Source organism: Papio anubis, chromosome X (genome assembly GCF_008728515.1).
Source record: "Papio anubis isolate 15944 chromosome X, Panubis1.0, whole genome shotgun sequence".
In the NCBI taxonomy this organism is placed as follows: Eukaryota; Metazoa; Chordata; class Mammalia; order Primates; family Cercopithecidae; genus Papio; species Papio anubis.
The window spans coordinates 1,721,004-1,853,139 of NC_044996.1; the positions used below are offsets into that span (position 1 = coordinate 1,721,004).

Genomic DNA, 132,136 nt, shown 5'->3' on the forward strand with positions numbered 1-132,136 from the left:
TTGGTATGCTTCGTTCAGTTACGTATTGCTAAAAAAATAAAAATCTTAAAGAAGTAAATATGTGTGTTGTTCTGTTTACCCCAGCAACTATTCTGACTTTGGTACCATTGTCTGCAAAGTTTTTCTCTGTAATTGATCAATTTTCTGCATTTTCTTTCTTTCCATTCCTCTAGCGGATGAATCTAAATTCTTGTTTGCTTTTGCTTATGAGAAAGTCTGATATTTATGGCAAAGAATTCCTCAAGGGTTTTGAATGCTTCCATTATTTTCTCTAGTCATTTACAGAAACACTTAGAGGAATTTCTCCCACCAGGGGGATCTATGATTATTCGCTATGTAGATGACTTGCTACTAGTAGCCTCAGAAACTAAAAAGCAATGCAAAACTGATGCTTTGGCTTTACTGCAATTTCTCATCTGGCAGGGCCATAAGGTCTTGCTAGACAAATTGCAATAGTGCTAACATGAGGTGAAACATTTAGGGCATCTGTTGTCCAAAGCTGCTTGTGGAAGAAAAAGGCTGAGTCGCTTGGGGCAGAATTTGCATAAACAATGGGAAAGGCTCTCTTAATAAATATGAATCTCCCTTTTGGAATATCAGAGCATTTTAATAAGACAGAAAAAGTCATTTTATTCCTACAGTCATCCAGTAGAATAAAAAAATTAATGAATTAACAAATTAATGAATCCAGCTCTGAAAGACTCATTGGCTAAGATTCCGCAACCTACAATGTTAAGATGGACTGGAACTTTACCACTAGCCTTGTTTAAAATTACAGTGACTCCTTTAAGCAAGCGTGACCTAGCTCTAATTTGGGTCCAAGATCAAGTCCTGTGCCTGACTTTTAAAAAATGTTTTTATTTATTTTTGTTTTTTGAGAAAGAATCTTGCTCTGTTGCCCAGGCTGTAGTGCAGTGGCACGATCTCGACTCACTGCAACCTCTGCCTCCCAGATTCAAGTGATTCTCCTGCCTTAGCTTTCCAAGTAGCTGCGATTACAGGCATGTGCCACCGATAGTTTCTTTTATATTTTTTGTAGAGATGGGGTTTTGCTATGTTGGCTAGGCTGGTCTTGAACTCCTGGCCTCAGGTGATCCACCTGCCTCAGCCTCCCAAAGTGCTGGGATACAGGCATGAGCCACTGTGCCTGTCCTTCCTACGCCTGATTTAACTGAATCCTCCCATAATCATACTCAATACTTAATAGGGCTTTTCTCTTCTTTAGAAACCATGAGACTTAAAAAGTCAGAAGGATCTGGAGGTATCCTTCCAAAGTCCACCATCCCAATTGACTGGGAGGTTTCCTCTGCATCAAAGCTTTTCCAGGGGAAAGGCCTGGGCTGCCACTGTGCTGAGAGGAACCCTTTCAAATGCTACTGATCACCTATAGGGCCATCAGAGGGAAAGAAAAACGCAGCTGGACACTTGGGAGGATTGCACTGTCTTTCCCACAAAGGACTTTTCCTGTATCTGGTATTGGCTGCTCTATCCACAGTAGTGGTTATTTGAATTACTGTAAGACTCACATTTTTACTAACAAACATGTTATTTGTTAACATTTGAAATTGATCTGTTTGGAATAATTTAATGCTGGGAAGACATAATCTCATCAAGCTGTAGGAGGCCCTCACTCATAGCCCAGCAGCAATTAGCTACAAAACAGTTCTACAATATCATCATTAGCAGGTCTATTCATATTTAAGGAAACAATTAGGTATTGAGACTATGACTATGGAACGGATGAAAAGAATAGCATCTAATCAATAGACAAATAGAAAGCTGGCATTTACAGACAGAGGCTGAGGAAGACAGGTGTAATGTCACTTCATTAATTGTACAAAGCAAGTTCTCTCCAGTCCCAGTATGGATAGATAAACAAAGGTTGTCTGTTATCCAGGGAGACTTGATAGGCTGTTATAATAACATAACTTGATTGGGACTGATGCCTGAGAAAGTGCCGGTAGGATGAGTTTATCCTCAACTGAAAACAGATAGGGCAGGCCGGGTGTGGTGGCTCATGCCTGTAATCCCAGCACTTTGGGAGGCCGAGGTGGGCAGATCACCTGAGGTCGGGAGTTCGAAACCAGCCTGACCAACATGGAGAAACCCCATCTCTACTAAAAATACAAAAATTAGCCGGACGTGGTGGTGCATGCCTATAATCCCAGCTACTCGGGAGGCTGAGGCAGGAGAATCACTTGAACCCAGGCGGCGGAGGTTGGTGTGAGCTGAGATCATGCCATTGCACTCCAGCCTGGGCAACAAGAGCAAAACTCCATCTCAAAACCAACCAACCAACCAAAAAAAAAAAAGGGCTGTGTACATTAAAATAGGGCTGTGTACATTACACCCTGGAAGTTCATAATAAGACTTTGATCCTAGATATGGCCATAGGTATCTTTGTAGTTCACATTGAGAAATACTTTTCAGGAAGACAGAACAATTACCAAAGGGCCTACGTTATTATTGTCAATATGATGTTACAGGGCCGGGCGTGGTGGCTCACGCTTGTAATCCTAGCACTTTGGGGAGGCCGAAGTGGGTGGATCACTTGAGGCCAGGAGTTTGAGACCAGCCTGGCCTGGTGGTAGGCACCTGTCATTCCAGCTACTCAGGAGGCTGAGGCAGGAGAATCGCTTGAACCCAGGAGGTAGAGGTTGCAGTGAGCAGAGATCACGCCACTGCACTCCAGCCTGGGCAACAGAGCAAGACTCCTTCTCAAAAAAAAAAAAAAAAAAAAAAAGTTACATATATATATATATATATATGATGAAAACTCAAGAAATTCTGGGGGGTCTTACAAGGAAAACTCTTCATTAAAAATTTAAATTATAAGACTCCAGAGTTAAACTACTCCTTAAGCTTGGATTGGATAATATTTTGTAAGGAGCCACGAAACGATGTTCAAATGGTTAGCTATTTGAAAGCTCAAGCAATGAAGATGTCATGACAGCTAGTACAATTAATGTGTGATGGAGGGAAATGTTTACACATTGCTTACGAAGAATCTGATTGAACCCTGCACCATTGAACTGCACCAAATATATTGTCATATATTTGAACGTTGTCCTCCAAAGCAAATATTGTACTGAATTCAAAAACTGATGCTATTTCAATTGTGGTCATTGTTTTGCATTTTACTATGGACTAGCTGGATATTTAGGCATCTGCATCCTGCCCAGAAAAAGGTAAAAGCAACAATGGTGTTAATTAAATATCGCAATGTTATTATTTCATAGTAACACAGGAAGAAGATTGTAAGGGCAAATACAGATTAAAAACAAGAGGCTTCATTCTCTCTGTTGAAAATAAGGCAAGAGGCTCCCTGCACCTTTTTCCTTTATCTTTTGGAATTTCTTTCTCAGTCCTTTTCAAATGTATGTAGATCTTTTAAATGGCTAAAGAAGCTCTGGCCAGTTTCACAACTCAGGAATGTTTCCTCTCCTCTGGGATCCGGGAGCCAGCTTTTTGAAATGTAATTAATCATCCGGGAAGATAACTCTCCTCATCTCTCAGTTTCAGCTGCCACCTGGCTCCGAATTGTGAAACTTGCCTACTGTAGTGGATACAGACCCACTTAGCTGTATAGAAGAGTGAGGCCCTTTCTGTCTTTTGTTTTTAATTAAATTTCCCCAACATACTCTATAGCAATGGGGAAAGGACAACACTTGCTATAATAACATGACTTGATTGGGACTGATGCCTGAGAAAGTGCCTGGTCGGATGAGTTACATTTCCCCAACATACTCCATAGCAATGGGGAAAGGGGACAACTCCTTTCCCCATTGTTATGGAGTATGTTGGGGAAATGTAATTAAAAACAAAATCTTCTCCCAATCCAGAAAACCTCTCCACAAAAGTAGAAGAGAAAGAAAACAATTTATAACTGAATAAGCATTAAACCAGAATGTGGTGTGCATCACAGGCAACCCATTGGAGGGATTGCAAAGACAGAAAGGAAGAAGGCTAGCGCCCTAGCAGCCCCTTTGGGTCATGGCCTCATCCTAAGGATGCAGATGACTGGCACTGAGACAGTGAGGGCGTGGAAGGAGAGGAAGGACTCGATTTGCGAGTTGTGCAAGTCATAGAATTGGCAATATCCCCTCCCCAGGGGTTCACACTGTGCATTTTCTCCAGCAGACAATTGTGATGGGACCGGAGAATTGCCAATGGTTCCCTTGCAATGTAAAAGCGCCCCAGTTCCGATATGTGTAAGCAAATGCCTCTGCCCTCAAAGGGAGATGCATCTCAATGCACTGTTGCTTTTAAAGGAAGAGAGTACTTTGGTCAGCTTCCTGGCATTGCTTAAAAACAAGACCCAAAATGGACCTTGTAATAAGACCCTACGGAATCCTTCTTGAGGATCTTCAGTCTGGAAGTCTTTTTGTGTCTTTAAAGAAAAAACAAATCATGACCACTGCCTGACATCATACAAAAAAAAAAAAAAAAAAAAATCAATTCCAGGTGTGTTGTAGATCTAAGAACAAAAGGGAAAACAGTAAAGTCTGTAGAAGACAACAGGAGAATATCTTCAGAACCTGGGGCTTGGGAAAGATTTCTGCTTTGCTTGCTAGGAGGCTGTCTGACTCCTCCTTTTGCCAACAATGGAGTTGGCAGGGGGTTTCCATGCACCCCGTTGCTTTCATGTTGCTATGCAGAAGAGTGGAAATGCTGTCTCTCACTATCACCTTCACGTGTTTCTACCCAAAGTCTCCTTTTAGAAGAGACATTCTTCCTTTTTCAAGGAACGCCTGTCGAAATGTATCAAATGCCTGGTCAGCAACTAGTGATCCTATGAGTTTCCTCCTTTAATTTGCTGAGTAATGAATTCTGTGGAAAGATTTCCTGATGTTGAATCACCTCTGTATTTCTGTAGTACACTTGAAATTCTATGCTATTCATAATAATAGAATATTACGTCTTGGTCAGACATAATATCTTATTATTTTGCTATATCACTGGAATCCATGTACTTAACTTTTATTCAGAATTTTTGCATTTGTAGTCAGAAGTGACAGTTGTTCATACGTTTCTTTTTGTGCCCTGTTTAGGAGGTTTGGGTATCAACCTAGGTTTAGGTATTGTTGGCTTTATGAAATGTTTTTGTGTGGACTGGAATAGTTTAAATGATATCAGAATTATTTTCTCTTGAAAGATTATATAGGATTTGGCTTTGAAACTACTTAGGGTTGGTACTGTTTTTATGGAGAATCCCCTCTCTATTTTATTTTATTTGACACAGGGTCTCCCTCCATTGCCAAAGCTGGAGTGCGGTGGCATGATCGTAGCTCAGTGCAGCCTCAAATTCCTGGGCTCAAGCAATCATCTCACCTCAGCCTCCAGAGCAGCTAGGACTACAGGTGTGTGCCACCACGTTCAGCTAATTTTTTAATTTTTATTTTTGTAGGGATGGGAGTCTCACTGTGTTGCTCAGGCTGGCCTCAAACTCCTAGACTCAAGTGATCCTCCCACCTTGGCCTCCCAAAGTGTTGGGATTACAGGTGTGAGTTACTGAGCCTGGCTTCCTTCTCTACTTTAAAATGGTAATTTGTAGACTCAAATTTTCTAGTTCTTGTTGGGTTTTCAGAAAGTCGTATTTTGTTAGGAAATTATCAATTTTTTTTCTGTTGTTGAAGGATCAGCTTTTGTATTTATTTACAATTTTTACTATTTTATGTTTTTTATTTTATTCATCCCAGTTTTAATCTTTATTCTCCTTTTCTCCTTTCCTTTGTTTCCCCTTTGGCTTCTCTCATTATTTTTCTGGTTGTCGTTGACTTTTGATCTATCCTCCTTAATCACGCATATCTTGACTATTCTAACTGCCCCTCATGGAAAGCTTGAGTTGTGTGTAGAGGTTGGAGTAAGATGTGTTCCTCTTTTCACGATGCTCTCAAAGCTTGTCATTTCTGTATGTTCTCCTCTTTCATCCAATGATTGCTTAAGGTAAGTTTTTTCTTTTCAACTTCTTACTTTGAAAATTTAAAAACCTACAGAAAAGTTGCAAGAACAGTACAATGATTTGGTCTCATCATTTGAAACACTATTCAGGCATAAAAAGAAATAAAATACTGATCCATGCCACAACGCGGATGAGCCTTGGAAACGTTGTGCTGAGTGAAAGAAGCTACACACAAAAGGCCACATAGCGTATGATTCCATTCATATAAAAGATCAGAATAGGCAAATCCATAGAGACAGCAAGGAGATCAACGGTTGCCAGGGGCTAGAGGAGGGGGGAACGGAGATTGCTAACAAGTAAGGGGTTTCTTTTTGGGGTGATGAAAATGTTCTGGAATTATTAGTGATGTTGTCACAACATTGTGAGTATACTAACCACCACTGAATTGTATGTATGCTTTAAAGCGGGTAATGTAATTACTTTTTTTTTTTTTTTTTTTTTTGAGACGGAGTCTGGCTCTGTCGCCCGGGCTGGAGTGCAGTGGCCGGATCTCAGCTCACTGCAAGCTCCGCCTCCCGGGTTTACGCCATTCTCCTGCCTCAGCCTCCCGAGTAGCTGGGACTACAGGCGCCCGCCGCCTCGCCCGGCTAGTTTTTTGTATTTTTTTAGTAGAGACGGGGTTTCACCGTGTTCGCCAGGATGGTCTCGATCTCCTGACCTCGTGATCCACCCGTCTCGGCCTCCCAAAGTGCTGGGATTACAGGCTTGAGCCACCGCGCCCGGCAGTAATTACTTTTTTTTTGAGACAGAGTCTCTCTCTGTCACCAAGGCTGGAGTGCAGTGGTGTAATCTCGGCTCTCTGCAGCCTCCGCCTCCCGATTCAAAGGATTCTCGTGCTTCAGCCACCCGAGTAGCTGGGACCACAGATGAGCACCACCACACCCGGCTAATTTTTGTACTTTTAGTGGAGACGGGGTTTCTCCATGTTGGCCAGGCTGGTCTGAAACTCCCGACCTCAGGTGATCTGCCCATCTCAGCCTCCCAAAGTGCTAGGATTACAGGCGTGAGCCACCACGCCCAACCTATTTTTTTTTTTATTTTGCCTTTAAAATTGTGAATTATATGAAAATACAGAAAATGTATATATACAGTTTAATGACTAAAAATAAACCATCAACTATGGATGACAATAAACCTGAAACAAAGTAGAAATATACTAAATTTACTAAAACAGACAAAAAAGAAAGCAGGTTGGGCACGGTGGCTCACACCTACAATGGCACTTTGGGAGGCAGGCAGGAACAGATCACTTGAGGTCCAGGAGTTTGAGACCAGCCCTGGCCTTGGCAAAACCAGTCTCTACTAAAAATACAAAAATTAGCCAGGCATGGTGGCAGGTGCCTGTAATCCCAGATCCTTGGTAGGCTGAGGTGGGAGAATTGCTTGAACCCAGGAGGTGGAGGTTGCAGTGAGCCGAGATCGTGCCACTGCACTCCAGCCTGGGGGCCGAAAGGAGCAAGACTCTGTCTTAAAAAAAAAAAAGAAACAAACAAAAAGAGCCTAGTAACCTAAAGAGTATAAAACAGATTAGGCAGCTGATTTAAAAATCTTCCCACCGATAAACCACCAGCCACATGTGGTTTTACAGACAAGTTCTAGCAGCCCTACAGACTCTGCTAGAGAATTGAAAAGGAAGGACCATTACCCAATTTATTCTTTTTTTTTTTTTTGGGGAGGCCAGTCTCGCTGGCTGTAATCACCCAGGCTACAGGTGCAGTGGCGCGATCTCGACTCACTGAAGCCTCCGCCTCCCAGGACTCAGGCCGATTTCTCCTGCCTCCAGCCTCGAGTAGCTGGGACCACAGGCCTCACCGCGCCCGGCCTAGTTTTTTGTATTTTAAGGCTGGAGGCAGGTTTCACCATGTTAACCAGGATGGTCTGATCTCCTGACCTGCGTGATCCAGCCGCCTCGGCCTCCCAGTGCTGGGATTACAGGCTTGAGCCACGGCGCCCGGCTACCCAATTTGTCTCACAGTATCAAACCTTAATAGAAATAACTACTTAGGCAAAGACAGAACAAGATAGGAAGATTGTAGGTCCATTTTGGTCTGGAACACAGAGACAAAAGTCCTAAACAAAAATTTTTCCAAACCAAGATCAAATGTGTATAAAAGGGAAAATATGCATTAATGACCAGAGTTCAGTGGATATCCAATTAAAACAAAGGTGATTTAATATTAGAATGTCCATAAATGCCTTTTTTTTCTTTTTTTCTTTTTTTTTTTTTAACTTAGAGGTCTTACTCTGTCACCCAGGCCCTGGAGTGCAGTGGCCGATCTCCGCTCACTGCAAAGAAACACCTCCAGTTCCGCGCCGTCTCCTGCCTCCAGCCTCCCGGAACAGCTGGGACTACAGGCACCACGTAACACGTTGGCCCGGCTAATTTTTTGTATTTTAAGTAGAGACCAGAGGTTTTACTGGCCTCAGCCAGGATAGTCTCGATCTCCTGACTGCTTGTGATCCAGCCATGGCTTCCCAAAGTGCTGGGATTACAGATGTGAGCCACTGTGCCCGGCCCATAAATGTCTTTTAACACAGGAGCAGGATAAAGGAGAAACACGCTGGTCATCTCATTAAGTGCAGAAAAAGCATTTGATAAAATTCAACACTTATTCATATAAAAAGAAGTCATAATAAGCTGGGAATAAAAGGAACTTCTAGACTTGATAAAATACATATATAATTGTATTAATAGAAATGGTAGAAATATTTTTCTTGACCTGGTGTGATTGGCTCAAATGTAATCCCAGCACTTTGGGAGCCGGTAGGCCGGATCCTTGAGGTCAAGGAGATGAGACCATCTCCTGTAAAGCTAACACATGGTGAAACCCGTCTCTACTAAAAATACAAAAACTAGCCCAGTGGTGAGCCTGTAGTCCCAGCTACTGGGAGGCTGAGGCAGAATGGCCTGAACCTGGGAGGCCAGACTTTACAGTGAGGCAGGGATAGGCATCCTGCACTCCAGCCTGGGTGACACAGCCCAGCGAGACTCAGGTCTCAAAAAAAGAAATATTTTCTTTTTTTTGGGGCGGAGTCGGCTCTGTCCACCAGGCTGGAGTGCAGTGGCGGATCTCTGCTCACTGCAAGCTCCAGCCTCCCGGGTTTACAGCCATTCTCTCCTAGCTCCAGCCTCCCAGTAGCTGGGACTGCAAGGCTCACTTCTCGCCAGGCTGGTTTTTGTGCTTTTAGTAGAGATGGGGTTTCACCCGTGTGTAGCCAGGATGGTCACAGATCTCCTGACCTCGTGATCCTTCCAAATCTCTAAACCTCCCAAAGCTAGGATGGGCTTGCTTGAGTCTGTACCTCCAAACTCTTCCCCTAACTTTTATTTATTTATTTATTTTTTGCTGGACAGAGTCTCCCTCTGGTGACCAGGCTGGAGTGCAGTGGCACTATCTCCCCTCACTGCAAGTCCGCCTCCCGGGTTCCGCGCCATTCTCCTGCCTCAGCCTCCCTGGTAGCTGGGACTACAGGCGCCCGCCACCATGCCCAGCTTTTGCATTTTTAGTGAGGCGAGTTTCCACCGTGTGTTAGCCAGGATGGTCTGGATCTCCTGACCTCCTTGATCCGCCCGCCCTTGGCCTCCCAAAGTGCTGGGATTGCAAAGTGAGCCATGCCTAACCTCTTTATTTATTTTTTATTTTATTTTTTGGCTGAGATGGAGTCTCTGTTGCCTAGCCTGGAGTGCAGTGCGTGATCTGCGGCTCACTGCAGCCTCTGCCTCCAGGAGTTCAAGCAGTTCTCCTCAACCTCCCAAGTACCTGGGATGGCAGGCACCACGCATGCCAGCTAATTTTTGTATTTTAGTAGAGACTGGGTTTCACCATGTTGGCCAGGCTGGTCTCAAACCCCTGACCTCTGGTGATCCGCCCACCTCGGCCTCCCAAAGTGCTGGAATTACAGGTGTGAGCCACCATGCCTGGCCTAGAAGTTTTTTCTTAACAATCAATAACAAAGCATGCCAGTCCACTTGTACCACCTCTATTGAGCTTTGTTCCAGAGGCTCTAACCAGGGTAGTATAGTAAGAAAAGAAATGGAAGGCATAAAGATTAGAACTGTGGAAATACATCTGTCATTATTTCAGATGAAGTGATCTTCTGCCAAAAAAAAAAAAAAAATCCAAAGAGGATATAAAGACAAATTATTAGAAAGAAAAGAGAGTTTAGCAAACTGACTGGACATAATGATGAATATACACAAGCCAAGTGTATGTCTATGCACAACCCATACTATTGAGAAAATGTATTCTGTAAAAAGACCTCATTTATGATAGCAACAAAAAATTTAAAATACTCAGAAATAAGTAAAATAAAAGATGTGGGCAGGGCATGGTGGCTCATGGCTGTAATGTCAGTATTTTGGGAGGTAGATGCAGGAGGATCACTTGAGCCCAGGAGTTTGAGGCTGCAGTGAGCTAGGATCACACCACTGCACTCCAGCCTGGGTGACAGAGCAAGACCCTATTTCTGAAATAATAAATAATCATAAAAAGAAAAAAGAAAGATGTACAGGAAATTCTAAACACATTTTAAAAGACCTAAATAAATGGAGCGATATTCAATGGTGATTGTTAAGATAGTGTCAAATCTCCCCAAATTGAGTGAACAGATTCAATGCCACTCTAATCCAAATCCCCACAGGATGTTTTTGAGAAACTAAAGTTCATTCTAAAATGTATAAGGTAGAGCAAAGGTCAAGACTAGCTGAGACAACCCTGAAGATGAATGAGGAGGGCTTGCCTGGCAAATAACAAGGCTTATTATAAAACTATCATAATTAACAAAGCCTGACCTTAGTTCAAGGGTAGACAAAGTAGCCAGTGGGACAAAATAGAGAGCCCTAAAGAGATCCCAGAAAGATGAATCTTTAATATATGACAATAGCCTGGGCAAAATGTCTCTGCAATAAATAAATAAATAAATAAATAAATAAGCCGGACGTGGTGGCATGCGTCTGTGGTCCCGGCTACTCCGGAGGCTGAGGTGGGATAATCACTTGAACCTGGGAGGTTGAGGTTGCAGTGAGCTGTGATCGTGCCACTGCTCTAGCCTGGGTGACAGAGTGAGAACTTGTCTCAAAAAAAAAGAGAGAATAATACATATATAATATGACAAGGTAGCAAGGCAGATCAGCGAGGAAAGAGGGATTATTTAACAAAAGGAGAAGGAAATAGAGGTGACTTATAATGGGGAAAAATGAAATTAGGCCCTCCACATCTTACACAAAAATAATTTCCACATGGATTAAGGATTTAAATGTCAAAAAGGAAACTTTAAAATTCTTTAAAGAAAATGTAAAAGAGTATCTTTACGACCTTGGATTAGAAAAGGATTTCTTAAACCAGATATAAGAAGCATTAATCCTCAAGAAAAAAATAAGGTAGCCGGCACGGTGGCTCATGCCTGTTATCCCAGCACTTTGGGAAGTGGAGGTGGGAAGATTGCTTGAGCCCAGGAGTTTGAGACCAGTCTGGACAACATGATGTGACTTCATCTGTACAAAAAATTAAAAAATTATCTGGGTGTGGTGGTGGGCGCCTGTAGTCTCAGCTACATGGGCAGCTGAGGTGGGATGATCACTTTAGCCCAGGAGTTCGAAGCTGCAGTGAACCATGTTTGTGCCACTTCACTCCAGCCTGGGCAATGAAACCCTGTCAAAAAAAAAAAAAAAAGGTAAGATAAGATGGATTTAATTACACTAGAATTAGAAACTTCTTTTTATGAAAGACTCCTTAAAGAAAGTCAAAAGGCAAGCCACAAATGAGAGAATACACATAGCTGGCAAAGGACTAGTGTCTAGAATATGTAAAAAATTCCTACAAATCAATAAGCAAAAGGAAGAAGAAAATATAAAACGTGCAAAAGACAACTCCAGGCAAAATAGAAGAGAAAACACATATGGCCCGAAACCACAGAAGAAAAGAGCAGCCTTGCTGGTAATCAGGGAAATGCAAGATTATGGTGGGATACTGTTTTGCACCCATCAGTCTGGCAAAAACGAAGGAATTCCCCCAAATAGCAAGAGTTGAAGAAGATATACGCTGCCCCTGGGAGGTGGAGCTTGCAGTGAGCCGAGGTCGCGCCACTGCACTCCAGCCTGGGTTACAGAGCAAGACTGTTTAAAAAAAAAAAAAAATAGTTGAGAAAGATGTAGATCAAAAAGGATCTTGTACACATTGTCAGTGGAAGTATAAATTGATAGGAGCACTTTGGAAAACAATTAGGGCTTATGCAAAGTTGCATGCTTATCTTACAGTAACTCCTGGGCATACATAACAAGAGCAACTTCTCCACCTTGCACTAGGAGACAGGTACACAAATGTTCACAGCAATGCTGTTTATTTATTTTTATTTTTGGAGATGGAGTTTCGCTCTTGTTGCCCAGGCTGGAGTGCAATGGCACAATCTCACCTCACTGCAACCTCTGCCTCTCCAGTTCAAGCGATTCTCCTGTCTCAGTCTCCTGAGTAGCTGGGATTACAGGCGCGTACCACTATGCCCGTCTAATTTTGTATTTTTAGTAGAGATGGGAATTCACCACGTTGACCAGGGTGGTCTCGAACTCCTGACCTCAGATGATCTGCCCGCTTCAGCCTCCCAAACTGCTGGGATTACAGTCGTGAGCCACTGCGCCCGGCTGCAATGCTGTTTAGTAGTAAGAAAACTGGATCCAACCCAAGTGCCCTCCAACAAGAAAATGGGTAAATAAATTACGGAATATTATATATCAGTATAAATGAATGAACTATGGCTACAGACAGCATCATGGAAAAAAATCTTAGTTACATAATGTTGAAGAGAAAAAAGCAAGTCCCAGAAAACTATACATAGGACACTTTTGCATAAAGTTCAAAAATAAGCTAAACTATGACAAAGAAATCTGGGGGAATAGGGGAAAAAATAAGCTCAACTAAAGAACATATAATTTTAGGCATATATGATACAGCTATATTAAAAAAAAAAAAACTAGGAAAAAAAAACGCAAAAAACTAGGCCCCAGGGTGGTGGCTCACACTGGTAATCCCAGCACTTTGGGAGGCTGAGGTGGAGGGATCGTTTGAGCCCAGTAGTCTGAGGCCAGTCTGGGCAATATAGTGAGACCCTGTCTCTACAAAAAAATTTTTAAATTATTAGCTGAGTGTGGCGGCATGTGCTGTAGTCCCAGCCACTTGGGAGGCTGAGGTGGGAGGATCAGAGGGAGGATCGCTTGAGCCCAGAAGGCGGAAGATGCAGTGAGCTGAGATGGTGCAACTATATTCCATTCTGAGCAACAGAGCCAGACCCTGCCCTCTGCCGAAAAAAAACCTAAGCGGGAAGCAATCCAAGTGCCCATCGACAAATGAATGGATAAAGAAAATGTGGTGTACCCCCACAACAGATTACTATTGCGCCATCAAAAGGAACGTAGTTCTGATGTATGTTACAAGATACATCAACCTGAAAACAACATGCTAAGCCACATAAGCCAGTCACAAAAGCACAAATACTGTGATTCCACTTACATAAAATATCTAGAATGGGCAAATTCATAGAGACAGAAAGTGGCTACAGGTTACCAGGGGCTGGGGGAGCAGGAACTGGGGAGCTATTGCTCAACGGGTGCAAAGTTTCTGTTTGGGGTGATGGGAGTGTTTGAGAAACAGTGGTGATGGCTGAACGGTGTGAATGCTCTACTTATACAACACTAGTCAGTTGTACCACTGACTTGTACTGAAAAATGGTTAAAATGGCAAGTGCTGTGTTATATACATGTTCGGTCACAATTCTATTTTACTATTTTTTATTTTTTGATATATTTTTTCCAGACAGGGTCTCACTTTGTCACCCAGGCTGGAGTACAGTGGTGTGATCATAGCTCACGGCAGCCTTGACCTTCTGGGCTTAAGTGATCCTCCCATCTCAGCCTCCCGAGTAGCTGGGACCACAGTAATACACCACCATGCCTGGCTGATTTTCTAATTTTTTGTAGAGACGGGGTGTCACTATGTTGCCCCAGCTGCTATCAAAATTTTCAAAAGCAGAAGAATAATAAATACAAAATGCAAGATGCTGGTTATCTTGGAGTGGGGAGGTGGATTTGGGGAGACAGTAGAGCACCTGGGTGTATTTCAGTAGGGCATTGGTGTGGGGCCCGTTCCTGGGCTGGTTAGTGGACTTACAGACATTCATTAGTTTATTTTTTATTTGTATTTATTTTATTGTATTTATTTTCTGAGATGGAATCTTGCTCTGTCACCCAGTCTGCAGTGCAGTGGAGCGATCCCAGCTCACTGCAACCTCTGCCTCCTGGGTTCAAGCAATTCTCCTGCCTCAGCCTCCCGAGTAGCTGGGATTACAGGTGCCTGCCACTGTGCCTAGGCTAATTTTTTTGTATTTTTAGTGGAGATGGGATTTCATCATGTTGGCCAGGCTGATCTTGAACTGCTGACCTCGTGATCCACTCGCCTCGGCCTCCCAAAGTGTTGGGATTACAGGCATGAGCCACCGCGCCTGGCCTTATTTATTTATTTTCTTGAGATGGAGTTTCTGCCACCCAGGCTGGAGTGCAGTGGCATAATCTCGGCTCACTGCAACCTCTGCCTCCTGGGTTCAAGTAATTCTCCTGCCTCAGCCTCCCGAGTAGCTGGGATTACAGGTGCCTGCCACTGCACCCGGCTCATTTTTTGCAATTTTAATGGAGAAGGGGTTTCACCATGTTAGCCAGGCTGGTCTTGAACTCCTGACTTCATGATCTGCCCACCTCGGCCTCCCAAAGTGCTGGGATTACAGACTTGAGCCACTGCGCCCAGCCTTATTGATTTACTTTTTTGAAATGGAGTCTCTGCCACCCAGGCTGGAGTGCAGTGGCACAATCTCGGCTCACTGCAACCTCCACCTCCCAGGTTCCAGTGATTCTCCTGCCTCAGCCTTCCAAGTGGCTGGGATCACAGGCACACACCACCACATCTGGCTATTTTTTTTTTTTTGTATTTTTGTTACAGACTGGGTTTCACCATGTTGACCAGGCTGGTCTCCATCTTCTGACCTTAGGAGATCCGCCCACCTTGGCCTCCCAAAGTGCTGGCCACCGCACCTGGCCTTAGCTTATTTTCTAAACAGAAAATAAAATGAAAGAGGGTCTTGGGTGGATAAGTGTTGATGGATAATGATAATTTGGCTCCGTGAATCTGAAGCAACAACAACAACGAAAGACAGAAGGAAAATACCACGTTCATACGAGAACATGAGAAGCCCTGCGGGGCCCTGCCCATCTGAAAAAATGATGTAGCAGGCCAGGTGCAGGTGGCTCACACCTGTAATCCCAGCACTTTGAGAGGCTGAGGTGGGCGGATCACCTGAGGTCTGGAGTTTGAGACCAGCCTGGCCAACATGGTGAAACCCCATCTCTACTAAAAATACAAAAATTAGCTGGGTCTGGTGGCAGGTGCCTATAATCCCAGCAACAAGGGAGGCTGAGGCAGGAGAATGGCATGAACCCAGGAGGTGGAGGTTGTAGTGAGCCAAGATCGTGCCATTGCACTCCAGCCTGGGCCACAGAGCCAGACTCTGTCTCAAAAAAAGAAAGGAAGAAAGGAGGAAAGGAGGAAAGGAAGAAAGGAAGGAAGGAAGGAAGAAAAAGAAAGAAAGAAAGAAAGAAAGAAAGAAAGAAAGAAAGAAAGAAAGAAAGAAAGAAAGAAAGAAAGAAAGAAAGAAAGAGAAAGAAAAAAAGAAAGAAAAGCAGAAATAGACCAAAGAGCAAAGGCAATTCCATGGAGAAAGGGTAGCCTTCCCAGCAAATGGTGCTGGAACAACTGAACAGCTACATGGAAAAATGAACCCAGGCACAGACTCTTGTGGCTTAAAGGTATGTAGCCTTCCAAAATTCATATGCTGAAACCTAATTACCAAGATGATGGTATCACAGGGCAGGCCCTTTAAGAGGTGATTCGGTCATGAGGGCTCCACTCTCATGAACAGGATTAGTGCCCTGATAAAAGAGGCTTCACGGAGCGGTCTTGCTTTTCTCCCCTTTTCTAACATGTAAGGACATCATGAAAAGACATCATTGATGGAAGAGACCTTCACCAGGCATGGAACCAGTTGGCACTGTGATCTTGGGCTTCCCAGCCTCCAAAACTGTGAGAAAAATGATTTGAGACAGACCTTCCATCCTTCACAAACGTTAGCTCAAAACAGATCATGGACTCAAATGTAACACAAAACTATCGAGTCCTAGAGAATAAAATGGGAACATCTAGGTGACACTGGGTTTGGTGATGACTTCTTTAGATACAGGGCCAACAGCACGACCCATGGAGAGAAAACAAAGCAGCAAACTCAGCTCATGGCCAAGTAAGGAAAGGGCAACCTGGTCCCTCTAGGCCAAGGCTCCCAGGAGAAGGGAGCTGGACAGAGTTTCTGGGTCATGGTCTGGCTTCGGCCTACCTGACAGTCCCTTCTGGAAAAGCCAATGGGCAAGGTCGTTAGAGACTCCTGGGAAACAGGGGTCCCCACTCACATATCTGACAGGGCTGAGCTGAGGACTGGGGATTGCACGCATCCAGTGGAAAAAATAGAGTTGGCCTTCATATCTGTGGGTTTCACATCTGAGGATTCAACTGGCCACGGATGGAAAACACTTGAAAAATAAAAAATAACAATACAACAATAAAGATAATACAAATTAAAAAACAAATCAGGCCACGTGTGGTGGCTCATGCCTGTAATCCCAGCACTTTGGGAGGCCAAGGCGGGCGGATCATGAGGTCAGGAGATCGATGCCATCCTGGCTAACACGGTGAAACCCTGTCTCTACTAAAAATACAAAAAGTTAGCCAGGCGTGGTGGCAGGCACCTGTGGTCCTAGCTACTAGGGAGGCTGAGGTGGGCGAATGGTGTGAACCTGGGAGGCGGAGCTTGCAGTGAGCCGAGATCGCGCCACTGCACTCCAGCCTGGGCGACAGAGTGAGACTCCATCTCAAAAAAAAAAGAAAAAAAAAAAAATCAATACACTGTAGCTGTTTATGTAACATTGACATTGCATCTGGTAATATGAGTAATCTAGAGAAGATTTAAAGCATTAGGGAGGATGAGCAAAGGTTCTATGCAAATAGTATGCCATTTTAGATCAGGGATTTGGGCATCCATGGACTTTGGTATCCCCAGTAGGGGGAAGGCTGGAACCCATGCCCCGTGGACACTGAAGGACAACTGTAGTCAGAAGGGTGGGCTCCTCTGTGTGTCCTGCTTCTAAGAGCACCACGGCCTTTTTGCAGCTCTCTATGGTGGGTCAGAGTGGAGCCCTTCTGTGGGGTGTCCTGGCATCCCCAGTGGGTCCAAGCTCTGGGATGTGGAGGGAGAGCAGGGGCTTACTTCATCAGCACAGAGTAAGATAGGACCCATCCAGATAGGAATCTGGGCCAGACTCACCTGGGTACCCATCTTCAGGTTAAAGAATGCTGAAGTGCCCCAGGGAGCATGGTGGTGCCAGAAAAGGGATTTATCTCGCATGATGCTGTGTAGATCACCAAATTGGTGGAATGTCTAATGGAGTGGGCTTTCGGACGCACAGGCAAAACCAGTTCTTTTTTTGTTTTGTTGTGCCCCAGCTGGAGTGCAGTGGTGCAACCACAGCTCCTTGTAACATTGAATTCCTGGGGCCAGCCATCCTCTCACCTCAGCCTCCTGAGTAGCTGCGACTACAGGTGCGTGCTACCACGCCCGGCTGAGACCTGTTTTGAGTGGGATCCAGAGCAAGAAAGGACCCTGCAGAAGGACTGGGCTGCAGAGCAACTGCTCTGCCACCAGCAGTGAGAGCCCGCCAACCTAAAGGTGCTGGAGGGATCTGTCCATGGTAGGCCAGGATACTGTGCGGAGCCATCAGGAAGCCTCAAAGGAAGGATCCCAGCAGGGACCATAGGGGCTGGGGCAGGGCCACACCTTCAGTGGCAGGGCTACTCACCACTGAATAAAACATAGCTGTGACCATGCTACTGGGACCTAGGAGAGACTTAGAGCCTGACCATGGGGCATCCAGGGCCTGTGTGACCCAAGCCACCCACTGTGAACTGAGTATTGAGGTGGAGATAGCACATTGAGGCCCAGGCAGTCCAGACCCCGCTCACCCGGCTCTTTCACACTGGCATGCCCCCTCAGCTCACACCTATGGCCTCATGGGTAGCGGTGGTGGGATGTTCCCATGACTGACTCAGACCCAGGTCCTCGACTGGTCATCTCATGTCACCACTAGGAAAAACACCTGCTGCCACACTGAGGCCCTATGCAGGGTGGCCCTGAGGGACAGTAGTGAGGGGACATCCTCTCGGGGAGCAAGACACTAGGTTGCCTACTTTGTAGAGGGAGAAATGGCATGAGACAAAGGGGTCTGTGACCCCTGGGCAGTGGAAAATGGCTGGGCTGACTGGTCAGGGACCCGGGTGGAGAAAGATCGGAAGAGACAGGTTTGGCGAAGAGGTACCTACAGGAGTGCTCGGGGAGCGTGTGGAGCCCCGTACTTGCGCCCATGCCGCTGGGGAGCATGCAGTGTGGAGGGGGCGCGCCAGAGAAGGGACCATCTGGTGGAGGTCAGCCAGCTTCTCCCCAGGATGCGATGGACACACGATGCCAGTGGCTATGGTGGGCAGGCTGGAGGCTCTGTATAAGCCCAACGGCAAGGGCTTCCTCTTACCACGGCTCATCTAGACACTGCCGCTAGTCAATGTTCCCCCACCAGCAGCAGCGATCGATGCTGAGCCCTCAATATGACGCCATTCCTCAAGACTAGCCAGCCATTGGGGGGCAGGTTGCAACCTGCACACCAACCCTTGTCTCAAGTTCTGCTTTCCGGGAGAAGCCCGGATAAGAAACTTGCCTTCCTTCTCCACATTCTGGGCAGGCCCGCCATTCCTGATTTGTCCTCTAAGGAGTCAGGGAGGAAAGGAAGGGCTCTAATTAAACAGCCCCGTGTGGCTGGGGGTTCCCTCACTTGCCCAAACCTGGAAATGAAGCATGTACCAATTTCTCCAAGTGATCTCCTGCAGCCGGGGCAGCCCCTGGGAACGCAGCCTTCCACCCGCTGCTGCTTTCCAGGCAAAGGCCTTCTCCCTCCAGGCTTGTCCAAGAAGAGGGGGCAGGTGGTGGGAGAGAAGAGGAAGAGATGGAAGGGCTGTGAAAGCGGGGGCCGGGTGAGGGCTGGGGCTGAGGAACAGGTAGGCGGCGGACCCACGCTGGCCAGTGCTGTGTGCAGGTCCGGGTCCCAAGGCCTCCGAGGCTGCTCTGGCCACTCTCCCCACGACCTACCCCCTCCCCACGCTTCGCTCATCCTTTCTCTCTCTTTCTCTCTTTTCCTTCCTTTCTTTCCTCCCTTTCTCTCTTTCTCTCTTTCTTTCTTGTTTTAAACAAAGGTGTCCGTTTCAAAGACAGCAAGGAATGGCTGAGTTGAAGGAGGGATGCAGTCATTTAAGAAGCCCCAGAAGAAGCAGGGTGGGGACGTTGGGATGGGGGAATCGCAGACTCTCACAGAACCCAGGAGACTGCTCCTCTTGGCAGGACCCCTCTCTCCCAGAGCGGCATCCCAGCGCGAACCCAGACGCGCCGGGTGCTTGCCCCTCAGGACCCGGACGCCAGGTGTCGTGGAGTGCCTAGGACTCCCGCCCGCTTCCGTCGAGAGCCCGCCCCCGGCTTCCCGCGCCCGCTCCTGCGCCCCCGCCGCTCCCTCCCGCAGCAGGCCCCGCTCCCTTCCCCGCCCCTCCCGGCGCGCGTGCGCCCGGTACACGCCCCTCCCACACGCCGCCGTGGGCGCGCCTGCCCATCGTCAAACGGGGCTGAACTACCGGCGGCTGCTGGACGAAGAGCGGGCGCGGGGCGCCGAGGCGCGGCCAGCGGGCGAGGCGGGAGCGCAGGCGCTGGCTGGCCGCAGGCGGGGGCCGCCGCCGCCGCGCCGCCTGTCTGGGCCGGGCCGCGGCGCCGAGCCGCGAGGCCGGGCTCTCAGGGCTGGCGGCCATGGGCAGGAGCCGGAGGCGGCAGCAGCGGCGGCAGCGGGAAAGCGCGGGCGGGGAGGCGCGCGGCCCACGGCCCCTGACGGCCCCTGACTGCCCCTGGCGGCCCGGCGCGACCCCGCGCTCCCTGGGGGGCCGTAGCCTGGCAACGCCCGGCGCGCCCGCCCATCCCCCGCTGCCCTTTTCTCCCTGGCCGGGTGCGAGGGGAGCATGCCGCGCCTGGCCTCGGCGCGAGAGTGCCCTGGGGCGGGCTGCTGCCCCACCTCGGGGGCGTGCCCCCTTCCCCCGCTAGGCGGCCCGCCCCACTTGCCAGGAGTGGCTGGCCCCGGCCAGGACCCGAGGTCCCGCGCCCGAGCCAGTGAAAGGCGTCTTCCCGTTCCCACCCTCCGCCTCCTCTCGCCGGCCAGCACCATGGGATGTAATATGTGCGTGGTCCAGAAACCGGAGGAGCAGTACAAAGTGATGCTGCAGGTAGGGCTGCCAGCGCTGCGGCGGGGGCGCGGCCCTCCGCGGGAAGGAGAGGGCCAGTGGGGAGGCCCGGAGCGGCGGAGCGGCGGGCGTGGGAGAGCGGGAGGGCTTGAGGAGGAAAAGGTAGTGTGCCGTCCGCACCCTCCCATCCTGGGGCTGTTGAGTGTTGTCGCTCCGTGGAAACCAGCCACGGGTGGGGTGGGAAGTTGGGGTTGGCCCGGGTGGGGCGCGCTTCCGTCCCGGGAGGCGCGGTGCGGCGGGCGCGGGATGGAGGTTGCATAGCAACGAGCGCAGTTCCCCGCACACGCTCTCCCCGCAGGACCCAGGGCGGGGGAGGGAGCCAGGCTCCCGCCGTGCGGGGGGGCGCCGAATCTCGATCCCGGCGGGCCTGGAGCGTAGGAGTGCGTGGGCGTCCCCGGGCGCGGTCCAAGTCCGGCCGGGGGCTGCGTGCCCACCCCGACACCCACTCCCGCCTGGCCCTGCCCGAACGTTGGGCTCCCGGGCCTTGGGCGTCTCGGGTGAGTGGGCACCGCCGGGATCAGCGGGTTGGGCTCTCTGCGGGTGGCAGTGCTTGACCGGGCTTTGGGGGGCGTGGACCAGGAAGGCCCCGCAGGGAGGGAATGAGACGCGGGGCCCCGAGCTCGGACCTGGAGCCCAGCCCCGCGGCCCGAAATGGGGCTTCTTGCCTGTGCGTGGCGTGACTACGTGAGTGCGTTCCTGTGCCCCGTCTCTGTGTGCGCGGAGGCTCCCCCGGCCCCGCATTTGTGTACTTTCTGTGTGCACCCTGCAAACTGTCTAGAGAAATGTCCCGGATGCTGTGGGTTGAGACGCCCTAGGGCTAAGTGGCGGGAGGTCAATGTCAAGGCACCCAGGAGCAGACAGGGCTCAGACAGGTATGCGTTTAGTGGCCTGGATTCAGCTCCCGGGTTTATTGGTCTGGACTGGGAAGGCATCAAGTGCTTTGCAAAGAAGGGTGTTGGCTTGGGAGAACGTAGGGGAACCCGTGCAGGGATCGGCGACGACTCTGGGGGTGAGGGGAGGCGGGGCGGGGCGCGGGGAAGAATTCCTAGGAATCCGGGGACTGACTTCACGCTGTGAGCCGAGCTCTTCTGGCCACCTTGTGCGGGAGCGGAGGGGCAGGGCGGGGACGCAAATCTTGCCTCAGCCTGGCGGAACTCCGGGTCCCCTCTCCCCGGCCCTTCTTCGGGGGTGCGCGGTCCTCGGCTTCTCCCGTTCGCTGTCCTCCGCCTTCTTCCCTCTCAGTTCCTGGCTGCCACTCCTCGTCTCTTGTTCCCGCTCTTTGGAAACCTTGTGTGGCCATTGCCAGCCCCCTAGCGGGATAGGAATGCGACCGAGAGGGCGTCCTGTGGAATCCGTGTTGGATTCCGGGGCTGGAATGGTTAGTTGGCGGGGACTCTGGATCCCATCCTACTGCTTCCTTTTCGGGAGTTATTCCATCAAACGGCAAGCGATTTCTCCAAGCGATTCCTCCGGGGCCGTCTTGACTTTCCTGGAGAAGGATTGGTGTCGCTCTTCATTTAAGGCCAACCTCGTGGGGACGCGTGGATAGGGGAGAGCGACCCGAGCTGCACCCCAGGCCTGAAATGAGCCATGGAAAGACACCGGTAGCCCTTGGGGCTCCCCACAGCCCTCCGGGAAGGCCTCAGCAGGTCGGGCTGGGCCTGCCTTCAGGGAGGTGAACCTGGCTGGGCCCTCCCTGCTCTGTGCCCTAAGCTCTCCTTCATAGAATGGACTTGCCCTCTCCAAGGAGACCCGCCAGGAGGAGGGCCACTACCACATGCACCCTCTGTGCGCTTTCCTGCTGGGCTCCCTTTGAAAACTCCCGTGGAAGTTTGGCTGCAAACTTTCACTTTCTACATTCCTCCTTGGCCCAATCAGAGCCGGGATTTTAGGAGGAGAACTATCCTTTACAGCTAAGAGAAAACAAGAGGACTGAAAAAAGCGGATACGGAAAGCAGTGCAGGCCATGAGCTGTCCCAGGGGACTGCGCTTCTGGAGGTGGACGCATCACAGGTCCCGGCCTCTTCAGAGGAGAAGGCGCTTTTGTTCCAAAAGACTGGTCAGCTTCTGGGACCTCGTGCCTGCCTCCCGGCCAGCTTAAACACGGGTGCTCCCCCATCTTCAGGCGACACTTCTCCCTGTCTTCCCTGAATAACCTCATCTGCACCCCCTTGGGCCTCTGCACCTTATCAGGGTGAGACACTTCATGGGTCTGATTTTCAGAAAAAAGCACAAGTGCATCTGCAGCGCCTTCCATATACAATCCACAGAGGCCTGGGACCCCCAGGCTAGGAACCCCCAAGTCTCTAGCCTAGCGTTGTGTTCCAAGCCATTTTCTGCCAATGACTCACAGCACTTCCAAAATTACAGCTGTATTGAGCTATAATTCTCCTACCGTACAACTTACCCTTTCGAAGTGTACAACTCACTGGTTTTTAGTATATTCACAAAGTTGTGCAACCCACACCAGTAATTCCAGAACATTTTCATCACCCCAGAAGAAACCCTGCACTCATTAGCGGTCACACCTCCATTTCTCCTACAAACTTCCTAGCCCCTGGCACCCACCAGTCTACTTCCTGTCTCTATGGATTTGTTTATTCTAAACGTTTCATAGAAACTGACCTTTTGTGTCTGGCTTTCATTAATCATAATGTTTTCAAGGTTCATCCATGTATCAGTAGTCAATTTCTTTTTATTTCCAAATAATATTTCATTTTGTGATGTACAACATAATATTTATCCATTCGTCAGTTGATGGGCATTTGAGGTGCTTCCAACCCCCTTGGGCTGTGTGGAATCTCAGCTCACTGCAAGCTCTGCCTCCCGGGTTTACGCCATTCTCCTGCCTCAGCCTCCGGAGTAGCTGGGACTACAAGCGCCCGCCACCTCGCCCGGCTAGTTTTTTTGTATTTTTTAGTAGAGACGGGGTTTCACCGTGTTAGCCAGGATGGTCTCCATCTATTGACCTCGTGATCCGCCCGTCTCGGCCTCCCAAAGTGCTGGGATTACAGGCTTGAGCCACCGCGCCCGGCACCCTGGTCTACTTGTATCTGTTTGAATCCTTGCTTTTAATTCTTTGGAGTATTTGCCTGTAGCCATTGAACTGCTTTCCACAGTGGCTGGAACAAGTTTACATTCCCACCAGCAACATATAAGGGTTCCAATTTCTCTGTATCCTTGCCAACAGTTGTTATTTTCTGGGTTTTTGTTATGGCTGTCCTGCTGGGTGTGAAGTGGTATCTCATTGTGATTTTGATTTGCACTTCCTGTTAGCTAAATGATGTTGAGCATCTTTTCTTGTGCTTGTTGGCCATTTGTGTATCTTCTTTAGAAAAATGTCTGTCCTTAAGCCAGCGCCACACTGCTTTCATTACTGCAGTTTTGTAGCAAGTTTTGAAATAAAGAAATGAGAGTCCTCCAACTTTGTATGTCTTTTTCAAGACTGTTTTGTCTATTCTAAGTCCCTCAAATTTCCATATTAATTTCAGGATCGGGTTAATTTCTGGAAAGAAGCCAGCTGGCATTTTGATACAGATTGCATCAAATTTGTGGATCAATTGGGGATTATTGTTCATGAGCATGGGGTATGTTTTCCATTTATTTAGGTCTTTAATTTCTTTAAATGATGTTTTGCACTTTTGTTAAGTTTATTCATGAGTATTTTCTTTATGATGCTATCGTAAATGGAATTGTTTTCTTAATTTCATTTTCAGCCTTCTCATTGCTGCTGTATAGAAATACAATTGATTGGCCGAGCGTGTTGGCTCACGCCTGTAATCCCAGCACTTTGGGAGACCAAGGCGGGTGGCTCACCTGACGTCAGGAGTTCAAGACCAGCCTGGCCAACATAGTGGAACCCCCGTCTCTACTAAAAATACAAAAAAATTTAACGGGGCATGGTGGTGTGTGCCTGTAATCCCAGCTACTTACGAGACTGAGCCAAGAGAATCGTGTGAACCCCAGAGGCAGAGGTTGCAGTGAGCTGAGATCGCACCACTGCACTCCAGCCTGGGTGACAGGGGCAGGACTCTGTCTCAAAAAAAATTGATTTTTATACATTGATCCTATATCTTGCAACCTTACTAAAATTGTTTATTAAGTATCATTTGTTTAGCAGAGTCCTCAGGATTATCTGCATATTAGGATCATGTCATTGGCAAATAGAAATCGTTTTTCTTCTTCCTTCCCAATCTGGATGCCTTCGATTTCTCTTTTTTTTTTTTTTTTTTTGAGACAGTCTCACTCTATCGCCCAGACTGGAGTGCAGTGCAGTGGTGTGATCTCGGCTCACTGCAACCTCCGCCTCCTGGGTTCAAGTGATTCCCCTGCCTCAGCTTCCCATGTAGCTGGGATTACAGGCACTCACTACCACGCCCAGCTAATTTTTGTATTTTTAGTAGAGACGAGATTTTGCCATGTTGGCCAGGCCAGTCTCGAATTCCTGGCCTCGAGTAATGCTGCCCGCCTCGGCCTCCCAAAGTGCTGGGATTGCCACCGTGCCCGACCCTTCGATTTCTTTTTCTTGTTAATTTGCTGTGGCTAGAGTCTTTAGTACAATGTTGACTAGAAGTGCCGGTGAAGTGTTTTTTCCTTGTTCCTTATCTTAGAGGTAAAGAAGCCTCCAGTCTTTCACTAGGGAGTATAAAGTTAGCTGTGGCTTTTTCATAGCTGTCCTTTATCAGTGTAAGGAAGTTCCCATTCTATTCCTAATTTGTTTCTATCATGAGAGATGTTGGATTGTGCAGTGCTGCTTCTGTGGCTAGTGAGATGACCACATGGTTCCTTTATTCCACGGATGTGGGCCGTCACAGGCACTTTTGGAACCTCAGCCCCATTCCTATATTCCAATCATGTCCTCCTAGTTCGGAAAATCTGAGACCTCCCCTGAAAATGGGGGATTACTGCGTGTTGAGCTAGGAAAAGGAAGCAGGCCGGTTGCCCAGAATGGAAGACAGGAAGCAACATGTCCCCAGCTCCCGAGCCTTTTCTGCAGCCCATGTCCCTCCACTGCCACCGGGCCCCCTTGTCGTAAATCTCATCATGGTCCACACTCTGCTGAACTTGTCTCTCGGCCTTGGCACTCCCTCTCTGACACCATGATGTGCTTGCTAGCATCCGGGCACGTCGGAGATGGTCAGGGGATAAATCCCTGGTGCTTGGGACTGGCCTCCCGCCCATCCTACTCAGGCTTTACAAGGGGAGTGGGTCAGGACCACCTGTCGTCTTCCCTCCGTCCACATCGGGGGAGGCCAAAGGACACCTGGCCAGCCCTTCTGGTGGTCTCCTGGGCATTCTTGCCTAAAGCACCTACATGTGAGCCCCCATGGTGCTGGCAGCCATCCTGGGTGCAGGGCATTCAGCAGAGAGACACTGCAGACAGGGCCTTGCCCCCTCCCCCAGTCTCCCCCCCACTTTTTTTTTTTGAGACAGAGTTTCACTCTTGTTGCCCAGGCTGGAGTGCAATGGCATGTTCTGGGCTCACTGAAACCTCCACCTCCAGGGTTCAAGCGATTCTCCTGCCTCAGCCTCCCGAGTAGCTGGAATTACAAGCATGCGCCACCATGCCTGGCTAATTTTGTATTTTTAGTAGAGACAGGGTTTCTCCATGTTGGTCAGGCTGGTCTTGAACTCTCGACCCCAGGTGATCCACCCGTACTGGCCTCCCAAAGTGCTGGGATTATAGGAGTGAGCCACCACACCTGGCCCTAGGCTCCCTTTTTAATAAGAGGGAGACCATCACCAACACGTAGGCAACTGTGGGTGGGGAGAAAGTACTGCTTGAGTGCAGGAGCAAGGGTGGCAGCCAGTGTCCCCTCTTCAGCGACATCTTCCTCCAAGCTGCTCTCCCACCCACCGAGCAAGGTGGCTTCTCTGGCTCCCTCCCGCTTGCACAGGGGCTTCCCGTGAGCAGGGATTTGGGTCTGACACGGGCAGTCTGCCTACCCACCCCACCAGCACCAGATGGTGCCAGCATACCCACGCTGGCCTCCATCCTTCCAGGGAAAGCTGGTCTCTCAGTCAGCTGGTTCTGCCACAGAAGCTGCCTGGGGAAGCAGCAGGCTCTGAGAAAGTCCTTGTGGAGTGGAAGAACAGAGGGCCGGACACTGAATTCTGACTGCCACCTTCCGGACCAGGTCATCCTGCTCTGTATCGTTGTTCCAAGATTGTAGAATGCCCTTTCCCCTCTCACCTCGGGGTTCCTGAGGACTGTCCAGTCCGCTGAAATGAAATTCGATAGTGCCAGAGAAAAGATTTGTGGTTGCAGGGATGGGCAGAGGGGCACGAGGACACTTTTGGGGAAGATAGAAATGGCCACTGTCCTGACGGTGGTGACGGTTCCCCAGGTTCATGTATGACATATGAACACCTGCCCTCTGCACACTGAAGATGTGCAGGTTACCACCCAGTGACAAACCTCACCAAAGCTTTAGAACAGGAACTCCATGGCCACATGCACGCATCCCGGGGGGAAAGGCGTCCCTTCCTTCCTTCTACTTCAGGGGCCCTGCCAGAGAAGGCAGTGCAGCGTAGAGATAGGAATGGAGGCAGTCACCAACTGCCAGTTGTGTGGCCAGGGACAAGTTGCTGCATGGTCCACTGGCTCAGTGACTTGGTTTCCTCACCTGTAAGAATAGCGAGGAAGTAGAAAGAGTGCAGGCCTCGAAGGCCATTGCTGACAAGGAAAACAGATGATGTGTCCCCGCGGGGGATCTCTCACTGGGGCGGAGGAGTTGCCTGGGAGGCCATTCAGTTGGTCATTAAGAGGTGGGAAATTGGGCCAGGCAGCGGTGGCTCAGAAGCCTGTAATCCCAGCACTTTGGGAGGCTGAGGGCAGGCCCGAGGATCCACACGAGGAGTCCAAGGAGATGAGACCATCCTGTGAACAGTGAAATTCCCCGTCTCTACTAAAAATACAAAAAAACTAGCGGGCGAGGTGGCGAGAGCCTGTAGTCCCAGCTACTCGGAGGAGGCGAGGCAGGGAGAATGGCGGGGAACCCCGGTGGAGCTTACAGTGAGCTGAGATCGGCCACAGCACTCCAGCCTGGGTGACAGAGCAAGACTCCGTCTCAAAAAGAAAGAAGTGCAAATTGGCCCGGACATAGTGAGCTCACATGTAATCCCAACACTTTGGGAGGCCGAGAGATGCGGTGAGGTCCTTGGGGTCAGGAGTTGGGAACCAGCCTGGCCAAGCATGAGTGAAACCCATCTCTACTAAAATACAAAAAATTAACCGGGCATAGTGGCTCATGCCTATAATCCCAGCACTTTGGGAGGCCGAGGCGGGTGGATCACCTCAGGTCAGCAGTTCGAGACCAGCCTGACCAACATAGAGAAACCCCGTCTCTACTAAAAATACAAAATTAGCCGGGCATGATGGCGCATGCCTGTGATCCCAGCTACTCGGGAGGCTGAGGCAGGAGAATTGCTTGAACCTGGGAGGAGGTAGAGGTTGCAGTGAGCTGAGATCATGCCATTGCACTCCAGCCTGGGCTCGAAACTCCATCTCAAAAAACAAAACAAAACAAAACAAAAAAAACAAAATACAAAAAATTAGCCGGGCATGGTGGCATGCGCCTGTAGTCCCAGCTACTCGGGAGGCTGAGGCAGGAGAATTGCTTGAACCCAGCAGGTGGAGGTTGCATGAGCCAAGATCAAGCCACTCACTCCAGCCTGGGTGACACAGCGAGACCCTGTCTCAAATAAATAAGTAAATAAATAAAATAAAAATAATGAAAAAGGAAGTTACATGGAGAAGGCCTTACATCTGGGTATGTCACAGTTAATGCCCAGTGACAGAAGAATGTCCAGTATTATTCTGAGAATTTCAGGAAAGGGACCTCCAAGTTTTGAAGAAGTGTGACATAGTATAATATTAGTTAGGACAGCCTGGGCAACATATTGAGACCTCATCTCTACAAAAATAAAAAATTGCTCAGGCGTAGTAGCTTGCACCTCTAATCCCAGCTACTGGGGAGTCTGAGGCAGGAGGACTGCTTGAACCCAGGAGTTGGAGGCTGCTGTGAGCCATGATTGCATCACTGCACTCCAGCCTGGGCAATGGAGCCACACTGTGTCTGGAAAAAAAAAAAAAAAAAAAGAAAGAAAGAAAGAGAGGGAGAGAGAGAGAGAGAGAAAGAAAGAAAACAGATGGACAGGGAACAAAGCGGAGGCATATATGGTCATTTTGCACAGGAGTTAGGCGAGGCTGAGCAGCCTGGGACTGGACAAGATGTCCTCCCTTTCAGTGCATTCTGCCTGTCCTCATGGCTGCTTGGAGCATTGGAAATGAGAAACGCTGCAGAGGGAACATTGCTTTGATTGTTGCTAGATGTGAACTGTGCCCTTAGCCAGTCAGGTTAGCCTGAGGTGGGTGGGAGGATGAGTTTAGTTGCTGGGCCACGTGCCTGGAAAGCTGTGAACATGTACCTGAAGGTTGATCTTGATAATGGCTTCCGGAAGTGGTTGGCTTTTCCTGTGCAAGGTGTGGGACACTCCTCTTTCCTATCTTTTTTTTTTTTTTTTTTTTTTTTTTGAGACAGAGTCTGGCTCTGTCACCCAGGCTAGAGTGCAGTGTCGTGATCTCGGCTCATTGCAGCCTCCGCCTCCTGGGTTCAAGCAATTCCGCCTCAGCTTCCCGAGTAGCTGGGATTACAGGCACCTGCCACCACGCCTGGCTACTTTTTGTGTTTTTAGTAGAGACAAGGTTTCACCATGTTGGCCAGGCTAGTCTCAAACTCCTGACCTCTAGTGATCCGCCTGCCTTGGCCTCCCGAAGTGCTGGGATTACAGGCGTGAGCCACCGCACCCGGCCTCCTTTCTGCTTCTGAGCCAGGACTACAGAGGCGTCTGAGAGGCCATCACTCTCCCAGAAAGGTGGGGGCCAGGTGGATTGATGAGACTTCAACAGACCCTGGGATTCGGGGAGAGAAGGGGAAGTGAGAGGAAGGAAAGATGCTTGCTTCGTGCAGAAGGCCTTCCCTGAGGTCTGTCCTGGTTCCTCCAGGGTGTGCTCTGAGTCAGTACGGCGCCACCCTCCACCGGAAGTCCTTGTTAAAGTGCACTTTCTGACTGAGCCACCAGCATGGGGCCTGGGATTCTGCACTTCTCACAAGCTCCCAGGTGATGTGGAGCCCACTGGCTGTGGGTAGCTAGGGCCTTGGGTAGGGACCGGGAGTACGTCCGTGGTAGCCCCAAACCACACTAACATGGATGGCGAAGTGAGCTGTTTTTGTTTTGTTTTGTTTTGTTTTTTAACAAATAAGAGGGTGAGGCCTCACCCCACACCTATTAAATCAGAACTTCCAGGGGTTGTTGCCTACGTGGGGTCTTTACAGGACATAACTTGTTCTTCCCTGCCATGTGCAGCTAACTAACCCTCCTTCCCTGTCACCGGCACCCCTACCAGTATACATGTCTCTCATGGACACCCAGACGCCCCTTCCCCCTACTAACTGCTCAAAGGCCTTTGAGATGAAGCCCTCCCATGTTTCTCTCTCTTCTGTCCCCAGGCAGAAAGGGCGGACACAGAATTATGGAGCGGGGTGGTGTGGCTTGCCCAGGCGGCCACAGTTGGGAGCGTGGGCAGCCATGCTACTTGTCGGGCCTGTCACCTCTTTGTCCCTTTTAGAATTCTTACACATCGGTGGAGACATTTTGCAGCCACCAATGCAGTAATTAATTCAGGCAAAGATCATCACTAGATGCCAAAATCATTAGATGTAAGGTTGTTGGGGACAGAATATTCACAAAGTCTCCAAATATTACCCCAAATTACCTGTGAATCAGGAAGGGAAACTGCGTCTTTACAGGCGAGAGATCTGGCAGCCGCCACCTGGGCCATGTGATCAAACAGCCTCCTCAACAGTGGGGCAGCCTGACCCTGCCAGCCGCCAGATGCGGGGCTGGGGAGGAGACATACAGCTTCTCCTGCAAGGTGCTCTTTTCAAAATGCTCATCCTGAATCTCACCGCGGGACTGAATCAGGCAAATTCATACTCTGGCACATTCTATAAGGATTGGTCTCTTCCAAGAAGTCATTCTCATTAAAGTAAATATACATATATATATATATATATTTTTTTTTTTTTCTAGATTAGAGAGGAGACATAATAACTAGAGACCTAACAACCGAATGTAGTATGTGTGCTTCTTGATTGAATCCCTAGATTTTTTGTTTGTTTGTTTTGTTTTTGAGATGGAGTCTCTCTGTGTCGCTCAGGCTGGAGTGTGATGGTGTGATCTCAGCTCACTTCTACCTCTGCTTCCCGGGTTCAATTGATTTTCCTGCCTCAGCCTCCCAGGTAGCTGGGACTACAGGCTGCACCGCACCACCACGCCCCGCCTTTTTTTTTTTTTTTTTTTTCTCTGAGACGGAGTCTTGCTCTGTCGCCCAGGCTGGAGTGCAGTGGCACAATCTCGGCTCACTGCAACCTCCTCCGCCTCCATGATTCAAGTGGTTCTCCTGCCTCAGCCTCCTGAGTAGCTGGGACTACAGGTGCAAGCCACCACACCTGGCTAATTTTTGTATTTTTAGTAGAGACAGGGTTTCACCACATTTGCCAGGCTGGTCTCAAACTCCTGACCTTGTGATCTGCCCGCCTCGGCCTCCCAAAGTGCTGGGATGTACAGGCATGAGCCATTGTGCCCAGCCTCAAATCTTAGATTTTTTAAAAAAGCTGTAAGGGTGTTAGTGGGACAGTTGGGGAGATGTGAGGCTGGCCCATTGTATGAGTGCGGAATTCCGTGCCAAGGGTGTTGTGGTTCCACGGAGAATGGGACTGGTGGCATCTTGCTTTCAAATGCTTCTGCAAATGTGTGTGTAGAAACCCGGAGAGCAGGTGTGGGGAATCTGCAGATGTTCCCACATGCTTGTGGGCGGGCAATTTTCAAAATCCCGAGCTGGGGAAACATGAATGGGGACTTTGCTGGGCCACTGAGTGGGTGAATGTAGTGAGCTTGCGGCTCCTCCTTTCTCCTCCGATGCTCTCCCCGTTGGAAGATCCCCCTGATGCATGACTTGGCCTGGAAGCTACAGTCACAACTGCTTCCAAGGTGTCCTGGATAGTCCAGACGGCAGAGCTGAGAGCCAGCAGGTAGGTCAGAGCTCGGCCCGGGGCAGAGGATAACTTCCTGTCTCTGTCCTTCCCCAGCCTGTTTCCTACTCTACATCTGTAGGGTAAGGGGAGTCCGAACGTGGCAGCCACGGGGGCCCCTGGAAGTGATGTGGCTTCACTTCCCATCCCGCGCGTTACCAGTGAGAGTGAAAGGGGTCGCAGGCGCCGTGTGACAAGCACTCGGGATTGCGAGTCTTCCAGGCCACAACTGTTTTCTTAGTCTCTCGGGTCTCTCTTCTCCGCTTCCCAGAGATTCCTGATCAGCAAGAGGGCGTCGCGCCCCACCCGGCTGTGGGCCTGCCACCGCTGGATGCGGGAGGGTGCCTGGGGCAGGGCCCGGAAACAGAGCTCAGCCTCCGACGGAGGTGGCGGGGCCGGCGGGCAGGAGTCCTGCTAGTCCAGCCACCAGCGTGGCGGCGCAGGGACGAGTGTGGTCCGCCCTGCTCCCGCGGCCGCAGCCACCCCGCCGTTGCGGCGCGCTCTTTGTCTGTGGCTCCGGGCTCAGGGGGTGGGGCGAGCGCGCCTGGGGCCCCGCCCTCTCCACCCTGGGCGCCCCGCTTCGCGCCTCCCCTAAGACCCGCCAGTCCCTTGCCTTGGGGGAGATCGTCACCCCACAGCGACTGCCCGTGGGACCGACTTCGCGTGATGCCTGCCTCGCCTGCCCCGTGTTGCCCCCTCCCCTGTCCCTGTGTCCCCCTCCCCTGCCCGCATGTCCCCCTCATGCGGGGAAAGTGGTGCCAGCATTTTCCCTGGCCTTGCGAATTGCTCTTTCATTGGTACTCAGCCGCCGCTCTGATGTCCCTGAAAACCCAAACGAGAGCTCCTCTGCCCGAGCTGCCCCTGCTCCTTCTCTGCAAAAAGCTCCAGAAGGCTGTGTCGATGCAGGTCGAGCTTCCCCACCCGGCCCCCTCCCACCTTTTAGCAAATCCAGAGGTCACACTTTCCGCCCTCCTCTCCCGGGCTCCGACCCAGTGCATTGAGCTGCTCCTCAGCTTCCCTCCCGGGACTTCCTAGTCTCTCTCCCCAGCCAGCTCAATGTCAGGGTGCCCCAGGACTCTCCTTGGGCCTCTCCTGTTCTTGTCTACATTCACTCCCCAGGTGAGCTCCTCCAACAAATCAGGAAGGAAATAGATCTGTATGCTGAAGAGTCGCCATAGGGCACATCAAGCTCCTGGCTGAGCCGTGTTGTGCTCACAGGCTGCTGCACTCCCTGGGGCAGCGGAGTACCAGGGACTTGTATTTTCATCTTTGTGCTCCTCTGCCTCCTCAGTGTGATTTGAAAGGAAATGGCGACAAAATCTATCGCGCTAGCATGGGATGGAGGAGGGGTCTTTGTGAACAGGCTTTGAGGGTTTGCTTGGCTGCCAGCTCACTACCCAATCAACAGGGTTGACTGCCACAGGGTGGCCTCGCTTAGGGGAAGCATGATGCCCAGCATGTGGTCAGGATGGCACAGGAGCACTGGAGAAGATGAGAGTCACTGGGAACCCGGACGAGGGGGGACAAGGGGCATTTGAGTGGGCTTCAGGTACGCGAAGTGTTGCAAGATAAAGTGAGTTTCTTCTGGATTGTTCCAAAGGAGGGAGGTTGCTCTCAATGAAGGAAACATTCAATAGTGAGAGTTTTGTGATAATGAGCTCAGTCAACAATCCCCACTCTCCACATACTAGAAGCAAAGTGGATTTCTTATGAATTGTTCCAAAGGAGGGAGGCTTGCACTTGATGAAGGAGACTTTTTTGGGGGGGAATGGGGGGTGGATGGAGTCTCACTCTGTTGCCCAGGCTGGAGTTCAGTGGTGCAATCTCAGCTCACTGCAGCCTCCACCTCCCAGGTTCAAGTGATTCTCCTGCGTCAGTCTCTCAAGTAGCTGAGGTTACAGGCGTGCACCATCATGCCTGGCTAATTTTTGTATTTTCAGTTGAGACGGGGTTTCACTCTGTTGGCCAGACTGGTCTCGAACTCCTGACCTCAGGTGATCTGCCTGCCTTGGCCTCCCAAAGTGCTGGGATTACATGCGTGAGCCTCCGCGCCAGGCAATTTTTGTATTTTTAGTAGAGTCTGGGTACATCAGACCCAGGGGCTGGGTCATGCCTGTAATCCCAACACTTTGGGAGGACTAAGCAGATGGCTTGAGCCTAGGAGTTAGAGACTAGCCTGGGCAACATGGTGAAACCTTGTTTCTTCTTTTTTTTCTTTTTTTTTTGAGACGGAGTCTCGCTGTGTCGCCCAGGCTGGAGTGCAGTGGCCAGATCTCAGCTCACTGCAAGCTCCGCCTCCTGGGTTTACGCCATTCTCCTGCCTCAGCCTCCTGAGTAGCTGGGACTACAGGCGCCCGCCACCTCGCCCAGCTAGTTTTGTTTTTTTTGTTTGTTTGTTTTTTGTTTTTTGTATTTTTTAGTAGAGACGAGGTTTCACCATGTTAGCTAGGATGGTCTCGATCTCCTGACCTCGTGATCTGACCGTCTCGGCCTCCCAAAGTGCTGGGATTACCGGCTTGAGCCACCGCGCCCGGCCTCCCATTTCTTATTATTGTTTTTTAAAAGATAGATCAGATAAATTACAGGTCATTAATATATATTCAATAAATTATGGAAATATATAAAATTTTAATTCAGCCAAGAAACATTAAACTTTTGTCTTTAGCAAACTGCCAGGAGTTGGGATGGAAGTAGAACTCAGGGTGAAGCTCTCTTGGGGTTTGTAGTCTAACGAAAGGGAGGTAATTAGACAATCACACATAAAAGGCTGAGCTCCGGCGTGGGTACCTTGAGGCCTCCTGGACTTGCTGTAGCATCTGGAGAAGTATGGGGCATCATCTCGCGTTACTTAGCACCAGCACTGGCACCCAGCCTTGATGTGGGCCCTGTTGGCCTGAGCGTTTTTCCTTGAAGAAGGTAATTAAAGGCAGATTGAAGCCGACTGTGCCCACCCGTCCCTGACGCCCTTCCTCTGCTTGCCTCTCTGCCGTGTTTTCCACCAAGTACATACTATGAATAAGCATGTGCGCCTCCATTAACCGCACATACAGAATGCCAGGAATTGTTTGTTTGACCGCTGGCAGACCTTTGGGCTGTCCCCGGTGTTTGGCCGCTGTGGCCTTCATGCCCACATCCTCCTGGTCCTCCTGGTGGCGGTTCTGAAGGGCGTCTCCTCCTATCTCATGGCTCCAGGTGCTTGCTGGTGGGTCCCCTTTGCCCTGAGCACCTGTTGATATCCTTTGCCCATGTTCTTCTTGAGTTGTTTGTGTCTGTGTTTTCTTCTTGTTTTGTAGGAATTATTTGCATATTCTGGAAAACCCATTATGAGGTCCGTGCATTGTAAGGCTCTCTGAGCCCGCCTTTATACTGCATTTAGGGTGTCTTTTGTCATCTAGAAGTTTTACATCTCTTCCATTATTGCTTGCCCATTTGAAATATTGAGAATTTCATCTCTATCCCACACCGTAAAGATATTGTTCTCTTGTTTTGCTTTGTCCCTGTAGGTCTTTGATCCAATTGGAATTGCTTGGCCAGGGCGTGGACTAGGTCTTCTGTCTTGGTGGGGCCATGTTGAGTGTTTGTGCCTTTTAGAGACTGGAGTGGTCGACTAGGCAATCTGAAAGTTGGGGCATTACAGGGGTGGCTTTACCAGTGTGCTACGTCAGGATGGTTGGGGGTGGCGGGGGCAGGGCTCTGAGCAGAACTGGAAGAGCTGCTGTTATCAGAAGGGCCACAATGTGGCTCCTTACCATGTGCCTGGCCCTGTACCTCTATGCTCATGGCCCCATATTGTCCCACCTTGTTGGCAGCCCTTAGCCCCTCCCCAGAGAGGAGTTCATTTCTTCCTTGGGGGTCCAGCATGACCTGATGAGGAAGAGAGAGAGAGAGAGAAGGCTTCAAGAGCCAGTGGCTTCCCCCCAAAGACTTGCCTGGCTGTCACAGGCGATCACTCTGATTGCTGTTGATCTGAGGTGCTGAGGCTGTGCATGCGCCCATCCCCCTCTTGACATCCCAGCCTCCACCAGCCCGCCCAGCAAGCTCTCCTCAGTTTCCATAGCAACACTGCTGCTGGGTAATGATTCCAGGGAGAAAGGCATTCCTGCGTTCTCTGTCATCGCTGTCACCTGAGCATCCCGCTGCCTGCTTGCTGTCCTGCCCCGGGAGTTCAGGAAGAAACCCTGAGGACAGCTCCGAGCCCTTCTGCTTGTGTTTTGGCTTCTCCTCAAGGGCAGTGGTAAGCTGGTAAATGTTCCCAGACAAAAAGCCCTGATTTGGAGCATTTGCCGATTTCCTTGGTGTAAATGCTGCCACTATAGCCGATTTCAAGCCACCACTGCGATGTCACTGAGCTTGGAGTTGGGGGGAATGCACACACCATCAGAGTATTCCCACCTCCCACGCCAGATGTGAATAACCCCAAGAGCACAGATGACAGAAAAGTGTAGTAAGATAATTAGACAGTGATGTGTTCCGAGGATTTATTGACTTTGTTGTTAATATCATTCAGTTACCTGTACATTTCTACAGTTACAATATCAATAATGGCTGTGTTTGACAACTGGCTCCCAAATTTCCCAGCTTCAGTTGGCTCTAGTCACTGCTGCTGAGAGTGTTGAGGCCATTCCGTCATGTCCCTTTGTCTACAGCCTTCCTGAACCCACACTCTGCTGCCGCCCACCCTCTTCCATCCTGCCTTTCTCACTGCAGCCTCTCCACCAAGCACAGCGTGCCCTGTCCCGACTGACATTCTTATGGTCTTCCAACAAATAGCTTCTTAGCTGAAAGCTGTTTCCTTTATAGTCTTTGATCCAGAAATTGCACCTCAAGAAATTTTATCCACTTTGACAACCACTGGTTACACAAAGATTTAAGTATGAAAAATGTGCAAAATGCACCCCGAAATGTGTCTTTGCCACATTCTTTATAATAAAAAATCAAAGCCAGCCTTAGTGATGTGATGATGAACATGATGGTCCACTGGTGTGGATGGACCTTAAGGGGCCTGCAGCTGCAAAATGGCACAAATAGAAAACAGACTGGAAGGAAATAGGCCGCATGGCCGGGTGCGGTGGCTCATGCCTGTAATCCCAGCACTTTGGGAGGCTGAGGCAGGAGGATTACTTGAGGTCAGGAGTTCGAGACCATCCTGGCCAACATAGTGAAACCCCATCTCTACTAAAAATACAAAAATTATCCAGGTGTGGTGGTGGGTGCCTGTAATCCTAGCTATTGGGGAGGCTGAGGCAGGAGAATCACCTGAACCTAGGAGACAGGTTGCAGTGAGCCAAGATTGTGCCACTGCACTGCAGCCTGGATGACAGAGCAAGACTGTCTAAAAAAAAAAAATAGCTGGGCGTGGTGGCACACACTTGTAGTCCCAGCTACTTGGGAGGCTGAGACAGGATAATTGCTTGAGCCCAGGGGTGGAGGTTGCAGTGAGCCAAAAACCATCCCACTGAACCCAGCCCGGGCAACAAAAAAAAACTCCAACCAAAAAAAAAAAAAAAAAGCCCCAAAAAACAAAAAATGAACATGTGTTTCTTTTATAATCAGACAAAACTGATTTTGACAACAAGCTCTTTTCAGAATATGACAAATTTGGGGGACAAGGGAGACATAGAAAACTTCAATGATTATCTACAAGGACATAAGTCGAAAAAAGGTAACGCAGGAGCCACTGCTGAGGCCACAGGGGTTCCGAGGACAAGCTGGGCTCTCCTGTGATATCTGTCTTCCCGAAAAGACTCCTACAGCGGTGGTTCTACTGTGTTGCAGGCACTAAGACAAGATTTTGCCGTCGGAATTGATACCTCTGTGAGAAACCCGGGGAGGGAGGTGCTGCCCTGAGAATGCAGGACAGAGAGTTCTTGTAAACTTGCTAATATTCGCACAACTCGGAACAGCAGAGGACTCTGTGCAGCCGCTTCCACCTTGGGCCCTGGCCCTCGATGGCCGCCTCCTCCCTGACCCCTCCTTCTGGCCACCGGGCAGCCTGTCCTGGCTCATGACCTTGACTCAGCGCCACCACCTTGCTGAGCTTGCTGACGCGGTTTCCTCATCTGCAATAATGGCATCTCCCTCAAGGTTGTTGGGGGTTAGGACCTTTTTTTGGGGGACCCCACATCAGGGGTCTTTCCCAGAATGTAGCACATGGCACGTGCCCAAAAAACAGTGGTGGCTTTTTTTTTGGAGACGGGGTCTCGCTCTGTCACGCAAGCTGGGGTGCAGTGGTACAATCTCCGCTCACTGCAAGCTCCGCCTCCTGGGTTCACGCCATTCTCCTGCCTCAGCCTCCCGGGTAGCTGGGACTACAGACGTCCACCACCACGCCCGGCTAATTTTTTTGTATTTTTAGCAGAGACGGGGTTTCACCGTTTTAGTCAGGATGATCTCAATCTCCTGACCTTGTGATCAGCCTCCCAAAGTGCTGGGATTACAGGCGTGAGCCATCGTGCCCGGCCCAGTGGTGGCTTTATAAGGACCACTTTCCTGGCACCTCTTTTAGGCTACTTTGCAGTTCCGGGGGTTTCTTGTATGTCAAAGCCTTTTCTCTTGGGCAAGTCAGTTGCCGCTGTGAGGATACAACACCATATCTTTAGGCATCTTCCTACTTGTCCCCTAACCTGACCCTGGCCCTCCCTAGTGAGTAGACATTTGTTGAGAGACTCAGCTCATCTGAAGAGTCAAGGTCATCCTCTTGCTTGATGTTGAATGAGCACAACACAGATGCTCACTGAGTGTTGGCTGTTACGGTCCAGTCAGTGCTAAGGAACTCAATGGGATCTTCTTCATGCTAGCTCTGGCCTTAGTGCTGCCCTAGAAAGAAGCGGGTCCGAATGGGGAGAGACCAGGAGAGCTCAAGCAGAGTCTGGAGGACGTTGTAGGGTGGTATCACAGCCTCCAGACCCAGTGCACAGAGGCTGGGTCCCCCAGCCCTTGGTGTGACTTGGCGATCCCCAGCTGGCCTTCAGTGGGATGAAGGCTGAGCAGTGGGGCTTGCCTGGGAACGGGGGCACCAAAGGTAGCCAGGGCTGCAGACAGAGAGCAGATTCCTTGCTTGAGTGGATTAGGGTGCTGGTTGTCAGCCCAGGTCCTGCCAGCTAGGGCCTCTGCCTTGACCTCACAGGGGAGGAGTGGGCCCTTGAGGGTTCTTACAGAGGCGTGTCTCTGCCGTAGGTGAACGGGAAGGAGCTCTCCAAGCTGTCTCAGGAGCAAACTCTGCAGGCCCTGCGCTCCTCCAAGGAGCCCCTGGTGATCCAGGTGCTGAGACGCAGCCCCCGCCTCCGGGGGGACAGCTCCTGTCATGATCTGCAGCTGGTGGACAGTGGCACTCAGACCGACATCACCTTCGAGCATATCATGGCGCTGGGCAAGCTGCGTCCGCCCACCCCGCCCATGGTCATCCTGGAGCCGTACGTCCTCTCTGAGCTGTGAGTCGCCCTCAGGAGGGCCCCGGGCCCTGCCTCCAGAGAGGGCAGGCCACCTGGGGTGGCCATCTGCACACCACCCTCTTGGGCAGGAAGCAGGCCCCTCGGCCTCCAGAGCTGACCGTGGTATCCGAGGGCTCCAAAACCTCCAGGCCTCTAGCCTTGGGCCGGGCTCCAGAAGGTGCCCCGTTGTATCTACCCCCAGGGCCGAGGGAGGACCCTCCTGTCCGGGACGACGCTGCCGGAAGTGCCAGGGTTGAGGGCCTCAGCTCCTACTCCTCCATCCTCTCTCCTCTGCTGCCTCACAAGCATCACTCCTTGAATCTTCTTGCATCCCTTGTCTGTCTCATTCCTCTACCTGCTCTGAATTTCCTCCATCTCTTCGGCTTCTTTCTTTGGCCTGACCGGAAGAAGGGCCTTTCATCCAGGCCTGGTGGCTCATGACCGCGTGAGCGCTGCCTCATTCTGCTAATCTTAGCTCGGGCTGTGGGGAGGTAGGCCACAGGGCCATGAGCAGCCAATCTTAGTTTTGGGGGCCAGGAAGGCAGCCCCTGGAGGTAGGGTGGGCCTCCCTCTGCTCTGCAGAAGTCCTCCAGGGCCTGGATAACTCCTGGGGGCGTTGCATGAGTGGGGCCAGTACTGGGCAGGTGGGTGGGCACCTAGAGATTGGAGAAGTCAGTCCCTGCCAGCTGGTGTGGTTGGAGGAGTCTGGTCTGCGGGACGGGCGAGCTAGGCATGTGCAGGTCCTCCGTGTGGATGCCGCACACTCAGGTGCGAGAAGTGTCCCCGGTCTTTGCATGGCTGCATGTTGCCCAGGAAGGAGCTCTGCAGGAGGCAGCTGGGCCACCCACCCTTGAGAGCACAAGCAGAGCAGGTCTCCATGCCAGGCACGCTGGGATTGGCCTGCCTGGGAGCTGGGGCTGAGGTGTGAGAGGACAGCCAGCCGGTCTGACCCCCACCTTCTCCTGGGCAGCCCCCCCATCAGCCATGAGTATTATGACCCAGCGGAATTTATGGAGGGCGGCCCGCAGGAGGCAGACCGCTTGGACGAGCTGGAGTATGAGGTGAGCCGGGTGGCCAGGCTAGGGCCCGCAGCCAGCTGTGGCAGCCGCCCCGACGCCTGCGTGCCTTCCTGCCCAGGCCTGACCCTGTGGCCCTTCCGGCACGTGTCTGGCTGAGTCAGGGAGGGTGCGGGTGAGGTTACATGTTCCGTCCATGTTGGTGAGTCCACGTCCCATGCATGTCTGTCTTCTGTGTCCTGTGCCTGTGTGTGTGCCTCGCGCATTTCCTGGGAGGGAGACCACTGAGTACATGCGCCACGTGGGATGGTAAGAGAGACCCTCAAAGCGGGGACTGGAAACTGAGCTCAGGGGTCCCAGAGGAAGCTGAGGGGCTGCGGGTTGAGGGGCTAGGCTGTGCTGCCTGCTCCCTCACTCACGCATTTCTGGGGCTTTCTACCTCTGCTTCCTCCCGGACCCCTCGTGGCAGGAAGTGGAGCTGTATAAAAGTAGCCACCGGGACAAGCTGGGCCTGATGGTTTGCTACCGCACGGACGACGAGGAGGACCTGGGCATTTATGTCGGAGAGGTATGCAGACGGGTATGCCCCAGCCCCGAGGCCCCTCCATGTGGCCTGCCCATGGCTCAGAGGCTGCCCGTGAGGTCCCAGCTAGCAGAGACAGGGCATCACAGCTAGGGTACTGCGTGGTGAGGCGAGGATGGTCGACGGCTTCAGCCACTGTCCACTGAGGCAGTCATCTGCAGAAAGAGGCCTGTGTCCGGGTGGGACAGCAGATGGGCCTGAGAACGAGCAACAGGGTTGCTTTCTAGTCTTCTCCTGAACCCATCTTGGGCAGATGTCTGTGTATCCCCAGGAGGGGGATGGCCCCTCGCTCCCCTCCCTACTAGCAGCATCCCACTAAAGCCACCCTTCCAGATGGACAATGTCCTACTTCCCACCAATGCCCAGGGCTGACCAAAAGCACAGGCTTCCATGCAGAGGAGCCTAGGAGTGCCGGGGGCAGGGGCAGGGAGAGGCGACTACTCCGCAGCCTCTGCCCTGCTTTCTGGGCCTCGGGGCTGGAAGGGGAGCCAGAGAGCCTTCAGCTTGCTTTGGAGGCCCCTGAGGTGCGCCTGCTCCCTTCTACTGAAAGGGCATGTTAGGCACCAAGTCCCCAAGATGTGTGTGTCCTGCAGGTAAATCCCAACAGCATTGCAGCCAAAGACGGCCGGATCCGAGAGGGAGACCGCATCATCCAGGTGAGCACTTGCAGGCTGCAGGCCTGGCCCAAGGCCCCGCTGCACCTGTCGGCCCAGCCACCTCTCTTTAGCCAGTCCCTAGCTCTCTCCCACTAAGAGCCAAGCCTGAGGCCCAGCAGCCTGCCATGTCCCAAACCCAGGCTGAGTCTCATCTCTCTCCTGCCCACTCATCCCAGTGACTCCCATGTGCCTATGGGATTTGCTGGCATCCAGGGCCCCTGCTGCTCTGAAACCTCCAGACCCCTCTCCCTCTGCTCCACTCCATGCTGTCCTGAGCACACATTGGTTCTTGCAAGAGCCAGGCCACCCTCTCCCTGGTACCCTCCACTTAGTTACATCCTCCCGGAGCTCAAGCCCCAGCCTAGCCCAGCGGAGCCCAGAGTGCTTGGGCTCCCTGCACTCGCCCAGGGTCTGCCCTAGGGCCAGCCCTAGCATCCTTGTTGATTGTACCCTGGCCTGCCTCAGATTAACGGTGTGGACGTCCAGAACCGGGAAGAGGCGGTGGCCATCCTGAGCCAGGAAGAGAACACCAACATCTCCCTGCTGGTGGCCCGACCTGAGAGCCAGGTGTGTGTGCCTGGCAGGGCGACCCAGGGCCACGACATCAGGCTTTCTGTCTTGGAAGCTGCTGGCTGTGACTAGGGCACAGATGTGCCAACAACCTGGAGTTGATGGAGGGCGGGTGGGCAGGGGTCTCTCAGGGCCCGTTTCCCCTTCTGGCCTCTGAAGGCTGAGTGGGCTGGGACCCTGCCCCCCAGGTTGTTGAACTTCACTGAAACAAAGAAACCAAGCGTGGGGCCCAGAGCAGACAAGAAGGGTATATGGGGAGGTCCTTGAAGCTGTGGGGACACCAGGGCCTGTCTCCACAGCTGGCGAAACGGTGGAAGGACAGCGACCGGGATGACTTCCTGGATGACTTTGGCTCTGAGAATGAGGGGGAGCTGCGTGCTCATAAACTGAAATCACCCCCTGCCCAGCAGGTGAGGAAGGAGAAGGGCGCTGGTGGGGAGGGCAAGAAGGAAAGAACTGGGTGGAAGGCGCTGAGGCTGTGCAGGGTCTCCCAATGCTTGGCAGGAAAATGAACCAGGTCTGAAGCCCTTTCAATCCTCCTGTGACATCCCGTGACATCCCTGTCCATGGGACCTAACTGAGCGGTACTTACCTTTCTGCTGTAGCTCCGAAACGAAGAGGAGAAGGGGGCTCCCGACGCAGGCCCAGGCCTGAGCAACAGCCAGGAGCTGGACAGCGGGGTGGGCCGGACTGACGAGAGCACCCGGAACGAAGAGAGCTCTGAGCACGACCTGCTGGGGGACGAACCCCCGAGCTCCACCAACACCCCGGGAAGCCTGCGCAAGTTTGGCCTGCAAGGGGACGCCTTGCAGAGCCGGGACTTCCATTTCAGCATGGACTCTCTGCTGGCCGAGGGGGCGGGGCTGGGAGCTGGCGACGTCCCGGGCCTCACGGATGAGGAGTATGAGCGCTACCGCGAGCTCCTGGAGATCAAGTGCCACCTAGAGAACGGCAACCAGCTGGGCCTCCTCTTTCCCCGGGCCTCCGGAGGCAACAGTGCCCTGGACGTCAACCGCAACGAGAGCCTGGGCCACGAGATGGCCATGCTGGAGGAGGAGCTACGGCACCTGGAATTCAAGTGCCGCAACATCTTGCGGGCGCAAAAGATGCAGCAGCTGCGTGAGCGCTGCATGAAGGCCTGGCTGCTGGAGGAGGAGAGCCTCTACGACCTGGCGGCCAGCGAGCCCAAGAAGCACGAGCTGTCTGACATCTCCGAGCTGCCTGAGAAGTCGGACAAGGACAGCACCAGCGCCTACAACACTGGGGAGAGCTGCCGCAGCACCCCGCTGCTCGTGGAACCCCTGCCTGAGAGTCCCCTGCGGCGGGCTGCGGCCGGCAACTCCAACTTGAACCGGACCCCTCCCGGCCCCGCTGTTGCCACCCCCGCCAAGGCAGCTCCTCCACCGGGGAGCCCCACCAAGTTCCGGTCCCTCTCCCGGGATCCTGAGGCCGGCCGGAGGCAGCATGCGGAGGAGCGCGGCCGCCGCAATCCCAAGACCGGGTTGACCCTGGAGCGCGTGGGCCCCGAAGGCAGCCCTTACCTCTCGCGGCGCCACCGCGGCCAGGGCCAGGAGGGCGAGCACTACCACAGCTGCGTGCAGCTGGCCCCGACGCGAGGCCTGGAGGAGCTGGGCCACGGTCCCCTGAGCTTGGCCGGTGGCCCTCGGGTGGGTGGGGTGGCGACCGCGGCCACTGAAGCACCGCGCATGGAGTGGAAGGTGAAGGTGCGCAGCGATGGAACCCGCTACGTGGCCAAGCGGCCCGTGCGAGATCGGCTGCTGAAAGCCCGTGCCCTGAAGATCCGGGAGGAGCGCAGCGGTATGACTACCGACGACGACGCAGTGAGCGAGATGAAGATGGGCCGCTACTGGAGCAAGGAGGAGCGGAAGCAGCACCTGATCCGAGCCCGCGAACAGCGGAAGCGGCGCGAGTTCATGATGCAGAGCCGGCTGGAGTGCCTGCGGGAGCAGCAGAATGGCGACAGCAAGCCCGAGCTCAACATCATTGCCCTGAGCCACCGCAAAACCATGAAGAAGCGGAACAAGAAGATCCTGGACAACTGGATCACCATCCAGGAGATGCTGGCCCATGGCGCACGCTCGGCTGATGGCAAGCGGGTCTACAACCCTCTCCTCTCGGTCACTACTGTGTGAGCTGCCCGGGCGGGTGCACGGCCCAGGCCCAAGGAGCCCCCTGGGGCCCCGGCCCTCACTCTCCTATAGAGATTGTGTGTGTGCGCGCGTGCTCGCTGTGCGCATGCACACACCTCCCCGTCTAGGTGTGCGCACAGGGCTTTGTTAGCAGAGAGAAGCCCCTGAGGAGAAGGGACGCTTTTCTTCTTTCTGCCCAAGTCAAGTGACCACGCTAGTGGCCAGTATTGGGGGCACACCTGTAATGGGCACCCCTTCGGCTGTGCGTGTGCATTTCCCATTCCCCATGCTCTTGCGTGTGCTTGCACGTGCACGCACACACACCCCCAGTGATCTCTCCACCCGACCCGTGTACTTGCAGACAGGGAAGTTGAGCTGAAAGGAGCACAAGAGAGTGTCCGGCTTCGCTGCTGAGCTCGGCCTCTCCCCGCTGCAGTTATTTGTAGACAAAGGCACCCCGATTTTTGTGGTTTTTCTCCCTTTCTGTGCTTGCCAATAGTTGTTTTGTTTTGTGGACCTGACCTGGGGGCTGGCAGCTCCTTCAGGCAGCCTGGCAGAGGTGGAACTCCCCCCTCCACTGATGGCTGGGAAGGGAGTTGGGGAGGAAGATCGGGAGGGAGGGCTGGGGATGGATGGGAGGGAAGGGGAGGGAAAGGTGGGAGGAATGGGAAGCAGCTGTTCTGGTGGCTTCCACTCTGAGGTGTGGGAACGGGGAGCTTTTGGGGGGCACCTGTTTCCCCAGTGACTGAGAGAGAGAGCAAGACTGCAGGAACGGAGGGGTCTTGCAGGGTGTCCACCAAGAAGTCACAGAGCCCGTTCTGCGCCCCACACCATCTGGAGCAGGGGCTTCTCTTCTGAATGAACTGAAGAAGGTGCTTAGAAGGGGTCTAGAAGCCAAGCCCCGTGAGCAGCAGTGGAAGACCTTGGGCCATGCGGCCTGGAGAGGACTTGGTGGCGATCCGCAACCTGGACCCCAGTGAGGTGGTGGGCTGACTGGGAAGGAGAGGCCCCCAGCCTCCTAAGGATTTGCACGTGTGAACTAGGCTGCCTGGGGGTGCCCCTCAGGCTTGGAGAGCCCCAGATTGGAGGCAGACAAGCTGCACCACCCCTTCCCCCTGCATCTTGAGAATAAAGCAAGCTGCCTTTGTACTTGGTTGAATCGTGGCCTCCCTGTGTTCATTCTTATTGGGCTGGGGAAAGAGTTGTCAGTTTGGGGTGGGAGAAGGAAGAGGGAGCAGGGTTAGAGTCAACTGAAAGCCATGCTGCAGCCCTCGGTTTGTCTCGGATGTCAGGAGCAGTGACTGTGACCTTCCATGGGCAATTGTGTGGCACCCCAGGAGGAGATATACCAGAGTCACCTGAGTCATTTCAGAGGTGTCACAGTCACAGGGTGGTGACCAGATGCAGAAGGCTGGCAGAAGCCTGACTTCAGACTAGCCTCCAGGCAAGGGCTATGGTCATCTCCATGGACCAAACCGTAGGTGGGGCCCACTGCTGGCACATGCCACAGAGAAGTGGGTTCCAGTCCTATCCTGCCCAGCAGGGCCTGGTGCCATCCACTCTGGAAGGCGGAAGCTGCCCTTCCATTTGGTGATCCCACAGTGCCTAGCAAGGTGCTCAGTTTGCAGAAGGCACTCAGTGGATGTCTTGGCCAGATAGATGAATACCCACGTTGTTGCCAGGGCCCTTCCATCCTGGGAGCTCTCAGCAAACCTTCGGGCTCTGTCAAGTGCCAGGAGCTCAATGCTGGGCAGGGTCAGGGCCTCAAAGACAACTCCGCAGACAACATGGGCACAGCCTGCCATGAGAGTGGTACCCCCTGGAGTGGGCAGTGCTGCTGTGAAGGAGCGGAAGTGGTCAAGGAGGCATTCAGATTCTCCAGAAAGAAGACAATATAGGCCAGTTGCGGTGGCTCACGCCTGTAATCCCAGCACTTTGGGAGGCCAAGGTGGGTGGATCACATGCGGTCAGGCGTTCAAGACCAGCCTGGCCAACATGGAGAAACCCTGTCTCTACTAAAAATACAAAAATTAGCCGGGCATGGTGGCAGGTGCCTGTAATCCCAGCTACTCAGGAGGCCGAGGCAGGAGAATCGCTTGAACCCGAGAGGTGCAGGCTGCAGTGAGCCGAGATCGTGCCACTGCACTCCAGCCTGGGCGACAGAGTGAGACCCCTGTCTCAAAAAAAATTTTTTTCGTTTAAACTTTTCTAAGTACTGAGATCTGGGCAGCAAGTCAGTGACAGATTAGATGCTAAGAAGGTTGTGAAGGAAAAGTCCCAGTGCCTGTTCCCAGAACCCTGGAGTCCCGCTGCAGGGAAGGCTGGATCACAAGGGTGCCGGCTGCCTCTCTGCTGCATAGCAGGGCCGGGAGGGAAGGCCTGGCATATCACACCCCACCAGCAGGGAAGAGGGGAAGAGGCTTGCTGGCTAGGTGGCAGGAAGGGGAGCAGAGGGCAGGGGCTAGAGACAATGGCTTCCCCCACCCCTCAGGGCCTCACCCCCATGAGGGCTTGGCACATCCAACCCTTGACCAACTCCCTAACCCTGCCCCTCGGGGGAATAAGGCTCCAAGGGCCCAGCCCCTGCCACAGAGCATTGGCCGGAGTTGATTGGAGATGGAGGTCAAACTGTTCCCTTGACCTCCCTCTAGCTGCTGGGGGCCTCACTTGGATGGTCCTAAAGGCATCTTCCTTCTTCCTCTGGTGGGGTGCCCTCCAGTGTTCATGGGATGTGGGCCCAGATGGGCCTGGAGGCTGGAGTCCCTTGGCTGGTTCAGGGAGAGGTGGCGCCAGAAAGGCTGGCAGCACTTAGCTACCGATGCCCTGGAATAGCAACTTCACGTCCTGGTCCCACTGCCATCAGGCTTCGTGGCAGAGCCAAAACTAAAAAGAGCAACTGGGTGCCCAACAGCCGCGCCGGTGCCTGCCGCACCCGGCCTGCCCCAGCCACCTGCCCTGCACAGGCCGCTGGGTCTCCTCTGGAACCTGGAAACTGCATCTGCTGGCAAAGTTGGTGTGGCCCCTCAGCCCCAACGCTCCTGCTGCATCGTCCTGGGGTGAGCGCCCAGCTCTTCCTAGGACCCTGCCCATTCTTGGCAGCTGGCCCCACCCAACCCCCTTCCCAAGGCCTGGGGGTGGGAAGAGGGTTCCCTGCTTGTACAGATGACCCCCCTACCCAAGACTCTGCTTGGCAGACAGACCCAGGTCACAGGCAGCCTACACCTGCTCCTGACACCCCCGGCCCCTGACAGTGCCGCTCTCTCTGGCAACTGAGCTGAAGTACTGAGGAGCCCCTACCTCCCAGGCAGGTTTTGGGCTTTCCCTCCTTTTCCAGAGCAGCCTTGGCTGGGCACGGTGGCTCATGACTGTAACCCCAGAACTTTGGGAGGCCAAGATGGATGGATCACCTGAGGCCAGGAGTTCGAGACCAGCCTGGCCAACATGGTGAAACCCCATCTCTACCAACAATACAAAACATTAGCCGGGCTTGGTGGCGGCGCCTGTACTCCCAGCTACTCAGGAGGCTGGGGCAGGAGAATCACTTGAACCCGGGAGGTGGAGGTTGCAGTGAGCTGAGATTTTGGCCCCTGCACTCCACCCCGGGGAAAAAAAGCGAAACTCTGTCTCAAAAAAAAAAAAAAAGACAAACAACAAAAACAGCCTCTCTGGACATTTCCATTTCTCTCCAGTAACAGCCAATGGGTGACCCAGACATCAGGAGTTTGGTGGCTGATACCAGTGGACTCCCTGACACCCTGGAGTAGGCACTGTCACGGCCTCGCAGCTGAGCAAACTGACTTGGGTCCCATAGCTGGGAAGGGCTCACCTGGGATTTGCACCCAGTCCCTTTGGTCCCCAAGACCCTCACTGCCTCACGGGCCTTCAGTGCCACTAAGGAATGCCATTAGCTAGTCAAGAGCCAGCATGTGCCAAGCTGAAAAACAGGCTGATGGGAGAGGTGCAGGATGAACTGCAGGTGTGGTGTCAGGCCGGGATGCCTGCCTGGTATCCTGAGGGCACGGGTGCTCTTGGGAGAGGGGTCTCTAGGAGGAAGTTGATGTGCCCCTCACAGGTGGGGTTTTTTGTTGTTTTGTTGAGACAAGGTCTCATTCTGTCACCTGGGCTGGAGCACAGTGGTGCGATCATGGCTCACTGCATCCTTGACCTCTCCAGGTCGAGTAGCTGGCACTACAGGCACATGCCACCACACGCAGCTAATTTTTCTGTAGAGACAGGGTCTCGCCATGTTGCCCAGGTTGGTCTCAGACTCCTGACATCAGGTGATCCTCCCACCTCGGCCTCACAAAGTGTGGGGATTACAGTATGTGCCACCACACCTGGCCATGGGTGTGTATTTTCCCAATATCCCATGAAGGCACAGCACACTGGAAGCAAGGTGGTGTGGTCAGGGTGTGGAGTGTGGAGGGGCTGAGCCCAGACAGTTGCACACCGCATGGGCAGGGTGGGGGAACTTGCTGTGCCTGAGAGCAGTGCAGGGAAACCCCTCTGCGTGCAGATTGGGCCCGGGGCTTCCAACACAGGAGCCGTGATGGAGACCAGGCTGGCTGTCTCCCCATGGAGCCTGTGGGGTCACCTGGGGATGAGGTGGCCAAGCCCACTGCCCTCACCAGAACCAGGAGAGAGACGTTGGAAGGTGGACACAGGGTTCTGTGGGGACCAGACAGAGGGCTTCACTGGGAGGAGGGAAGGGAGTTCTGGACCAAAGCCTGCCCCTTTCCCGCCTGGTGCCTCTGCTGGCCAGGCAGACAAGGGGACGCTGGGCCCCCAGCTCTCCCGGTCAGGGGAAGGCACAATAATGCAAGCCAACAGCCTCAGGTCCTGTGATGTTTATTGAAGGAAGCAAGGGCAGGGCTGGGGTGCCGCCCTCAGGCCTGGATGTGGCTCTTTGCGCTGAAGGCCAGGTAGTAGATCACAAGACCAATCGCCGCAGCCAGCACCTCAGTGGACACCCAGGGCCCGTTCCAAGTGCCCTGAAAGAAAGGAGATCACAAGCCAGCTCAGGTGGGTATAGGCAAGCAGACCAGCCAGCGCTGGTCACCCTCCACCAGGGGAACCAAGACACGCTGGCCAATCACGGCCCAGCAGCGGAGCTGGGGCTGTGGAGAGGATGAGAACCTTCACTCAGCCCAACCACCCCAAAAAGGAGGACGGACCAGGCCGCTCACCCGATGGTCCACGCTGACTGTGAACAGCGGCGGGATGATGGAAATGTCCTCGTTATTCCTCTGAGCCTGCAAGGGAGGTGTCAGGGTCAGGGGTGCCCAGCGTGTGGGGGTGGGAAGGGGAGGGGAAAGAGATAGGAACGCTGGCCAGAGCCCAGAAAAGGAAAGGAGAGAAATGGGCGAGAGACCCTTCTCAGTAGAAGGGGACAGGATTACAGAAAGGCCACCCAGCTCAGGACTCACTGCCAGCGCCTCCCAACCCGGCCCATCCTGCTCCCCAGGGACAGGGGAGCCCAGTGGGCTGCGGGAGCCCTCACCTTCCTGAGAAGGCTGTAGGACTCCTCGTCGAAGAATCTGACTTCATAGGTGCCTGCGTGGGCGCTCTTGTGGTCCAGGCTCCAGGACACCTGGGTTGGGTGTGTTGAGCAGGGTGTGGGCAGAGTGGACATGGAAGGGCCACCCTGCCCACCAGTGCCCACACCGCAGCACTCCAGCAGCCAGAGCCCACAGCCCCTGGCCCTGGTTGACTGGCCACCCCTGGGGCTTCAGGTCACACCCGGGAGCAGGAAGCCCCCTAGCAAGGGAACCCTTGGCCCCTCACCTGATAACGCCCCACGTCCTGGCCTCGGGTGACAGGGAATTGTTTTCCACCGACGTCAGCATAGAGAGCCATGTTCTGGGTGAGGAGACAAAGGCAGGGTCACCTTCTGCCCTCTCTGGGTGTGGGCAGAGGAACCCTGTGTGCTGCTCACACGGCCTGCAGATGGGTAGGCTAGGCCCAGTTGGGGGCTGCAGTGTCCCTGGCAGGAGGTTCCAGGTAACACTCACCAATCCTGTGACTGGCCCTCTGCATCGGTCTTCCCTACGGAGGCACAGGGCTAGATCCCCATGGTCGGACCTAACTGGACGCATAGGAACCCTGTTGACTGTGAGCAGGGGCGGGATGATCAAAAGGGCTGAGTGATTTTCCTGAGTCTACAAGGGAGGTGCTGGGGTCCGGGATGCCCAGTGGGCTGCCCAAGGGGTGCTTTACCCTAAGAGGGCCATACCCCAAAAAAAGGCCCCATTTCCTTCTTTGGACTTTTGGGAACGTAGGTCAGGGGCCAAGGCCAAGGCTCCTCAATCTTGAAGTTAAAACACCCGAAATCCTGTCTCTACCAAAAAATACAAAACTTAGCTGGGCATGGTGGTAAGCACTTGTCATCCCAGCTACTCGGGAGACTGAGGGGAGAATCTCTTGAACCCGGGAGGCGGAGGCTGCAAAGAGCCAAGATCGTGCCAATGCACTCCAGCCGGGGCAACAGAGTGAGACCCTGTCTCAAAACAAACAAAAAACAGAAACAAAGACAAAACACCCACACAGACAAACTGGCCAATGGCAACGAGGGTGGGCTGCCCTTTCTCCCGGTTCAGATACTCATTCGGGACACAGGTTGTGAGCCCAGTGTTACCTCGTGTAGGCACAGCACACAAAGCAGGTGAGGAAGGTGACCTGTCAACACTGGCTAGGATCTGGCATCGCCGTGCCCTGATCTCTCCAGCACCCCAAGAGTTGGAATCTCTGTTGACACGGGTCCCCCATCAACTGGCAGTGAGGAGCACCCCCACCCGCCCTCCTGTCTGAAACCCCACTGTCTCACCTGGACCCTGTTCTTGCATGTCAGGGAGATCTCCACAATAAAGACAGTCTCGGTGGAAATGACAGCGTCAGAAGTGGTGTAGTAGGAAGGGGTGATCTGGGGCTCCAGGCAGGCCTCAGCTGCAGGGAACAGGGAGAGATGCTTGGGTAAGGCCAGCTCGAGTATCCCAGTCTGAGGGCAGGATGGCCGGGCCCTGCCTCACAGCACGGATCAGCTGGGGACGCACGGGATCCTCCTGTCCCTTCCAGGTGGGATCCAGACAGATCCAAGTGCTCGGTCACAAATGCAGTGGCAAGGTAGGTGGGATGGCTGTGAAAGCAGACTGGAGAGGGGCAAGGCCGGCTTTCTGGAGGTGTGCAGGAAGAGGGAACGTGTGTGCTGGGGACAGGTGGGCGCTGGATTCACTGGACAATACATGCCAACGCTTGGACCTATGACACGGAGGCCAGGGGGCCAGGCCAGCCTCAATTCAGAACCACAAACGGCCTGGACGAGTTACTGAAGGCATCCTCAGCAGAGACATCGGGGGTAGGGGCTGCAGGCAGGCAATGCACTGGGGCTTTCAAGATGAGAAAGGGTCTCTGCCCCCGGCCAGTTGACAGAAGGCCAAGACTGGCCCCAGCGTTTCCTGAGGAAGTAATCGGGAGAGGCTCTGGTTCCAGAAGCACAACTTGTTAGCTGTGAGAGAAAGGACTCTGCCTTAGCCTTCTCCATAACCACAGAGGCCCACAGGAAAGACAGGCTGCCGCCTACATCAGAGGGTGTGAAACAAAGGCTCCCCAAAATGGGAACGTTCTCAGTCACCAGCTGTCCAAATGTGATGCTCCGGCAGAATGACCGCTTCAGCAGAGGACGTCAGAGAAGGCTCTGGGTCTGGACCAGAGGAGGCAGATCCCTAGGAACAGCATGGAGGCCGTTCTCAGGGGCCAGATCCTACCAGCCCTTCTGTGTCCTGCCTAAGTTGGGCCTGCTTCCTGTGGCGCAGGGGAGCCCCCGAAAGGGTTTTATGGCCAGGCTTGTCCTCTGGATAAGTCCCTGGCTATAACTCAGGGAATTCCTGAGGGGCAGACAAGAGGGTGCGGGCAGGGAGGCCAGTTAAGCTGGCAAAACGTTGCAGGCAGCAAGGCTACTGGCCTGAAGGACGGCAGAAAAGGGAATGTGCAGAAAGCCACCCCTGTCCAGTCCTGGCCCCCGGGCCCGGGACTGGCTGCTGCAGCCACCTCCTAAACACACTCTGGAGCCTCAGACCCTCATGAACGCAAATCGACGGGACCCCTGGTAGGCTCCGCCGAAAACTCTGGTAAGGGTAAGGCAAGGCCCTCCGGAAAGGCCAGTCTTCGGCCTGGCACTCAAGGTCCTGCGCACCTTTGGCTCCCCATCTAACTCGCCCCGTTCTTGCTCCCTCTCCTCACTGAGGTCCCTTCCTAGCTTATGTGGCTCCTCCAGCCCCGTTTTTGACCGCGATCGCTCAGCACTACAGAGCTTCGTTCTGGTCCGACCCCGCAGGAAGCGGGAGCGGGGACATGTGTCACGTTCCGTGCTGGAGCTGGGGGCCGGGCGCACGGTGGAGGCTCCGGGACTCCTCTTCGTATGGGCAGACAAGGAAAAGCCTGGCTGCCGGTAAACGTGCCCGAGGTGCTTTGGTCCCCGCGTCCCAAGGCCGCCTGCCTCTCGGAGGAAGGCCCGGCTCTCAGCGACGGACCCCGAAAGGCCAGAACCCCGCATCCCTCCTCCCCTCAACACCACGTGGGGTGGGTCAGAGGCTCGCCAGAAAGAAGCCCCGACTGGGCCGCTACCTGAGCAGCGGGAGAGGCTGGACAGCAGGAGCAGCGCCAGGGCGCCGGGATATGCCATCGCCGCCATCGCCTCTTCTCTGCCTAGAGGAAAAGAAAACGAGCTCCCATGAACACGAGGGGCAAACGAGGAAGAGCGACGCGTAAGTGACAGCGGCAGCCAATCGTGCACCGAAGGGCCGGGCCGGCATTGTGACGTCTCTGGCAGCACTGACGTGGCCCCTCCCCGAGACAGGGGCCCAGCTGGTCGCGATCCCCCCTCAACATGGCGGCAGCGGCGCTCTAGGCGCCGGAAGGGGGCGTGGGAATCGGTGAGACCGCGCGCGTGCGCAGTACCGGGCCCGCGCCGGTCCCCGAAACTTCGCACCCCGTCGAACTCTCGCGAGAGCGGTGTCTGCGTGACGGGAAGTGCGGAGGCTCTCACTTTCCGTCATGGCGCTGAAGGTAGCGACGGTCGCCGGCGGTGCTGCGAAAGCAGTGCTCAGGCCAGCCCTTCTCTGCCGTCCCTGGGAGGTGAGCAGGGAAAGGGCCACGGGGCCGCGGCAGCGCTCGCAGGGGAGCGGTGGGGTAGCCGCTCCCGAAGCAGTCTGGAGTCCGATTGGCTAGGAGAGGGCTGCGCGCCGGGGTTGATTGGCCGCCTCCGCTGTCACTGAGGGGATTGGCCGAAGTTGGCCCTGGGCCGGCTCCCCCAGGGCGTCTGCATCGGGTGGCGGGGGGGTTCCGGACGGGCCGGGAGAGTGGGCCACGGCGGCTGTCACCTCCTTACTGTCCTTGAAAGAGCCCTTCTGACGCAGTCACTCACGTATCCCGGCCCGCCTTTCTCAAACCGCTTCGGGAATCCGGTTCCGGGACTCAAATTTCTCCATGGGTTCCCGTCTCGTTGACCGCTTTGCCACTTGTCCCGGTGGCAAAGAACCGGACTTTGCCAGTCATACCCCATCCTCCCACAGTCTTAGAGCCCCAGATGCCTTCCCCCCGAGGCGCCTGGAATGGGAAGGAGCTAGGGTTTCTCAGGCTGCGGGGGTTTTGCTTCTGCTCTTCTTGGTCTGCGGTCTTGTGTATTCAGGTCTGAGTCCTTTTTCCTTACGCTTATTTAAGAAGAGGTTAATTTAGGTCCTAGGTGGGCTGGAAACCATCTGAAGCAGCTGTGAGCCAGCACCTGGCCCTGATGGGTAAGAGGTTTGGCCTCTAGGCCATGCTCCCCCACTGACCCAGTGCGTGGCCTTAGGCCAGTTTCTCCTCTCTCTGGGTTACAGTTTCCCCTTTGGAACCCAGAGGGGAGACTTCATGTTTTCAAAGGATCCTGTCAACTCTGACCTTCCAGAACTCCGTGATTTTGTTGCCACTCACCAGGGACACCTCTACTTGCTGTGTTTTCTCCTGGCCTCTGGGGGAGATGCTTGTGCCTAATGAAATTCTCTTGACAATGCCGACTTCTCCTACCTTGCTGCTGAAAGGACGGCAGCATATAGTGGCTCTCCAGAGGCTCTGATGGCTCTAGCAACTGGGCTCCTGTAGGCTCTCGGTGAAGACATGTGCCTCCTCCTTGACCTCCCCTGTGTGTGTGCTTGTGTGTGCGTTGGGGTGGGAGTAGGGGACAGTGAACGGTGGGTAGCTGGGCAGTGCCTTGCCCTGAGACTGATTGTCCTGGGTATGGGAACCCTTACAGAGGAATCCCAGGTCTTGGATCCCACTGATTTGGACGCCATGGGAGAACATACAGCCACCATTGGCACATGGTCCGACAGAAATGTGTCAAAGAGAGAAGCCTCAGCAGGCATAAGATGTGGGGTGTGGATGTTCTTTCTTTCTGTGGAACTATGAAAGGGTGATGGGAGAGCGGGAGGCGTGTGCATATTGCATCCTGCCTCACACCTGGCTCCTTTGATTGGTGGCTTCACAGGGAAGTTGGGGCACAAGGCAGAGCCTTTGCGACCTCCTGAAGGAAGGTGCCTGCATCTGTACAGTACGGTCAGGGAAGTCCATCTGGAGTGCTCTCTGGGTCTTTTGCCAAAGTCCAAAGGAACACCTGGCACAGGGACCGGGTGGCGGAGAGGTTCAGCCCTGGTGGTGATGTTGCCATCTGTGAGGGAGGTCCATGCCCTCAGGAGATTGGCTCGCTGCCACAGCTGAAGCCCAGGAGGAACTACTGCTGGGAGCTGCAGGGGTCCACCTGTGACCCCCCAGGGACACCAGCCTTGAACTCTGACCTGAGGTGCCAGTGGGGTAAAGGGGCAGGTATGCTATGTAGCACTAGCTACTGTGAGCAACTCACACACCTCCTCTCACCTAATCTTTCCAGCAGTCACGGAAAGTAGGTACCTCCATTCTGTGAATTTCAAATGAGGCCGTGAAGCCATCTCAAGAGGAGTGGATGGTGGATTTGGACCGAGGCCTCCCTAGTCTCCAGTTCTTTCTTCATTTTCTGATGTGCTTGTTCACTCAGGAAATGTTCCTTATGTCCTAGCTCTGGGCCAGGTACTGTGCTGGGTCCTAGGGTAACAGTATTGGACCAGACTGACTTGGCCCCTCCTCTCGGGCTCAGGGGTTGAGGAGGGAGCAGTGCAGTGACAACCTAGGGAAGGGAGTAAGTAGGGCCTTAGGATCCCAGCTCAGTAGCCTTAGGGCATCAGGGAGAGCTCCCTGGAGGAAGGTCCATCGAAGCCACCTTCTGCGTGCTTACAAGAGCCCCCAAATAAGATGATTTCAGATGCTGACAAGCGCTAGAGAGAAGACAGAAAAGTCCCAACTGTGCCTGTGGTTGCAGATCCAGGTGCCACACAGATCAGCTGAGCTCCACTCAGGGCTCTGGTCCTTGTGGTCACACTCTCCTAGCCCCTGGCTTGGACTGATGAGTGGTACATCTGCACTGTCAGTGCTTGGGCAAGTGGGCCCCTTGCGAATGCCGCCAGATACACACAGACAGGGAGAGGTTAGACTCCACCCGAGCCTTCTGGACTTCTAGCAGGAAGGCATGGCTCTTTGGCCAATGGCTGTGATGCTTCTGCCATTGGCTGGAACAGTTTGCTCCTGTCTGGTGGTCAAGTGGCAGGACATCCCCAAGTGGCAGGGAAGACCTTGGCTCTGTCACCATCTCAGGTGTGTTCCTAGGTGGGGCTTCTTCCAGGACAGCAGGTCACTTGGCACCTGGCACATTTGGCTTAGGCAGCTTTGGCTCTGAAGCTGTTCGGCATTTCCAGGCAGGGCGTTGGGGACATTTGGCATCCAGCCGTCTTTTCCGAAGGCCTTCCTAGAGTTGGGTTTCTGTTATCAACCTTCCGGAAATGGCTGGATGTCCCTACACATTTGTTTTCAATTTCTAACGCCGAAGGGCCATTCCCCAGGGGGCCAACAGTACTTGTCGCAGGGAGGCTGGAGGCTGGGTACTACCTTCTTATCTTCCTATTCTGCGTTTTCTGTAGCAACCACATGCAGCTTTTGTAATAAGGAAAAGTGTTCAGCGAAGTGATAACATGACTGTTGTCATGGATCTGTACTTTTTTGTAATGATTTCTCTGCTGTACCAGGGTTAGTTTGCCAATTTTCGCATGTTACAAACATCGCTGAGCAGGAGTAACTGGCCAAGAAAATAATCAGAAGCAAAAAAGAGGAGGGAGGACAGGGACACGCCTTTTAAGAAATTTTCCTGCCAGGCGCGCTGGCTCACGCCTGTAATCCCAGCACTTTGGGAGGCCGAGAGGCGGCGGATCACATGTCAGGAGATCGAGACCCTGCGTGAAACCCGCCTCTACTAAAAAATAGAAAAAATTAGGCCGGGCGCTGCATGGGCCTGTGTCCCAGCTACTCGGGAGGCTGAGGAGAATGGCGTGAACTCCGAGGCGGAGCTTACAGGTGAGGCTGAGATTGGCGCCCACTGCACTGCTGGGCTTTGGCCAGAGCGAGACTGTCTCAAAAAAAAAAAAGAAATTTGCCAAGAGCCAAGGAGGCAGGAGGCTGGAGTGCCTTCTGCTTTCCGGGTGCTCCAGCGGGTCGGCCCTGGGGACAGAGGCTTCGGAGCTAATTGTCTGTTGTGCCCCTGGCAGTGGGCCATGCTGCACAGACAGGGGACCTGCCAGGGCACAGTGGGGACGATCCGTTTTTCCTTCTAACTTGGCTTTCTGGGCTGGACATCAAACCAACCTCTGGCGTTTGGTCTCTCTGCCAGGTTCTAGGCGCCCACGAGGTCCCCTCAAGGAGCATCTCTTCAGTAAGTACCTGCCCGTGCCCATGCATGTGTCTGTCTCCATGTGGCCGCAGTTGTACGCGTGTGCGCACGGCCTGCGTCCTGTCCTCTGAGATGCGGTCTCCACGGGTTACCCACCCCTCTTCTGGGAGTTGTACTGGCCAGCATCCCCCCGGGAAAAGGCCCCACTTTCCTGGTCACAGCTTTGCTCTTGGAACCTTGGCTGATTATGTCTTCTTCCTTTCTCCTCCTTTCTAGCAACAAACAATTGTGAGTATTCTTCTTTGCCTGTTAGGTTTAGGGGGCTCTTAGTTGCTTTGGGGTTGACTAAATTCCAGGTGGGGGTGGGCTGCTGCTGACCCAGGAGCCCTGGATGAGCAGCCCTGTCTGGGACGGGGCTGCCCCAAGTTGGCACCTTGTGACGGGGTGGCCTGTGGGGTCAGCGCCAGTGGGAAGAAGGGAACTGGCTGGAGCCCATGGGGGCCGAGCTGGAGGCATGTGGGATCCCGGAAGGCCCACCTTCACCCTCTGCCTCCCACAGCCTCCGTCGGCTAAGTATGGCGGGCGGCACACAGTGACCATGATCCCAGGGGATGGCATTGGGCCGGAGCTCATGCTGCATGTCAAGTCCGTCTTCAGGTATGGAGCTCCTGGGTCCCCGCCTTGTCCTCAGCCAGGGGGCCCTGAGGACTTTGTGCCAAGAGGGGCATTGCGCCCAGAAGCACTCGGTGAGGCCATGGCAGGACTATCTGTAAGCCCAGGCCTTGCGTTGCATGGCCTGTGATGCCGCCAGGCTGGCCTGGGCTTAGGGAAGGTGGCACCAGTCCTGCCACAGTGTGCATTGTGGAGTTCAAGCATGTCCCCATCAGTTGGTGAAAGTGGGCCCAGTCCCTTCTCAGTTAGAGCCAGGTCAGGGCAGGTAGCAACAGGAGAGTGGTAGCCTGGGCAGGCTTCCTGGAGGAGGTGCGGGGAGGGCCTGGGCCAGCCTCCCTGACCCTGCTCTGCCTCAGGCACGCATGTGTACCAGTGGACTTTGAAGAGGTGCACGTGAGTTCCAACGCTGATGAAGAGGACATTCGCAATGCCATCATGGCCATCCGCCGGAACCGTGTGGCCCTGAAGGGTGAGCTCCAGGGCCAGGGGCCAGGATGGGGCCCTAGGTGTGATTCCTTCCTCCCTCCCTCCCTCCCTTCCTTCGTTTTCTTTTCTTTTTTTTTTTTTTTTTTTGAGACAGAGTCTTGCTCTGTCTCCCAGGCTGGAGTGCAGTGGCGCGATCTCGGCTCACTGTAAGCTCCACCTCCTGGGTTGGCACCATTCTCCTGCCTCAGCCTCCCGAGTGGCTGGGACTACAGGCGCCCGCCACCATACCCGGCTAATTTTTTTTGTGTTTTCAGTAGAGACAGGGGTTCACCGTGTTAGCCAGGATGGTCTCGATCTCCTGACCTTGTGATCCACCTGCCTCAGCCTCCCAAAGTGCTAGGATTACAGGCGTGAGCCACTGCGCCCGGCCGCTTACTTGTTTTCTTTCTTGCTTTCTTTCTGAGGTGGAGTCTCGCTCTGTCACCCAGGATGTAGTGCAGTGGTACGATCTCAGCTCAGTGCAGCCTGTGCCTTCCAGTTTCAAGCAATTCTTCTGCCTCAGCCTCCCGAGTAGCTGAGATTACAGGCGTGTGCCACCACGCCCAGCTGATTTTTGTATTTTCAGTAGAGACAGGGTTTCACCACATTGGCCAGGCTGGTCTCGAACTCCTGACCTCGTGATCCGCCCGCCTCAGCCTCCCAAAGTGCTGGGATTACAGGCGTGAGCCACCATGCCCGGCCCGCATGATTTCTTTTACCTCCCTCTGAGCTGACTCTTGTGAGGTCCCATGGCTCTGATTTCAGGGCTTGTCTGACTAGAGAGGACCCTTGTGCTTGGAGACTGGGTGGACGCCTCCTCGGGCCTGTTTGCGCTACGATGCTGGGATTCTAGTGGGAGCAGCTGTGTGTGCGCCTGTCCAGTGACAGGCTCCCTCCCACTCCTCCTTCCCTCTTGAGACAGTCATCTCTGCTGGGGTCAGCTTTGACCCTCAGCATCTTTCTTCACAAACCAGGTATCACAGAGATGTAGTTCTGACCCTCTGCCTGGCGCTTCGGCTGCAGCCAGCCTGGGGGTGGATGGCACAGCCCAGGCAGGGATTCTCGGGGCTTCGCTTGAGGTTCCTAAACTGCTTCCATCGCTCATTTTGCACACTCAGCCCATTACCTGCACTGTGTGAGGAGCGTGTGAGCAAAAATGAACCCAGGAGGAGCCCCAGGCCCTGGCAGTCAAGTGGAGGGGCCTTTGTGCCAGCCACAGGGGACCCCTGCACTCAGAGTGGAGCGATCTGGGCGGGGTGGCGCTCACCAGCAGGCGGCCTCTGTTTGGCACCCTCTGACTGCTGTCTCCAGTGGCCACCAGCCTCTGCTTCCCTTACTCCAGGTGCCCTGGGTCGTAGGGCAGGGCCCGGCCAATCTGTGGCCTTCTCCAGGCAGCCCCTGCCTGCCCCTGAGTGTGGTGCCTTGATGCGGGGTCCTGGCAGTAACACCGCCAAGGCCACCTTGCTAGCTCCAGCCTGGCCGGCCACCCTGTTTAATAAAGAGTCGTCACTTTCTGTGGCTCCAGAGCCTGGGCAGGGAATGGCATGGCCGCCTGGCCAGTTGCCAGCCTTTATTCATTTATTGACTTGTTCATTCCACCGCTCAGTGGTTATTCATGGAGCACCTGCTCCACCAGGCACCCTTCGAGATCCCTGAGCATGTAGCCTTGTGGGGCTTAGGCTGGAAGTTGCATTCTAGTGTTCCATGAAGCATTTTTGCTCCCCAAGTCTTCTCCTGACCCTGGCAGACTTCAGCTGCCCTGCTGAGGTGGGGTGGGGATGGGCAGTGCCGCTAAGCCTGTGTTGTGTTTTGCAGGCAACATTGAAACCAACCATAACCTGCCACCGTCACACAAATCTCGAAACAACATCCTTCGGTGAGATCTGGGTGTGCGGGCTGGGGGCTCGGTGGGGCTAAGGTGGGGTGAGCCAGCGGAGTCTGGCTCCAGTCAGCAACCTGTCAGGCCTAGCAGCCTCTTTCTCTGTCCACTCCCAGCACCAGCCTGGACCTCTATGCCAATGTCATTCACTGTAAGAGCCTGCCAGGCGTGGTGACCCGGCACAAGGACATAGACATCCTCATTGTCCGGGAGAACACAGAGGGCGAGTATAGCAGCCTGGAGCATGAGGTGTGCATGGGCGGCCCGGGATGAGCCCCCCTAGGGTCAAGATTAAGGGGAGAGCTTAAGGAACCAGGGACAGGCGTACCCTCAGAGGGCAGGGGCTGTGCCCGAGGGAGAAGTCAGAAATACGCAGATGGGGTGCTTCCCACTGTGGCCCCGTCACACCAGCTCGTTTGGCCAGTGCCGCTCTTCAGTAGCACATGGATCTCTTCTCCCCATCCCCTCCTCAGAGCGTGGCAGGAGTGGTGGAGAGCCTGAAGATCATCACCAAGGCCAAGTCCCTGCGCATTGCCGAGTATGCCTTCAAGCTGGCGCAGGAGAGCGGGCGCAAGAAAGTGACGGCTGTGCACAAGGCCAACATCATGTATGCCCCCTGTCCCCTGACCCCTCTGAGAGTAGTCCAGAAGCAGCTGCAGTGGCCTGCTTGGGCCTGTTCTCAGGGATTTGTGGTCCAAAAGCCCAGCTACCCACCGAGGGGCCACCCCAGGCGAGTGTCCTGTTGCCCTCGAGGCATTGCCAGAGCCCACACTTAGGGGAGGTGGGGTGGGATTCTGTCCATTTTGCTGGTGAGGGACAGGTTAGAATTCAGACCCCAGCCTCCTGGGGCCTCTGCATGCCCCATCCCTCCAGCTGACTTGTGATGGCCAAGCTGGTGTCCTGTTCCTAACCCCTCACCAGGAAACTGGGCGATGGGCTTTTCCTCCAGTGCTGCAGGGAGGTGGCAGCCCGCTACCCCCAGATCACCTTCGAGAACATGATTGTGGACAACACCACCATGCAGGTATTAGCCTGCCCAGTGCTATCCCCCCTGCCCTGGGTGCCCTGGGCTTCTGTCACCCATGCTCCCGAATCTGCCCCTCAGCCAGCCCCCTCTTTGTCCCACAGCTGGTGTCCCGACCCCAGCAGTTTGATGTCATGGTAATGCCCAATCTCTATGGCAACATTGTCAACAACGTCTGCGCAGGACTGGTTGGGGGCCCAGGCCTTGTGGCTGGGGCCAACTATGGCCATGTGTATGCAGTGTTTGAAACGGTGAGTACTGGGGGCAGGGCCGTAGCCTGCCGCCTTTTTCCAGTTCACAGACTTACTGAGGCACACTCATCCCATTGGGTTCGCCCGTTCAAAGTGCATGATTTAGTAGTTTTTTGGATATCCAGGGTTGTACTGCCATCACCACCGTGTCATTCCAGAACGTTTTCACCACCCCACGAGGAAAGCCTGTCCCCATAAGCTGTCTGTTCCCACACCCTCCCCCAGCCCCTGGCACCCGCTGATGGGCTTTGTCCCTGTGGAGTGGTCTCTTCTGGACACGTCACAGGAGCAGAGTCACCATCCTTCTGCCCTCCACCCACTCTCCTTCATCTTGCCTCCCCAGGCTACGAGGAACACCGGCAAGAGTATCGCCAATAAGAACATCGCCAACCCCACGGCCACCTTGCTGGCCAGCTGCATGATGCTGGACCACCTCAAGTGAGTGGCTCCTGGTGCCCCGCGAGCCCCTGGCCAGCCCTCCGGGCCCCAGGGACTGAAGCCTGGCTGTCCCATCCTCTAGGCTGCACTCCTATGCCACTTCCATCCGTAAGGCTGTCCTGGCGTCCATGGACAATGAGAATGTGAGGTTCCCCTTGCACCCTACCCTGCTGTCCCACGCAGTCTCCCCCTGCAGCCTCCTGTAGCCCACCTCATGCACTGACCGCGGTCCCCAGGGGAGGGTGATAATGGATCCGGCACCACCTTCTGGCCCTTAGCTGGTGCCACTTCCCTCCTGTGGCAGTCCCAGCCCTGCACGCCACGGGAGACAGTGGGTAGCCCCAGGCCACCTGTACAGCGGGGAGTGGCAGGGCCTGGCGTGTGCCGAGCCTGCCTGTGTCTTACAGATGCACACTCCAGACATCGGGGGCCAGGGCACAACATCTGAAGCCATCCAGGACATTATCCGCCACATCCGCGTCATCAACGGCCGGGCCGTGGAGGCCTAGGCTGGCCCTGGGACCTCCTTGGATTCCCCTTCCCACCCCAGCACCCCAGCCAGCCTGGTAGGCAGAGCCCAGAATAAAGCAGCTTCTGCCTAGACTTGACGTGGGCCTCCCTCACTCCAGGCACCGATGTTCAGTCCACGCTTTATTAAGAAAGGAACACACACTTTCTCCAAGGGCCCACCTGGGGGTCTCAGGCAGAACACGCTCTGAGAGCCGGGCCTGGCTCCAGCGTCTCTTCTGCCCTGCGGTTGTGGGGAGCTGGCGCCCAGAAGGGTGGTGAGAGCTGTGCCGCTTTTCCCTCAAGGCACGGAGAGCTGGAGGTGGAGCCGTGGCCGGGCCTAGGGGTTGAGCCAGGGGTGCTGGAGGCAGTCAGCGGCACTGGCCCGCTTTTCGGGGATGTACTCCATCATGGGCAGCAGGAAGGCACTGAACTGCGTGGCCTGCTCTAGGGGCCACTCGTACTTTTCCATGAGCACCTCGTACAGGCCCCAGTGCTTGAGATTGTGAATGTGCCGCAGCTCTCCTGTGGGCAGGCCAGTGGGCGTCAGGCTCTGTCCCTGTCTCCAGGCCTGCCTTCTGCTTTGGCCCTGGCTACTGGGACCCAGTGTTCCGTTCCCTCTGTTGCAGAGTCCAAGGTCCCTGTCCCACCCTCCCTGCAGCCACATGGCCTGAGCCTGCCCGGGCCCTCACCTCTCCGGTTGAAGAACTCCCGGGAATAGCGGCCTGAGAGGGCGAAGGCTGGGGGGATGTCCCCCAGAAGCTCCACGATGTGAGCTATGTGGTCTGTGGGCAGAAAGAGGAGGTTGGGGGCGGGCAGGCCGTAAGGCTGAGCGGCTGAGCCCAGGGCCCTCATCCCTTACCCTCATCACGACTGTAGTCTTCTCCAGAATGTGGCTCGAACAGGTAGTCACCAGTGGCCAGCTCGAAGGCCTGGAAGGGGGAGGAAGTGAGGCTGCTGGCCAATGGGCTGGTGGCCCTGGACACAGGGCAGCCCGGGTGGGCGTACCATGCAAGCTGTGCTCCAGATGTCTGCTGGGGGGCCGTATTCGGCGCCAATCAGCACCTCGACGGCCCGGTACTGCCGAGTCTGGATGTCCTCTGTGAAGTGCTTGTGCTGGAGGCAAGGGGAGCCCTGGGGACAGGGGCCAGGGCCAAGGCTGGCCCGCCCCCACGGACTCCTACCCCACCCCGATCCACCTACCCGAGGAGCTCGGTGGGGCTTGCTCTGAGCCTCAGGGTCCCCAGATCTTCCAAGAGGGACAGGCCCAGTGATCTGAGGCTGAGGCCGACCCTTTCCTAATGGCCCCTGCCCTTGGCCACAGCCCCGGTGCTGTTGACTGGGCAGGACCGATGCCCACCCAGCCAATGGTTCATGTGCACTGCAGGCTGGGGCAGGGCTCCCCAAGAGTGGCCCTGTGCCTCCACCCTTGGACCAGGGCCCCCCACTCTGCTCTCCCAGGCTTGCGCGTACCACCCAGCAGGCGTTGCCCAGGTCTGCGATCTTGATCTTGATCTTATCTGCATTTTGGGGCTCCAGGGGGTTCACCAGGAGGTTCGAGGCACCGAATGGTGCTGGAGAAGGCAGAGCGGGGAGACTGAAGTGGTTCGATTCCTGCCAGCCCTGCCTGCCCGCCGCCCGCCACCCAACTTACTGCTAGGTGACAAGAGGCCCCCGGTCTCTCGCTGATTGGATGAGCCGGAGAGGATGGAGCAGGAGGCAGGAGAGAAGAGGGAGCCAGAGAAACCTGAGGTCTGTGAGCCGGGGCTGAGGCTACGACCATCCCCCGGGGCGGGGGAGGAAGAGTCTGGGGAGGGACCTGCTCTGGCGCCCTCGGGGTGGCAACCTGAAGAGGAGGTGGAGCCGCTGCCCCCGTCTAGTCTCAAGCCAGAGTCTAGGGAGACGGGGTGGAGGCAGCTGCTGAGCAGATGCCCTGCAGCCTTTGCTGCGCTCCACGACCCAGCACCCCCTGTGGCCCCTCACCCTCAGCCTGGGTCGTGGCCTCCATGGCCTCCAGTCTCTGCAGGTCCCGCAGCCGCTCCTCCAGCAGCCGCTTCTGCTGTTTCCGTTTGCGCCTCATCTTCTTCCTCTTGTTTTTGGACAGCTTACCGGTCTGCTGTCAGAGCCAGGGTCACCCCAGGGTTCCTGTCGCCCGCCCCAGTCAGCATGAAGTGGAGGTTTCCCTGCATGGCCACCAGGGAAGAGGCCTCTCCGGGCCCCAGGGCTCCCATGGACACCAGAATGTGGTGCTAGCGCCCCTTGGCACCAGCTCCTCACCACTGTCCCTGCCTCCCCACCTGTGGCCCCACTCCCCACAGCTCCATTAGGAGTGGGAGGACCTGACTGACCCGTCTCAGGGTGCTCTCTGTTCCCTCTCAGCCCAAGCTAAGGCAGCCGGAAGTGGCCACTCGGGGAAGACAGCATCCTTTCACCAAGAGCAGTTTGGGGCATTTGAGCCATCCCGGGAGTCACCCTCCGCCCAGCCACCCGGCCTTTCGGGATGACCACCGTGGGAGTGCATGAAGGGGGGAGTGAAGCCAGTGTGGCTCCAGAGATGGCCTCCAGTTGGCTCGGATGGGAGAGGAGGCATGGGAGAGAGGGGCCCCCCAACTTACCAAGACCTCCTGGGGGGCAGTACTGACTGGGAGTGTAGGTGGGGAGCAGGAGACAGGGAGGAACAGAGACTCAGGCAAGGGTTCAGGCCCAGAGGTCCTGACCCAGCCCCATGTGGACCCTTGGTACCTATGGAGCGGGAAGGGGGCGGCGCCCCTGCCTGTTGCCACTCCGTGGCCTCGGCAGCCAGGCGCCTGATGTAGGCGTCCCCCACACATAGCAGGATGTTCTCGGGCTTAATGTCCGTGTGGATGATCTTGCACTTGGTATGGAGGTAGTCCAGGCCATGCAGCACCTGCGGAGGGTTGCACCTGACCTCCACGAACTCCCCCTCAGGCCAGGCTGGGCAGCCTAGTGGGTGGCACTCACCTGCCTCACGATGCTCTTCACGCAGGGCACGGGCAGGCCCTGGTAGTTGGACTTGATGATCCATTTGAGGAGCTGGTGGCCCAGCACCTCCAGCACCATACACACATCTAGGCCGGGAGTGAAGGGCGGACAGTAGACACCAGCTGCGGCTCAGGCCCCACCCACCCTCAGCTGGGGGAGCAGCCAGGCGTGGGCCATGCGGAGGAGGGGAGGCAGGGCCTCCCCGGGGCAGTCCTGGTCACCAATATGCTGGTGTCGTCGATAGTGTCCCTGTCGCTCTCAACAGGTATACCAGTTGGGATGGTGCATTTTGTGGTTATCCTAGAGGTGGCGCTGGAGAAGCAGGCACAGAGGCCTCTGGGGCCAGCCCACTCCCATGCCAGTTATGCCATAGGGCCTCTTGGCAGTCCCTCAAAGGGAAGGCAGCACCACAGAGGCAGCACCTGCCGTTTGGGGGTGACAGCAACGTCCATGGACCATCAACGCTAACTTATTACTGCCTCCACGTAAACACAATTACCTGGGGGTGGGGTCATGCCAGAGGCTTGCGTTACTGGGAGGGATGCAAGCCCATTGTGTGGATCTGCAGACAGGCTCTAGCAGTGAGGGCCCACGTTTGCCGGCCCTTGGCTGCCACACTGCTTTGCTCTTCCTGCAAAGGATACGGACTCCATTGACTCCTGAGATCCTGAAGTCATCAATGAGCTGGACAATGGTCTCTCTTTTGGGGTCACTGGGGTCGCTGTCTCGGACCTGGAGTAAAAGCCAAGGGGCCACAGACGGTTCCACCCTGCCCTGAAGCCCACAGCTCCCTTCAGTGTATCCCTCTTCTGCTCCAGCTGGGCCCTGTTGGAAGAAAGGTCGCCAACCCCTCCTGTCCCTCACCCGTTCCTCCAGATCCTCCCCCTCTGGCACAGCCAGCTGCAGGCTGCCCCTCGGGGAGCCCCGCCCTGCCCCACAGAGCCCCAGCAGGCCCTGCACCCGCATTGCCAGGCCCCAGGCAGCTCCAGGGGAGCTGGGAGTGGGTAGGGAGGTGCCTCACACATTTCAGGAGCTTGATCTCATCCACAGCTGTCTCCGTGTAATGCCCTGCACTCTTCACCACTTTCAGGGCCACAAAGCGCTTGCGCCTGTAATACCAAGACCCTTGTAGGCTGTGGCCCTGGCAGGACCCACGGCAGGGATCAGGGTGGCCCCAACCAAACCCAGGGACAGGATCCTAGCCAGTGCTGGGCCCAGAAGGCGAAGGAGGCACTCACTGGATGTCCCAGCAGAGCCAGACAGTGGAGAAGTGGCCCCAGCCCAGTTTGCGCACCACGTGGTACCGCCCATTGAACAGGTCGCCAATCTTCACAGGGTAGTAGCCGCCTGCCAAGGGGAGATGATAGATTGGGGTGGTGGGGGTTCTCTCTCCCCTGGGCCCCCAAACACCTCGACCCCATTGGCCATCTGGCCCATGTGGGCCCAGGGCTGCCCTGGGTCCCTTGTAGTGGCCGTCAGGCCGCATGTGCCCAAGGCCAAGCCTCACCCTTGCAGTAATCCTTGGGGTCTTCCTGTTCCTCATCGTCAGAGCCCAGAAGCCCCTGCAGCATCTGAGGCGCCGGCGTGGCCACGGCTAGTTCGGAGCCTGAGGACTCGGGCCCGCAGGAGGCCTGTGAGCTGTGGGTGGGGTGGGTGGGCGGTGAGCGTGAGAGACGCCAGGGGCCCCGGGTGCCTGAGCCGAGCCCTACCTGCTGCTGCTGCTGCTGCTGCTGCCGCCGCCGCTGTCCCCAACACCGCCCGTGCTCGCGCTCATCCCGGCTGCGCAGCCCGCAGCTCCGGTGCCCCGGGCAGCTGCTCCTGTGGGGCCTGGCTGCGGCCTGTGAATTTATAGCCTCGGCCGGCCGCTGATCTCACCCGCCTTTATAAATAGCCTCCCAGCTGCTCGGCTGTGGGCAAGGTATGCGGCGCGAGGAGGGGGCGGCGCGACGGCGGCCCCAGAGAGCCCGGCCCCCAGGCAGAGCCCCCCTCCTGCTCCAGGCCCACCCTGGAGGCAGAGGGGGCTACTGCTTGGGGACCAGGGACAACTGGGCCCCCAGGCTTAGCCTCCGCACCCCAGCTGAGGGGGAGGTCCACGAGGGGGTGAAGCAACCCGTACCCTAGGTTGGGTTCCCGTTCTCCAGTGCCGACTGTGGGGATGTGCTCTGCTTGGCAACCTGGTCCTTAGGCCAAGCCCTGACCACCTATGCCCCCGTGGGCATCCTCCTTGAGGTGCTCCTCTCCCGTGGGAACCCCCATCCCTGGCTGCTCCCAGCCACTTCCTGCTTCTGTGTTTCATCAGCCCCTAGGACAAGTGGGATCCCAGTGCCCTCTGAATGTGGCGTCGCTGGGGACCCCTCATTTCCCCTACCAGAGGCACCAGGCCTGCTGAGGGAAGGCCTGGGAGCTTGCGAGCCCAGGACCTGCTCCTGCGACCCTGCCTGGCACTCTGGCTCCCAGCACCTGCTCTTCCTCTCCACCATTTGCAAGGTGCCTGCCATGGGCTGCTCCATAGCCAGACATGGGGGAGGCAGCAGGAAGCTGCTCGCTGCTGGGGACAAGCAAGCCCATAGCCACTTCTCCATGAGTGTGGTGATGACTGAGAGACCAGGAGAAATTGGGTCCCCAGAAGCATCCACGGCAACCCAGGGCACAGTGGGGCAAGGCCTGCAGCCAAGACGCGTTCCAGCCCGTCACGTGCTGGCCATGACTGCTGCATGGTTTGGGGGCAAGGACTGGAGGCCTGGGGTCTGTTGGCTCAATGTGGAGCTTGGGTGATATGGGGTTGGGGAGTGGTCACTGAGCTTCTGCTCAGCAAAAGGTTACTCTGGCCACTTCAAGGACAAGGGAATGGAGGGGTGAGAGTGGAGCTGAGAGGCTAGCTGGGGCCCGACAGAGGAGTCCCAGTGAAGGGGAGGGGGCTTGGCAGAGAGGGTGCTTGTCGTAAGATATTGGTGCATTGTTCCTGTACCAGTGTCCGTGAAGTGGTAGGGGTGGGCCACGCATTGGTGGAGGGGCCAGCGAGGTCAGGGAGTGGGCGGGAAAGTGAAGCCCGGGTACCTGATGGCCTCTCTTTGTCTGTGGGTAGCAGGTCATAGCCATGGGGCTGAGGGGCTCTCAGTCAGGAGAGCATTGAGTCAGCTCCTGCAGGGAAAAGCAGGGGCTGGGGATTGCGCCCTTTGTAAAAAGACATTTCTGTCCAGGTGTGGTGGCTAATGCCTGTGATCCCAGCATTTTGGGAGGCTGAGGCGGGCAGATCACCTGAGGTCAGGAGTTTTGAGACCAGCCTGACCAACATGGGGAAATCCCGTCTCTACTAAAAATACCAAAATTAGTCAGGTGTGGTGGCACACGCCTGTAATCCCAGCTACTCGGGAGGCTGAGGCAGGAGAATTGCTTGAACCCGGGAAACAGAGGTTGCAGTAAGCCGAGATCGCGCCACTGCACTCCAGCCTGAGAGAGCAAGACTCCATCTCAAAATAAAGACATATTTCTATTTTATTTCCAGATGTGATTTTCCAGCAGGCAAATAAATATAGTGGGAAGAGGGGGAAGAAGGGGGGGTCCTTATAAATTAGAAACAATCCCAGGTGGGGGGAAGGTGGGTGGGCTGGCAGGGGAGGTGGCAGGCAGGGAGCCCACTGCTGGGCACAGCGCCTGGCTGTGCACCCTGCGCCCCCAGGCTCTGCCAGCTCCCCTCAGTGGCTGGCTCGGTTCCGGGGTCATAAGGCACTGCGGTGGTGGTGGATCCGGCTTGCTGCTGTCTGAGCCAGAGCTCACAGGTCAGTCACTTTGTTCTCCACCAGGGCGGCAACCTGCTGCAGGCGGCAGGCCAGCTGCAGCTTCTGGCCCACAGGGTCCTCCTCCAGGGCACTGATAATCTGCCCAGGCAGAGGAAGGTGCCTGTCTGAGCCTGCCCCTCTGCCTGCTGGCCCAGGGCCACCCACCCTGCTTCCATCTCTGCAGGAGCCTGGGGATCCAGTGGGGGCTGCCTGGGGTCTTCCTGGGAAATCTGAATGAAAGCCGAGTCCCTTCCCCAGCCTGGGCCCCGCCAGCATGGGCTGGCACCGTTGCTCCGCCGGGAGGGTCCACGGGCCTCCCGCTCCGCTGCGCCTCCCCTCTGGAGTGCCCTGGGCCTCACCTGATCGTAGTACCTGTGGATGTGGTTGTAGAGTTCTTGCAGAGCCTCCAGACAGTGGGGAGCAGAAGTGTAGCTCTGGGGGCACCATGTGTAGGGGGGCAGTGAGGTCCCAGCCTGGTCCTCAAGCCCAGTCCCCCCTCTGCTAGTCTTTCCACCCACATGTGGACAGGCGCACCCCCTGGGCCATGCCTCACCCCGGAGAGCTCAGCCAGGGCAGAGTTCATCTCCTGGTAGCTCGCCGGAGAGCTCTGGCGAATGTCTGCATAGTATCTGGAGGAACAGACTTAGTTAGGGGTGGGGTAGCCCCCATTCTCCGCAGCCCCGATGCCTGTGATACCCACCTTTCCACCATTTGCTTGTAGCGTGGGATCTCCCGGGCGTAGAGCAGTTTGTTCACTGGGGAATCCTGCTCCAGAGGGAGGGAAGGCGCCAGGCATGAGCTAGGAGGTGAAGGTGCCGCCATTACGCTGCCACCGCCCACCCAGAGCTCTGCGCAGAGCCCTCCAGGCTTCCCCCATAATACTTTCCTCCTCAAGCCCCTGCCAGCTGCTGCTGGCACTGCTCTTACCCGGCCCACTTTATGCTCCGAGGTGGTACAGGAGTCAATAAAAGTCTGGGCGATGACAGCAAGGATGGCGTCCACGTTGTCCGACACCCGCACATCAAAGATGAGCTGTGGGTTCTTCAAGGCATTCACCCAGAACCGCAGCAGCAGACTAGGGGTGCAGGGCGGGCGTGGGCTTGAGGCCCTGGCCCGCCATCGTGATCTCCACCCCATGCGCTCCAGCCTACTGGCAACACACTTGGGGCCAGGGGCCACTGGAAGCTGCCCTGGTGGCCCAGGTGACCTGGGCCCTAGATCTTCCTGTAAGTTCCAGAAACCGCAGGTGGGTGCATCCACCCTGGGAATGTCCTGGTCCCTCTGGGACTCAGTGGACCATGTGCACAGCAGGGGTGGGGCAGCAGGAAAGGCACCTGTTAGTCTTCCAGATGTGCAGGGTCCCTGGGTCCTCGATGCCGTGCTTCTCTGCGAGTTCATCCAGAAGGTCAAACAGATACTTGACAGCAATGGGGATGGGCCGGTTCACACTGAGAATGGCCTGGAAGGTGTCGTCCACAAACTTCTGCAGCGTGCCCTGCGAGGCAGGGGACAAGGGCCATGTGGAGGGCAGGGTGTGGGGGCCATCCGCGGCCAGGCTGCCTCTGCCCCTCCCGCTCCCGGGCTCCCCTCAGGCCCGGCCGCCCGGCCGCACCCACCTTCATGGACAGCAGGCGCGTGAGGTAGATTTCCGGAATGGCCTTGGCCCTCGCTGCCTCCCGCTCCCGCAGGCTGCTGCACCGCGCCTTGGCCCCTTCTGGCTCCTCGGTGGCTTTCACCAGATGCCAGAGGCACACCCCACCCTCCTCGCCATCCTCCAGCGTGGGGATGTCTGAGGGCACAGGAGCCTGGCTTCAGGATTATGCCCCCTGCCCCTGGCCTGGGATGCCCAGTCCACTTCCCTGACAAGGTGGGGCAGGGTGGGGACTGGAAGAAAGGAAGGAGAGATGGGTAGAAGATCTCAGTGGGGTGGGGGATGAAGCTGAGGCAGATGCGTGGCCAGGAGTTCTGCCTGTCCAGCCTGGACTCCAGTGGCCCCAGGTCGGGGCCGACCCTGAGGGACTCACTCTCTCCCAAGGGGCACCTCTGGGCCAGGCTCTGGGAGATGCTGCTGCCGCTGTGCAGCTGAGGGACGAGCCCCACTGTTGCTCCATCTGGGACCTGGCAGAGATGGGGAGCAGAGGCTGTGCTGACCCCTGGTGAGGCGCCTACACTGCTCCCACCCTGCCCTGCCTCATCCTGCCCTGCCCCCAGCCCCGCCCTGCCCTGCCTCGACCTCCCCGCCCCAGCCCCGCCCTGCCCTGCCTTGCCCTGCCACCGCTCACACCTTGTAGTGCTGCAAAGTGTTGAGTCTCTTCCAATGGTGTTGGGTCACGGAGGTCAAGTCTTCATCCGACAGGGTGAGGTGACCAGCCAGGCCCGAGCGCCACTCTGGAGGGAGTCAGGGATGCAGATAGTCTACAGCCTGCTCTCCATGCCCCACGCTCATAGTAAGGCACAGATGAGGGTCTCCAGGTGCCGGAGGGGTAGGGAAGGGTCCCTGGGGTGGGTGGGCAGGGCTGGCTCTCTCACCAAGGTCTAGGGCATGCACTGAGGGCCTCTGGGAGAAGGGGGTGCCCTTGTAGACTTGGTCCAACACCTTCTCCTTGACCTGGGTGATGGTGTCTGTGTCGAGCACCCGGGCCGGCACGCGCTGCACCTCACTGCTGCATGCGGCCCCGCCAGCCCCAGGCCCCACCAGCACCATCAGTGTCAGGGGCTGGAACTCCACGTCCTCCCGCAGCAGGCGGCTATCATTCAGGGTCCGTTTGGCCTTGCCTGTCACGGCGTCCACGGGGCCTTTGTCCACTTGGTACTGGATGGCCCGGAAGAGCATGTACAGTGGCTCACCGGCCACCTCCTGCACTGCCAAGATGAGCCAGCATCAGCCAAGTGAGGGGATCGATGGCAGCCCTTCTCGCCTCTGCCTCGCCTCCAGCCCGGGAGAGGGTTCAAAGTCCTTCCCTTTCCAAAGCCCCCCCTTGCTGGGCCTTGGTCAGGTAGGGCGCAGGCAGCAGCCCCCACATGGCGGGAGGGGAGGAGTCTGCCACTCGGGGCTGGGGGCAGCCGGGACAGTGCCCCTCACCCTCAGGAAGGCGTACAGGCAGATGGACAGCCAGTTGGTGAGCAGTTTTTCCACCATGGTCTCTGTCCTGCGGAGAGCCAGCCACAGGGTCAGGCGTTTGTGCCTGTGTCCCTGCTGAGGACATCTCACTTTCTTTCCCGCAACCTTCTGGGGCTTCCTGGCCCCCCACACCCCTGGGCAGAGCCCGCCCAGGGTGCGATGGGGGCAGGTCTGTGGCGAGCCCTCATCCCCGCCACTGGGTCCAGGTCAAGGCCAACCTGCGTAGCAGGAGCTTGGGGTTCCTGTGCACGTAATGGGCTGCCAGGTCACCCAGCAGGGTCCTCATGATGTCAGTCAGGTACTCCAGCTTGCCGTGTAGTGCTAGCGACAGCAGTGAAGCCACATGGCAGCGATCCCTCTGGGAAAAGCTGGGCTGCTCCTCCAGGGTGTGGATGAGCTGGGCAAGGGTTGGAGGCTCATCCCGGGAAGCCCCACTCTTCCCCCACATTTGTCTCAGGCCAGCAGTTCCCCAGCCCCACCTCCTTGCCCACCGGGGACTCCTGCCACGAGGCCCTCACCGTGAGGAGGAAGAGCTTGCTGTTGAGCAGGTTGGAGAGCTGCGTGAGGCCCTGGTGCACAGTGGTGCAGCGGCCGTCCTCCCCTGGCCCCTCGGGCTTAGGCTGCAGTGGGCAACCGCCATGGCCAGGGAAGAAGGCGCGCTCGGCGTAGGTGCGGTAGTCCAGGAAGGGGATCCCGCTGGCCTCCAGGTCGCTGCTGAGGTCGGTCATCTCCGTCATGAGGTCTGCAGGCGAGGAGCAGCTGAGGTGTGAGTTCAGGCCCTGTGGGCACCCTGTCCCCCCTGCCTCCGCACCCACCTGTGAACTCCTTGCGGCACTGGTCCCCCACGCCGGTCTCCAGGCTCTCCAGCTGCAGTAGCACCTTCTGGTAGTCCCGCAGGGCCTGCTTGCTCTTGTGCCTGCAGCCCAGGGCCAGCATCAGCCAGGGCCAGGGCCAGCCTGGCCGCCTGCTGGGGTACCCTTGCCAATGGCGAGGAGGGAAGTGTGCTGGCGGTGGGCGGGTCTCACCTGTACATGAGGGTGAGGAGGAGCACGGCGGCGATCAGCACGGCAGCACCCATGCCCAGGCCTGCCTGGGCCTCCACAGGAAAGGCAGACAGCGGGGGCTCAGCCTCGTACTGCACAGGGCCTAGGGCCAGCCGCACATTGCCCATCTGCACCTGGGTGGGCAAGACTCCTGAGTGCATGCCGGCGGCACCTGGCCCACCTGCCCACCCAGGGTGCGGACTCACCACGAACTGTGGCAGGCCAGAGCCATCGGCAGGCTGCGGGGCGTGCGCAGGCGGCTCGCAGTACAGGTGGGTGCGCGTGAGCGTCTTCACCAGGCACTCGCTGCGGCCGATGTGCACGCGCACCTCTTCCTTGCTGATGCCCAGGTTGAGGCCCTCACCCTGGGACACACATGGGAGCCTAAGCCACTGGCCCCCACAGAGGCGGCCTGAGCAGCCTGGCGGGCAGGGTTGGAGATGGCCCTCACCTCCACATCCAGGATGTGGCCTGGCTTGAGGCGGTAGGGGCGGGCAGGCCCCTCGTGGCTGAGGGGTGCCAGGCGGGGGTTGGGCTGGTACAGGAAGTCCTGGCCCCCACTGGCGCTGGCAAAGTCCACTTGCACGTTGTCTAGGGTGAAGAAGACCCGCTGCAGGCGGGCCCTGTCTGGCACGGCAGGGCTCCAGCACAGGAGGAGGCTGGACGAGTTGACAGAGCAGACGGTGGAGCACTGTGGGGCCGGCCGCAGGTGGAGTGAGCTGGGCTCCGCTATGCACTGCCAGGGGCATGGCAGCTTGCCCTCCCCCTCCCCACCGGGCATGGGCATGGTCAGGGACAGCCCTGTTGCCTGCTGGTGAGGGGCTCACCTGCAGCAGTCCCCCACCAAGCTGGACACAAGCCTGGGGATCCGCAGCAGGGGCTCCACAGCTCCTCCTTGGCTCTGGGTCCTGGGGCTGGGCCCTGGAAGCCTGTGCCTCTGTGTCAGCCTCCAGCCACACAGACAGTAGGGGCCGCTGCACCACATCCAGGCCGGTGCCCCTGACACGGATCAGCCGCCCACCCCTGTGCCAGGATGGCAGTCGGGTGTGGGCGGGTGGTGGGCAGCACAGCCCAGCCCCCATCCCACCTTCCCTCCTGCCTGGTGCACAGGCTGGCCTGTGGGCTGACCCTCACCCCCGGAAGCTGGCACTGGGTTCCGCTGCTACAAGCCGGGGGTTGGCGGTGTAGCGGAAGGGGCTGGCGAGCAGTGTGCGCTGGGCATAGCCAAAGACCACAAGGACCGCTGCTTCTCCTGGGACAGCCTGGGGCCTGGTGCGGCACACAATGGCCTCCGGACACACTGGCTCCAGGCTGCAGGACGGGTAGCGGGATATCTCATCTTGGCTCTAACTACCGCCCCTCTACCCTAGCCCTGGCCCAGCCCCCATAGGAGAAGCCCTACTTAGCCTGTCTTGACAAGGGCAGAGACCACTGGGGGTGGCCACAGCAAGCACTTCTCTGAATGAACCACCCCCCACCCCCACCATGTAGAAAGGACACTGAGGCCTATGGGAGTGCCCACCACTCGACGGCAGGCAGCAGGCTGGGACTCACATGGGACAGGGTTGGCCACCCACGAAGGCACTGGTGTTGCCACCTGTCTGGAGGTGCTGACCTCGGATGGTGAGCTGGGTGCCCCCTGCCTGGGGACCCCAGCGAGGACTCAGGCTCAGCAGGACAGGGTCCTGGGGAACAGCGTGGGCTGGGTAGGCAAGGCAGCCCAGCTTGGCCCTTTCACCCCCTTGGGCCATGCCCAAGGTCCTCCGGTTCTGAAGCGCAGGTCATCTCTGGGCTTCACCTCCTGGGGCCAAAGTGGACCACACCCTCCTTCCAGAGGCCACTGCACGCTGGGCAGCTTCCTCCCACCCACCCCTGCCACATGGGGAGTAGGAGTGGGGCTCCTTTATCCTCACTGCCAGTCTCTCCCCCTTGGGACAGCCTCCTCCACACCACAGCTTGCAGCCCCAGACCTGGAGCTCTGAACTCTGAAATCCAGTTGCCTCCTTGGGGCACTGCATGGGTCAAGCAGAACCTGCCCCTGCCCCCACTGCTCCTGTCCCAGCCTTCCCGCCTGGGAAATGGTGCCACCAAATGCCCAGGGCAACACTTCCCGAGAGCTTCGTGCCCCAGACTGGCCTGGTTGCCCGCCTCCACTCACATGCTGTGGCTTCCCTCCTAGACATGCAGCGGCGCTTCCTGCTCCCCGCAGACCCAGCTTGACATCCTCATTAGGCGCCTGCCTTTCCTGGCCCTCCCTCCCACCCTCCCCTGCACACCTGGGAGGCCACTGACCTGGTAGGTGAAGTGCTGGCTTGAGATGCCTGGTGGCTGGCTCTTAATGGCCACCTGGACGGGTCCAGTGGTGCCATTGGGGGCAGGAGATGTCACACACACAATCCTGGAAAGCCGAGGCCTGGGAGCTGCTCAGGGCCCAGGGACGCAGGGGACAGCCCACCAGCTGCTACCGAGCACACCTTCTCCACCCCTCCCGTGACCCAGTGCCCCAGGTTTCTTGGCCACAGGCCTGCCTTATCTCTGGGTGGCCATCTCTGAGGGCCTCCCCCCCATCCTCACCCTCCAAGTGCCTCACCGGGCTGAGGTGCGGTAGAGAGCGGGCTCAGGGCTGCAGGGCCGGCTGGCCACGCTCACGGCGTATTGCACATCAGCGAAGGCCCGGCCCAGGTTGGAGCCCAGGATGGTGAGGGCCAAACCTCCCTCAGGGGGACCAGTCAGGGGCTCCACCTGCAGCAGGCAAATTATGGCAGATGGGATCCCCCGCACCCACACCCCACTCTACAGTGCCGGGTGCCCAGCCGGCCAACCAACCCAGCCAGACCGAGCTGCTGGGGTTTGGGGGCCTGGGGTAGGGCTGGTCTGACCACGGAGGATAGGACAGTGCAGGGCAGGAGAAGTGGGCCGCTGGGCTGTAGGGGCCCCAGCAGGAGACCCGCACTCAACCCTAGAGGCGGGGGCTCACCGCATCAATGCTGGGTGCAGGACACAGCAGCTCCACAGCCCCCGGCGGGCACAAGGGCCCATAGCGACAGGCAGGCTGGCCATCAGCACACCACAGGCAGCCCAGGCTCCTGTTGGCCGCTTGGCAGTGGCTGCAGTCCGGGTGGCCCATGGCACAGTCGTACAGGATCACTAGGGAAGGTCAGGCAGTGTGCTGAGTGCCTCCTATCTGCCACCCACACTGCCCCGCCTGCCTGGCTGCCCTCAGGCTCACCATAAAGAGCATGGGCGTTGTCCAGCCTCTGGGCCTCGCCCTGGGTGACGTAGATGGGCACTGGGAGCTCCCGCTGGGACATGGAGGGGTAGAACTGTGGGCAGAGTGTGGGGTTAGGCTGGATGCCCACTCAGGGCACCTCTGACTCTTGTCTCCTCTGGGCCACCCCCTAGAATTAATGTGATTGTTCCCTGCCTCTCCCCCAACACTGGGGCCCAGGGACAGAGGCAGTGGGCCCCAAGCAGGCTCTCCACAAAGATGGCAGACTCCTGAGGGTCTATGGAAGCTTGGGGACAAGAGGGTTTGGAGGGCAGCCTCTCACCTGGTGGGCCTGGCAGTGGATGAGGCCCGAGTCCCCTGCTGTCTCCTCCAGGGTGGCCGGCAGCCCCCGAAGTTCTCCAGGCAGCTCCAGCCAGCAGTGGAAGGAGGCAGGCAAGCCCTGGGGAAGGATGTTGTCAGGAATGTGGACATGCTGTTGGCAGACCCCACTGCCCTGCCCACTTCCCTCCTGACGGCTCACTCGGAAATGCTGAAGATTCCGCACGCGTAGGGCCAAATGGCTCTCCCAGCCCACAGGCACCAGGTGGGGACCTGCCAGGCCTTCAACCTGCGGGCAAGCCCCTGGGCCACGCACCTGGACGTCCACCTGGGAAAACGAGAGCCTTCAGCCCTTTAGAACTCAAAGGGCCTACTGCCGGGCGGGCCTGGGAAAGGTGGAGAAGGGACAGCCCTGTCTCTGCCCGAAGGTCGGGCCCACCCACCTCCTGGGTGCTGTAGACGGTCCTCTCGCCCTCTGGGCAGTGCTCTCCATATACACAGTGGCTACTCTGGGGGCACCAGTGACACCGCCAGATGCTGCCCACGCAAGCACGACACCTGGAGGGGAAGGGCAGCTGCTCAGCTGAGTGCCCTCTGGGGTCGCCACCTCTACCCCAAGAGGCAGGCCCAGGGACTCACGGGGCAGCTGCCTCCAAGGCCTGGATGGCACTGCAGTCATAAAAGGAGAAGTTGGTGGCAGCCACAGCCACGTCTTCGAACATCAGGGCCAGGGGCACAGTGACATGTTCTGGGAGGGGACAGTGGGGGCAGGACAGGTCAGGTGGTTCATTTCCCCTCCAGCTTCCACCCCAGCCCCCTACCCCATGAGCCACTCACCTGTGCCTGGAGGGTTAAGTGGCACCTGGTCTTGGGGAGGGGTGACACAGGCCACGTAGGGCCCTTCCACATGAGCCAAGCTGTCATAGTCCCCGAACGCACAATGGAAGTATTCATCTGCATCCAGGATGGGCAGCCGGGGGACAGACAAAGTGACCTGGGACGCAGCAGGGAGAAACAGGGAGATGGAGCCAGAGCAGAGGGGGTGGCCACTGCTGGGGGCGGCAGCAGAGGCCATGGGAGAGAGACGAAGGGAGGCAGGTTCATGCTCCAGGCAGTGGTCATGCTGCCCAGAGGGCCCAGTGGTGGTGGGCAGCTTACCTGGCCTTGCTCCTGGCGGGGGTGGTGGCTCGGCAGCAGGCTCTGGATGTGCAGGCAGTGGCTGTCCTCCTCATAGCTCCACAGCCACTGGTTCGGCTGGCCTGCCCGCCTACACTGGCCCTTCCGGGTACACCTGCCAGGCAGGGGCCTATCAGGTCACCGTGGGGGTCCTAGACTCCAAGCATGACCGACAACGGGGCTGGGGAGGCCGGCCCAGCTGGAGTGCGGTGGGGTGCAATGAGCAGGAGGCGTGAAGGGGATTGTGCCCAGAGAGAAAGGGGCCAAGCAGGCCAGGCCTCATGGCCGAGGCATGGGCTCCAGCCAAAAAGGAGCTGTGACTGGGCTGAGGGATGCAACGTGACTCAGGGCTGCCTTAAAGGATTCCTGGGAATGCCGGGTGCAGCACGGGCTGGAGGGCAGCTATGTGGGGGTCCTGGACCCTGGCTGGGGCTGCTGGGATGAGGAGCCCACAGGCTGGGTGGTGTTGGAAAAGGGGGGTGCCAACCAGATTCACGGCTCAGTGAAATGGGGCAGGATGGGTGACCTCCGTGGTGGTCCCAAGTCTCTCCAACAGGCAGGGTTGGCCTCCCGAAATACCTAGGGCTGCTTCCAGGGGCAGCCTCCTGGCACACACCACCCATTGGCCCAAGCCTAGGCACAGGCCCCGTGCTCACCTGCCCTGGAGGACACACCAGCCACACAGCGGGTCCTGGGCCTGGAGGCAGCTGGCACAGTCAGGGAACTGGGGACAGGCCGCCACAGGTATCCGGTCCACCTGGAGGGGCAGCAGAGCAGAGAGGCAATGGACACAAGACTCGGGCCGCGTGTGCTGGCCCCTTCAGCCCCAGGACGGCCCTCACCTGGTGAGCAGTCAGGACATAGAGGTGACTGTCACTGCTGTCCAGCAGCAGGTCTGGGCTGATGGCTGAGCCTGGAGGCCCCACTTGCTGGGAGTGGTAAACCTGGCCCTGGGAGCCGTGGAGAAAGACCTGAGTGGGGGGACAAGGACAAGGCTGGGCCAGATGGCCAAAGGTTGCCCGTTCAAGGGACACGCCCTCCTCCCAGTGGGGGCTCCTTTTTAGAGCCAGCTCCCCTTCCTGCTGGGCCATCGAGGGAGGACACATCGCTTCCCCCACTCAGCACCCTCAGGTCTGGGACACTCTCCAGGGAACCATGATACCAGGGCAGCAGCGGCACCCTGGGTGAGGCCCTGCGTACCAGGGACAGTTCTGCCAGGTGGGAGGGCACCTATGGGGAGACAGGAAGGTCACCAGGAGGCACCACACCCTGCCCACCTCACCCAGCCACCCCAGCTACCTTCACCGTGAGCCACCACCAGCCGTCACTGTGTGGCAAAGCCCCCCAACCCAACTGTGGGATGTGGGCTAAGAGGTGGAGGTTTCTGGGGGCTTCCCTGAGCCTCTGTGGCCAGGGGCACACCCAGCCAGACAGCAAGGCCAGGCCCTCACCTTGTGCAGCTGGCCCTGGGTGTCCCCTAGGAAGGCTATCATGTGCCCGTCTGCCTGGAGGGCTGCCACGGCGCTGACCGGCTGCCCGAGCTTCAGCAGAGGCTGGGCCTCCAGGGGCTGGCGGCCGGCAATGGGGCTGGGGGTGTGTTCGTCGCCGCAGGGGTACGACTCGGGGGAGTCCTACATGACAGGGAGCAGAGAATCAGCCCCCGGAAGAGGGCAAAGAGGCAGTCAGGGGGCATGCCCAGGGTGCCAGCGGGAGGACAGCCAGGCACCCTGGCCTGGGAGAATCCCAAGGCCCAGCAATCAGGGCTGAAGGGCCAGGGCACCTGGCAAGCTCATAGCATCCAGAGGGAGAAAGGTGGAAAGAAACGGGTGGAGAGCAGGCAGGAGACCTGGAGACTCAGCCGACCCCTGGCTGAGAGGTTGGCTGGCACTTCCCATGGGCAGGCACCCCTGCCCAGTGCTGAAAGATGCTAGCCATCCACAGAGGGAGTGGGGGTGGAAGGGCATGCCACTCACAAGGGGCAGGGTGACACAGCGCGACGTGACGCCGTACTCCACGGTGGCTTCTTCTGCGCCGCTGGGGCCCCGGCCGCCTGCCGTGTAGCAAAGTCTCCGGGCCTGCTCCATGCTGGCCCCCAGCTCCGCCATGGGGAAGGTGCAGAGCGCCGCCTGGGTGCCCCCTGGGCCCGCGGCAAACGCCCCTAGCAAGGTGCCCGGGGCAAGGAAGGCGGCCTGGATGAGGCCCTGGCCCTGGCAGTCGAGGGGGACCTCCACATAGGAGTACAGGTTGGTGTCCCCCAGGCAGACGCGGGCCACGTAGGAGCGGTACTCAGCCTGGGCCCGGGCCCCACGGCGGCGGAACACAAAGTAGGCGGAGCGGGCGTCGGCAAAGGCCCCCACGTAGCTGTTGTTGTAGTCGGAGAAGTCGCCTACCACCAGGCGGCCCAGGCCCTCGCTGGAGAAGGGCTGAGGCCCTGCCAGCTGGCGGATGGCCAGGGGTGGCACCCCTGCCGACAGCTTGCCCGCCAGGCCTCTGGCCACAAGCAGGAGGTCCTGGCCGGGCAAGGGCACCACCAGCCCCACTGTGGCCACTCCCGGGGTATTGGCAGCCACAAACTGCCCGTCACCAGGGTCCTCGGCCTGGTACAGCACCTCGGCCACATCCCCGAGGCGCCGTGTCTCACACACACCCTGCCGCACCTGCCCACAGGCCACCAGTTCCTGGGCACGGCTGCTCACCAGCAGCAGCTGGTTGGCATTGTCAGTGAGCTGAGCCTGTGGGCACTCAGCCGGGTCACGGAAGGGCACACAGTCGGGGCTGTCGATGACAGGGCCAGTGACAGCCATGGCCTCGAGCTGCAGCTCAGGGCTGAGCTGGAAGAGGCGGTTCACGGCGCCGACATAGAGTGTGCCTCGGCCAGGCGCCAGTGCCAAGTGGTTGAGAGTGGTGTTAGGTGCGGAGAAGCGATGGGCCCCTGTCAAGGGCAGTGGCGGTGGGGACAGCAGCAGCAGGAGGAGGCAGAGGCCGAAGGGAGGCCAGCGAGCCATCACGGGGGCCTGTGAGAGGGCACAGGTCAGGGCAGTGGGAGTGCAAGGCAGATAGAAGACCAGAGGAAGGTGGAAGGCGGGGTGGAGAGAGGCCAGGGTGCTCAGGACCAGGGAGCAGGGGAGGCAGAGAGATGGAGGGCGAGGGAGAGTGAGCAGAGACAAAGAGACAGAGGGGGCACAGAGAGAGGAGGACAGAAGGAGGGACAAAGACAGAGTCCAAGAGCTGGAGCAAGAGGCAGGGAGGGGTGCACGCACGCACGCACAAGCACACAAGGAGAGAATTCTTTTATCTCCTACTTTATATGCATGTAGATTGTTGAAGGGGGGCAGGTCCTGGAAAGCCGCAAGAGCGCTAACAGAGGGACTCTGAGTCACAGAGCGGGCAGGGGAGGGGGGGAGGCCATGGGAGCTGGAAGGCTGGCGGAAGCTGTGTCACAACACGCCCCTGCGCCCACCACCCAGACAAGAGAGATCGAAGTGGAGTGAGAGGAGTGAGGCCACCGTGCGCCCCAAGGGACTGGACAGGGAGAGAAAACCTGCCGTGGACAGCCAGGGCCGGCTGCAAGGAGGAACCCTCCCCAGCTGGGGGAAAGAGCCAGGCAGCCGCGGGCTGAGCAAGGAGCAAGTCAGCGAGGAGCAGGGGTCAGTTCCATTCTGGCCTGCTCCATGCTGGCGCCCAGCTCCGGGGTGAGGAAGCACTGGGGCAAGCCAATAGGGGTGCTGGGAGAAGCCAGGGGTGCCAAGAGACAACACAGGCTGCAGAGGTGCAGGGAGGCCTGCTCCTGCCCCATGGGCCCCAGCAGTTTGGGTCTCTCAGGGCCTGGCACAGGGGGCCTCAGTGTGGCAGTGTCCCGGGAGAAGAGCAGACCAGGAGATCTGGCCGGGGGAGGGGTCAGGGAAGGGGCAGGGAGGGGTGCCAGACTGGAGATGGCTCCTGGGTGTGCCTGGTGGGAACCCGGGGCTGAGCCGCTGAGGGTGAGAGGTGAGAGCAGCCCCTGCTGTGGCCCCTGCTGTCCCCCACAGAGAGATGTTGCCCTGGGTGTGTGGTCACATGCCAACCAAGAGTGGGGCCGCTGGGACTCAGGGCAGAGCAGCGCCTGGAGGAAGGCCCAGAGGCCCCTTATCTCAGGAACACAGGCAGGAAGAGCACGGACATTTCCTGCAGACCCCGGGCTATCTGTGGCAGTGTCTGCCTTGAGGGAGACTGCAGCCTGTATGTCCTGGGCCCTGGCCAGAGCCATCCTGCCCTACCCTGCCCCTCCCAGGAACATTTTTGGGGACACCGGGCCCGGGCACTTACCATGAAGTGGTGCAGCAGAGGGGTCTCGTGGGTGGCGTGGCACATCCGCTCAGTTCAGCTGCCCCAGGGCAGTGGTGATGGGCATGAGATGGCTGTGGGGGGCATTGTCCTGAGTGGGAGGGAGACAGTTGAGGCTCAGCCCCATTCGAGCTGGCCTGGGGAAGGAGGGGCGGTGGTGGGGGTGGCGCCTAGGGCCTGGCGACCGGGCTCCCTCACAGCTGGCAGCTTTGTCAATAGTGGCCAGGCCAAGGCAGCCCTGCCTCCACCACAACAATGTTCCCTCTGTCCAGAGGCCAGGCCGGGGCCCTACTCGCTGGTGCTGCCACCCCCACTGGGCTGTTCTGGACAGGGGGCTCCTTGCCACTTCCCACCCTCAGGGAGCCACCCCCGGGATCTGGGGACAAAGGGCTGGGGTTTCCTCCAGCCAGCCCTCCCCCTCTGGCCCTGCAACCCCTGTGTCACTAAGCATGCCCCTCCCTGACTCCCCTGGGTCCCTGTGAAGGGCACGGGGTGGGCTTCAGAGCCAAGGCTGATAGCCTTGGGGCCTGGGTGAAGTGCCAGTCCTGGCCCTCAATGCCTGCCTTTGTCCAAAAGATCTTCCCCCACACCCCCGGCCCAGCCCTGCCCCTGGGGACTGGTGAAGTGGTGCCAGGTACAGCATGGTGGCAGCAAGCAGGACCACGGGAGGAGGCTGGTTGAGATGGGCTGAGGCAGAGGGTCCACAGGCCAGGGCTGTCCACCCCACCCCCTGAAGCACCATCCTGCTGGCCTAGACGCCATCCGTGCAGGGGGTGGGGAAGGGAGGGGCACCTAGCAGCTAGCCCCCCTGTCACCCTCACAGGCCACCCTGGCCAGTGGCACAGGAGCAGGTGCACTGGGGATGGGGTCTCTTCCTCCCTCACAGCACGGCAGCAGTAGGCTCCAGGGCAAGGTGGCAGCGGGCTGCTGCCACCTGGCTGGGCCAGTTGGGTGGCTGTGGGGGTGGGGAGCCAGGCGGGCAGCCTCTCTACCCTGTACTCTGCCCGGGGTTGGTGCTGGCTTTCCCATTTCGGGGAAGAAACACGGTTCCCCACCTCCTAACCCCAGGGCTACCCCTTGGGGGACATTGTGCTCTCAGGCACCTAGTGCCGTCGTCAGGCTGGGCCGGCGCCCGAGAGCTCTTGCCTGACCCCAGCCAGTTGGCCCTGAGACCCTTGCTTCCCCCTGGCCTAAGCACACCCTGTTGCCTTGGCCTGAAGCCTGGTAGCCCCGGCACCCCAAGCCCAAGCCTGCCCCAGCTCTTGCCTACCTGGCGGGCCACCAGCGAGGGCCAAGTAGTAGCTGGCAGTGCCAGGAGCACGTCTCACGGAGCCCCAGCCTCCCTCCCCGCGATGCAATCATGCCCAGCCCGACTCATCCCAACAAGCCTGGCCAGGCAGCCCAACCTCTCTCTGCCCGCCCCTTTGCCCAGTGGCGCAGGGCAGGGCGCTGCTGCCCTCTGCTGGCCGCAGCTGGCATGATGGAGGACTGACTGTGGGCACTTGGCTGGAGCAGGTGAGAGAAGGCAGCGCCCTCCTATCGGGCGGGCATTCCATAACCTGGCACGAAGCACCTACTGGATGCCAGGCTTGGGCTTGGCACTGGCACCATTCAGAAACAAACACAGGCTGGGAAACTGAGGCACAGGAGGTTAGGAAACGAATAAAGTCACACAGTATGTGGCAAGACTGAGTCAACAACAGGGCCCCTTCACTTCACCATCAGGCTACATGACCTTGAACCATGAAGATTGGCCAGCATTGGCAGGAGATGGAGCTGAGGCCTAACCCAGGCCAGGCCTGCACGTGACATGCCCACGTGGCGTTGAGAAAAAACCAGTGTTTCCCACCAGCTGGAACACAAGGTTGGTCGACGGCTGGCTTCCAGGGTGTGGCAGAGGCCAGCAAATCAGGCAGGGTCTCTGTAGTCAGGCTTGAGAACTTGGACTTGCCTCGCCATGGGCAACTGCAAGTTGGTGGTGCTGGGGCAGAGAATGTGGGGAGGCCTGGTGCAGTGGTGGTTGTGGGCATGGGGAGAGGCGGGTGCATTCCAGAGGCGCGCTGAGGAGGCAGCATTCTGAAGACTGTGTGTTGGACCCAGGGCAGGAGGTGAAGGCAGGAGAATCCAGGCGACCCTGGGGCTTTTCTGCTGGGGCACTGTTCCCCCTGTGTCAGGGCCGTCCATCGAGGTGCCGGCAGAAGTAGGAGGATGGTAAGATTGAGGGGCCCATGAGGGAGGAGGAAATGGCAATGGGGCTGGGGAGGCCGCGGGGTGAGAAGCTTGGCTCAGGTGACTGGAGCCCTGGGGGCAGCTGGGGTATGGGGCCAGCAGGAGCTCAGAGGCCCAGCAGGCTCGGTGTATGGGTGCTTCCCTGAGCAGCTGTGTCATTCTTTCCAACCTGCATGGAGAGAAATGGGCGCAGAGGCGGGTGGCTTGCCATGGCCTGGCGTCATTTCTTCAGAGTGCACTCCACGGAGATGGGATTTGAACCGGGCCACACTCCGGACCACTGGGCCCAAGATCCACAGCCTCTCACCTGTGGCCGCTGAGGACGTGGAGGCAAACCAGGCAGGCCCGTGGGAAGGGACCACCAAACATCGAGTGAGCAGCTGGCGAGGGGTCTCTGCCCAACAGGAAGGCCGGGCGGCCTTGACGGGGCCACGGAGGGATCTAGAACCTCCAGGAGGGCAGGCTCGGGGGAGCCACCTGCCCTCTCTCCCTCTCCCTGTCCTTCCCCCCATGCCTACCCCAACACACACACATGTCCTTGCTGGCCCTGCACAACAGCGATGCCTGCAATCTGGCATGAGGGATGGGATTTTCCTTCCTTTCCACAGAAGAAAATAAATCAGGCTGGGCACCGTGGCTCCTGCCTGTAATCCCAGCACTTTGGGAGCCCAAGGCAGGAGGATCGCTTGGGCCCAGAAGTTCTAGACCAGCATGGGCAACATAGTGAGACCCCCATCTCTACATACAAATTTAAAAATTAGCCAGGCATGGTGGTGTGAGCCTGTAGTCCCAGCTACTTGGGAGGCTGAGTTGGGAGGATTGCCTGAGCCTGGGAGGTGCAGGCTGCAGTGAGCCGTGATGGTGCCATTGCACTCCAGCCTGGGTGACAGTGCAAGACTCTGTCAAGAAAGAAAGAAAGAGAGAAAGAGAGAGAGAGAGGGAAAGAAAGGAAAAGAAAGAAAGGGAAAGAAAGAGAAAGAAAGAAAGAGAAAATAAATCCATCCACAGGCAGCACCATTTTCATAAATATGTGTGTAGATGGCAAATGCACCTTCTAAGCTTTCTGAGCAGATAAGAGGCGTGGCTATGGCAGCCCCTGGTCTGAAGCTGGTGTAACCAGAAAGGATCGAGGCTGGTTTGGGGAACTGGAACATCTTATGTCAGGGGAGTTGTGCTGGATGTATCCTGCAATGGCTGGGTCCCCTCACCAAGGGATGGGAAGGAGCATCGTCTCCTTTCCGTGTGCCAGGCTTCTCAATGCTAGAAGGGGACTCGTTGGGTCAGTGGGACGTGGGCTTCGCGTTTGCTGGGCTGAAGACATAGCTCTCCATGCTAGCATCCCAGCGGACACCCCCACTGCCACTGCTGCTCCACGTCTTCATGTACACCAGTGAGCAGATTTGATAGTTTCTGCGCATACCGTGGGTGTGAAATGGTGCCCTGCTGGGCTTTGAGTCGGCATTCCCTGGCCACCAGCCATATTGCAGCGCTTTTCATTTCTTCTGTGAAATGCCCTTGCATGTCTTGGCCTTACATTTTGCAGGCGTTCTGTATTTTCCATACCAATCCTTGGGGTGTATGTCTTCGGCCTACCTGTTACTTGTCTTCTCAGTTTGCTGTATGTCATGTGATAAACAGAAAGTCTTAATTTTAATATCATAGCATTTACCAATCTGATTTTTTTTTTTTTTTTTTTTGAGACGGGGGGTCACTCTGTTGTGCAGGTTGGAGTGCAGCGGCACAATCACAGCTCACTGAAGCCTCCTGGGTTCAAGCGATCCTCCCACCTTAGCCTCCCAAACACCCGGGACTAAAGGCAGGCGCTGCAGTGCCCGGCTAATTTTGTAATTTTTTGTAGAGACAGGGTTTCGCTATGTTGCCCAGGCTGGTCTCAAACTCCTGGACTCAAGTGGTCCTCCCGCCTCAGCCTCCCAAAGTACTGGCCCATGAGCCTGTGAGCCACCGCGCCTGGCTACCTTCTTTCGAATTCCTATTCAGACTATGTGTTGCTGGTATATAGAAAAACAATGAATTTCTATGTACTGATTTTTGTATCAAATAACCTTGTAAACTCTCATATTAAGTCTAATAACTATCTTTGGGTTCTCTTTGTGGATTCTTTTTGATTTTCTGCGTACACAATCCTATCATCTGCAAGTAATGATTGTTTTGTTTCTTCTATTCCAGTCCTTTTATCTTTGATTTCTTTTTTTGAGGCGGAGTGTGGCTCTGTCCCCCAGGCTGGAGTGCAGTGGCACAATCTTGGCTCACTGCAACCTCCGCCTCCCTGGTTCAAGCAATTGTCCTGCCTCAGCCTCCCAAGAAGCTGGGACTACAGGCGCCCACCACCACACCTGGTTAATTTTTGTATCTTTTTGTTGTTGTTGTTTGTTTTGTGTTTTTTGTTTGGGGTGTGAATTTATGAAAATCTGGGCGTGTGAGACGGAGTCTCCCTCAGTTGCCCAGGCTGGAGTGCAGTGGCGCAATCTCAGCTCACTGCAAGCTCCGCCTCCCGGGTTCACGCCATTCTCCTGCCTCAGCCTCCCAAGTAGCTGGGACTACAGGTGCCCGCCGCCACGCCCGGCTAATTTTTTGCATTTTTAGTAGAGACGGGGTTTCACCGTGTTAGCCGGGATGGTCTCGATCTCCTGACCTCGTGATCCGCCCGCCTTGGCCTCCCAAAGTGCTGGGATTACAGGCATGAGCCACCACGCCCGGCCTGATTTTCGTATCTTCACCAGACACAGGGTTTCACCATGTTGGCCAGGCTGATCTGGAACTCCTGATCCACTTGCTTTGGCCTCCCAAAGTGTTAGGATTACAGGCATGAGCCACTGTGCCCGGCTGATTTCTTTTTCCTGCTTTACTTCCCTGGACTTGCTTTATCTTGCTTTTACTTCCTTTAAATGAAAGCATAGGAGGCATTCTCAATGTTCCATTACTAAGTATGTTTGCAGGGAGCGTTTGGTAGATATGTTTATCAGATTTAGAAAGCTCCCTTCCATTCCTAGTGTGCCATATGTTGAATTTTTATAAAATGCATTTTTTGAGTGCATTAATATGATCACAGGGTTTTCCTCCTCTAATCTGTTAATGTGGCAAATTACATTAATTCATTTTTAAATGTTAAACCACTCTTGTATTTTCTGATCTAAACTTTGCATGATGTATTATTTTCATATACAATTCTGGATTGGGGGGTTTTTTGTTTTGTTTTGTTTTGTTTTTAGCCTCGTATTATCCTCGTCTGGTTTTGGTATCAAGACATCGTAAGGTGAGTTGAGGCAGTATTTCCTTTTTCAGCTGTTCACTGGAACAGTTAGTCTAAGATGGAGATGATCAGTTACTTCCATGTTTGCTGGAGATCATCTGTAAAACCAGCTAGGCCTTCCTTGTTTTTTTGGTTTTTGTTTTTTGGTTTTTGGTTTCTGTTTTTTGTTTTGTTTTGTTTTGTTTTTGTTGTTGTTGTTGTTTTGAGACAGAGACTCACTCTGTTGCCCAGGCTGAAGTGCAGTGGTGCAGTCTTGGCTCACTGCAACCTCTGCCTCCCGGGTGCAAGCGATTCTCCTGCCTCAACCTCCTGAGTAGCTGGGACTGCAAGCGTGCACCACCACGTCCAGCTAATTTTTGTATTTTTAGTAGAGACGGTGTTTCGCCATGTTGGCCAGGCTGGTCTTGAACTCCTGACCTCAGGTGATGTGCCTGCCTTGGCCCCACAAAGTGCTGGGATTACAGGTGTGAGCCACACCTGTAGCATCTGGCCTGGCCTTCCTTGTTTTTGTAGCTTCCTGCCTGTCCCTCTATAGATTTTATTTATTTATTTATTTATTTATTTTTTATTTTTTTTTTTTTTGAGACGGAGTCTCGCTCTGTCGCCCGGGCTGGAGTGCAGTGGCCGGATCTCAGCTCACTGCAAGCTCCGCCCCCCCGGGTTTACGCCATTCTCCTGCCTCAGCCTCCCGAGTAGCTGGGACTACAGGCGCCCGCCGCCTCGCCCGGCTAGTTTTTTGTATTTTTTAGTAGAGACGGGGTTTCACTGTGTTCGCCAGGATGGTCTCGATCGCCTGACCTCGTGATCCGCCCGTCTCGGCCTCCCAAAGTGCTGGGATTACAGGCTTGAGCCACCGCGCCCGGCCCTCTATAGATTTTAAACAATGGATCCAACTTCTGTAATAGTTATGGGACCATTTAGGTTTTCTGTTTATTCTTGAGTAATTTTTTTATTGTGGGGAAAAAATACATAACACAAAATTTGCCTTTTTTTTTTTTTTTTTTTTTTGAGACAGGGTGAGACAGGGTCTTGCGCTATTGCCCAGGCTGGGGTGCAGTGGCATGATCATTGTAACCTCAAACTCCTGGTCTCAAGGAATTCTCCTGCCTCAGCCTCCTGGGTAGCTGGGACTACAGGTATTCACCACCATGCCCAGCTAATTTTTAATTTTTTTTTTTTTTGAAGACAGATCTCACTTTGTCACCCAAGCTGGAGTACAGTGGTGTGATCTCAGCTCACTGCAACCTCTGCCTCCCGGGTTCAAGCAATTTTTGTGCCTCAGCCTCAAATTTTTAATGTTTTTGGTAGAGATGGGATCTTGTTACTTTGCCCAGGCTGGTCTCCAATTCCCAGCCTCAATCAGTCCTCCTCCCTTGGCTTCCTTCCCAAAGCGCTGGGATCACAGGTGTGAGCCACCATGCCCAGCCTCCAGCTTTATTCTTTTGCATGTGGATATCAAGTTTCCCTTATACCATTTGTTAAAAAGACTGCCCTTTTCCCAATTTGTAGCCTTGATACCCTTAGGGCCAAAAATCATCTGACCATATACTTGAGAGTTTCTTTCTGGGCTCTGGATTATATTCTGTCCCTTTTTGCCAGGACCACACTGAAATATGTTTTATTTTGTAATATATTTTGGAAATCAGGAAGTGTGAGTCCTTGAACTTCGTTCTTCTTTTTCAGAATTGTTTTGGTTATTTGGAGTCCCTTGAGATTCTACCTGAATTTAGGATGAATCATTCTATTTTGAGTCAAGTTTTGATAAACAATACTTTTCTAGGAACATGCCTTTTATTTTTTTAAACAGAGTCTAGCTTTGTTGCCCAGGCTGGAGTGCAGTGGCATGATCTTGGCTCACTGCAACCTCTGCCTTCTGGGTTCAAGCAATTCTCCTGCCTCAGCCTCTCGAGTAGCTGGGATTACAGGCACCCGCTACCACGCCCAGCTAATTTTTGTACTTTTAGTAGAGACAGAGTTTCACTGTGTTGGCCAGGCTGGTCTCGAACTCCTGACCTCAGGTGATTCACCCACCTCGGCCTTCCAAAGTGCTGGGATTACAAGCGTGAGCCACCGCGCCCGGCCGGAACATGCCCATTTTGTTGAAGTTTTCAAGTTGATTAGCATAAAGTGTTTTGATTTTATTTTTTTGTTGATTTATTATTAAGAAACTTCTTGGGTTGGCCGGGCGCGGTGGCTCACGCCTGTAATCCCAGCACTTTGGGAGGCCGAGGAGGGCGGATCACAAGGTCAGGAGATCGAGACCATCCCGGCTAACACGGTGAAACCCCGTCTCTACTAAAAATACAAAAAATTAACCGGGCGTGGCGGCGGGCGCCTGTAGTCCCAGCTACTCGGGAGGCTGAGGCAGGAGAATGGCGTGAACCCGGGAGGCAGAGTTTGCAGTGAGCTGAGATCACGCCACTGCACTCCAGCCTGGGCGACAGAGCGAGACTCTGTCTCAAAAAAAAAAAGAAACTTCTTGGGTCAAAACCAGATGACGTTGCTTAATGTTCATTTATTTTTAACCTACAAAAATTGCAGCTTCATCTTGTTCAACCTAATACACACGAAAGAGAATATGCTGCTTCGATGAATCATAAAGAATGATGATCAACTATTGCACATCTGTCCCCACTGACAGCCATCATGGACCCTTCTTTTTCCCTTCACAGTTAGTCCTAGCCTTTCCTTGGTTTTCTTTATACTTGTCCCAAATATGAATTAGCTTTAAACAATAAAGTATTTACTTTTGCAGCAATTTTTTTTTTGTTTTATTTTTTAAAAAGTGTTAACTAGAATCACCATGCTGTACATCAGATCTCTGGAACGTCTCCATCCTGCATAACTGAAACTTGGTACCCTTTGGCCAGCATTTCCCCATTTCCCCTACCCCAGTCCTGGTGGCCACTGTTCCTCTCTGTTTCCACGAGGCTGACATTTTTACATTCTGCATGAGCGAGGTCATACATTATTTGTCTTTCTATGCCTGGCTTATTTCACTTAATGTAATGTCCTCCGGGTTCCTCCATGTTGCAAATGGCAGGATTGCCTTCTTTTTATTATTTATTTATTTATTTTTGAGACAGAGTCTTGCTCTGTTGCTCAGGCTGGAGTGCAGTGGCTCACTGTAAGCTCCGCCTCCCGAGTTCACGCCCTTCTCCTGCCTCAGCCTCCCGAGTATCTGGGACTACAGGTGCCTGCTACCACACCTGACTAATGTTTTGTATTTTTAGTAGAGATGGGGTTTCACCGTGTTAGCCAGGATGGTCTTGATCTCCTGACCTCATGATCCACCCACCTTGGCCTCCCAAAGTGCTGGGATTACAGGCGTGAGCCACCACGCCCAGCCAGGATTGCCTTCTTTTTAAGGGCTGAATAGTGATCCATTGTGTATCTGTAGCACATTTTCTTTATCCATTCATCTGTTGGTGGGCACTTCATTTGATTCCATATCTTGACGATTGTGAGTAGTGCTGCAATGGACACGCAAGTGTAGATATTGCTTCAACATACCGATTTCATTTCCTTTGGGTACATACCCAGAAATGGGATTGCTGGATTGTATGGTCATTCTCATTTTAAATATTTTGAGGAACTACCATGCATACCATTTTCCATACTGGCTGTACTAGTTTCCAATCCCACCAACAGTGTGGAAATGTTCCCTTTTCTCCACACCCTTGCCAAAGTTTGTCTTCTTTTGTGTTTTTTAAAACGGTCATTCTAATTTGAGCGAGGTGGTGTCTCATTGTGGTTTTGAGTTGCATTTCCCTGATGATTGGTGATGTCGAGCATTTTTTTTCTTTCTTTCTTTTTTTTTTTTTTTTTGAGATGGAGTTTTGCTCTTTCACCCAGGCTGGAGTGCAGTGGTGCGATCTCGGCTCACCTCAACCTCTGCCCCCCGGATTCAAGCAATTCTCCTGCCTCAGCCTCTGGAATAGCTGGGATTACAGGCACATGCCACCACACCTGGCTAATTTTTGTATTTTTAGTAGAGACAGGGTTTCACCATATTGGCCAGGCTGGTCCCGAACTCTTGACCTCAGGTGATCTACCCACCTTGGCCTCCCAAAGGGCTAGGATTACAGGCGTGAGCCACTGCACCCAGCTGATGTTGAGCATTTTTAAAAATAGACCTATTCGCCATTTGTATGTCTTCTTTTGAGAAATGCCTGTTCAGGTCCTTTGCCCATTTTAAATTGGGTTATTTATTTCTGGTGTTTATTTTTTCAATTTTCAATTTTTAATTTTTAGGAGTACATAGTAGGTGTAACTGGGTTATTTTAACTTGGTTAGAAAATACATTTGCTTGCTATTGAGTTGTTTCAGTTCCTTATGTGTTCTGTGTATTAACCTTGTATCAGATGGATGGTTTACAACGATGTTTTTCCATTCCGTAGGTTGTCTCTTCACTCTGTTGATTGCTTCCTCTCCTGTGCAGAAGCTTTTTAGTTTGATGCAAACTCATTTATCTGTTTTTGTTTTGTTGCCTGTGCTTTTGGTGTCATTGAAAAACGTATTGCCCAGACCAGTGCCAAGAAGTTTTTCCCCTAAGTTTCTTCTAGTAGTTTTCTAGTTTCGGGTCTCACATTTGAATCTTTAGTCCATTTTGAGTTGATCTTTGTGCATTGTGTGAGATAAGGGTCCAATTTCATTATTCTGCAAGTGAATATCCAGTTTTCCCAACACCATTTGTTGACAAGACTGTCTTTTGTCTATCATGTGTTATTGGCACCTTTGTCAAAGATCAATCAATTGTAAATGCATAGATTTATTTCTGGGTTCTCTATTCTGTTACATTGGTATATGTGTCTGTTTTCATGCCAGCACCATGCTGTTTTGGTTATTATAGCTTTGTAGTATATTTTGAGATCAGATAGCATGAGTCTTCCAGTTTTGTTCTTTTTGTTCAAGATTGCTTTGGCTGTTTGGGGTCACTTGTGGTTTCATATACATTTTAGAATTGCTTTTTCTATTTCTGTGAAAAATCTCATGGGAATGTTGATAGGGATTACATTGAATGTGTAGATCACTTTGGGTAGTATAGACATTTTAACAATGTTAATTATCCCAATCCATGAACACAGGATATCTTTCCATTTATTTGTGTTTTCTTCAGTTTCTTTCATCAGTGGTTTACAGTTTTCAGTGTATAGGTCTTTCACCTCCTTGGTTAAGCTTATTCCTAAGTATTTTATTTTTTATAGCTATTATAAATGAGATTGTTGTGTTGATTTCCTTTTTGGATAACAAAATAAATCTTCTTTGATGATACCTTTTTTAGAAAGTGCATTGTTAGCATATAGAAATGCTACTAGGTAGGGCATGATGGCTCACATCTGTAATCCCAGCACTTTGGGAGGCCAAGGCAGGAGGATCACTTGAGCCCAGAAATTCAAGACCAGCCCGGGCAACCAAACCAGACCCTGTCTCAATAATAGTAATAATAATAATTAAAAAAAGAATAGTAATTAGCCAGGCGTGATGGTGCACATTTGTAGTCCCAGCTACTCAGGAAGCTGAGGTGGGAGGAGCCCAGGAGGTCAAGTCTGCAGTGAACTGTGATCTAGCCACTGTACTCCAGGTGGAGTGACAGAGCAAGATTCTGTCTCAAAAAAAAAAAAAAAAAAAAAGAGAAAAAGAAAAGAAAGAAAGAAATGCTATTAATTTTTGTATGCTGATTTTGTATCCTGCACCTTGACTGAATTCTAATAGTTTTTTGGTGGAGTCTTTAGGGTTTTCTACATACAGGATTATGTGATCTGCAAACAGAGACAACTTAATCTCTCTCTCTTTTTTTTTTTTTTTAAGATGAAGTGTCACTCTGTCGTCCAGGCTGGAGTGCAGTAGCGTGATCTCGGCTCACTGCAACCTCTGCCTCTCAAGTTCAAGTGATTCTCCTGCCTCAACCTCTCGAGTAGCTGGGATTACAGGCATGCGCCACCACACCCGGCTAATTATTGTATTTTTAGTAGAGATAGGGTTTTACTATGTTAGCCAGGCTGGTCTCGAACTCCTGACCTCAGGTGATCTGCCCACCTCGGCCTCCCAAAGTGCTGGGATTACAAGTGTGAGCCACTGAGCCTGGCCTAATTTGAATTTTTTTTTTTTCTTGCCTCATTGCTCTGGCTAGGCCTTCCAGGACTATGCTGAGTAGAAGTGGTGAGAGTGGGCATCCTTGTCTTACTCCTGATCTTAAAGGAAAAGTTTTCAGCTTTTCACCATTGAGTATGATGTTAGCTGTGGCCTTGTCATATATGGCCTTTATGATGTTGAGGTATATTCCTTCTATACCTAATTTGTTGAGAGTTTCTTTTTAATTTTGTTTTTTCTTTTTGTAGAGACAGGGCCTCTCTATGTTGCCCAGGCTGGTCTTGAACTCCTGGGCCCAAGTGATCCTCCTGCTTTGGCCTCCCAGAGTGCTAGAACTACAGGCATGCACCATTGTACCTGGCTAATTTGTATTTGTTTGTTTTTTGAGACAGGGTCTTGCTCTGTCACCCAAACTGGAGTGCACTGATATAATCCTGGCTCACAGCAGCCTCGAACTCCAGGGCTCAAGCCTCCAGAGTAGCTGGGACTACAGGCACATAGCACCATGCCTGGTTAATTTTTAATTTTTAATTTTTTTTTTGTAGACATGTCTTGCTATGTTGCCCAGGCTGGTCTGAACTCCTGGGCTCAAGAGATCCTCCTGCCTCGGCATCCCAAAGTGCTGAGATTACAGGTGTGAGCCACTGCACCAGGCCAAGAGCTAATTTTTTTTTTTTAAATCACGAAAGAACGTTGGATTTTGTCAAATGCTTTTTCTGCATCAATCAAGAAATGATTTTATTCTCCATTCTGTTAATGTGGTGCATTACATTTATTGGTTTGCATATATTGAACCACCCTTGCATCCCAGGGATAAATTCTACTTGCTCACGGTGAATGATCCTTTTAATGTGCTATTGAATTCAGTTTGCTAGTATTTTGTTGAAGATTTTTGCACCTGTGTTAATCAGGGATGTTGGCCTGTAGCTTTTTTTCTTTTAGTGTTCTTGTCCGGCTTTGATATCAGGGAATTTTCTGACCTCATAAAATGAGTTTGGAAGTGTTCCCTCCTCTAGTGTTTTGGAAGTTTGAGAAGGATTGGTATTAGTTCTTTAGATGTTTGGTAGAATTTATCAATGAAGCCATCAGGTCCTGGGCTTTTCTTTGATGAGAGACTCTTTATTACTTGTCCAATCTCCTTACTCATTATTGGTCTGTTCAGATTTTCTATTTCTTCTTAAGTCAGTCTTGGTAGGTTGGATGTGTCTAAGAGTGTATCCATTTCTTCTAGGATACCCAATTTGTTGGAGTATAATTATTCATAGTAGTTTCTTTTCTCTCTCTCTCCTTTTTTTTTTTTTTTTGGAGATGGAGTCTCACTCCGTTGCCCAGGCTGGAGTGCAGTGGCATAATCTCGGCTCACTGCAAGTTCCGCCTCCTGGGTTCACGCCATTCTCCTGCCTCAGCCTCCTGAGTAGCTGGGATTACAGGCATGTGCCACCATGCCCACCTAATTTTTTGTATTTTTAGTGGAGACAGGGTTTCACCGTGTTAGCCAGGCTGGTCTTGATCTCCTGACGTCATGATCCACCTGCCTTGGCCTCCCAAAGTGCTGGGATTACAGGCGTGAACCACTGCGCCCGGCCTATTCATAATAGTTTCTTATGATCCTTTGCATTTCTGTGGTATCAGTTATAATGTCTCATTTCTGATTGATTTATTCGAGTCTTATCTCTTCTTACTTGGTCTAGCTAGAGGTTTATTGATTTTATCTTTAAAAAAAAATCCCAACTCTTAGTTTCATTGATCTTTTCTGTTATTTTTGTTTTTTTTTTTTTTTTTTTGAGACGGAGTCTCGCTCTGTCACCCGGGCTGGAGTGCAGTGGCCGGATCTCAGCTCACTGCAAGCTCCGCCTCCCGGGTTTACGCCATTCTCCTGCCTCAGCCTCCGGAGTAGCTGGGACTACAGGAGCCCGCCACCTCGCCCGGCTAGTTTTTTGTATTTTTTTTAGTAGAGATGGGGTTTCACCGTGTTCGCCAAGATGGTCTCGATCTCCTGACCTTGTGATCCCCCCGTCTCGGCCTCCCAAAGTGCTGGGATTACAGGCTTGAGCCACTGCGCCCGGCCTCTGTTATTTTTCTAGTCTCTATTTCATGTATTTCCGCTTTGATCTTTGTTATTTCCTTCTTTCTGCTGACTTTGGGCTTATTTTGTTCTTCCTTTTCTAGTTCCTTGATGTGTAAAGTTAGGTTGTTTGAAATCTTTCTTACTTCTATTTTCTTTTCTTTTCTTTTTTTTTTTCCAGTGACTCTTGTGCCTCAGCCTCCCAAGGAGCTGGGACTACAGGCATGTGCCACCACGCCCACTAATTTTTGTATTTTTAGTAGAGACGGGTTTTCACCATGTTGCTCAGGCTGGTCTTGAACTTCTGGCCTCAAGTGACCCACCAACCTTGGCCTTCCAAAGTGCTGGGATTATAGGTGTGAGCCACTATGCCCAGCTTCTTTCTTATTTCTTAATGGAGGCATTTAAGACTCTAAACTTCCCTCTTCGAATTGCTTTGCTGCACACTGCATTTTGTATGTTGTGTTTCCACGTTCATTTGTCTCAAGAGATTTTTTTTTTTTGGTTTCCCTTTTGATTTCTTCTTTGACCCATCGGTTGTTCAGGAGGGTGTTGTGTATTTCCACATATCTGTGAGTTTTCTGTGAGTTTTCTGTTAGTTTGCTTTCTGTTAGTGATTTCTCTTTTGTGGTTGGGAAAGATGCTTAATGTGATTTGATCTTCTTGAATTTGTTAAGACTTGTTTTGTGGCCTAACATATGGTCTATCCTGGAGACTGCCCCATGCGCAGCTGAGAAGAAAGTGAATTCTGCTGCTGCTGGATGGAATGTTCTGTGTATTTCTGCTAGGTCCATTTGCTCTAGAGCAGTGGTCCCCAATCTTTTTGGCACCAAGGACCAGTTTCATGGAAGACAATTTTTCCATGGATGAAGGGTGGGGGGTATGGTTTCAGGATGAAACTGTTCCACCTCAGATCATCAGGCACCACTTTGATCCCTCACATTCTCAGTTCATGATACGGCTCATGCTACTATGAGAATCTCATGCCGCTGCTGATCTGCCAGGAGATGGAGCTTAGGTGGGAATGCTCACTTGCCCACCAGTCACCTCCTGCTCTGCAGCCCAGTTCCTAATGGGCCACAGACCAGTACTGGTCAGTGGCCTGAGGTTGGGGACCCCTGGTCTAGAGTGTTGTTCAAGTCCTGCAGCATTATTATTTTTTAACTTCCTTATAAATGGAATCGTACTGGATATATTTTTCTATAACCTGCTGTTTTTACTCCACATGACATTGGTGAGAGACATCCAAGTTGATGCACACAACTGTAGTTTATTCATTTTTTTATTTTTTATTTTTTTAGACCTCTATGGTCTGACTCCGGGACATTTCTATTGGGACACTGGGACTGTTTCATTGTATGACTCTAACATAGATCTTTCATCTGTTCTTCTGCTAATGGACACTTGGGTTGCTTCTGGCTTTTGCCTATTAAAAAACATGTAAACATTATTTTAAGCATTATAAACAATGCTGCTGTGAGCGATTTTGTACATGCAATCTGGTGTGTAGGAGTGAAATTGTTAGGTTCTAAATGCACACATCTTCAACTATACTAAATAATGCTCATTGTTTTCCAAAGCGGTTGTCCCAGTTTGCCTGCCCCAGGGAAGTGTGAGTTTCTGCTGCTCTGTAGTACTGCCAACACTTGGTATTGTCAGACTTTACATTTCTGCCAATCAGTGGATGCAAAAAGATACTTCACTGTGGGCCAGACGTGGTGGCTCATGCCTGTAATCCCAGCACTTTGGATCACCTGAGGTCAGGAGTTTGAGACCTGACCAACATGATGAAACCCTGTCTCTACTAAAAATACAAAAATTAGCCAGGTGTGGTGGCGTGTACCTGTAATCCCAGCTGCTCAAAAAGATAGAGTGAGACTCCAGTCTTCTGTACAAAGTGGGGCAGAGATGTGGGCACCCAACAGCTTCTTTGTTTTCTTTTTTCTTTTTTAATCTGCATAGCCAGTGCAAGGACAGTAGCTTCTTATAGAAACTTTCAATCAATCTTCTTGTTCTGCACTCCCCAACACATACACACACACACATTGTTTCTGAGTTATTTGGTGCCTCTGATTCTTGTGCAAACCACCTCTACCACTGGCTGCCTCCCACTACTTTTTTCTGTGGAGATGCAAATTAAAGCCACAGTAAAATATCTTTTTTTTTTTTTTTTTTTTTTTGAGGCAGAGTCTCACTCAGTCGCCCAGGCTAGAGTGCAGTGGCGCGATCTCGGCTCACTGCGAGCTCCGCCTCCCGGGTTCACGCCATTCTCCTGCCTCAGCCTCCCAAGTAGCTGGGACTACAGGTGCCCACCACCATGCCCGGCTAATTTTTTTAATTTTTAGTAGAGACGGGGTTTCACCGTGTTAGCCAGGATGGTCTTGATCTCCTGACCTCATGATCCGCCCGCCTCGGCCTCCCAAAGTGCTGGGATTACAGGCGTGAGCCACCTTTTTTTTTTTGAGATGGAGTCTCACTCTATCACCCAGGCTGGAGTGCAATGGCACAATCTCAGCTCACTGCAACCTCTGCCTCCTGGGTTCAAGCTATTCTCCTGCCTCAGCTTTCCGAGTAGCTGGGATTACAGGTGCACGCCACCACACCTGGCTAATTTTTGTATTTTTAGTAGAGACAGGGTTTCTTTTCCTGAAATGCAGAGGTGGAGATGTCAGGTTGGTGAAAGGAGGCAGTATTTCAAATGACTTCTCTTCCTGGTGCCTGGTAGCCTTTGACCCCACGGCATATCATGGTGCAACACCCTGCTCTTGTCAACTGGGGTCAGGTTCCTGGGAAAGGCACTGGGCACCGTCAGGTTAGAGCCCCTGTGCAAGCTGAGGTGGGACATTGGCTCCTTGGGACCATCCATGCCGAGCCCCTCCTGGACAGGCTTCATAATCCTCAGGGGAGCATGTGCCCCGGTATAAAGACTACTCTTCTAGAACGTCAAATCAGAGCACTGGCAAGAGACATGCAGGGTCACATGGTGCTTTCTCCCTCCTTTCTGGCTGGAGACTTAGACTGTTCCAAACAGATGATGATTCACTGCGTCACTGAGCATGGGTAGCATATGAGACTGCAGACACCCTCAATCACATCATTCTTGTATTCACCTAGTGGTTGCTATGTAGCTCTACGCCAGGCACTGTGCTACCAGACACTGAGGATCCGGTAGGGAGCGAGAGGGACTTTGGGGACTGAGTCAATAGGACACAGGCTAGTGGAATAGGGAAGGATGACAGAGACAGAGGGTCAGATGATCCCCACGGTTCTGCCTGGGGCACCTGAAGGGAAGTCGGAAAGGAAGCCAGGTTGAAGAGGGATGGCAGTGAGTTTTGTGTCTGGTCTGCAGGACAGGGATGCCAGGTTCGGGGGAGGACAGGTAGGAGGTGTGCGTCACAGGTAGAGGCAATTGCTGTATGGGCCTGGGGTTTGATGGGAAGAGACGCTAAATCATAGTTCATGATTCTTTTTCAAAATTGTAATGCAAAGAGCCCTCATGCGTTTTATAGCATGTGCTGTGCAAGTTTTGGGGGTGTCAGGAAGGAGAAACATGCTCCTTTGTCTCCTGAAGCTCACAGGCTAGCGGACATGGCAAACACGTAAGAGAAGGGAGAAGAAGTCAGTCCGCAGAGAGCTGCTTTGGGTTTGCCTCTGATGCTGGCCCTGGCCCAGTTCAACCAAATCCAATGGAAACAGAGAGCTGAGAAAGCGGGAGAGTTGAGCTCACTGATGCTTGGATTTTACAGATGAATCTGGAGGTGGTTTCTCCCAGTGCTGACATCCAGGCACTGCAGGTGCCACAGAGAAACATGGAAGGGCCTTGTGGAGACCATCGCACCTGGCATCCTTCCCCCTTTTAGAACTGGAGCGAGACAACCATGCCTGCTATCACTACTTCTTTCTTTACAGTGTCGGTCCAACACTGTAATGGTCTGACAGTCCTGCAGGCTGGAAGCCCAGGATCATGGTGCCAGCAGGGTGGGTTTCTTCCAAGGCCTCTCTTCTGGGTGGTGGCCTCACGTGGCCTTTCCTCTGTGGGCACGTGCCCTTGGTGCTTCCCATCACTTTTTTCCAAGTTCACTCTGATCCCTTGAATCAGTTATCACTCCCCAACTTGTTTTCCAGCTTCTGTGATGTTCCTGGCAGGCACTCCTCTCACTCTCTGCTGTGAACTCTTCCCTTTTACATCTGCAATCCCTTTGCATTCCTTTTAGTGGCGTTTGGAGGAGAAGCAAGGGCTGAAGTTGTTCCCACTCATGTCTTTCGCCCCCAGGTGCCCCTGGTGTTTCAGCTCCCAGTGGTGCCTGGAGGGAGATCACTCTGTAGTTCATAATATTATTTCTATTTTTTACTTTTTTTTTTTTTTTTTGAGATGGAGTTTTGCTCTTGTCGCCCAGGCTGGAGTGCAGCAGCAGGATCTTGGCTCAGTGCAACCTCTGCCTTCCAGTTTCAAGTGATTCTCCTGCCTCAGCCTCCCAGGTAGCTGGGATTACAGGTGCCTGCCACTACGCCCAGCTAATTTTTGTATTTTTAGTAGAGACGGGGTTTCATCATGTTGACCAGGATGGTCTCGAATTCCTGACCTCAAGTGATCCACTCACCTTGGCCTCCCAAGGTGCTGGGATTAGAGGCGTGAGCCACCGCGCCTGGTCACACGTTTTTTTTCTTTTCTTTTTTTTCTTTTCTTTTTTTTTAAATTTCCTCATAGTACTGCTTGGGTTACATGGCTTAAGCTTTTGTACATAGTTTTCATTGTTCAGTTCTAAATGCTTTTAGATTTTCATTATAATTCTTCTCAGACCAGTGCATTAGTTTTAATTTTTTTAATTTAAAAAATAATTTAATTTATTTTTATAGAGATGGGGGGGTCTCACTATGTTGCCTAGGCTGGTCTTGAACTCCTGGGCTCAAGCGATCCTCCTGCCTTGGCCTCCCGAAATTCTGGGATTATAGGTGTGAGGCACCATGTCTGGCCAGTAGTGTATCTTTAAATTTCCAAACATAGGGGAGCCCTTAGTTTTAGTTTGGTTGCCAATTTATGCCTTTATTCTATTGCATCAAGAACATGGCTGGTGTGATGTGAGTTCTTTTGCTATTTGCCGAGTCTTGTTTTGCAGCCTAGGACATGGTGAGTGTTAGTAAATGTCCAAGGTGAACTTAAAAACAATGTGTGGTCTGTAGTTTTTGGGTGTCCACTAAATTAAGCTTGTTCAACTTTTCCATATTCTTTTTTTTTTGACAGAGTCTCACTCTGTTGCCCAGGCTGGAGTGCAGAAGCACGATCTCAGCTCACTGAAACCTCAAGTTCAAGTGATTCTCCTGCCTTAGCCACCTGAGTAGCTGGGATTACAGGCACGAGCCACCACATCTGGCTCATTTTTATATTTTTTATTTTAGTTTCAGCATGTTGGCCAAGCTGGTCTCGAACTCCTGACCTCAAGTAATCTGCCTGCCTTCGCCTCCCAAAGTGTTGGGATTACAAGCATGAGACGCTATGCCTGGCCCAATTTTTCTACATTCTTACTAATTGAGTCTGCTTAGACCAGCAGTTCCAGTGAGAGGTGGTATAATTTCCTGCAGGGAGAATGTGCTTTTTTTAAATTAATTTTTCCTTTTCTTGTTTTGTAGTCATTTGAGGCTCTATCATTATGCAGGCACACAAGATCAGAATGGCTAATGCTTATTTTTTTTCCTGTCACCCAGGCTGGAGTGCAATGGCGTGATCTTGGCTCATGGCAACCTTCTCCTCCCAGGTTCAAGCAGTTCTGCCTCAGCCTCCCAAGTAGCTGGGACTACAGGTATGAGCCACCACGCCTGGCTAATTTTGTACTGCAGTAGAGATGGGGTGTCACCATGTTGGTCAGGCTGGTCTCGATCTCCTGACCTCAGGTGATCTGCCCGCCTTGGCCTCCCAAAATGCTGGGATTACAGGTGTGAGCAACCACGCCTAGCCGCTAATACTTCTTTTAAAATAATTTACTTATTTATGTATTTATTATTTTCCCCCACCCCTCCCCCGCCAGTGAATGCTTTGGAATGAATACTCATCAGTATGCTGCAACCTCTTTTAATCCTAATAATGATTTTGCCCTGGAGCCTAGTTTGTACGATATGAGCTTCTCTCCACTAGCTTCCTTTTGCATGGTCTTTGCCAGATGTGTCTCCTTCTATCTGTAGCAATTAGAGCCATTCCAGCTATGTGTCAAAAATAAACAAAAGGGGTTTATGATCAAGCATGGGCGACTTACGCAATCGTCAGAAGAAATAGAGGAACAACTTCCAGCCCTCTGAATCGGCCACTTCCTGGGATCAGGAATAAATCCTAATCTCAAAATGCAGGTAAACAGTCTACCTCCTGTCCCCTAAATGAGATGCCAAGCATGCCCCTCCCCTCAGCCAGGCTGTCTCCATCCAAACTTCAACGACCACTGGCCTCCCTGCTGACCCACGTCCCACTGAGGAGCACCAAGCTCTGAACCAACTGCCTGTGCACCATCCCCTCAGGCCGCACCTGCTCCCCAGGTCTGCCCCTCCTTTGGAGCTGCCTCTGTCCACCAAGGGTGCTGTCACTCACCTAACCTTCCAAACCAGAACCCAGTGGCACCTTGCTGCCCCCTCCACTCCCTGAAGAAGCTGCCCCCATGCCTGTCAAGTTCTTCCAACTGCTCGAAACTTCTGGAACTTCAGGCCTCAGCATGTCTTGTCTGGGTGGCTGCAATGGCTATGCTTTCTTCTCTCTCTCCATCAATCAATCAACCAATCAATCGATCATCTATCAATCAACTATCCACCTATCAGTCTATAATGAATAATCTATCAATCTATATCATTTATCTATATAATCAATCATTGATCTATCTCATGTATCTTCCTATCTACCTGTTATCATGTCTCTCCATCTGTCTATCATTTATGCCTCTATCATGTCTATCTTTCAATCATTTATCTATCACCAGGCACAGTGGCATGTGGCTGTAGTCCCAGCAACTCAGGAGGCTGAGGCAGGAGGACTACTTGATGCTAGCACATTGAGTCCAGACTGGGCAACATAGTGAGATCTCATCTCTAAAAAAATTTTAAATCATCTCTCTCTCTCTATTCATCTATCTATCCATGTATCTATCATGTATTATCTTTTATCTATCACTTATCACCCATCAATCATCCATCATCTATCAATCATCTATATCAATCATGTCTATACATGTATATATCTATGTATCAATTTATCCATCAATCATCTACCATCTATCTGCTTTTGAGGTGATATTCACAAAATACACAATCAATCCCTTTAAAGTGCACAATTCAGTGGCATTTAGTATGCTCTATAGTTCCAGAACATTTTCTTCACAATAAAAAGAAATCTGAGGCTGGGTGGGGTGGCTCATGCCTATAATCCAGCACTGTGGGAGGCTCAGGCAGGACGATCGCTTGAGCTCAGCAGTTTGAGACCAGCCTGGGCAACATAGTGAGATCCTGCCTACAAAAGAAATCACAAAATTAGCAGGGTATGGTGGCACACGCCTGTAGTTCCAGCTACTCAGGAGGCTGGGGCAGGAGAATTGCTTGAGCCGGGGAGATCAAGGCTGCAGTGAGTTATGACTGCACCACTACACTCCAGCCTGGGTGACAGGGTGAGATCCTGTCTCATTAAAAAATAAAAAATAGGCCGGGCGCGGTGGCTCAAGCCTGTAATCCCAGCACTTTGGGAGGCCGAGACGGGCGGATCATGAGGTCAGGAGATCGAGACCATCCTGGCTAATACGGTGAAACCCCGTCTCTACTAAAAAATACAAAAAACTAGCCGGGCGAAGTGGCGGGTGCCTGTAGTCCCAGCTACTCGGGAGGCTGAGGCAAGAGAATGGCGTGAACCCGAGAGGAGGAGCTTGCAGTGAGCTGAGATCCGGCCACTGCACTCCAGCCTGGGTGACAGAGCAAGACTCCGTCTCAAAAAAAAAAAAAAAAAAATACATACTATATATATATATATATTTTTAAAAGGACCCCCGCCCCATTTTCCTTCCCCTGCCCCAGCCCTTGACACCCACTTGTCTGCTTTCTGTCCCGATGAGCCTATTCTGGACGTTTGTGTCTGGCTTCTTTCACCCAGCATGAACTCTTCGAGGTCTATCCGTCATGTTATGGCGGAATGGCACTGCGCCTTATGGACAGGCTGTTTGTCCATTTGTCTGTTGACGAGCACTCAGGCTGCCCCACCTTTGGGAGGCTATGGCCATTCATGCATAAAGGTATGGCCGTACAGCTGTTCTCAGTTCTAGTGCCTCTGAGGCCAGGTGGGCTGCTGCACCCCATTCCCACCAGCCACCCTCACATGCAGCCTGCAGAACTCAACACTGCTTCCCTGTTGCTGACAGCGCCTTGGTGGCCTCTGGGCTAAGTCCTGCCTCTGTAGTGTGGCCTCCAAGGCCCGCCGGCCGCAGCCCTCCCTTACCCTGCATGCAGCACGAACACCCTGTGCTGTGCTCCTGGTTCCCCCCAGGTCCCTGCACAAATGGCCCCTTCTCCCTAGAAGAGCCAGCAGCACCCTGTGTGGCAGCTTAGACATCCCTTCTCTTGCCTTTGTGCTCCTCCCACAGGGACCAGCATGATTCCCTCCCCTAGTCCTATTTGGGCTCAGCCAGTATTTCTGTGCAATGTTGTTGCAGGTTCTGCCCTGCCACCGTCATGGGAACCCTAAGAGCATTGGTGTGAGGCTTGGTGGAGGACATGCTGGACCGTGTCTTCTGGTGACTTTCCCCCGCAGAAGGGCTTGGGGGTCAGGCCCACTCCTTTCCCAAACTCACTCTTTCCCCCACAGGCAACCCACTCCCTCTCCTCCATCTCTCCCTGAGACCCGCAGCAGACACCACCAGACTCCGAGGCAGGGAGGAAGGACTGCATTTGCCAATGGAGGCTTTTACTGGGGGGACTGGGGGTGGCGCCCGGCCCGAGGGCTGAGGGCCTGGGAAAGGCACACGGTGGCGGTGGGGTCTCTCGGGCAGGCGCTGGCTCTATAGACAGCTCCCCCTGGTGACCCCTCTTTGGCACTGAGCTGGGAACATGGTGTCTGCACTCCCGGCTGGCAAGCAGAGGCCCGTGTGCCCCGGTGGCGGCTGGCAGTGTAGGCTGGCGGGGTGACGGCCACAGGGGCTGGGTTTGGCACCGGTGGGAGCCAGGGCCCCATGGGACTCAGAGGCTGGGCCACCCCCGCTGCTGGCAGGGTAGTCACATTGGCCATGGAGATGGCTACGAATAGGGAATCCAATAAATTAGGCTGTAGAAAGAAGAGGTGAGGGGCCGAGGGGGCTGCGGCTACATTCTCGCTCGGCAGGCAGTGCTGTGCGTCCCTCTCCCGTGGGCTCTTCAGGGCTCTCGTGGGGGAGAGGATGCAGGTGAGGGGCTCTGTGTGACCATGGGTCCCACTGGGTGGCTTTTATGGCATCCCATGGGACAGAAGCCTTGGCTGGCCACCCTCAGGGGATGGATCATGGGGTCTTTGAGAGACTGACGAGGAGGGAATCATGGGGACTCGAGTCTCCGGAGGGAGGCCACCTGCAGCACCAGGGGCTGTGGCCTGAGTGGCTCCTGGGGCTCGGCTGCGCTGCTGTGGCCAGCACTGGGCCCCCGTGCCCCAGCTTCCTCCGCGGAGCAAAGTAGAAGACTCACTACCCTGGACAGGGCCCAGTCACTGTGGAACAGCCCCCCCAGGGAGTGGGAGGGTCAGGGTGGGGGTTATGCAGGGCATCACCCTCCACATCTACTTTCCCAAGGGCGGGAAGGGTGTTCTAGGAGGGGCCAGACATGCAGGGGCAGGGTGCATGCGCAGGTGGGTGCTGCTGTCTCCTTCATATGATCTGAGCTTGGGGGCGGGGCAGGGGCCGGGGAAGGCCGAGTCAGGTGGAGGCACCCTGGAGGCCACCAGGGTCTTGTGGGCTAGGTGCCGGCACCTGTGCTGGGGCCATGGCCTCGCCCAGGATCTGGCAGAGCTCTTGGAGGCGCCGCTGCATCTTGGGAATGCCTGCCAGCTGCTGCTCCAGCCGCTGCTTCTCCTCTGTCAGGCTCAGGCGAGCAGCCGAGTCCAGCTTCTCGAACTTCCAGCCACCCTCCCCGTCAAACTGTAGCAAGTGTGTGTGGTACTTCCTGGCCAGGAGAGGGACAGGGTCAGGGGCACGGCACGAGGGCTGCTGATGAGAGCCGCCTGCTGCTGCTGGGCTCACCAGGCCACGTCCTCCCCTCAGGCTGCCACTCCCACCGACCCCAGACAGGGAGAGAGGGCACCTACCACAGGGAGGGCCGGTGGGTGATGGAGAGCAGGGCGATGCCCGCGTCCTTGGCTGCCTGGAAGATCTTGCCTTCCACATCGATGCTCACGGCACTGGTGCATTCATCCAGGAGGGCGTACTTGGGCCTGGGGGTCCGGGCCGAGAGGAGAGTCTGTGTACCCTCCAGGGCCCAGTACCTCAGCCCAGCTCAGGCTCCACTGAGCCCAGGCCTCCCCATGGCTGCTACTTCCCCTTCCAGGGGACCCCAGGGAGCCCAGAGTGCTCACCTGTGGTAGAACATGCGGGCCATGCCGATTCTTTGCTTCTCGCCACCCGACAGGACGTCCTTCCAGTCACACATAGCCTCCCAACCTGGGCGGGGGCGAGGGTCTTGGCTCAGTTCCACCAGCACCCAGCCCTGGGGGCCGGCCGGGGAGCTGGGGGAGCTGTGGGAATGAGCTGGCTGTGATGACAGGGCCACTGTGCCTCTGTGTCCTTGTCCGTCTGCCAGGCATTAATCATGGAGGAGTGGGGACTGGAATCATGCCTTCTCCTAGAAGAGATATGGTGGAGTCCCAGCCCCAGCACTTCAGTGTGACCTTATTTGGAGACAGGGCCTTCATGGAGGTGATCACACTAAGATGAGGTCATCAGAGTAGACCCTAATTCAATATGACTATGTCCTCATAAAAAGGGGGTATGCGGGCAGAGGACGTGCATAGAGGGAACATGAGGTGAAGATATACGGGGAGAAGTGGGCTATCTGCGAGCCAAGGACAGAGGCCTGGAACACATCCTTCTGTCACGACACCCAGAAGGAGTCCACCCTGCTGGCACCTGGATCTCAGGCTGCTGGATGCAGGAGACGACCCACCCCTGCGGTTTATGGCAGCCCCAGGGCACCCACACAATTCCCTGGCACAGAGCCCCAGAGCTGCCACAGTGCTCTCCCCAGACCAGGGGCTTGTCACCACCCACAGGGGTTGGGCCTCCTGTCACTGCCCTGTGCCAGCACTTTGGCAAGGCTCGAGTGGGCTGCTTGAACAAGCAGGTGAGTTGGCTGCTCCACTGGGCCGGGGCACTGCGGCAGAAGTGGCCCCTCCTGTATTCTCGGGCATGCTGCCTTCCCCTGCGGCCCAGGACTGGAAGTGGCGACAGGGTGTATGGCCACCCAGAATAGAGATTACGCTTCCCAGGTGGCCTTGTGGTGAGGTGTGAGCATGAGACTAAGTTGTGGCCAATGAGATGTAACTGTAAGTATTCAATATGGTGGCTTCTGGAACCTTCCTTAAAAGATAGAAGGCACATACCTTTTGCCCCTTCCCTTCTACTTCCTCCATCCTACAGCCTGGGACATGATGTGAGGGCTGCAGCAGCCCCCCTGTATCATGAGGTGACTTTGGAAATGGAGGCCACACACAGCAGAGTGACCTGGTAGAAAAGCCTAGAGCCCTGGGACCTTCACAGAGCAGGGCCAGCCCCGGCAACCGTGGCCTGGCTCTCTTGGGACCTAACAGCTCAGCAGAATAAACTCACAAACGATCTTAGCCACTACTGCAGGGAGGCCGGTTCTGTTCCTCGCAGCTCAACTCCATCCTCACGGCTCATGCTGGCCGGCCACAGGCCCTAGGCATTCAGGCTGCCACAGAGGCGGGAGGGGCCACTGCTCCCAGGCTGAGGGCAGCAGGAGCAAGAAGCAGGGCCACGCCAGGGGCTGCTCCACTGCCATCGCCACCTGTGTCCCCGCTTCCTCCACAGGCAGGTGACAACACCCCAGCCATTTCCTGCAGGAGCCACTTCTTCTCATGTTGCCACCAAGGCAGGGCTTGGTGCCTGTGCCCTTGAACTGTGAAGGGGAGCCCCAGCAAGGCGAGGCCCTTGCCCAGGGCAATCTTGCACCCAGCACTGGGGGCTGGAAGCTGAACCCAGAGGATCAGAATTCAAAGAGAGAACTAAACACTCCTACCATGACCCTGCAGCTGCACCCCCCTCTCCTCCTCTGCTCTCCCAGCACGATGGACACTGTGAACAAGCAGCATTCCTTGATAAGCCCAGGACAAGACAACAGCTTAGTCTGGCCTCCTTTTCCATGAACTCATCTCAGAATCCACCCGACTCTGCTGGCCCCAGCCCCCTCCAAGCGTCTGCACAAACCTCCGGACAGTAGCCATCACTGTACACATGTGCCTGCCCCTGCCCACCGCCCCATGGTCCTTCCAAGAGCGTCTGATCCTGCTCAGGGAAAGCCTAGGCTCCCGTCTGGTCCGGAGGGGACTCTGTGAGCTAGCCTCTCGTGCCACCAAGCCTGTGGGCCGCACTCCGCCCTGCTGTCCCTGGCTCCCCGACAGGGTAACCGCTCAGCATTCTGCAGGGCTCAGCTCAGACCTCTTTTCTCTGGGAGAGGGTATCCTGGGTCCCCCAATGAGGTGCACATCCCTGTTAGGTGCCCCCTTCTCTAGAGCACCCATGCCACCTGGGGCCATCTGTGTGGTGCTGGTCCTCCCTGGTAGGCAGGCCTTAGAGGCAGCACCCTCTGTCCCGCCCCTGTGGCACCTGGCACTTTAGACTCCTGGATGTTGAGATAATCTTCACTCCCTGGAGGCCAAGGGAGAGGCCACAGTGGGACAAAAGGCGGCTGCCAGCCCCAGGCCTCCTACCTCCCTCCCGCTGTAGGATGTGGTGCAGATGCACGATGTCCAGGATGGCTTCCAGGTCCTGCTCTGAGTAGCCCTTCCTTCGCATGTCCTCCACTGAGTCCGGGTAGATCACCTGGTCACGCAGGGAGCCCACAGACATATAGGGCCTGTGGGAAAGCTGGGTGTCCATAGAGGGAAGGGCTGGCCCTGCCTCTCCCAAGATACTCTGCGCCTCCCAGGCAGTGTCCACATGCCACGCTCACACGCACCCACACGCTCACGTCGCCGCCCGTGCACACACCCCACACAGATCCAAAACAGGGCAGTGGATTGGGCGGGTTTGGAGGGAGCAGGAACCATAGCCTGTCTCTGGCTCTGGGGACAGTGCCTCGGTGTCCTCTCCTGAGGTGCTGACTCTTCACCACTTCCTGGGCCTCTGCAGGAAGCCATGCGTGAGCGCACAGGCAGGAAGAGGTGCAGGAGAGACGCATGGGCTTCCTCACCTCTGTGGGATGTAGAACATGCGCTGGGGTGGGGGCTTGTAGAGCACACCGCCGTACGTGGGCCAGAGCCCACCCAGGATCCGGAACAGGGAGCTCTTGCCGCAGCCGTTGGGGCCCGTGATGAGCAGATGCATGCCTTCCTCCACCTGCAGGGGCAACAGCCACTGACGCCAGAGAGCGCAGGCTCCTTCCCATACCCTATGGCCTCCTGCCCAGCCTTGAGAGGCTCCCAATGCCCGAGGCCAGCAGGCGGGCCATTCTTGATCTGTTGATAAAGGACAGCAGGGCCTGGGGGATGGGATCCAGCATCCATGGCCCTAGTTAAATTTAGCTCTCGCTAAATGCCTGGCCCAGGACATAGGAATGGACAAGACCTGGCCCTGTCCTCAGGCCCTGACATGCCCAGAGAACGTGGGTCCAGCACAAGAGGAAGGGCCTATTCTGCCACAGCTGAACGAGTAGGTGTGTTTCAACACAGCCAGTGCCATCCTCAGTCCCATCCAACTTCCACTTCACCAGGAATCCAAGTGCAGGGTCAACTCTCAGGCCCCTTTAAGGAACTACCCTGAAAGGCACTTTGTTTTCAAGAGACGAGATCTCAGTGTCGCCCAGGCTGGAGTGCAGTGGTGTGACCACAGCTCACTGCTGTCTCCAACTCCTTGGCTCAAGTCATCCTCCCACCTCAGCCTCCTGAGTAGCTGGGCCTACAGATGCACGCCACCATGCCTGGCTAAGTTTTAAATGTTTTTTTAGAGACGGGGTTTTGCTATGTTGCACAGGCTGGTCTCAAACTCTTGGACTCAAGCAATTCTCTCACCTTGGCCTCCTGAGTCACTGGGGACAAAAGGCAGTTTCTTTCTTTTCTTTTTGAGACAGGGCCTTGTGGTGGGATCATGGCTCACTGCAGGCTCAACCTACTGGGCTCAAGAGATCCTCTCACTTTAGCTTTTCAAGTAGCTAGAACTATAGGCACGGCCACCACACTTGGCTTATTTTTGTATTTTTAAAAATTTTTGTAGAGACGGTGTTTGCCATGTTGCCCAGGCTGGTCTTGAACTCCTGGGCTGAAGCGATCTGCCCACCTCGGCCTCCCAAAGTGCTGGGATGACAGGCATGAACCACCACACCCGGCCCAAAAGGTACTTTCTTTATGGCTCTAGACTGACAGTACAGACCCACTGCCTTCCCAGGTGCCAGAATGACCCAGAGATGCCACAGTGGCCCCTGGGCTCTGCATCATGGACCCCAGGCTCCTCAATTCACTGATTCCATGGTCCTCACTGGAGCTAGGAAACGTCTACTTCGGGAAAATGCCAGCCAGGCTGGGGGGAGGGCTGTGTGCAGGGAGGAGGCCGGGGGCCTGGAGTCAGTGAAGTCCACGGTAACAACAATGCTACACAGGGCTCCTGGGAAGACTTGAGGGCGTAGTCTTTAGCTTACCTCAGGCGGTGTCATGGACGGAACTGTGTCTTCTGAAATTCCTATGTGGGAACCCTAATCCCCACTACCTTGGAGTGTGAGCTGATTTGGAAACAGGGTCGTTGCGGACGTGACGAATTAGGTTTGGATGAGGTCATTCTGCAGAAGGGTGGGCCCTAATGCAATGTGACCCATGTCATGGCAGGGCAGACGGAGACACGGACACACCCAGAGGGAGGGTGCTGTGTGGAGACAGAGGCTGAGGCCAACCTGCCGTGGCAGAAGCCAGGGAAGCCCGCAGATGGGCAGCAGAGCAGAAGCTGGGACAGAGGCCCCGAGCGGAGGCGCCTTCTCGGTACTCGGCAAGAGTCCGCCCCGCCTGCGCCTTCCTCTCGGACTGCCGTTCCCCAGCTGGGAGAGAGGCCATCTCTGCTGGGAAAGCCACTCAAAGTTTGTAACACTTTGTGACCACAGCCACAGGATGCTAATGCAGCCACCTGACTGTCCCCTCCTGAGGGGCCGGGCCTGGGCCTTGCCCCATCTTGCACACCTGGCTCCCTGAGCAGCTGTGGCCCAGTGTGCAGGGGCCCTGTGAGCTTGCCTGCTGCCCCTGCCTGCTTGTGCTGCCCGGGGCCAGCCTGGAAACCACCCTCCTCAGACTCACTGGTGATCAGCTCCCCCGATATCCTAGGAGTGGCCACTGCCAGCGGTGAGGGGTAACCACCTATGCTGGCCCCTCCTCCCTGGCACGCCCCTCCTCCCTGGCACGCCCCTCCTCCCTGGCACGCCCCTCCTCCCTGGCATGCCCCTCCTGTCTGCTTTGTCCTGTGTGAGCTGCCCCTCAGGCCCACGGCCTCTACCGTCAGCTGCCTGCCCACTTGCTCGCAGCGACTCCTGGGCAAGGCTTCATCCCACCCCCACCACCCCGAGGGACTTTGACCACTCTTCTTGTGATCCCCACTGTCCCTTGAACAGCTGTCCACCTGGAGACCTTTGTAACACTTTAGTGCCCCTCCACGGTGAGGACTCCCTGAGTGCAGGGCTCCTGATTTACCTCAGGTTTCTGGTGCCCAGCTCAGAGTTCAGGGCATATTGGTTAAATGAATGAATGAATGAGTGATTCCTTGTCACTTCTCTACCTGTCCCTCCACCCCAGTCTCCCCCTCACTCCATTGCTCCCCAGCCCCATCTAAACCCCTGGCTGGGGACACAGGTAATCTGTGGCCTTCCCAGAGAGGTCGAGTGGCAAGGTTTGAAGCAGAGCCCCCCGCCCGGGTCTTGGCTTTCTTAGGAGTATGGGGAGCTGGCATCAGATGATAGGGCCAGGAACGCCGGGGTGAACCTTGGCCAATCCTGGTATCACTGGTCTCTCTTATCAGCCTCTGTTGCCCCAGGATGAACAGTCAGAGACACGTTGGTCTCTCACCTTGACCTTGGCCCACCTGCCACGTAGATCTAGGGACAATGGCTGTTGCCAGCACAGACAGGCGGGAACCAAGGGCTGAGGCTTGCATATGTGCGTGGCTGGCGCCTTCCCCGCTGGACCTACCCTGATGTTGAGGCTGGCCACCACCACCTCTCCTGAGGGCGTGATGATGGGGATGTTCTCGCAGATGATCCCCTGCTCCACATCCACCACCTGGCCTGCAGAGAGAGTACGGCGGGGGGTGGGGAGGGGAAGGAGTGGCGGCAACCCGTCTGCATTCTGGGGGGTCTGCGTGCCCCTGGCAGCATGCCAGCTGGTTCCCCACCAGTAGCCTGTGGTCCAGGGCCCCTAGGGAACACAGCCAGGTTTTCCAACAAGCTGAACTCTTCCCTCAGTGTCTAGTACGGTGCCCTGGGCCGCCACCCACTTCTGCAGCACCTGCCTCCCATGGCAGCCAGCGGCTGACACACTGACTGGAACTTTCTCTCCCCAGGAAACCCTCCAGGGGCCCAGCTGGACCAGGCCGAAGTCCTCAAAGACCCTGCTGGGCAGCCCTCCCGTCCTGGGTGGACTGGGATGGGCCAGAAGCGCACAGAGGTCCCTGAGTGAGGGAGCAGGAATGGGAGGAGCTGGGGCAGCAGGTCAGCATCTGCAGTAGCAGCAGGGGCGGGGTCACTCATAGGGAGGGGACAGCCTTACCTCGGATCTTCAGGGGGCCCTCCACGCGGACACCAGACCGGCCGATGGTCCCAGACCCCGCCTGAGCGTCCTCCAGCTCCCTGGGCCTCTTGAAGTGACAGCGCTGAACATCTTCAAACACCTGGAACATCTCGTGCACCCGGGCTGTGTAGCCAGCAAGCTCCGTCACCTGAGGGAGGGTGACCCTGGCTCAGCCCTTGCCAGTTGCAGGGAGAGGAGCATGGCAAGGACGGCAAGGGTCGGGCTGGGCCAGAGGTACCTCCTTGTACGACGACATGATCCGCTCAATGGCATCTGCAGCCGCTGTCAGGAGGTTGCGGGCAATAGTGAAGGCTTCTGTGCGCTCGCTCACCAGCTCCTCCTCCTTCTTTTCCAAGGCTGCCTTCTTCACGGCCTCTGCATCTGCAAAGCCCCAGAGGGGTGGGTGGCGGGGCGGGGAGGGGCAGAGACAGTGGAAAGTTAAAAATGAGCCGCTGGAGAGAAAGGCCAGGCCCTTCTGCAGATGGTGCCAAGGCAACCAGATCTCTCTCTCTTTCTCTCCATGTGCAAGAGAGGGACTCCTCACACCATACATACAAACCAACCCAGAGCACATCATAGGGTGATGTGTAGCGTAGCCCAAACTATGAAACTCTTAGAAGAAAATGGGATAAAGCTTCACGACCTTGGATATGGCAACAGTTCCTTCACTAGGACACCAAAAGCATGAGCAACAAGAGAAAAACACATCAACTAAACCTCATCCAACTCAACACTTTTGTGCACCAAAGGACAACATGGAGACAGTGAAAAAGACAACCTACAGGCTGGGAGAAAACTCTGGACTGGTGAAGCACACATCTGATGAGGGTGCAGTATCCAGAATATACAAAGAGCTTTTACAACTCAACGACAGAGCTAACCTGATCACACATGGGCAAAGGACGCAAACAGACATTTCTCCAAAGAAGACATACAAATGGCCACTCAGCACATCAAAAGTGGCTCAGCGTCATTAGTCATCAGGGAAATGCAAATCAAAACCACCAAGAGATACCACCTCCCACCCACTAGGTGGCTAGAACACAAAGGAGATGACAACCAGTGCTAGCCAGGATGAAACGGTGGAACCCTCCAACACTGCTGGCGGAAAGGTAAAATGGGGCAGCCACTGTGGAAAACAGTCTCGCAGCTCCTCAAAAAGTGAACTGTCCAGTTACTGTGTGACCTGGCAATTCCACTCCTAGCTATACACCTAGGAGAAACGAAAATATCTGTGCACATAGAGACTTGTCCATGGATGTTCACAGCAGTGTTATTCACAATAGCCAAAACATGAAGAAACCCAAAATGTCCATCAATGGATGAATGGATAAAGAAATTGTGGTCTATGTACACAATGGAATATTATTCAGCTATGAAAAGGAATGAAGGACTGATTCATCTTATGACATGGACGAATCTTGAAACCATGATGCTCAGTGAAGGAAGGTAGTCACAAAAGGCCACAGAGCACATGATTCCATTTCTAGGACATGTCCAGATAGGCAAATCCACAGAGACAGGAAGCAGATGAGTGGGTGCCAGGGGCTGGAGAGAGGGAATGAGGAGTGACCGTTTATGGGTCTGGGGTTTCTTTGGGGGATAAAATAAAAATAAAACATTCTGGAGTTAGTGGTGATGGCTGCACAACTCTGTGAATGAATTTAAATTGTACATGGAAAAGGATGAATTGTATGGTATGTTAATTACATCTCAATAACATTGATTTTTAAAATGCACCAGCAGGCATCTCACTTTGTTTCTGGGTACAACCAACTCCTTCCACCTGCCCTCTGTCCTGCACCACTGATGTCGCCCCTCCTGGGGAATATCTGAACTTTGTCATCCAACGCCCAGGGCTGTTTGGCTTTGAAACACCAACTTTCTTTTTTTTTTTCTTTCTTTCTTTTCTTTTTTTTTGAGACAGAGTCTTGCTCTGTTGCCCAGGCTGGAGTGCAGTGGTGTGATCTTGGCTCACTGCAACCTCTGCCTCCCAGGTTCAAGTGACTCTTATGCCTCAGCCTCCCAAGTAGCTGGGATTACAGGCGCCTGCCACCAAGCCCAGCTAATTTTTTTGTATTTTTAGTAGAGACGGGGTCTCACCATGTTGGCCAGGCTGGTCTCAAACTCCTGACCTCAGGTGATCCGCTCGCCTTGGCCTCCCAAGATGCTGAGATTACAGGCGTGAGCCACCGCGCCCAGCCTAATGTCCTACTTCCTGACTTCTACACCATGGTTTTTGACCTCTGGGCCAGCAGCCATATTGTTTGGTGTCTGTTTCTCCCAGGAGCTGCTCCTGTCTTAACTTGCTTTTCTGTCACACTCTAGGGCCCCGTGGCAGCACCCTTGACCCTCGTCAATGGCCCTCTCAGTTTCTTGATCCTTAGAGTCCCCACAGGAGCAGAGGTGGGGAGCAAGGGTGAAGGCTGCCTCTGAGGGTATTGGGGTGTGGCTGAGGTGGTGGGAAGGTCCTGTGAAGGACCTGAGGACTCTATCCAGGGGTGTGTGTGATCCTGAGGGGTAAGCCTCAGGGATCATTGGCTGGGGGCTGGGGGAGGACATGAAACGTAGAGTCAGCTCAGGGCCATGCAGGGTGGAAAGGGGCCTGGCCTGGGAAACCAGGGAACTAGACTGGGCTGGCAGGGTGGGGACATTAATCCTAAAGGTTGAAGGCCTTGGACCTTCCTTCCCACGTGCTTTTTTTTTTTGAGGCGGAGTCTTGCTCTGTGCCCAGGCTGGAGTGCGATGGCGCTGATCTCGGCTCACTGCAAGCTCCGCCCCCTGGGTTCACGCCCATTTCTCACCACTCCAGCCTCCCGGTGGCTGGGACTACAGGCACCACCACTGCGCCCGGCTAATTTTTGAGTATTTTTTAGTAGTAGAGGCAGAGGGGTTTCCGCGGTGTTAGCCAGGATGGTCTCGATCTCCTGACGGCGTGATCCGCCCGCCTCGGCCTCCCAAAGTGCTGGGATTACAGGCTTGAGCCACCGCGCCCGGCCCCCACCGTGCTCTTAAGGACACAGCCCTCCTCCCCAGGTATTCTAAGAGCTGGACAGTCTCTGTGGACAAAGGGAAGGGTCTGCAAGTCTTTGTGCCTAGGGCATCCTGGCGCAGAACCAGCTGCCCTCTGCAGGTTCTCTTGGAGCCTTGGGCAACTAAGGCCAGGGCCCTGGAGCTGGACAGAGCAAGGCCTCTGGGCTGGAGTGGGAGCCACAGGCCCTGCCCATCTCCTGAGCCCACCTGCCTTGCACGCCAGCCCAGCAAAGCTTATCTAAATCTTCCCCAACCAGCAGCTGTACCTCCTTGAAGCACCTGGAGCCCTCACTAGCCACCCAGTGCAGGGGACATAGCAGGGACAAAACAGACAAAAATCCCTGCCCTCCACGGGGCTTGCAGTCCATGGCAGGGAGAGAGAAAAGCACCACTGACGGGGTGTTCAGTGCTTGGGAGAGCAATGAGGCAGGGAAGGAGACAGGAAAGGTGGTGGTAGGTAGGTCGGGCCTTGCATAGGTGGGCTGTGCCACAGGGCAGCAGAGTAAAGAGTGCTCCTGGCACAGGCCCCAAGACAGAGCAGGCCTGGCATTTGGGGAAATAAGAAGGCCACAGGACCAGGTACAGTGGCTCATGCCTATAATCCCAGCACTTTGGGAGGCCAAGGCAGATGGATCACTTGAGGTCAGGAGTTCAAGACCAGCCTGGCCAACATGGCGAAACCCCATCTCTACTAAAAATACAAAAATTAGCCAGGCATGGTGGTGTGTACCTGTAGTCCCAGCTACTTGGGAGGCTGAGGCAGGAGAATTGCTTGAACCTAGGAGGCGGAGGTTGCAGTGAGCCAAGATCGTGCCACTGCACTCCAGCCTGGGAGACAGAGTGAGACTCCATCTCAAAAAACCCCCCCAAAAAACGGAAGGCCACAGGACAGAACCAATCAAGCCAGGGGAAAGGGAGCGCTTCACAGCCTTCAAAGGCTGCTGGCTCTGAGGGCCAGCAGAGCAGGGCCAGGAGCCCACAAAGCCTGGCATAGCAGAGGCTCAGAAAAGTCCTAGGCCTTCAGGGCAGGGAGCAGCCTGATGCAATCAGTGGCAGCCATGGAGCGAAGCGGCTGCAGGTGCTGTTTCATGGGCTGCCTCGGTGCCTGGGGCTAGGTGCGCTGACTGGGCGGGGCACCCACGCCGGCATCAAGGCTGATCCTTCCTCTTGGTGAGTCACCCAGAGGACGACACAGACGGCTGAGGGCATGGAAGCCCCGAGGTGGAAACAGAAACAGGGAGAGAATCAGACTTCTGTTTATAAATTGAAAACCCTCTTCCCACCAAACTGCGTAAAAACTATGACACTATTTCAAGCAGAGCCAAGCTTGATGGAAAGCAAGGGAAACTCCTGGGAGCAAAGAGAAGCAGAAAGCCAGGTGATCCTTTGAAAGCCCCAGAGGCAGGCAGGGCAAAGACCAGGAAGCTTTCTTTGCTTAGCCTGGGCTCTATGAGCAATGAACAAAAAGCCTCCTCTAAGAATTTGTAACAATGTGCCTGGAGTTCAAATGAATTCAAATGAAACCACCTCTCATTTCAGGAACCATCCCCTCCACACTAACTAACGGCCTCCAACTGCTTACCCTGGAGTGCTTGGCCAAAACAGAAAGAAATACGGACTTACACCCTCCATTGAGGTCATATCAATCCCTATAGAAGTTCTGTTGCAAAACCCACAAGGAAATGATCCACCATGAGTGAGGACCAGCAGACAGAAGACAGGTGAATGAGACTCCCAAGAACTGAAGCTAATCAAACCATCGGATAGAGACGGTGGGGTAAGTATGACTAACATGATACACAGCATAAAAGGAGCAGTCAAAAAGATGAGCAAATAAGACACAGAAACAGCCTGACATTTCTACTTGAAAAAGGAAATATCCATTTTCAAATTTCTATTTGAAATAGAATGAAATAGAACTTACAGAAACAGCCACTGAAATGTGAACAAAATTCCAATTAGACATGGCCGAAAAGAAAACTGGTGAACTGGCAAATGAGCAAGCAGGAAGAAAGCCTGAGGGCATCCCCAGAATTCAGCACAGTGTGAGATGGGAAACAGTAAACAGAAACCAAAAGACACAATGAAGAGAGTCAGAAGTCCAGCGCTGGTTGCCAGTTCTAGAAGAACGGGATAAAAGAATGAGAGTCAGACAATATCTCAAAAGCTAATAGCTGAGAATCTTCCAGAATGATTGAAAAACCTGAATATTCAAAGGACATATAACAAGTCTCAAGCAGAATCAACAAAAACTGACATCTAAACACGTCATAGTGAAACTGCAGAATGCCAAAAAGAAAGAAAATGATCAGAGTACCCAGAGAAAAAACACAGGGTACTCAGGGAGGACAATTTGTCAGCAGCTACAGATTTGTCAGCAGCTACAGAAGAAGCAGGGAGACAGTAAGACATTGTGAAAGGGCTGAGAGAAAAGAATTGTCCACCTAGACTCCATTGCGCAACTCAATTTTAGCTTCGGAATAAGGGTGAAATAGAAACATTTGCAACAAAAATAATCAAGAATTACAACAGGCCAGGTGCGGTGGCTCACATCTGTCATCCCAGCACTTCGAGAGGTCGATATGGGAGGACCGCTTGAGCCCAGGAGTTCCACACTAGCCTGGGCAACATAGCAAGAACCTGCCTCTACAAAAAACAAACAAACAAACAAAAAACAAAACAACACAAAGAATTACAATAAAATAATCAAGAATTAGAAGCACTGATGACTGTTTGTCCTGAGTATAGTTGTGAGTTAAAAAACAAACAAACAAACAAAAACTAAAAACATGTCTATCTGGAGGAAGACAACGGAACATAGAAGAGACATTGAGATGTAGGAGCGAAATGGTGAGCACAGAACTCAGCAAACGTGTGAGCGAGTTTTATCACGTGTGGATAAGGCGATAGCAAAGAGGAAAAACTAGGTACAAATCCAACTCTTGGCTGGGCTATGACGCCATGCCCCACGGGGGTCTTCTGTGTTCTAAGGTCCAGGAGGAGGCAGAGCTATTGATTAACCTAACAAGTATGCGTGTTGATCTTTTATTTTTAACTTTTATTTTTATTTGAGACGGAGTCTCACTCTGTCACCCAGGCTGGAGTGCAGTGGCGTTATCCTGGCTCACTGCAAGCTCCGCCCCCCAGGTTCACGCCATTCTCCTGCCTCAGCCTCCGGAGTAGCTGGGACTACAGGCGCCCACCACCGCACCTAGCTAATTTTTTTGTATTTTTAGTAGAGACGGGGTTTCACCGTGTTAGCCAGGATGGTCTCGATCTCCTGACCTCGTGATCTGCCTGCCTCGGCCTCCCAAAGTGCTGGGATGACAGGCGTGAGCCACCGCGCCCAGCCACGTGTTGATCCTTTAAAGGGTAACCACTAACAGACTAAAAAATCAAATGCAGAAGTTGCAATCCAGTAGAGAAACAAAACAGGAATGCAGGCTGGGCGCGGCGGCTCACGCCTGTCATCCCAGCACTTTGGGAGGCTGAGGCAGGAGGACCACCTGACCAGGAGTTCGAGATCAGTCTGGGCAACATGGTGAAACCCTGTCTCTACAAAAAATATGAAAATTAGCCAGGTATGGTGGCTTGCGCCTGTAGTCCCAGCTACTGGGGAGGCTGAAGTAGGAGGATCACTTGAGCCTGGGAGGTCAAGGCTGCAGTAAGCCAAGGTCGTGCCACTGCACTCCAGCCTGGGCGACATCAGACTCCTGTTTCAAAAACCAAAAAGAAAATAAAACAAACAAACAAAATCAACAGGAATGCAGAAAACCTAAATCTTTGATCTTATCACTAAAATAACAGGTAGAACAGGCTTCCCATTCCTCTAAAACGCCTTAGGGTGGAGGTCTTTCCCCTTTGCAACCTACAAGAGCTGTTTCAGGGCGAGGAAACCAAGGCTGGAGTGATAAAGGGGCTCACTCGAGGTACTCCGCACATCCTCCCACCTCTAAGTCACAGTTGGGTTGAGGACAGGGACAGGTGGGTGAGGGTATCTGTGCCTGGAGAAGTGGTATGTTGTGTTCTTGACTTGCAGTCCTGGGCTTGGCTGAGTGGTACCAAAGGACGTGAGGTGAGCGCAGGGCAAAAGGCAACAAGGAGGGGCAAGGCAAGCCCAACCTCTGAGAGCATCAAGGGTGGCAGCAGGGCCTCGGCAGCCCCGGCAGCAGAAGTGGGAGGCGGGCCGGCTGAGCTGGGCCCTCATGAGCCCAGCACCCAGCGGTATGGGGGACAGGCCCCTGGCCTGGATCCTCTTAGAGCCCTGGGTCTCACCTGACTCTGAGTAACCAGTGGCGGTGATGATGGGGACAGCCACCATGAGCAGGCCTGAGGCGCTCCACACATACTTCATGAGGAACTGCTCCAGCATGACATACCACAGGCGTTCCAGAAGGATGAGGTTGATCTGCGAGGCCAGGTCCTGGTAGGAGTGCTGTAGCAGCGCCAGCTCCACCTGAGGGGGTGACAGAAACAGACAGGCTTCATGGCCATGCACAGTGGCAGCTCCCATGGGGGCAATGGTCAGAGTCTTCGAGTGCCACTCACACACGCTGTGCCATGGTGGCCATCAGAAGGCCGAGAGCCAGAGGTTACGATTGGGTGGGGCCAGGTCTCAAACTCAAGGTGTGACGGGATATAAGGGACTGGCTGATGTCACAGTGCGGCTGCCGTCCCCTCTCCACTCCCTCTGGTCACCTTGTTTCTGTCCTCTGCTGAGCCCATTTCTTTGGGCTCCCTGCTAGCCCCTCCTCCTGATCCAGAGAGATCATCCATCAGTTCTAATTTTTCCCCCACTAAACTAAGCAAAGAGCAGCGCAGGACAGCAAAAGGCAGTGTCTCTTGGGCTGAGTGCAGTAGCTCACACCTGCAATCCCAGCACTTTGAGAGGCTAATTGTCTGAGCCCAGGAGTTGGAGACCAGCCTGGCCAATATGGCGAGATGCTGTCTCTACCAAAAATAATTAAAAAAAAAAAAAAATTAGCCAGGCGTGGTGGCACACACGTGTAGTCCCAGCTACTCGCGAGGCTGAGGTGGGAGGATCACTGGAGCCCTGGAGTTTGAAGCTGCAGTGATGGCACCACTGCACCCCAGCCTGGACAGCACAGTGAGACCCTGTCTCTTGGTTCTGAAAAACTCAGTTCAACAGCCTTGGCCTATTTAGGTCCCCTCTCCCCTCAACTTTCCCACAGTTCCTTTTGGTGAGAAATTTGCACGGATGTGCTGCTGAGCTGGGCCCTACAGGACTCGCCCCAGTGGATGTCCCTACTGCTAAGCCTGGACCTCGCTCCTTCAGCAGTGGGTAGGCCTCCCCTGTCCTTCTGTTCCCCTTCTTGCACTGGCCACCACTATGTCAGGACACCAGCAGGTGGGGAAAGGGACATCTGCAGAGAAGAGGTGGCAACAGCAGTCAGACAGGTGGGGGAGGTGGGAGGTGTCGGGAAGTGCTCCCAGCAAGGTAGCCAAGGGGTTGTGAATTTCTGGGCTCGGTCCAGGGGCACGTGCCCCAGCCTTGCCTCCCCATAGCCATCTGATGACAGCTGCCCAGCTTGGCACTGTTTGCCAAGTGCTTTCATGTCTCTGCATCTGATTCTCACCACGTCCCATTGCATGTGTATTCACGTGCCCATTGTACACAGAACACTGAAGCCCAGGGAGGCAAAGTGACCTGCCCAAGTCCACACAGCCTGACGGTGGCAACCAGTGTGGGAATTTGAACCACAGTGGCAGAGCTGCCAGGAGAACCACTTTCTTATAAATGATACTTAGACTTATCAAGAGAGCTTTACTTTGTTCTCAAGCAAGAGATCATGTGCATGTGCATTTCAATAAGCCTCCTCGTGGCAATCCCAGGAAGGACAGAATACTCTGCTGTGTGCCCTCCAGCCAGTCAGCTGCTTCTGCCCTGATCTGAGCCTAGGCCAGTGTCCACGGAGACATCAGCCAGTGGGACAGCCACGGGCCACATGCCACCCGAGGGGTCCTATCACACAGCTTTCCTATCCCACACAGCTTTCCAGCCGAGGCCTATGCAAACAGGCCGTGAATGCACACCGGGCCCTCCTGCCCTGGCCAACAAACCCTCTTGGCCAACGCGCTACTTCCTGAAGCTAGCCCGGATGGAGTCCTTCAAAGAACCAGTAATCTACTTCCTGAAGTTAGCCTGGACGAAGGCCTTCAAAGAACCAGTGATCTCTCTTCTGCCCCCACCACCCAGGTCGGCCTGCACAGCTCAGCTCCCTGCAAGCCCGATCTCCCATTCCTGAAGCAAGCACCCCGGCAATCCAGACTCGTGCTGGGAGCTGGCAGGGGTGCCAGCCAAGGCTGACAATGTAGCTGCGGGGAATGTGCCAAGCGCCTCGCCCAAGGCTGCGGCTGCTTGCCAAGGCCCTGCAGCCCAGCATGCGGGTAAAGAGGAGAGGGAAGCTGGAGTGGTGGCTGAAGTCCAGGGGCCTTTTCTCTGAATCTGCAGTCTGGCCCACACCCGGGATGCCCCTCTCTGTGGAGTTCGAGGACAAACCTGCTTCTCTGCTGGTGCACAGTGAGACAAGGTCCCAGGGCAAGAGGCTACCTGACCCAGGGAGCACACACAGGCCTTTGGGGGATGGATGCCATTGTGCCCCTCCTCCCAAGAAGCACTGGGGAACGGAAACTGAGTCGCAGAGAGCAGGGCCCAAGGCAACTGCAACCCCAGGCACGAGGAAGGGGAGGGGCTGAGGCGAGATAAAGGGAGCATTGACCTGGAGTAACCTTTCCCAGCGCCTGCCTGGCCCGCCCCGCCCCGGCCGACCAGGGAACTAGGAGACAGACGGGGCGGAAGGGCGGCCACGCCAGGAGCAGGAAGTGTGTCCCGCCGCAGTGGCAGCCTGGACCCGGCATCTCTGGTCTGGGGGCCCGGGAAGGCAGCTGAGCCAGTTGGTAGCTGGGCAAGCCTGTGGGCTCAGGCGGGGGTGGCCTTGACCCCAAGTCCCACTGCTGCGCTGGGCACTGCTCATTAACCTCGCTTGGGCTGAGTCATGCCCATAATGCCTGCCTGCTTGGCCAGCCAGCTCTGCTGGACGCCGGCCTTCAAAGGGCCCAAGGGCCCAGGAGGGGCTAGGCAGCAGGTCACGTCCCTTGGTCCCCGCTCCCGAATGGCAGGCATCTCCTCTCAAGGCTCAAACTGCTAGGATCGCAGCTCTAAGGCTGGGACAACCTCCTTGAGGAGGAGAGGAAGCAGAAGTGGCCAGGAGCGTGCAGGCAACCAGCACAGTACAGTCCCCACCCAGCCTTCCTGCCTCTCCACTGCCGAGCCTGAGTCCACGGCTGCCCAAGGCCCTGCCCACCCCAGCCCTGCTCTCCCATGGCCTGCCCACACCTTTGGCATCAGCCCCAGCCCGCCCTGGACTGTCCCCACTGCTCACGGCTGCCTGCCCCCGGGCCTCCCTGCCACACACTTCCCTCCGTGCCCAGCGTCCCAACCTGCCCCACCTCGTGGCCCCCATAGAAGGCGATCTCCTCCGAGTTGGCCACCACACGCGAGTGCATGTAGCGCAGCTCCCCCTTCCGCCGCGCCTCCTCTGCCACCAGCTCCCCAAACTTGGGTGAGAAGGCCCGCAGCACGTTGGCCGTGAGGAATACCACGAGGCCAGCGATGGCTGAGGGCCAGGCTGTGCCGGCCCCACGGGAGCGGGCCGCCTGAAGCAGGGTGTAGGAAGTCACGGCCACGTCCAGGAGTGGCTTGGTCAGGTTGGAGTAGAGGTGGGCCACAGAGGCCGCAAAGGCCACCACGTCCTCTGTCAGAGACTGGTCAGGGTTGCGAAGCCGCCCGTCCATGTTGCTGACCCGGTAGTAGGTCTGCTGGGAGAAGTAGAGGCGGTAGGCGTGGGCCACCAGACGGCTGCGGAACGATAGGGCCAGCTGGCCCTCCAGGTAGCGGATGGCACTGTTGACGAAGGTAGCAGGGAGGGCGATGAGGAGCCATTGCAGCAGCTGCCAGCCAAAGGCCCGCGGGTCCTTGCGCACGATGCAGCGGGCCAGCCTTCCGTCCAGGCGGGCCACATACACCGACAGGAAGGTGCGGCTCACCAGGGCGGCCGAGTGCAAGGCCAGCAGCCCCGTCTCCCGGCACAGGACCCGGGGGAACAGCAGCCGCAGGAGCCACAGAAGCCGCTGCAGGAATACCCGGTTCATGCCGGCCTTGGCCGCCGCGGCCCCGGAGGCCTCCTGCGTGGGCTCCCTGGCGGGCGCCTGAGAACCCCTGGCCGGGGCCAGGCACTGGCGCACCAAGGGGTAGACTTTGTGGACTCCATAGGCCGCCAGGGCCAGGAGCACAGCCGTGCGCTTCAGCGTGCTCCCCCGCCAGGGCCGGGGCCTGGAGAGCACCGGCATGTCACCTGGGCTGGCTGGCGCGCAGGGACTGGGGCTGGTGCGTGGGGCAGCAGTTGAGGCAGGTGGCTGGAAGGGTTGTTGTTCTGACCCCGGGCCTGTTGTCTAGGCAACTGGAAACCTTGCGATGGCCCTTGAGACTGTCGCTTTAGGCCCCCGGGGTGCTGCTGGGGCCCCTGGTGCGGTGGGCTCAGGGCCCTCCAGGGTCGCGGCCTCTTCGGGCAGCCCAAGTGGAGAAACTTGGCTCTCCTGTCCTGTCAGTGCCCTGGCTCCTGAGGTCAGGGCCTGGAAGGATTTCGGGCAAAGGGGGCGTCTCTTCCTCTCCACCTTCTTCTCCTCCTCCTCCTCCCCTGGTGGCGCCCCTCCCCGGGGCACCAGGCGCGTCCGTCCGCTCCGCAGCCTGGCTGAAGCGACAGTGACTCCGCCACCGGCCCAGAATCCCCACCCACCCCTCCCCAGGGGCGAGTCGGGGGAAGGGGAGGAGGCGGAGGAGGGGCGAGGGGCGGAGTCCGGGCGCGGGAGCCCCACCCTGTTCTCGCCCCTCGGCGAGGCCCGTCCCCCACCAACCCGGTTCTCGCCCCTCGGCTGGGCCTCCCCGCACCACAGAGACGTGGGACGGCCTCGCGGACTAGATAAGCGGCCCTCGTAGGCCCGCCAAAGCCCCGCCCCGCCCGCGTGCTCGCTCCACCCCTCCCCGCGCGCCCAGAGCCCCAGGCGCCGCTTCCTCTTGCGCTCGGGGCGTCGGCCCTCCGCTCGGGGGCGGGGCGGGAGGCGGCGGTGGGCGGAGCCTCCGGGGCCTCGCGAGGGCTAGTGGGCGGTGCCCGGCGGGCGCTTCCGGTTTCCGGCCGCGGGATGAGGGGCGGGGCCGGGGCTGCTGTGGGAGAGTTCGGCTGCTGCGGCGGGGCCTGCACGCTGACTGTGGGAAACTCGGTGAGCGGGCTCCGCGCGCCAGGCTGAGCTCCGGGACCGCCGAGGCTCCCTGGGCCCTTGACGAGGGAGAGAGGCGAGCGGCGCGGGGAGGCCCGGGGGCCGGGGAATCTCGGGGCCCGCAGCCTACCTGGGTGTGAGGGGCAGGGGAGAGGGGAAAACGGGCGGTGCCTCTAGAAGCTGGGCTCGGGGGCGGGGTGGGGGGCGGTGAAGCCCCACCTGGAGGAGCGGCCTTGCTGGGCCTCGGGGACGGTGTGCCAGGCCGGGGTCCTGTCGGCGGGGCCCACGGTGCGCGCAGTCGGCTCTCGCTCTGGGTGGGCGCTGTGGCCCTCGAGGGCTACTGGAAGGACCCCTGGCTTCTGAGGAGACTGCGTCTAGAACTTTCCCCGTATGGGGCTGTGAGGTGCTTGGTCTAGACCTGCTTTTGCGCTTCGTCCCGAATCCTGCTCTCTAGGAGTCGCTCTTGCGGGCCTCCAGCCCACCGGAGGCGAAGCGGCCCCGGGCGGAAGGCCGCTTGAGCCTCGAGGGAGGTGCCGGTTTCTCTCCGCGGGCGCCGTGGGGACGGTGGGAGGCGGGGGCGTCGGCAGCGCTTGGACTAGATGCGGCCTTGGGCCCGCCTGGTAGCGGGGATTTGGGCCAACAGAGCGCCCGCCTCTGCGGCTGAGTTCTGCCTGGCGGGGAAGGGAGCGTCCAATGGTTGCCGAGGCGTCCTCCTCTTGGCGCTCTGGCACTGCTCTTCCCGAAGAACGCCTTTCAGTTAAATGGGCGTCGGAAATCTCGGGCTCCCTGGGACAGGGATCGTCGGGAGAGGCCGCTCTGGACGTGTTGACACACGTGCTGGAGGGGAGCGGGTAACTGACCAGCGAACGGAAGTTTGTGGGGCCTGTGAACGCTGCTGGCCAAGCGGCCTTGCCTAGTGGAGCCCTGCTTCCGCCAGCGCGTCAGAGACTGTGAAGCAAAGTGCAGGGGGTCGAGTGGAGAGTGGCGGCCCCAGCCTCGCAGGGTAACTGAACTGGATGTTCTTGGCTGCCCAGCGCTTACAAATCCTGTTCCTTCTGTGCCCTGCCAGGAAACAAGCTCACATCTCCCTGTGGGAAACCTTCTAGCAGCAGGATGAGTCTGCAGTGGACTGCAGTTGCCACCTTCCTCTATGCGGAGGTCTTTGTTGTGTTGCTTCTCTGCATTCCCTTCATTTCTCCTAAAAGGTATGGCTTGTGGAGCAAGCAGGGGAGTTAGGCGGGAGGGTCCCTGTGTCCTAGCCCTGGGACTGGTGTGTGCAGCTGGTGGACCCTGGAATTGGAACCCGATGGAACAGGTAGAACCTGTCAGGGGTGGGGGTGGCAGGGGTTATGTTTGTTATTGCCAACCCTCCCCAGGGTTCTGCTTCGTCATGACTTGCTCAGTTCCTTTTCCTGTGTCCCCTGCCTTCTGGTCTTCAGAATGCCCGCGAGAGGCAGGAAGATCCATGTTACAGTTCTGGAAATGATGCCCTCCCGCCTACTCTTGGCCCCTGGGGTCTTGGGATGGCAGCGTGGGATTCGGAAGACTTGCACCACTGGGTCACGTTGTTGCTGATTTGGTGACTCTTGTCCTAACTAGTCTCACTGGCATTGCACAGTGGCTCCATGAACATTACTCAGCCTGTGGAGGATGAAGCCATATTCCCTTTTAATGAACAGAGGACCTGTTAAAAGTGAATTGCAAATTAATTGTTAATTATGTATAATACCTGAACACGTCCCTATTTTTTTTTTTTTTTTTTTTTTGAGACTGAGTCTGGCTCTGTCGCCCAGGCTGGAGTGCGGTGGCCGGATCTCAGCTCACTGCAAGCTCCGCCTCCCGGGTTCACGCCATTCTCCTGCCTCAGCCTCCCGAGTAGCTGGGACCACAGGCGCCCGCCACTTCGCCCGGCTAGTTTTTTGTATTTTTTAGTAGAGACGGGGTTTCACCGTGTTAGCCAGGATGGTCTCGATCTCCTGACCTCGTGATCCGCCCGTCTCGGCCTCCCAAAGTGCTGGGATTACAGGCTTGAGCCACCGCGCCCGGCAACACGTCCCTATTTAAATTCACATGTTACAAATAAGGCCAAATCTCCACAGGTATTTTTAAAGACTGTTTTTTCATGAAAAATTATCCCTGATGTGATACCACAGAAAGTATGCAGCGCTGCCTGAGGAGGATTCTTGCAGAAAACCAAACCTTCGTACAGTTGACAAGACATGCAGAGATAGAGGGCCCCGGGGAGCTTTAATCTGGGAAGCTTTAGAGGACAGACAATCTGATTTCTACACAAAGCAAATTGGAAAAGCAAATGAAAGAGGGGAGGGAAGGGGGAGCTTCCAGAATAAGAGGGATTTAAGACATTTATCTACCAAATGCCAAATCGGTACCTTGTTGGGTCCAGATTCAAACAAATACTGTTGCCTACAGCGAATGGCATTTTCATCTCTAGCCCTGATGATGAGGGCTTCTTGTTGGTTTGAACAATATGTAAACACTTCTGAAGTCTCTTCTTAGAGCTGCATCCCAAAGCATTTGTGGAGGGAAATGATGTGAGGTCTAGGGTCCATCTCATCATAACCCAGGGTGGGGGGTGATATAGGCAAACCAAGGTTTATCATGTGGAAAGACAGTTTAAAGAAGTAACATGTGTATGGGGCAGACATTTTGAATATTACAAAGGGGAGAACAATGAAAAGTAAGTTTCCCTTTTCAGAGACTATCAGTGTGTTTTCTTTTTGTTGCTGTGGTTTCTTTGTTTTTTTTTTTTAAATTTTGAAACAGAGTCTTGCTCTGTCACCCAGGCTGGAGTGCAGTGGTGTGGTCTCGGCTGACAGCAACCTCCACCTACCGGGTTCAAGTGATTCTCCTGCCTCAGCCTCCTGAGTAGCTGGGACTACAGGCGCCTGCCACCATGCCCAGCTAATTTTTTACGTGTGTGTGTGTGTGTGTGTGTGTGTGTGTATATATATATATATATTTTTTTTTTGTAGAGATGGGGTTTCCAGACGTGAGCCACTGTTCCCAGCCAACTACCCGTGTTTAAGATTAGTTTTCCAGGCCAGGCGCGGTGGCTAACGCCTGTAATCCCAGCACTTTGGGAGGCTGAGGCAGGCGGATCACGAGGTCAGGAGATAGAGACCATTGAGGCTAACACGGTGAAACCCCGTCTCTAATAAAAAATACAAAAAATTAGCCGGGCGTGGTGGCGGGCGCCTGTAGTCCCAGCTACTCGGGAGGCCGAGGCAGGAGAATGGTGTGAACCCAGGAGGCGGAGCTTGCAGTGAGCCGAGATCGTGCCACTGCACTCTAGCCTGGGTGACAGAGCGAGACTGTCTCAAAATAAAAAAAAGATTAGTTTTCTAGACATTTCGATCTCTACGTGGACCAGCACCTTTTTTTTTTTGAGACAGGGTCTCGCTCTGTCGCCCAGACTTGAGTGCAGTGGCGCGATCTCGGCTCACTGCAACTTCTGCTTCCCAGGTTCAAGTGATTCTCCTGTTTCAGCCTCCTGAGTAGCAGGGATTACAGGCACCCACCACCATGCCTGGCTAATTTTTGTACTTTATTTGTAGAGACGGGGTTTCGCCATGTTGGCCAGGTTGGTCTTGCACTCCTGACCTCAAGTGATCCACCCACCTTGGTCTCCCAAAGTGCTGTGATTACAGGTGTGAGCCACCGCACCTGGCCTTTTTTCCAACACTCTTGAATGGATATCAAATTAGAGAATTGCAAGCCACTGAGGCTGACTTTGTGTGGGCTATTCGGCCATTGGAGAAGAGTGCAAAGCTGGATTTCCATTTTGCTCAGGGCCCTAGAGCCCGTGTGTGTGCTTTCTCTTCAGCTCCCGTCCTTTTTGTCGTCTTCACAGATGGCAGAAGATTTTCAAGTCCCGGCTGGTGGAGTTGGTAGTGTCCTATGGCAACACCTTCTTTGTGGTTCTCATTGTCATCCTTGTGCTGTTGGTCATCGGTGAGTGAGCTGTGGCTGAGGGCAGCTACATGACCTAGACCCCGGTCTCTGATGCAAAACCCTTTGCCGCTTTTGATGTGTAGCATCCAGTTTTGGCTGCTGGGAGATAGACCAATGAAATGCTGTGTCTTTCTCTTGTGGGAAGGAAGAGGCTCCCTTTGCCCATGCTGCTGACCTCTAGTCGGTTCTTCACTTTGAGGCCCCTCTAGGCCGGGCATGGTGGCTCATGCCTGTAATCCCAGCACTTTGGGAGGCTGAGGTGGGTGGATCACCTGAGATGAGGAGTTCAAGATCATCCTGGCCAACGTGGTGAAACCCCATCTCTACGAAAAATACAAAATTATTTGGGCATGGTGGTGGGAGCCTGTAATCCCAGCTACTTGGGAGACTCAGGCAGGAGAATCGCTTGAACCCAGGAGGCAGAGTTTGCAGTGAGCCTAAATTGCTCCATTGCACTCCAGCCTGGGCAACAAGAGCGAAACTCCATCTCAAAAAAAAAGAGGCCTCTCTAGCAATGGGCGTGGGCTTATACCAAAGCAGTTTGTGTGCAGCCTTATGATGGCCACCTTACATTGCTTTTTTTCAAGACCTTGGGAGAAGGGACGCCTTAGGTTTCTGAGGCTGCTCCTTAGGTCACTCTAGAACTGAAGCTAAGGGAAGCTAACTGGCCTGTGACCTTGGTCTGAGTAGTGCTGCTCACCAGTCACTTAAACAGCAGAGTTGCCTGGAGCAGGACCTTTAATGGGGGACTGAGCAACTAAGCACACAGTGAGCCTAGCTGGGAAGTCCTGCTGTTCCCTGTAGTAGTAGGAGGAGGACACAGAAATGTGTGGCAGCATATCTTGGGGAGAAATCCTAGATCTCTCTGCATCTGGGCTAGACTTGAGGTTTTCCCAGGTCCTTCCAGCTCTGTAGTTCTGTAAACTCTGACATTGAGGTGCATACCAGCAGGTGCTTGAAAGATAAACTGGTCTAAGGGCAAGCAAGCTCAGGGATAAGGCCAGGCCAGGTGGTGTTAAGATGAAAGGCAGACATTTTGCAATGAGGTGGTGGGGTGACCATCTGGTGACAAGAATCAATAAAGCTCTTGTCTGACTGTTAGATGTTTGTTGTTCTGCTGTGGTAAGTGATCGATATGTTCCCCTGTTCGGGTTCCAAAATATTGGCTTGGCTCTGCTGTGGACACTACTCTTTTGTCTCAGAGCTGTGGTGCCTGCCTAGGTGTGGAACACTCCTCCCACCGAGTCCCAGCAGAAACGCTGAGTGGGTGAGGGGCTGTGGTTCAGGGGAATGTGCAAAGCCTCACCCACCAGCTTCAGCATTAGGCATTTCTCCTTCCTGCTGTCTCAGAGCCTGATAGGATATGTTCAGGCAGGACTGCCTCTGAACAGGCCAAGTGTGACCTGACAGCTTCCAACCACATAGGGTAGGTGCCAGCTGCCCGAGTACCTCAGTGTTCTTGAAATACTTGGCAAGGCCCCAAGAGGTAGCTCTTTCTAACCAGGGTTCTATCCTTGAGCAGCCTCCAAGCCAGGAGTAGGTAGGGAATGTATGTGTTGTCCCCAGGCTACTGAGTTTTTGAACTGAGCATGTGTGTTTTGGCTTTTGGGTCTAGGGTGGGGATAAGAACTGGGGAAGGGAGGGACCACGCTGAGGATGATTCCCTCAGGGCCTTGCCCCTTCCCCAAACCAGAAGGAGTATGTTTCTTTCCTAGAGCATCTGAGTGGGCTGAGAGATCCTTTGCGGAATCCAGTAGTTGACAAAGCCTTCATTCTTTTTTGGGATCAGGGAACTGCTTGGAAGTTCTAGAGGGACATATGGCCATGATGGCTGGCTACTTCCTACTCTCATGTTAAGCATAATCTAGAAAGATCTGCAGAGCCTTCTTCAAATAGAAGTGTTAGTCACAGGTACTAGTGAAGGGTAACGGGCATAACTAGCTAGAGCTGTGGTCTTGCCTGGGGGCGGGGAGGGTTGAGAAGATCCGTCTGGAGGGTGGAGTTGCTGAGGGTGCAGGATCTTCCCACCTGGGCTGAGACCCGAGACAGGAAGGGCCGGGTTCTACTGTGGGACTTGGGTTAGTGTTTGCTCAGTCTCCCATCCCCACTCATGGTCATTGGCCAAGGTGGTCCTTAGGATGGTGGGATTCCTGGATGCAGGTGACAGTGTAAGGAAACATGTTTATCTTGTTTTTCTGATTACAAAAATAATGGGTAATCTTAAAAACTCAAAAATTGAATTTAGAAAGTTAATCTCCTGGCCGGGCACGGTGGCTCACGCCTGTAATCCCAGCACTTTGGGAGGCCAAGGTGGGCGGATCACGAGGTCAGGAGATCGAGACCATCCTGGCTAACACGGTGAAACCCCTTCTCCACTAAAAATACAAAAAAAAATTAGCCAGCGCTGTGGCGAGCTCCTGTAGTCTCAGCTACTCAGGAGACAGGCAGGAGAATGGCATGAACCCGGGAAGCGGAGCTTGCAGTGAGCCGAGATTGCGCCACTGCACTCCAGCCTGGGCAACAGAGCGAGACTCCACCTCAAAAAATAAATAAATAAATAAATAAAAAAGAAAGTTAAACTCCCCATAATCCCATGTCCCACAGGTAACCATCATGAATATTTTGTTGTGCATTTCCACAGGCGTTTTCTATACTGACATCTTTAATAAAATGTCTACGGCAGTGGGATCATACTCACAAAGTATTTATGTTTCCTTCCACATTCCTGCTGGGACATGGCAGGAGGAGCATTCCACACCTAAGCAGGCAGCACAGCTCTGAGACAAGACTGCTGTCCATAGCAGAGCCCAGCCAATACTTTGGATTGTGCTTTTTCCACTTACTGCACCTTAAACATTTTTTTTTTTTTTTGAGATGGAGTCACTCTCGCCCAGACTGGAGTGCAGTGGCGCCATCTTATCTCACTGCAACCTCCACCTCCCAGGTTCAAGTGATTCTCCTGCCTCAGCTTCCGAGTAGCTGCGGATTACAGGCGCCTGCCGCCATGCCCAGCTAATTTTTTGTTATTTTTAGTGGAGACGAGATTTCACCATGTTGGCCAGGGTGGTCTTGAACTCCTGGCCTCAAGTGGATCTGCCCCACCTCGGCTTCCCAAAGTGTTGGGATGACAGTTGTGAGCCACTGTGCCTGGCTGACATCTTTTTATAGCAATCTCATTCTTCTTTTTTTTTTTTTTTTGAGACAGAGTCTCGCTCTGTCGCCCGGGCTGGAGTGCAGTGGCCGGATCTCAGCTCACTGCAAGCTCCGCCTCCC

At 54.7% G+C, this 132,136-nt stretch overlaps 6 protein-coding genes and 1 long non-coding RNA gene across 20 annotated transcripts; 3 read left to right on the forward strand and 4 right to left on the reverse strand.

The window, feature by feature from the left end:
- Positions 1-19,772: 19,772 nt before the first annotated feature.
- PDZD4 (PDZ domain containing 4) lies at positions 19,773-45,087 on the forward strand. 6 transcript variants are annotated; one of them, XM_009198516.4, is made up of 9 exons: positions 19,773-20,409; positions 38,700-38,953; positions 39,156-39,398; positions 39,924-40,014; positions 40,439-40,537; positions 41,146-41,208; positions 41,674-41,775; positions 42,078-42,188; positions 42,384-45,087. In XM_009198516.4, the coding sequence occupies exons 3-9, from the start codon at positions 39,391-39,393 to the stop codon at positions 43,929-43,931; spliced, it is 2,022 nt and encodes a 673-aa protein (XP_009196780.1). In that variant the 5' UTR covers positions 19,773-20,409; positions 38,700-38,953; positions 39,156-39,390; the 3' UTR covers positions 43,932-45,087. The 6 variants fall into 6 exon arrangements, with proteins under 6 accessions (XP_009196780.1, XP_003918513.3, XP_003918514.3 ...); XM_009198518.4 differs by having other exon boundaries at positions 20,268-20,409; positions 39,156-39,444; XM_003918464.3 differs by lacking the exon at positions 39,156-39,398 and having other exon boundaries at positions 38,700-38,935.
- Positions 45,088-48,759: 3,672 nt separating this feature from the next.
- On the reverse strand, positions 48,760-52,742 carry SSR4 (signal sequence receptor subunit 4). Its single transcript, XM_009198512.4, has 6 exons — positions 52,548-52,742; positions 50,752-50,870; positions 49,713-49,787; positions 49,429-49,518; positions 49,115-49,180; positions 48,760-48,919 (listed from the first exon to the last, which is right to left on the reverse strand). Exons 1-6 carry the CDS (start codon positions 52,612-52,614, stop codon positions 48,815-48,817), a joined length of 522 nt encoding a protein of 173 aa, XP_009196776.1. The 5' UTR covers positions 52,615-52,742; the 3' UTR covers positions 48,760-48,814.
- A 47-nt stretch (positions 52,743-52,789) lies between these two features.
- On the forward strand, positions 52,790-62,046 carry IDH3G (isocitrate dehydrogenase (NAD(+)) 3 non-catalytic subunit gamma). The gene is made up of 13 exons (XM_003918469.4): positions 52,790-53,057; positions 56,710-56,751; positions 56,986-56,997; positions 57,269-57,366; positions 57,738-57,850; positions 59,662-59,722; positions 59,842-59,974; positions 60,199-60,332; positions 60,647-60,749; positions 60,854-61,000; positions 61,344-61,438; positions 61,521-61,581; positions 61,846-62,046. Exons 1-13 carry the CDS (start codon positions 52,977-52,979, stop codon positions 61,945-61,947), a joined length of 1,182 nt encoding a protein of 393 aa, XP_003918518.1. The 5' UTR covers positions 52,790-52,976; the 3' UTR covers positions 61,948-62,046.
- Positions 62,047-62,070: 24 nt separating this feature from the next.
- On the reverse strand, positions 62,071-67,290 carry SRPK3 (SRSF protein kinase 3). Of its 7 annotated transcripts, none has more exons than XM_009198508.4 (15): positions 66,658-66,911; positions 66,456-66,586; positions 66,187-66,295; positions 65,970-66,057; positions 65,593-65,773; positions 64,928-65,034; positions 64,688-64,853; positions 64,561-64,586; positions 63,929-64,061; positions 63,600-63,839; positions 63,419-63,519; positions 62,954-63,061; positions 62,808-62,877; positions 62,638-62,730; positions 62,071-62,470 (listed from the first exon to the last, which is right to left on the reverse strand). In XM_009198508.4, the coding sequence occupies exons 1-15, from the start codon at positions 66,720-66,722 to the stop codon at positions 62,286-62,288; spliced, it is 1,803 nt and encodes a 600-aa protein (XP_009196772.2). In that variant the 5' UTR covers positions 66,723-66,911; the 3' UTR covers positions 62,071-62,285. The 7 variants fall into 7 exon arrangements, with proteins under 7 accessions (XP_009196772.2, XP_009196774.2, XP_009196775.2 ...); XM_009198510.4 differs by having other exon boundaries at positions 65,593-65,680; positions 66,658-66,895; XM_009198511.4 differs by having other exon boundaries at positions 63,929-64,058; positions 65,593-65,680; positions 66,658-66,894.
- A 1,129-nt stretch (positions 67,291-68,419) lies between these two features.
- PLXNB3 (plexin B3) lies at positions 68,420-83,321 on the reverse strand. Of its 3 annotated transcripts, none has more exons than XM_021933089.2 (36): positions 83,208-83,321; positions 81,920-82,028; positions 79,588-80,628; positions 79,066-79,245; positions 78,457-78,585; positions 78,271-78,371; positions 77,597-77,729; positions 77,276-77,432; positions 77,078-77,186; positions 76,882-76,996; positions 76,641-76,766; positions 76,443-76,559; positions 76,121-76,214; positions 75,869-76,038; positions 75,482-75,633; positions 75,184-75,289; positions 74,446-74,576; positions 74,026-74,202; positions 73,719-73,914; positions 73,343-73,582; positions 73,098-73,256; positions 72,874-73,025; positions 72,664-72,764; positions 72,367-72,590; positions 72,067-72,245; positions 71,810-71,876; positions 71,257-71,584; positions 71,012-71,115; positions 70,752-70,845; positions 70,344-70,516; positions 70,062-70,222; positions 69,655-69,802; positions 69,428-69,492; positions 69,281-69,356; positions 69,100-69,161; positions 68,420-68,826 (listed from the first exon to the last, which is right to left on the reverse strand). In XM_021933089.2, exons 2-36 carry the CDS (start codon positions 81,962-81,964, stop codon positions 68,733-68,735), a joined length of 5,706 nt encoding a protein of 1,901 aa, XP_021788781.1. In that variant the 5' UTR covers positions 81,965-82,028; positions 83,208-83,321; the 3' UTR covers positions 68,420-68,732. The 3 variants fall into 3 exon arrangements, with proteins under 3 accessions (XP_021788781.1, XP_021788780.1, XP_021788778.1); XM_021933088.2 differs by having other exon boundaries at positions 69,087-69,161; XM_021933086.2 differs by having other exon boundaries at positions 69,087-69,356.
- A 21,165-nt stretch (positions 83,322-104,486) lies between these two features.
- On the reverse strand, positions 104,487-124,405 carry ABCD1 (ATP binding cassette subfamily D member 1). Its single transcript, XM_003918462.4, has 10 exons — positions 123,068-124,405; positions 119,873-120,053; positions 112,803-112,945; positions 112,544-112,712; positions 111,968-112,062; positions 109,000-109,145; positions 108,518-108,663; positions 106,148-106,232; positions 105,881-106,006; positions 104,487-105,738 (listed from the first exon to the last, which is right to left on the reverse strand). Exons 1-10 carry the CDS (start codon positions 123,965-123,967, stop codon positions 105,492-105,494), a joined length of 2,238 nt encoding a protein of 745 aa, XP_003918511.1. The 5' UTR covers positions 123,968-124,405; the 3' UTR covers positions 104,487-105,491.
- A 121-nt stretch (positions 124,406-124,526) lies between these two features.
- LOC116271937 lies at positions 124,527-128,894 on the forward strand. Its single transcript, XR_004180666.1, has 3 exons — positions 124,527-124,894; positions 125,961-126,096; positions 128,763-128,894. It is a non-coding gene; the product is annotated as an uncharacterized LOC116271937 (long non-coding RNA).
- The last annotated feature ends 3,242 nt before the right edge of the window (positions 128,895-132,136 follow it).

Bases quoted from the DNA above. Each gene is read 5' to 3' on its own strand.
- ABCD1 (XM_003918462.4), bottom strand. From the start codon at position 123,967: ATGCCGGTGCTCTCCAGGCCCCGGCCCTGGCGGGGGAGCACGCTGAAG. The intron at 120,054-123,067 runs GTGGGGCAGGTT...TCACCCCCTCAG, and splicing joins CCTTCTATGGGGGCCACGAG to GTGGAGCTGGCGCTGCTACA. The intron at 106,233-108,517 runs GTAGGAGGCCTG...GCCCCCGCCCAG, and splicing joins CATCCTACAGCGGGAGGGAG to GTTGGGAGGCTATGTGTGAC.
- SRPK3 (XM_017954326.3), bottom strand. From the start codon at position 66,722: ATGAGCGCGAGCACGGGCGGTGTTGGGGACAGCGGCGGCGGCAGCAGC. The intron at 64,587-64,687 runs GTACCAAGGGTC...CTACACTCCCAG, and splicing joins GCCCCCTTCCCGCTCCATAG to TCAGTACTGCCCCCCAGGAG. The intron at 62,731-62,807 runs GTAAGGGATGAG...TTCTGCCCACAG, and splicing joins AGACTACAGTCGTGATGAGG to ACCACATAGCTCACATCGTG.
- PDZD4 (XM_003918465.5), top strand. From the start codon at position 20,149: ATGCCGCGCCTGGCCTCGGCGCGAGAGTGCCCTGGGGCGGGCTGCTGC. The intron at 38,954-39,923 runs GTGAGTCGCCCT...TCTCCTGGGCAG, and splicing joins CCGTACGTCCTCTCTGAGCT to CCCCCCCATCAGCCATGAGT. The intron at 40,538-41,145 runs GTATGCAGACGG...TGTGTCCTGCAG, and splicing joins TGGGCATTTATGTCGGAGAG to GTAAATCCCAACAGCATTGC.
- PLXNB3 (XM_021933086.2), bottom strand. From the start codon at position 81,964: ATGTGCCACGCCACCCACGAGACCCCTCTGCTGCACCACTTCATG. The intron at 78,372-78,456 runs GTGAGGGCCGTC...CTGCCCCTCCAG, and splicing joins ATGTCCTGACTGCTCACCAG to GTGGACCGGATACCTGTGGC. The intron at 72,591-72,663 runs GTGGGTGCGGAG...CCTCGCCTGCAG, and splicing joins GTGCCGCAAGGAGTTCACAG to ACCTCATGACGGAGATGACC.
- IDH3G (XM_003918469.4), top strand. From the start codon at position 52,977: ATGGCGCTGAAGGTAGCGACGGTCGCCGGCGGTGCTGCGAAAGCAGTG. The intron at 60,750-60,853 runs GTATTAGCCTGC...TTTGTCCCACAG, and splicing joins TGGACAACACCACCATGCAG to CTGGTGTCCCGACCCCAGCA. The intron at 61,582-61,845 runs GTGAGGTTCCCC...TGTGTCTTACAG, and splicing joins CGTCCATGGACAATGAGAAT to ATGCACACTCCAGACATCGG.
- SSR4 (XM_009198512.4), bottom strand. From the start codon at position 52,614: ATGGCGGCGATGGCATATCCCGGCGCCCTGGCGCTGCTCCTGCTGTCC. The intron at 49,788-50,751 runs GTGAGACAGTGG...CTCCTCACCCAG, and splicing joins CATGCAAGAACAGGGTCCAG to AACATGGCTCTCTATGCTGA. The intron at 48,920-49,114 runs GTGAGCGGCCTG...CCTTTCTTTCAG, and splicing joins CAGTCAGCGTGGACCATCGG to GGCACTTGGAACGGGCCCTG.